Below are 144,179 nucleotides of genomic sequence, written 5' to 3'. Positions count from 1 at the left end.
ATAATTCCTAAATACTTCTCACATATGGAAAATAGAACTGATTAGTTACCAACTGAGAATTCTTTATAATAACAGTATGAAAAGTGAGAACTAATCAAGTCTTTTTGGCACCCTGTTTTCTTTCTTTCCTTTCTTTTTTTGCGGTACTGGGGCTTGAACTGAGGACCTTCACCTTGAGCCACTCTGCCAGCCCTATTTTTGTGAAGTGTTTTTCAAGATAGGGTCTCACGAATTATTTGCCTGGGCTGGTTTCAAACTGCGATCCTCCTGATCTCTACCTCCTGAGTAGCTAGGATTACAGGCATGAGCCACCGGTGCCTGGCTTGGCACCATATTTTCATGCTTGATAAAACCTAGTCTAACTGTCTCTTCGAACTATTTTTGATGGTAACCTTCAGAATACCTTTCAAAGATACCCAGTGCACACAGCTATACACATATGTAAGAGAAACAAAAATTCTTCCCATAAATTACTAAAATGATCTCACAATCCACTAATGGGTCATAACATGGAATTAAAATAATAACAAAAACATGTTTCTACTCTTTAGTCCACCTGGATCTCCATCACATATGTATATTTTTGTAATTAAAAGGGCTTTCCTATGATGATAAATTTGAAATGCTGTATCTCACACTGCCTTTGGGCTGCAGACTCTAAGTAGAAACCCAAAGAGAATTAATCACATTAATACAACAAAAAATAAATGAAAGCTGTAAACATATAAAATTTTAAAACCTATTATGTTCCACAAGTCACAGATGCGAAAACTTACTTTGGTCCTCCACATTCGACTGCAGAAGCTTTCACAAATCGAATAGGTTGTAATCCCACTGGTTCAATGCTTAGAGTGTTGTTTTCCACAGCTTCCAGAACTGCTGAAGCCAACTTTAAAAATATGAAAGTATTAGATGCTATGGTGGCAGAAAAATATCAAAATTTTATTTCTATAATAAACCAATTTCATAAATTATTGTTTCTCCAAGTTTCACTAACTCGGCCTTTGCCTATACAAAGGAAAGAAATCATGTAATCTTGATTTAATTTCTTTTATAATTCAAATACTGTTATGAAAGGCAATTATAATAAAGTAACTTTTCTCATTACCTGGAAAAGGATTAAAGGTATTAGTAGTTCCAGTCTCTGTCCATTCCTTACCCACAATTAACATCTACTGTAAATGCCACTTCAAAATGACTACCCTAATGCTTTATTCTGCTAAATTTGTGCAATAAACATTGGTCATCTAACAACACAGCTAGATATACTAATTATAGCTATATATTTTCTCAACTTGTATTTATATGCACAAGAGTCTACAAAAAAGTAACTGAATTTTTAAAATAAGATATAAAGTCTCCAGATACAGAGGGTAGCAACTGATAAATGGCAGATAAGAAAAGGAAACTTTAGTTTAGTGAAATTACTAACACTGGATCACCTACCTGAAACCAGCTACAGACCACAATGAACAACACATATTCATATCAAAGTGTTACACTGTTCATCTTCAATTCTCCTAACAAGGAATGTTAAAACTAAATCCTCATAAACCATACATAAGACTTTTGGATTAAATTTCTTAAACATTAATTGACAAGATATTTGGAGACAAACCTTCACATACAATGAGAAACATGACTTTACATTTGCATAGTGCCTAAGTTTCTGTCTACCTACTCCACTTACTTCATTTTTCCCTCTTAACAACTCTGAAACATAGGCATTATTTTCCCTGTTTTAAAGATGAAAAAAAAATTATGTCCTTTTTGTGGTTTTGTCTTTTGTTTTGTGGTGATAGGGATTGAATCCAGGGCCTCTTGCATACGAGACAAACACTCTATCACTGTGCCACATCTCTAGTTCCTTAAGTATGTTTAAAATTGCAGAGAGACACATGGAACAAACACAGAGTATATCAAGAACTTCCCGTAAACAGAACCTACAAGAATCAAGAAATAATTCCTCCTTGGACTGGAAGTATTCCTCAAATAGTAGAGCATCTGCTTTGTAAGTGTAAGCACTGAATTCAAGCCCCAGCCCCACCAACCATCCCCTCCCCAGACAAGAAATAAGCCCTCCTCCCCATACATATTTATGCTTCACTCCAACAGAGTACACATTTTAGTGTGAATAATTCTCTGCTCAAATAGGAAAAGGTGTTCAGTAACCGAATGGCAACAATTATTCAAATATGAAATTCAGAAAATGGCAAAACATAACATTTTATAATTTAGGGTAAAAGATATTAAAATATGTAACATGACCTAAGCACAAAGTACAAACACAATTCTAATGCATTGCTATTAAAATGAAAAATAAAATTACCTCACTTTTTGAGAATGTTAAACATGGAAAGATATCTTCCTGATAGATTTTGTCTAAGAAAGGACATGTTCTGTCCATTGTGGGCTCATCCTTCCAAGATCTGAATTCATTATACAGAGATAAATCAGCCTAATAAACCACAAGGAAACACAAAACAACTTTTTAAAAGGAATGAACATAAAACCACTAGATGAAACCAAATCCTAATTTGAATATCACTGAAAAGAAATGCTCATTTTAAATGATGAATTAAATTGTTCCTGGTTATTTATAGTACATAGCAGTAATTTTTCTTTTAAAAAATGACTTTCACATGACTGATCCTTCTCAATGTATCCACCATATTTATGGTGCTCAATGATGTTACCATTATCCTTATTCCATGACCCCCACAAATTAATGTTGGAGCTACTCTTAGGACACAGATGCATTCTGCCCTAAATATAAAAACTGATAATGACAAATCTTTTCTGAAAATAATCAAATAGCAATTTGAAGCCAACTTAATTATGCCAAGTGTTTGAATAAACGTAGACTAAATTATAAAATTTGGTTTGGGGTCAAAATGACACTAATTGTTCTGCTATTACCTGAAGACATTCCTAAAATTACCAAAATGTTTACTGTATAAGCAGTAAGAAAAAAAGAAGCATAAATACAGCTTACTAAATTAACTACTTTAAAAATGTAATATTTATTTCAATAATTTCAGTTAACTACCATCTCAATTATCCAATAATCTACTGCTGGTACTCACCTTCCCAATCACTCCACCAGTTGCTCCTCCTCTTTCCCTTCTACCTGTAATAAATATTCCCCAAATCCTCTTCCTACACAGTATCTTAGATTCCCCCCACCCCAGCCTATCTAGCTCAATACACAAAGCTGCATCTACACTAGCAACTCAAATGCAGAGCTGCCTCCATCTTCACAAAGCTCATAGTCACTGTTGTCTAGATATACTGAGTACACTATGAACAATGCACTGACCAGAGCTGTGACCAGCATATAGGATAGCACAATCAAAGGTGCAGGTAGTCTACATCAAAGTAACAAAACGCATTCAAGGTTGCCTACAGACTTTCTTTTCAAAATATAACAGCAATCACAATATGAATTTTTTTTCCCAATTCATAAATTCCTTGAATCAAAGATAATGGTAAAGGATAAAGTATATTAATAGACAAATAATACTTAACATTTTTCAAATTTATTTTCTTTGTAAAGTTTACTAAGAAAATGGACATAAGCCCCTGAACAGATAAGTGGTATTCTAAGGAAAGATTCTAGTTTAAAGAAAACAAATCATTTCTTAAAAGCAGACTCTTGCAAAAACTATGGTAAGCACTTATAAAACATTTAACTTTCTGAGCTGCACAAGGCACATAGGATGATCCCCATTTTATAGATGAGGAAGCGAGGGCTTAAAGAGATAAAGTTACTTTCCCAAAGTTACATAGCAAGAAAGCAGTAATGTCCAAATTCAGATCTAAGTGTCTTGATCCCAAAGCCTTGCACTGCATATGTCTGTAAACAAGTGTGTTTTAAATGCTAACAGAAGATACGCTGTTTGAAAGGATACACAAGATTGACAGCCCCTACGCAAACTAACCAAAAGAGGGAAAAGACCCAATTAACAAAATTAAAGATAAGAAAGGGGTATTATGACAAATACCAGTGGAATTCAGAGGATCATTAGGAAATACTTTGAAAACCTGTATTCTAATAAATTGGAAAATCTGGAAGAAATGAACAAATTTCTAGATGCATATCACCTACCAAAATTGAATCAAGAGATATAAAACATGACAACATTTCTACAGCAAAGAATGAAATTGAAGCAGTAATAGTCTCCCACAAAGAAAACTCCAAGAACAGATAGATTCACTGCTGAATTCTACCAGACCATTAAAAAAGAACTAACATGAATGCGCCTCAAACTATTTCAGAAAGTAGAAAGGGAAGGAGCTATGACTAAACTAATCTAAAAGTGGATAAGGACACAAGAAGAAATTGTAGACTAATTTCCTTGATGAACATATATGTAAAATTTTTCTACAAAATACTTGGCAAGTCAAATTCAACAACACAATAAAAAGATCATACACCATGATGGAGTTGGTTTCAATCTAGGGATGCAAGCATGGCTCAATAAATGTAAATCAATAAACATAATTCAGCACACAAACAGAATAAGGTAGAAAAACCAGATGGTCATCTCGATAGATGCAGAAAAGGCCTCTGACAAAATTTAATATCCCTATATGATAAAAGCCCTGAAGAAACTAGAAATAGAAGGAATATACTTCAACATAGTAAAGGACATATATGATAGATCTATAGCCAACATTACACTAAATGGGATAAATATCTAAACTATTTCCTCTTAAAGTCAGGAACAAGACAAAGGTTCCACTCTCTCAACTTTTATTCAATGTAGTGCTTGAATTCTTAGAGCAAAAATGCAAGAGAAAGAAATGAAAGGGATACAAATAGGAAAATAAGTCAAATTATTCCTACTTATAGAAGATATGAACTTATCCTAAAGGGACCCTAAAGATCCACCAAAAAACTCTTAGAACTGATGATAAACAGTTCACCAAATAGCAGGCTCCAAAAATCAAGATACAAAAATCAGCAGCTTTTCAATATAACAACAACAAACAGACTGAGAAAGAAATCAGGGTAACAATCCCATTCATAAAATCCCCCCAAAATTAAATACCCATGAATAAACCTAAGGACATAAAAAACATCTATGAAGAAAACTATAAAACTCTGAAGAAAAAACGTGAAGACAATAAAAGATGTAAAAACTCCCATGTTCATGGATTGGCAGAATTAATATTGTGAAAATGGCTATACTACCAAAAAGCAATCTACAAACAATGAAATCCCCATAAAATCCCAAGGTCATATTTCACAGAAATAGAAAAATCAATCCTAAAATTCATCATGAAGCACACAAAAGACCCAGACTAGACACAGAAATCCTAAGCAAAAAACCAACAATCCTAGAGGTTAATACGTGATTTCAAATTATATAGCAGAACCATCCATAGTAACAAAACAGCATGGTACTGGCACAAAAACAAACACACCAATGGAACAAAATTGAAGATCCAGAAATAAGCCCACAATAGCTACAGCCATTTGATGTTCGACAAAGGAGCCAAAAACATACACTAGAAAAAAGACAGGCTCTTCAATAAATGGTGTTGGAAATACTGGATACAGTCACATATAGAAGACTGAAATTAAGTTCTCACCCTGTACAAAATTCACTTCAAAATGGATCAAAGATCTTAATGTAAGACCTGAAACTTTGAACCTATTAGGCAAAAACCCTAGGCATAAACAACTTTTCTGAACAGGAGTCCAATTGCTCAGGAAGTAAAATCAACAAATGGGATTGCATCAAATTACGAAGTTTCTGCACAGCAAAGGAAACAATTAAAAAACAATCAAGAGACAACCTACAGAATGGGAGAAAATCTTTGCCAGCTATTCATCAGAGAAAGGTTAGTATACAGAATATATAAAGATCTCTAAAAATTAAACACCAAAAGAACAAAGAATCCAATTAATAAATGAGCAATTGCATTAAACAGAGAGTACCCAAAAGAATAACTACAAATATCTAACAAGAAGAAATGTTCAGTGTCCTTAGCCACAAAGGAAATGCAAATCAAAATCATGTTAAGATTCCACCTCATTCCTGTTAGAATGACTATCATCAAGAAAACAAGCAACAACAAATGCTGGTGAGGATGGTGGGGAGTGGAGGAACCCTTATACACTGTTCGTGGGAATATAAATTAGTGTAGCCACTGTGGAAATCAATATGGAGGTTCCTCAAAATATTAAAAACAAAACTACCATATGATTCTGCTATACCACTCTTGGACATTATCAAAGGAATGTAAGCATGCTGTACACCAAGTTTATAGCAGCACTATTTATAATAGCCAAGGTAGGCAACCAGCGTAAGTCCTCCTCAATTGAAGAATGGATAAGGACAATGTGTTATACTTACAATGGAGCATCATTTACCCATAAAGAATGAAATTATGTCATTGGCAGTACAATAGATAGAAGTGGTATCATGTTAAGTGAAATAAACCAGACCAAAAAGGCGTGTTTTCTTTCATATTCATAGACCAAAAAAAAAAAAAAAAAAAGGAATGACTTGAGTGTAAAATAGGGACTATTTTCAGAGGGGAACCAGTGGGAAAGGGAAGGATGAAAGGAGAGAGGGAGAGGGTGATGGAGAGGTGATTATGATAGAAGTACTTTATATACATGTATGACAATAGAATAATGAAACTCTTTAAGAATTAATTTAAAAAGTTCAGAGGTACAAGAAACAGCAATAGAGGGGGTGAATTCAATCAAAGTACATTAAATGCATGTATGGAAATGTCACAATGAAGCCACTTTGTACAATTAGTATGTACTAATTAAAAAAAAATGTTGCTAATATCATGACAGTTGTCCTGTCACATTTTCTTCAAAAGACATATTTCATTTTCTTTCAGATTATTATAAAGTGTTCTAAGACTTACATGGGTCAAACTTTTTGTGTTTCCTTTTTCTAATAAAACTTCTGACTTTTCACTAAATATCACAAGAAAGCAAAACAAAAAACTGTAAATATGCTGCCTATTCATATTATAAGGGATTTCAAAAACCATAACCAAGTTTTAAAAAATGTACCATTAGAAAATATGTTTTTTAATGTAAACAACAGGAGGAAAATGTACAAAATTGCACCTACTGAATGAGAAACTGTACCAAAAATACTAGTTGTACAAGAAGTTAAAATCTTACCTTCAAAGAAATCAGAATTAACATTGACTAAAAAAGTTTCTTAAACATTTACTAAAAACGAAGTGAATTTTAGATTTTGACACATTCAGATTTTAGTAAGTACTGAACTTCTTTCTAGTTAGCATCTTTTTTATTAATAACTGAATGAAATGGAAATTGATTAAACAGTTAATAACTCTTATCATTCAATTTAATAAATTCCCAGCTTCCGTGCAAAAATTTAACTAAATAAACACAAATAGCTTTTTCTTCAAGATTAATGACAGGCTTGAATTCAACAATGTAAACTATATCTTTTAAGAAAAAACAGAGGAATGGTGCTCCATGAATTACTGACCAATCTCCTTGGAAATGCTTTTCTGGACTGTGTAATCATAAAATTTAAAACATTTTATGGTTATACAATTTTTATGCTAAGCTCCCAAAATATTTATACATTACTTCAGTTATCTTTATAACACATCTTCTAAAATGTAAAGCTACCATTATTTCTATTTTGTGTTGCTTAATAAATGAACTAACTCTGGAATTTCCTTAAAAATATAAAATTTTGCTCTTCCTGAAATTCAATCAAAATCCACCTATTTTCACATATTATGTTCATGTTTTATTACCATATTCTAGCAATACATTTTGATGACACAGGACATTAAAGCCCCCCACTCTCCCTTATACAACATATAACAATTTGTTCCCTAAATGAAAAATTGAGCTTAAGAAACTTACCAAATTTCCAGCAGGTACTCCAAGGTCAGCCAGGCAGAGAATGGAAGTGAAGAATCCCTGAAAGGAGCCAGCTCTAGATAAAGCCTCCCCCATCTTAAAACTGCATATTTTGTGCTAAAATTTTTGCTGCAAAAAATCTTAACTGACACCTCAGTGATGAAAACTAACAAGTATCAACAGAGTCAGAGGAGACAGTCCTTGACGAGTTACCTCTTTGCAGTCTTTTACAATTGGCTGTATCACACTGAGGTCCTGGTGACTGCCACTCATAGCACTGCTTGTACTTTTATTTCTTGAATGCCCCTTTTTAAAAGGTGTCTTTACACCTGGCAGAGGTTCTTGTGTAGGTGATGTTGGAGAACTGGACAATACGAGTGTCTTTAATGCAGCCACTTCAGCTTGAAGTACATCAATCTTGAAAAAAAATCAACATGGTCATACGCACTAAATATGTTTTAAGGCAGATGCAGCTAAATAATAACAATTTGGTCAAAACACTTTTTTTTATTTTTGGCAGTACTGACGTTTGAACTGCCTCCCACGTGCCAGGCAGATGCTCTATCACTAGTACAACACCACCAGCTCAAAATACTCTCAAAGATGGAAAATAAGTTTAATTTGAATTTCCTGTGGAATAATAAAAGTATATCCATATTTTGATGTCTCTATGTGATTTGGATTCAGCCACCAATAATGTCAAATGAAAACACTAATTGTCAAAATAATCTAATGGTTAATGCATGTGACTTTCCCAAATCATCAAAATGTAATAGTTTATGACCAGTTGTAGTTCACTTATAAAACAGTAATATCGCCACCTGGTTTCTGCTCTCATCCCTATCCAAATTGCTATCATCAAAGTTGCCATTGGATTCCAAGATGGTGGCTAGAGAGAGGAAGCAGAAAGCATGCTTCCTAAAGTAAAATCTTGGAGAGATGCTGGAGACATACATTACAGGAAAAACCACCGAGAAGAGGCAAAACTTTGACTCCTCCACACCCCCAGCCGACACATAGCACCTCCACTTCACATAAAATGGAGAAACCAGGAGGGCTCCCGCACTGCAAGACACCAGCGCCCAGACCACGTGGGAAGATGCAGACCACAAGGTGAGCTAAGGGGCATGCGGTACTGCCAGAGACAAACCTGGACCAGATCAGCATAGCCCCCTGGACAGACCGACCCCCACCCAGGGAAAAGGAGAAACTGAATAATAAGCAATAACAAAAAAGACACGTAGCAAAGAGGGTGGGGCATCCTGAGCATCCAGAGAGGGGGGGAGGGGCAATCCCTCACAGAATTGTAAATAAACAAGCTGGCCAGAGAAGGCAGGAATGGTGGCACACGCCCAACAACCAGGAGCGGAAAAGCTTATAAAAGTGGCGGTGGGAGGAAAACTCCACAGGAGAGGGGGGAAGACCCACTTCCCAGTGAACTGTAAATAAACAGACAGCCTGAGAAAGCGGGTGCAGTGTCACCTCCCCCAGTGTGCTTAGAAAGGGGAAAGCATGCAGCAGTGGCAGAGAACTCTAAGTAAACAAAGCCTGAGGGGCTAGGTGAGTGTTAAGCTCACTCCTGAGATCTGCATAAATAATGCCTCCAGCAACAGCAGGCTGACAGCAGCGGGCAGACGAATCACAGCCTCAGATAGCCTTTCACAGACCTGTCTCCAGACTCTTTTTTTCTCTCCCTACTTTTGATGAGACAACAACTGAACTACACCTGCATGCTGAAAAACTTACTGAAATTGTATTGCACTTGAACTTGGGACACTTTGTGGAGGTTTTTTTTTTGTTTTGTGCTGTTTTGGTTTTTTTTAGTTTTTTTCCCCCTTTGATGAGACAAGGACAGAACTACTTCTGAGACACCATCTGCAGGAATGGAGGCTGAAGGACCAACACCAAATTTATTAAGACTGAAACTTTATTGCATTTGAACTTGGAGATTTTTTTATAGTTTTTTTTAATTTTTTTTTCTCATTTTTAATTTTTTAAAATTTTTTATTTTCAATCCTCTGTCTCTCTAATGCCTGTTCAGCTTACTATTGATTAGTACACTATCTCTGTTTATATCTTTGAAAGTTTTTTGTTTTTCTTTTCTTTTTTTGTACTTGTTTTTCCCTTTTTCTTTAACTTCTTTGCTTTCCATCTCCTCTCACCCTTCCATTCTAAATATCATCAGTGTTTTTATTACAAGCTAGAAAATACTTAATTGCACTCAGTACAGGGACAATAACAACACCAAGGGCAATGACGGGAACACAGAAAAAACAGGGAAACCAGTTTCCCCACAGCAAAAAATTACTACAGGAACCAGAGGGGAATGAAGAAAACAGATACTCAGATCCAGACTCCAACAAAATGAAGTAAACTATGCCAAAGAACCCAAAGAAGCCCACAAGAATAATCTAGAAGAAGAAATACTACAGGTACTCAATGAGAATTTTATAGAGATGATACTGGATATGGTCAACCAAAATATACAGGAGACACTCAAGAAATTCCAAGACAACAAAAATAGAGAATTTGAAAAAGCAAAAAGAGAAATAAAAGAAACCATAGAAGCACTGTATAAACACCAAAGTGAAACAAAGAACATGATTAATAAAGAGATAAATGAACTCAGGACAAAAATAGACAACATTAAAAAGGAAACGACTCAGGATATGGAAAACCTCAGAAAAAAGAACGAAACAGAATTGCAAAAGAAAATGGAAGGCCAATCCAGCAGAATAGAACAAGCAGAAGACAGAATCTCAGAACTCGAAGATGAAATGGTAATTAAAGGAAAAACTGAAGAACTATTAGTTAAACAACTCAAGACCTGTGAAAAGAAAATGCAAGAACTCACTGACTCCATCAAAAGACCAAACCTGAGAATCATGGGCATTGAAGAAGGAGAAGAGGTGCAAGCAAAGGGAATGCGTAATATATTCAACAAAATAATAACGGAAAATTTCTGAAATCTAGAGAAATCTATTCCCATACGTTTGCAAGAGGCCTCCAGAACACCAAACAGACCAGACCAAAATAGATCTACCCAACGGCATATTATCATTAAAACAACAAAAACAGAGACCTGAGAAAGAATACTGAAGGCTGAAAGAGAGAAAAAACAAATAACATACAAAGGTAAACCCATCAAAATTACAGCAGACTTCTCAACAGAAACATTAAAAGCAAGAAGAGCTTGGGGTGAGATCTTCCGGGCACTGAACGAAAATAACTTCAATGCCAGGATATTCTACCCACCAAATTATCATTCAAAATAGATGAAGCAATAAAAGTCTTCCATGATAAGCAGAAACTAAAACAATATGTGACCACAAAGCCACCACTACAAAAGATTCTTCAAGGGATTCTGCACATAGAAAGTGAAACCCAACATAACCATGAAAGGGCAGGCAGCACCAAACAACAGGAAAAGAAAAAGCAAGAAAGTAGAGAGTAACCTCAACTTAGGTACACACAATCAAACCTTCAAACAATTAAGACAACTAAATGACAGGCATCACCACATACCTATCAGTACTAACACTTAATGTTAACAGACTTAATTCCATCAAAAGCACCGTTTGACAAACTGAATTAAAAAGTAAGATCCAACAATTTGTTGCTTACATAAGACCCATCTCACCGAAAGAAATAAGCATAGACTTAGGATGAAAGGCTGGAAGAAGATTTACCAAGCCAATGGCCCCCGAAAACAGGCAAGAGTAGCAATACTTATCTCTGACAAAGTAGACTTCAAACCTAAATTGATCAAATGAGATGAAGAAGGACATTCCATACTAATGAAAGGGGAAATAGACCAAAAGGAAATAACAATTATCAATCTATATGCACCCAATGTCAACGCACCCAATTTCATCAAATATACCCTGAAGGACCTAAAAGCATGTATTAACTCCAACACAGAGGTTGTAAGAGACTTTAACACCCCATTATTATCAACAGATAGGTCATCCAAACAAAAAATCAATAAAGAAATCCTAGATCTAAAATATAAAATAGATAAAATGGACCTACATGATGTCTACAGAACAATTCATCCAACTTCTACACAATATACATTCTCTCAGCAGCCCATGGAACCTTCTCCAAAATAGATCATATCCTAGGGCACAAAGCAAGCCTCAGCAAATATAAGAAAACAGAAATTATACCATGCATTCTGTCTGATCACAATGCAATAAAACTAGAACTCAACAACAAAAGTAAAGACAAAAAACATGCAAACAGCTGGAAACTGAATAACTCGTTACTTAATGAACAACGGGTCATTGATGAAATAAAAGAGGAACTTAAAACGTTCCTGGAAGTCAATGAAAATGAAAACACAACCTACCAGAACCTATGGGACACAGCAAAGGCAGTCCTGAGAAGAAAGTTCATAGCCATGAATGCATACATTAAAAAGACTGAAAGATCCCAAATCAATGACCTAATGATACATCTCAAACTCCTAGAAAAACAAGAACAAGCAAATCCCAAAACAAATAGAAGGAGGAAATAATAAAAATAAGAGCTGAAATGAATGAAATAGAAACCAAAAAAACCATACAAGGAATTAATGAAACAAAAAGTTGGTTCTCTGAAAAAATAAACAAGATTGACAGACCCCTGACAAACCTGACTAAAATGAGGAGAGAAAAAAAACCAAATTAGTAGAATGAGGAATGCAAAAGGGGAGGTAACAACAAACACCATCAAAGTCCAGGAAATCATCAGAGACTACTTCAAGAACCTTTATTCAAACAAATTCGAAAATTTTAAAGAAATGCACAGATTTCTAGATACATATGATCATCCAAAACTTAATCACCTGAATAGATCTATAACACAAAATGAAATTGAAGTAGTAATCAAGAGTCTCCCCAAAAAGAAAAGTCCAGGACTGGATGGATTCTCTGCTGAATTCTATCAGACCTTTAAAGAAGAAGTGATACCAACCCTCCTTAAACTGTTCCACGAAATAGAAAGGGAAGGAAAACTGCCTACCACATTTTATGAAGCCAGTATTACACTTATCCCAAAACCAGGCAAAGACACTTCCAAAAAGGAGAACTATATGCCAATCTCCTTAATGAACATTGATGCAAAAATCCTCAACAAAATAATGGCAAACCGAATTCAACAACACATCAAAAAGATCACTTACCACGACCAAATAGGCTTCATCCCAGGAATGCATGGGTGGTTCAACATACGAAAATCAATAAACATAACAAACCACATTAACAGAAGCCAAGACAAAAACCACGTGATCATCTCAATAGATGCAGAAAAAGCCTTTGATAAGATCCAACACCATTTCATGATAAAAGCTCTAAGAAAACTAGGAACAGAAGTAAAGTACCTCAACATTATAAAAGCTATATATGACAAACCTACAGCCAGCATTATACTTAAATGGAGAAAAACTGAAACCATTCCCTCTAAAATCAGGAACTAGACAAGGATGCCCACTATCTCCACTCTTATTCAGCATTGTACTGTAACTCCTAGCCAGAGCATTTAGGCAAGAAGAAGGAATAAAAGGAATATGAATAGGTAAAGAAACTGTCAAAATATCCCTATTTGCAGAAGACATGATCCTATACCTTAAAGACCCAAAAAACTCTACTCAAAAGCTATAGCAAAAACTCTACTCATTAGCTATAGCAAGGTAGCAGGATATAAAATCAAAATAGAAAAATCATTAGCATTTCTATACACTAATAATGAACTGAGAAAGAATATATGAAAGCAATTCCATTTACAATAGCCTCAAAAAAAATTAAATACCTAGTTGTAAACCTAACAAAAGATACGACCTCTACAAGGACAACTATAAACTTCTGAAGAAGGAGATTGAGGAAGACTATAGAAAGTGTAGAGATCTCCCATACTCATGGATTCGTAGAATCAACATAGTAAAAATGTTTATACTCCCAAAAGTAATCTACATGTTTAATGCAATCCCCATCAAAATCCCAATGACATTCATTAAAGAGATTGAAAAATCTACCATTAAATTTATATGGAAACACAAGAGGCCACGAATAGCCAAGGCAATACTCAGTCAAAAGAACAATGCTGGAGGTATCATGATACCCGTCTTCAAACTATATTACAAAGGAATAACAATAAAAACAGCATGGTACTGGCACAAGTCAGACATGAAGACCAGCGGAACAGAATAGAGGACCCAGATATGAAGCCACACAACTATAACCAACTTGTCTATGAAAAATACACAATGGAGAAAAGACAGCCTCTTCAACAAAAACTGCTGGGAAAACTGGTTAGCAGCCTTCAAAAAACTGAAACTAGATCCATGTATATCACCCTATACCAATATTAACTCAAAATGGATTAAGGATCTTAATATCAGACCCCAAACTCTAAAGGTGATATAGGAAAGAGTAGGAAATACTCTGGAATTAACAGGTATAGGCAAGAACTTCCTCAATTGAACCACAGCAGCACAGCAACTAAGAGATAGCATAGATAAATGGGACTTCATAAAACTAAAAAGCTTCTGCTCAACAAAGGAAATGGTCTCTAAACTGAATAGACCACCCACAGAGTGGGAGAAAATATTTGCCAGCTACACATCAGACAAAGGACTGATAACCAGAATGTATAGGAAACTTAAAAACCTAAATTCTCCCAAAATTAATGAACCAATAAAGAAACAGACAAGTAAACTAAACAGAACTTTCTCAAAAGAAGAAATTCAAATGGCTAAAAAACACATGAAAAAATGCTCACCATCTCTAGCAATAAAGGTAATACAAATTAAAACCACACTAAGATTCCACCTCACCCCTGGTAGAATAGCTATCATTAGCAACACCACTAACAACAGGTGTTGGAGAGGATGTGGAGGAAAAAGGAACCCTCTTACACTGCTGGTGGGAATGTAAACTAGAACAACCACTCTAGCAAAAAATTTGGAGGCTACTTAAAAAGCTAAACATTGATCTAACATATGATCCAGCAATACACTCTTGGGGATATACCCAAAAGACTGTGACACAGGTTACTAAGAGGCACCTGCACATCCATGTTTATTGCAGCACTATTCACAATAGCCAAGTTATAGAAACAGCCATGATGCCCCACTACCAACAAATGGTTCAAGAAAATGTGGTATTTACACACAATGAAATTTTATGCAGCCATGAAGAAGAATGAAGTGTTACCATTCACTGATAAATGGATGGAATTGGAGAACATCATTCTAAGTGAGGTTAGCCTGGCCCAAAAGACCAAAAATCATATGTTCTCCCTCATATGTGGACATTAGAGCAAAGACAAACACAACAAGGGGATTGGACTTTGATCACATGATAAAGTGAGAGCACACAAGGGAAGTATGAGGATAGGTAAGACACCTAACAAACTAGATAACATTTGTTGCCCTCAACGCAGAGAAAATAAAGCAGTTATCTTAAAGCAACTGAGGCCAATAGGAGAAGGGGACCAGGAACTAGAGAAAAGGTTAGATCAAGAAGAATTAACCTAGAAGGTAACACACATGCACAGGAAATCAATGTGTGTCAACTCCCTGAATAGCTATCCTTATCTCAACTAGCAAAAACACTTGGTCCTTCCTATTATTGCTTATACTCTCTCTTCAACAAAATTAGAGATAAGGGCAAAATAGTTTCTTCTGGGTAGCGAGGGGGTAGGAGGGGAGAGGGAGGGGGTTAGGGGGGTAAGGGAGGGGGTGGAAGAAGGGGGGAGAAATGACCCAAATATTATATGCACATATGAATAAAATAAAAATTTTTTAAAAACCCAAAAAACAGTAATATCTACTAACATTTAGGTGGCTTTTTTCAGTGAATTAAGAAAATAAATATAGTCGGAGAGGAAGGGTAAATGAAGAAGGTAAAAGAGTGTGGATACGGTTAATGTACTTTCTATACATGTATGAATATGGAACACTGAAACCTGTTGAAGTTATTTTAAGTAAGAGGAAGAACAATGGAGGGGAGTAACCAAACTGGGGTATAATATATGTATATATGTGGAAATATCACAACAGAATCCCTTGTATAACTAGCACATACTAATAAAAATGTTTAAAAAACAGAAAATAAATATTAAGTTTAAATGTGATTATATAATCTTTTTGATGTGATTTACAAGGTACTAAATCATTTGTTTTCTAATATAAATGGACACTATATATTATCACTATTAATTAAAACTATCTAGTAGCTATTTTTAGTTTCCAGGTCTAAAATAAACACTACTTTTACAGTCAGAACAAAATCAAATAGGTATTAAGATATCTTCTAAACAGTAATTACTAATTTCTCCATATGTTATATTACCAGAAGCAGAAAAAACTTACTTTCCCTTGTGCTTCTTTCAGCTGCTTTTCTGCTGTTGCCTGTTTGACATTTGCTTCTCTCACCATCTTATGCGCTTCCTGAAAAAAAGGTAGTATACGTTTTGGAAACAAAGAATTGAGCATTCCATTTTCAAAAACCTTTCACCAAGTATCTACGACTGAAGCAAGATATACTGCCAAAATTTAGCCTGAAACTAAGAACTCAAGGTCAACTATGGAAACAATTGACACCAGCGTGACAAACAGTTAGGAATTAGAAATAGATACCCTCCATTTAGTTCCTATTACCAATGAGGCAGCCAAGTTGAGCTCAATCATTTCAATCAATGTTTATTTAAGAACTGTGAATGTGATGAAAGAAACTAGACAATGGCCCACAGATCAAAGCCAATTTCTTTGCAGTTATGTATTTCTACTTTGATCACATGTATATTCACAACATTAGGCACAGGAAAAATATATACAAAGAGATAAATAAAAAAATACTGACACATTAATAGTGTTATACTTTATAGAAATGACAATTGAGAAGCCTCAGAGCTTCTAATAAAAGCGTTCATAAAATAGGTGAAAATTTTGTACGGAGCAACCTAAAAAGGCAAGTCAGAATTTATCTTTAATAAGGTCTTAATTTTTAATAACACAAATATGAAGTTAATTTCCTTTTACTCACACAATATTTACTCATTAAACATTTATTCCTGACATCTCCTTGTGCGGTACTGCTGCAGGTGCTGATAACATACTGGGAAAAGAGACAAGCTCCCCCATTCCCCCACTCTTGGAGAAATCACATTCTGAGTACATTCTAATAATCAAAAAAAAAATCAGGGTAAGAATTCTGCAAATTTAAGTCTTTTCTTTTTTTTATTTTAGGAAGAAAATGACATGATCTCATATTTTTAAAAGATTACACTGGTGTGTGGAATAATCCATATAAGGAATTAAGAATAGTATGGGATCACATAGTTCCCAGGGATGCAAAGGATTTTTAGAACTTTAATTTACAGTTTATCTGATGGGTGAACAGAAAGGAGAGAGGTTTGAAGACATTTAATAAATATGTAGTTTGACAACTGTTCTCTCACTATGTCTGTCAACTATTCAGGAGCAGAGTGGAAGAATGAAAATTCTCTACATCAGAGTATGACAATGGCAGTCCCATGTGTTCCTTTTACAGTATTATTTGTGTGTGCCAAAGAACATGAATTACAGATTGAATTCATTTAAATGAGAATCTTTAATATCAATGATTTATAACAAAATGAGATTAAGCACAAAAATATTCCATGCACTATTACGTTAGTTGTTTTGGCAAAGTCCTTAAGAACTGACAAATTTAATGAGTTAAGCATTTTCCTTTTAAAAATAACAATTGTTTCAGATTTGCTGAATTCGGGAGGGTTGTAAGTAGCTGTCAACCGAAGACTATCTGGCAGATATTTTCAAAATAATAAACATACCTAAACTGACCCTTCAAGGTAAGTGACATTTAACCATGAATGCCAATTAACTAATGCTATGGAGGATATTTGTTACATGTCTGGAAATGGCCTCTACTTTCATTGTCACCTATGCAATATGCACAAAGCCTCCAACAAGTTTTTTCTTTAATGTGTTTGAAACATTAGAGGTAAGAAAATAGTGGACAATTATGGTCAAGAATCAAACTCAGAAAAGTGAGGTGGAGTTTGAGGTGAACTTTCCAGTAAATAAGGGATACAATGAAAGATGTCCCAAATCATGTAACTGTTGTTCCAAAAGAAGAGAGCTAGACTGAGGTAGAAGCAGTATCTAAAAAGATAATGCACAAGATTTTGTAAATCTACAAAAACTATCAAAAGGTGTTTTTAAGTTTGCGATTTTGTTTTATCACTGTCTTTCTGAAGCTGAAAAACTGACAGAAGAATTATCAAATACCAGAGTCAGCAAACTTTCTGTAAAAGGTCAAATGGTATTTTTGGACTTGAGAGCCATACATGGTTTCTGTTGCAACTATTCAACTATACTTTTATACTGTGAAAGCCACCATAGGCAATACACAAATGAATGTGCTGTCTCAATAAAAATTTATGAACAGTAAAAGTTGCAGTTGATATACTTCTGTTTTACTAAACATACCCATAGGCCAGGCGTGGTGGTCATGCTTGTAATCCTAGCTACATGTGCAGTGGAGATAGGAAGATCTCTGTCCAAAGCAGGACTGGGACAAAAGCACAAGATCCTATCTAGAAACAAAAACTAAACCATGAAGAGCCAGCTCAACTGGTAGAGTGCTTGCTGACAAGTGCAAAGCCCTGAGTTCAAACCCCAGTAACATAAGAAAAAAAATGACATACCCATCACCTCATATAGCAAATTTCAAACATTCAATTCAGACAACAAGTTGCACATTATACCAAGAATTTATCTGTTATGAATAAATGAAACTTTGTACCATTTGAGCAACATCTCCCATAACCCCCACCTCTTCATCCCTGGTAACCACCAATTTACTTTTGTGCTGCTACAAGTTCAACTTCTTTAGAATATACATAGAAGTGAGACCACGGAGAATTGCTCTTTCTTTGTCTGGCTTTTACTTAACATAATACCCCCTGGGCTCATCTATGCTGTTGCAAATGGCAGGATTTCCTTTCTTTTTTTTTTTTTTTATTTGTAAGGCTGAGTAAAATTCACATACACACATCAGATTTTATGTATTCATCCACTGATAAGACATTTGCTTACATATTTGACTATGAAGAATACTGTTTCAATAGACATAGGAATACAGATATAAAGATACTAATTTCAATTCCTTTGGATATATACCTGGATTGCTGATAGTTTTACTTTTGGTTTTTTGAGAAGGAACCTCCATGCTGTTTTCTACAATGTTTGTATCAATTTACATTCCCAACAGTACAAAAACATTTTTTTTCCTCCATATTCTTGTCAATACCTTCTATCTTCTGTAGTTTGATAATAACTATTTTAACAGGTATGAAGTGTTATCTCTTTGGAGTTTCAATTTGCATTTACTTGATTAATGATGTTGAACACTTTTCATATACTTTTGTTGGCTACTTATAGATCTTCTTGGGGAAAAAAGTCTATTCAGGCCCTTAGGCCATTTTTAAATTGTGGGGTTTTGTTGTTGTTGTTTTGCTATTGAGTTCTTTATATTATTTTAGATATTTAATCCCTTGTCAAATATATAGTTTGTAAATATTTCCTTCCATACTGCCTTTTTATTTTGTTGACTGTTATGCAGAAGTTTTTGTTTGATGCAATTCTACATCTATTTTTGCTTTTGTTGTCTGTGCTTTGGTCATATCCAAAAGAAATCTGTTCAGACCAGTGTCAAAAACTTTTTTCCATTTCCGCTAGTAGTCTTATGGTTTCAAGACTTACATGTGCACCTTTAAACAAATTTTGAGTTATTGTTTGTTTATGGTATGAGACAGGGTCAATTCCATTCATCTGTATGTAGACAGCCAACTTTCCTAGCACCACTTATTGAAGAGACTATCCTTTCTCCATTAGGTGTTTACTAGCATCCTTGGGAGAATCTGTTCATCATAAATGCACAGACTTATTCCAGGGTTCTCTATTCTGATCAATCAGTATATACATCTTTTTATCAGTGTTATGCTGTTTTGATTATTACAGCTTTGTTATGTATTTTGAAGCCACAAAATGTGATATATGCAACTCTATTTTGTTTGCTCAAGACTGTTTGGCTATTCAGCAATTTTACAGTCCCACATGAATGTTAACATTTTTGCTATTTCTTAGGGAATGTCATTTGGATTTTGATGGGAATCTATTGATACTGGGTTGTATTGAAATTTAACAGTATTAATTCTTCCAATCCATGAATATGGAATGTCTTTTTGTGTGTCTGTGTCTTCTTTAATTCCCTTTAATTATAATTTTCAGTGCACAACTCTTTCACCTCATTGTTTACACTTATTCCTAAGCACTTGAATTTTTAACTTTTTATAAATGAGATTTTCCTAATTTCCTTTTCAAATAGTTCATTATATATAGAAATGCTACTGATTTCTGTTATCTTGCAATTTTACTAAATTCATTTACTAGTTCCAACTTTTTTGTAGTTGTTGAATCCCTTTGATTTTCAATGCATATGATCATGTCATCTGCAAACATAACATTTTATTTCTTTCTTTTTATCGCCTAATTGTTCTGGATAGGACTTCCAGTACTACATTAAGTAGAATTGGTGAAAAGTGGGCATTTTTGGCTTGTACCAGATCTTAAAAGAAAAACTTAAGTTTTTCACCATTGATTATGACGTGAAGTATGGGTTGTTCATATATGACCCTTATTGTACAGAATTACATTCCTTCAATACCTACTTTATTATGAATTTTTTTTATCACAAATGGATGTTGAATTTTGTAAAACTTCTCCTGTGTCTATTGAGGTAATTATGTGGTTTTTATCTTCTATTAATGTAGTATATCACACCGACTGATGTTTCACCCTTATATCCAAGGGATAAATCCTACTTGGTCATGATATATAATCCTTGTCATGTGCTGTAAAATTCAATTTGCTAGTATTTTATTGATGATTTTTACACCTGTGTTCAGCAGGAATATTGACCTATAGTTTTGGTGTTTTTTTTTTTTTTTTCCTTTTTTTCTCATGGTATCTTTGTTGACTTTGGTATCAGGGGGATACTTGCCTCATAAAATGAATTTCAAAGTATTGTCTCTTTTATATTTATAAGCATTGAGAAGGATTGTTATTCTCTTTGAATGTTTGGTAGAATTCACCTGTGAATTTAGCTTGTCCTAAGCTTTTCTTTATTGGCTAGTTTTTGATTACTGACTCCTTTACTTGTCATTGGTCTGTTCAGAATTTCTGTATCTTCTTGGTTTATTTTTGATAGATTGCATGTTTCTAGGAGTTTATACATTATTTCTTATAGGTTATTCAATTTATTGGCATAAATTGTTCATAGAAGTCCTTTATGACCCTTTTTATTTCTAAGGACACTTTTGCCATTTCTCTTCTTTGATCTTTGCTTTTATTTTTATTCATTCATTTTGCAGAACTGGAGCTTAAACTCAGGGTCTTGCACTTACCAGGCAAATCCTCTACCACTGGAGCCATGTGCCCAGCTCTATTTGCTTTAGTTTTTAAAACAGGGTATTGTTTATGCCCAGAACCAGTGCATATACCAAAAGTGTACAAATTGAATTTATTCAGAATAATTTCTAATTCTTAAAAAATTATGCACACATAAATGCAAGCAAATAATCTTTTCATAAGATAATGATACACTGAGATTATGAAGGCACAATTAAGACCACAAAAAACTTAGTATTTTTTCTCACAATTCAAAAATCATTGGCTTGAATGCAACTTTCTTCAATACTGAAATCATCTTTAATCAATACACTTGCTTTCCCAGAGAGTATTCAGTGTCAAAGTTTTATTACTCACTGTTAGATTAGGGATAGGTTAGAGACTCCCAAACTATTTTTTAGATATACTTTTCACTAATTGCATGGACTGCATTTCTGGTCCTTTACATCCTGCTATGGAAAAAAAGTTTCTTTCCTTATTCTCCTACTTCACCTAACAGAATATATACACATGCAGATGGGTGGTGCTAAATAAACAAGACTAAAATGAAATGCAAGCATGCAGAAAATCAAAATTAACATAAATAACTTAATATGTTTGCTTTTTACCTTGTATCCATGTATCATTACAAAATTTTCTTTTAGCCAAATTGGAAGAAAATGTCGTATGTTTCTGTATATCCATCTATATATAAAACATAACAATTCACATAGCTTCTATTCTACAGCCTTAACTTGCCATTCTTTCCATCCTTAAATTTATTTTCCTGTCAATTCTGAAGACTAGGTAGCTAAAGACATAAATACATTAGTTTTAATGTATTAAAATACAAGACAGAGAGCGGCCTCAGAAAGCCCTGAAGATATCCATTGCAATGTTACTTGTTAAAACAAAAATTGTTGAACACATACATGATAGATTCTGACCAACGTTACAATTAGTGACTGAAAAATGTTATCCTAAAAAAAATCAGGCACAAAAAACATAGAATTACAACTATGTAGGAAAATACACGTATCTTGAAAACTGAAAACAGATGTTACATAAATAAAAATATCAAAAGGTAGAATTTTTCCACTAAAGTTTTGGTTTTTTTTAATTACAACAAATCTCTGGGGCAATGGGAGAGAAAATACTGCTAAGTGATAATGGCATTAGCCATTCCAGTAACACATAGCAGTTTTGATAAGAAACCTCTAAAAACTCAAGCTCTTAATCCAAAGGACACACTTTATGGCAAAGGTGCTTTACCATGGAAGTACCATTCCTTCCCATACCCTGGAGGTACCATAAGTTGTCAAAATAATCAAGGAGTGTTAGTAACGTTTTCGGGACAGAGCCCAGTGCAAGGTTAATTTTACCAATTTAATTGGATCACAGGGTGCTCAAATTATCCTGGGTATTTCTCTGAGGTATTTTTAGATGAGATTAACATTTAAATAGGTAGACTTCATAAAGTATATTGTCCTCTATAATGCAGGTGGGCCTCACCCAAACAGTTAAGGCTAATCACCTTCCCCTAAGTAAAAAAAGTATTTTTACTTCAGATTCTAATTGAAATATGGCTCTTCCTTGTTCTCAGGCATTTAAACTCAAGACTGGAACTACACCATTGGCTATCCTGGATCTCCAGCTTGCCAACTTACCCTTGCAGCTGCTGGGACTTAATCAGCCTCCATAATCACAAGTCAATTCTTTATAATAACCTCTCTCTTTGTAATAACCTCTCTCTCTCTCTCTCTCTCACACACCTGCTTTCTTTGTTTCCCCAGGCCAGTGGCACTCCTATTGAGAATCAATTCTCTAGTTGAGTAGAAATTTTGGTATTGGTGGCAGGCTGGAGATAAAGAAGTGTGTCTTCTAAATATTCCTCAAATCACCGCATATAGAATGACTACCCCAAGGATTTACCATCTTTGTCATGGAATCATAAAAAGTTATTCTAAAGTAGCCTGCAGCCAGATGTCAGTGGCTCACACCTGTAATCCTATTATATAAAAGGATGTCCTAAACCTTGTGATCTTCTCATTTTTAAACTACCTGGTACTGTTATAGGTAGGGTTTTATTTTGTTTTTCTCTCTTCATATCACTTTAAATTATAGACTACATTTTTTAAGATTTTTATTTTTTGCTCAGATGACTTATAAATATACATGAAGCCAACTATATCCCTTGCGAGATTCTTTCAAAAAAACCCAATTCTATCAATATATAAAAATCAAAAGGTTGCTGTTGGTCAAGATTAAATAAGACTAACCTCAAATAGACTAGCTGTGAGTTCTTCCAATTCTTGTCCAAGTTGATCTCGCACTTTTGAAAGTCTCTCACATTCTTCATCTTTTAACTTCAGCTCCTATGAGAAATTACTCATATTTATTTAGATCTCTGTAGTTTAAAGTTATATTTGGTAGACTGTATAATTTTTACTAATATATTACCATCTCCTACATGGTCACATTAAAAATGTTTATTTAGCACTTGCTACATGGATATTAGCATTTAAAATCAAGAACAGTGTTAATGACAAAAAATACATCCCACATTTATATATGACTTCTTTGCAGGTCACAAATAGATGATTAAAATTCCTTTAAGACATTAAAATAGAGAACAAAAAGACATTATAATATGCAACTATGTATTGAAGTAGCCCTAAATTAACCTCTTCACATATTAAGTCACAATTATACTAATAAAATAAGGAGTCAGTCATGGTGCAACTGTGGAGGTATCAGTTTTTTAATCCTCCAAAAAAGAATTCCTAAAACCAAATACACCTACTAGGACATTAGAAGAACCTAATGTCTACACCTTCAACAAAATGTTGTGGTGGTTTATAAGCAGTTTGCATCACCTAAACTAATATATTGTGCATGTGTGACTATTGATACACCAATGTAACTGCATACACACATATATAACTCACTTAATCAACAAAATATATTGAGAATCTATTACATGCTTCAGATAAAACATAAACAAAAACACATGCAATCCATGTCCTCATGAAGCTCAAAAATAAATGAAGCATGTGTGTGGAAGTATATGTTTTTGTCTGGGCATTACCTGGAGTAGGGCAGACAATCAAATAATATAAATAAAGAAATACAACTTTCACTTTCAATCAAGACAGGGTAACAAGGTTCAGATTTGCCACACATCTGACTAAACTAAAAAAACTGGGAAAAACATATGAAGCAATAATTTTCAACCCACTGTACATTTGGCAACAAAGAGTGATACTCTAGAAACTGGACACAAATAAGGTGAGCCCTAGGTTATTATATGAAGAGAGAACAGGTTAGAAAAGTTTAAAACTGTATTCTATAGATTCAAGAAACTTGAAGTAAGACTAATCATGTTAAAGAAAGAAAAACATAAAAAAGATCCAAATCAAACTTTTGGAACTGAAAACTACAATGTCCAGATTTTAGCATATACTACATGGGATTAACAGATTAAATACTTCAGAAAGAAAGTAGTGACATTAGAGACACAGCAATAGAAACTATCCACAACAGTGCATGGAGGGAAAAAGATTTAAAAATAAGTGAACAGAACCCAGTGAACTGTGGGATAATTATAGACAGTCTAATGTACATGTAATAGGAATCCATGAGAAGACAAGAGATAAGTGAGGAATGTAAAACTTTTTGGTAGATATAATCAAATCACATCAATATCATATTAAATGTAAATGGCCTAAATATACCAATTAAATGCAGAGATTATTAGAAAGGATAAAAAGAAAGACCAAACTACAAGATTCCCACATTAAATAGTAAGACAGACTGCCAGGTATGGTAGCTCACACCTGTAATCCTAGCTACTTGGGAGGATGGGTTTGAGAAGATCATAGTTTGAGGCCAGCCTGGACAAATAGTTCAAGAGACATCATCTCCAAAATAACCACAGCAACAGACTGAAGGTGTGGCACAAGTGGTATAGCACCTGATTTGCAAGCGTGAAGCCCTGAGTTCAAACCCCAGTCCCACCAAAAAAACAGAAATGAATAAATAGGAAGACACAAAGAAGTTAAAGGATAAAAAATGGCAGCTGAAAATAAACAGAATAAAGAGAATGACTGTTGATATACTTTTGATTCAAAGGTTGCCATAATTCAGAACATATTTTCATATTCAAGAGTCCTCTTCAAGCCTTCAGACCTCAGTAAATATTAAAACTATTTTGTATTCTTAATAAAATTATCTCAACACTACCTCTAAGTACAGCAAAACAAGATTTCAAAAGAATTTCCCAACTGGTTAGCAGTCTGCAAAAAACTGAAACTAGATCCATGTATATCACCCTATACCAAGATTAACTCAAAATGGATCAAGGATCTTAATATCAGACCCCAAACTCTTAAGTTGATACAAGAAAGAGTAGGAAATACTCTGGAGCTAGTAGGTATAGGTAAGAACTTTCTCAATGAAACTCCAGCAGCACAGCAACTAAGAGATAGCTTAGATAAATGGGACCTCATAAAACTAAAAAGCTTCTGTTCATCAAAAGAAATGGTCTCTAAACTGAAGAGAACACCCACAGAGTGGGAGAAAATATTTGCCAACTATACATCAGACAAAGGACTGATAACCAGAATATACAGGGAACTTAAAAAACTAAATTCTCCCAAAACTAATGAACCAATAAAGAAATGGGCACGTGAACTAAACAGAACTTTCTCAAAAGAAGAAATTCAAATGGCCAGAAAACACATGAAAAAATGCTCACCATCTCTAGCAATAAAGGAAATGCAAATTAAAACCACACTAAGATTCCACCTCACCCCTGTTAGAATAGCCATCATCAGCAACACCACCAACAACAGGTTGGCGAGGATGCGGGGAAAAAGGAACCCTCTTACACTGTTGGTGGGAATGTAGACTAGTATAACCACTCTGGAAAAAAATTTGGAGGCTACTTAAAAAGCTGGACATCGATCTACCATTTGATCCAGCAATACCACTCTTGGGGATATACCCAAAAGACTGTTACTCCAGAGGCACCTGCACATCCATGTTTATTGCGGCATTATTCACAATAGCCAAGTTATGGAAACAGCCAAGATGCCCCACCACTGACGAATGGATTAAGAAAATGTGGTATCTATGCACAATGGAATTTTATGCAGCCATGAAGAAGAACGAAATGTTATCATTCGCTGGTAAATGGATGGAATTGGAGAACATCATTCTGAGTGAGGTTAGCCTGGCTCAAAAAACCAAAAATCGTATGTTCTCCCTCATATGTGGACATTAGATCAAGGGCAAACACAACAAGGGGATTGGACTATGAGCACATGATAAAAGCGAGAGCACACAAGGGGGGGTGAGGATAGGTAAAACACCTAAAAAACTAGCTAGCATTTGTTGCCCTTAACGCAGAGAAACTAAAGCAGATACCTTAAAGCAACTGAGGCCAATAGGAAAAGGGGAACAGGTACTAGAGAAAAGGTTAGATCAAAAAGAATTAACCTAGAAGGTAACACCCACGCACAGGAAATCAATGTGAGTCAATGCCCTGTATAGCTATCCTTATCTCAACCAGCAAAAACCCTTGTTCCTTCCTATTATTGCTTATACTCTCTCTACAACAAAATTAGAAATAAGGGCAAAATAGTTTCTGCTGGGTATTGAGGGGGGGGGAGAGGGAGGGGGCGGAGTGGGTGGTAAGGGAGGGGGTGGGGGCAGGGGGGAGAAATGAACCAAGCTTTGCATGCACATATGAATAATAAAAGAAAAATGGAAAAAAAAAAAAAGAAGTAATACGGGAATGACTGGAACCTAGATAGGGAGCAGAGATGGACACTGAGGAACCAAGAGTGAGTGGGTGGCGATAGTAAGGCAGGGGAGCAGTCTCCACCCACCGTGCTGAGGGGAGACACAGGGTATCAGAACCAGCCCAGATGATTGTATGTTTCTGAATATGAGTCTCTAACTTCTTCCAAAGAGAAATAAATCTGATTTTAGATTGGCAAAAAAAAAAAAAAAAAAAAAAAGAATTTCCCAATTAAGCAAAGAGATTAGCAATCAATTAGGGTCAATAAGTAACACAAAGTGTTTTCAAAGATAAGATATATGTGCTTAATAGCTTACCTCTACATAGTCTGTGATTTCACTAAAACACTGTGTATGAAGACAATAAAGCCAAATGGTAAAAGCAAAATGATACCACCATATCCTTCCTTTTGGGAAAAGTTTAAAAGGCTATTAATTTTTCTTCCTGATACAATATATTTTAACAAAAAATGTTACCATATATGCATGGCTATTTAACCATTAGCCATGCATCGAGGCAGTTACATATGCCAGGTTATTTTCCGATATTAGGCTAGGGACTGGGGATTTTAAAAAAAAGAAGTTATGGTGTTGAGAAAGTCAAATCTGGTAGGAAGAGGATGAAATACATGCCTATGAAATATCATAGTATGCAAGAAATTATACCTATCTAACGCTTGCCCTATCATCTCAATTCTCAAAATGTAAATTGGTATTTTACCACAGTTGTCAAATTTATGCATGTACAGTTTTTGATATCATTCCCATATTGTGCTTTTGATGTCATCAGTGATATCCCATTTCACTTCTGCAATCAAAAATCTGTATCTTGTATTTTATTCTTTGTCAGTCTTGCCAGAGGTTTGTCATTTTATTGATCTTTTAAAGAACCAGAATTGTGTTTTATTCATATTCTCTATTTTTCCTCTTGTAAGTGTCACTGAGCTCTGCTCTTATCGTTATTATATTTCCTTCTCTGGTTTTATTTTGGTCTTTTTTTTTAAGTTCTTAAAGTAAAAGCTTAAAATGTTCACTAGAAACTTTTCCCATTTTTAATGCTATATATTCTCCTCTGAAATATAACAACAGCCACAAATTTGAAAATAGAAATTTTAAAAACCAAGTGGGAAACAGAATAACTTACCAAGAAAAGAAAATCCTGAAAGGTAATTTACAGAAAATATTCATGCCCAGTAGAGTAATGAAAGTAATGTCACTAAACAATTCCTCAAAATAAAAAGAATCAAACAATGACTTTAAGTAAATGACTACCAAATCAAACACATATAAGGAGGGAAAAATGTGCATGTAGAATATAACCACTAAATTTGCATTACAGATAATGCAAGACAGAGAGCAGTCAATTCAGGGAGTACAAGAGCTTTCAGAATCTCATTTTTCCAGTGAATTCTCTAAGACAGGTCTTCTTTATTACTCAACCAATGTCATAGATTCCTTTCTGCTGCTCAAGAGGAAATGAAGTTGAACAAATGTAAAGGATAAGTGTAGAACTGTAATGATATCTTTTATGTCTTGCCCCACCCCATGGAAAAGTGGCAATTTCTAGTATAATATGTGGAAGGATAATTTTTTTTTTCTTACCCTCTGAGCTTTTGCAAGTTCTTCTTTTAATCTTTCGTAGCCCTTTTCTCTAACTTCCAGAACAGATGGGCTTCGTAAACGGGACAGACTATCTGTACTCAACCCAAAAATATCATCACTGCCAGCACAAGTCTCTGTGACAGTGGCACCCTGTAAAAACTGTCTCTCTGCATTGCAGGTGTCCTTTCTCGTAGTTAATTTAGTTAGACCAGTTGCGACTCCAGAGCTAATAGAAGATGCTGGGTCTGTAACATGAATGCTGTAATGGAGAGAAACAATTCTCAGAAAACATCAGTATATGCTCAAAAGAAATGGCAAAAATCATAGCTCCAAAACTATACTATCCATTTGGTAGCCTTCCTATTTAGTTAACAGCAAGCCCTCAATACAAGTTTCATTTCAAGTGCTCAGTGGGCACGTGGCTAATAGCCATCATTCATCTTAGCAGAGAAACAGAACATTTTCATTGTCACCTAATTCTACAGGATACTATTACTTGAGAACATGGGCTGGCAAACTACTGCCTGATGGCTTAATCAAGCCTGCCACCTGTTTTCGAAAGTCCCATAAGCCAAGAATGATTTTTACATTTTCAAATGGTGGAAAAGAAATCCAAATAATAGTTGTGGCATATAAAAATTCATGTGAAATTCAAAATTTTTTGTCCATATATAAATTTTATTGGGATACAGCCATGCTCATTCATTTACATGCTGTCCATGTCTGCTTTCACGCTCTAAAAGACAAAACTGAGAAGTTGAGACAGAGACTGTGTGGCTTGCAAAGCCTAAAATATTTACTGTCTGGCCCCTTACATAAAGTTTGTTAATCCCTGCTCCAGAACATTAAAATGTATTGCTCTACATGGGCAAGCTTATATTATTCAGATTTCCCAAAATAGTAAAACTCAAGGTAACCAATTTTTGAAACTATTTTTTTCAAAACAACAATCCAAAATAAATGTGCTACTGATCTCCTACCCGATGCTAGATATTTCTGCACAGTTTAAACGTCTGGGGGATGAATACACAGGTTGGGTAGGAAGATCGGAGACATCCAGTGCATTAGCCTGGACAGGCGCAGAGCATAAAGCTGAAGGATGTGGCCGGTAGATGACACTTGGTGAGGTAGTCTGCTCTTGAGTTTCTGATTCACATACACCAAGGAGGTCTGGAGAAGTAGGTGAAGCAAGGTTTACTTCATGGAAGCCTTCCAAGGGGTCATTAGCCATAGCAAAGGCCTCATCATAAGATAACCTATGCCAAAAGCAAAAGAATATAATTACTAAATACATTTGAAACAATTAAAATGTAAAAACTGCAAATGTGTTTAATAATTCATAATAAAGTATAACCTTACAAAAAAGATAGCAAAGAAGAAAAACCTACAGTCATTTAACATTTAATCTAAGTGACCTCGGAGTAAAATTACTGCACAAAAGGCAAATTACCTGATTTCGAAGAAACTTGAAAATAATAGCTAATATTGTTAAAAGTATAATTAATAAGTAAATATGAGGAATACATAAAAATCTCCTTGTATTTTTAACTTTGCTATCATCTGTGACCTTGGTTAGATAAAATAAAAAAGGCAGTAAAGATACACACACACCGAGAGACTTGAGTTCAGTGTTACACTCTCTGTTTTGCCTCAGACTGGCCATGTGACTTGGAAGAGTCAATGCTTTTTATTATGAAATTATATACAAGTTATATAGGAATTTCAGAGCTCCTGTATCCCATTCACCCACAAGAGCAAACTGTTAACATGTTTGAGCCATCTGAAAATGTTTCCATCATGATGCCTATTAACCCTTAATATCTCAAATGTGTGTTCATACGTGTGTGTGTGTGTGTGTGTGTGTATAAACCATATCCTAAGTATATGGATATTCTATCACAATGTCATCATCAAAATCTAGATGTTAACAATTGATCAAAATTACCATTTAGTGAAGAGGACCCAAATATTGCTGATTGTTCCAACAGAGTCCTCTATAGGTCCACGGTCCTCTACAAGTCTGAATAACATGCTTAATTTCCCTAAGCCTTACATTTCTCCTCTGATGGGAAGAGAATGAGGTAACACTATCTCCTCCTGTGTCCTGTTGCCATGAGGATTAAAAGAGACATCCCTTAAAGCATTTAGTAGAGTACTATGTACCTGGCACATAATATGGCCTCAATATACATCTGTTATCACAGATATTAACAATTACAAGTATGTCTCAGTTTCTCCATTAGCAAAAAGTAATTTTACGTAATACTTGATAACACTGCAACGTTTACATGAACACTAACAAGTATCCACTGAAGTTTTTCACTGAAAGAATCTAAAGCTAAATTTCTTATAAACCCTTTATTAATTTCCCACTGTCAGCAGAATAAAGTTCAAACTTACTAGCCTGAAAGGTCTTTTTCCATCAGAGTTCAACCTCTCCTTCCAATTTTTTTCCTTCCTACAACAGAATACTGCTTTGATAAAATGAATGATTCTTCCTAGAACTTCAAAGTCCCCAGACACAAGCACCATTATAGCATATAATTTCTTCTACAAAATGCAAAGTATTCACTTGATACACTGAAAAATTTGACTCTCACATCATCAATAAAAAGTGTTAAAAATGTGAAGTAGAGACAAAAAGGTTGCACTAAAGTTGTGATAGAAGACTGTAGATTCCATGTTCATGTATTCTCTCACAATTATATACCATAATCTTTCTAGGATGTACATAGACAACCAAAACTACAAATCTACAAATGCCAAATTCCCAACCAAGCAATAGCAAATAGTAAATTTAGTCCTCAAAGCATAGCTAACTAACCCTTTTTTTTTTTTCATGCAAAATTCTCAGTAGGTCAAATGAAAGCTCAGATTAGCAAGGAATTTAAAGCATTTAATACTCAAGTTTTTTTCATTCAAAGGATAAAATTTTCACTTTTATGTAATTCACACACATACACACATCAAGAAAATATCTATATTCAAAGTATGTGTTTCATTTTCACTTGAATATAGTTCACTAATCAATTCATTTTAAGGTAGAAAACCTTTGCAGTAAGTTTTCATTAAACTGACATTTTATCAGTAACTATGGGACTTCCTTTCTTCTACCCCATATACTTTTAATTCACCTCTTCTGCCCTTGAAGGCTCACTGAATTACATAGTATAAAAGCATTTTCATTTCTGGAACTGCAAAGTGATACAAATCCTCTGGAAGAAACTGTGGCAACTTCTAACAAAATGGTGTGTTCATTGGTATATAGCCCAGTGTGCCACTCCTAAGGTAAGGCTTTATCACTAAAAAAGTTGGCTAAGTGAAAAAGAAAAGATACATGCATACCGTTAGCAGCAGCATTTGTAGTAGCAGAAGGCTAGGGTACATCCTCATAATGAAGCACTATAAAGGAGCAAAAAGAAATGAAAAAATCCACAAACTGCTATGAAGTGACCTTCAGGACATACTGGTAAATAAAAAACAGGATAAACACCTGTACATAGTAAGCTACCTTTTAACCTAAGGAGAATAAAAGTACAGGTTTATTTATAGGTATATGAAATATATGTGTTTGAATGCACATATATTTTAGAAGTGGAGGGGCAAGGTAAAAACTAAAAACAGTTATCTGTAGAAGTAGGAAAAGAATAGGCAGAGGAAAAAAGCATGAAATCTAGATTTTTCTCACTGTACCTTAATTTGCTGATTTGGATTTGAGCTTATGACCGTATGATAAAACAAAATTAAATTTTTTAAAAGAATCTCTAAAAATAAATAAATCTAACTATATTGGGATGGTAGCTTAACCACATACAAAATAATTATTTCAAATCATTTTAAAACACAGTAATATAAATGTAAATTCGAATTGGATGTATTCCAAAGACGAAAAGAAATTAGAAAATACCATTATACATACAAGTTGAAACATTTAAGTTATGTTAATGTCATTTGGAGCCTAGATTTTTTAGCATATGCAAAAAAATACAAATACAAAATCAAGGAAGTTAAAATCTTAGAGCCCTAAATTTGAATTTAAAAGACTAGAAAACATAATATTAAAAAAATACTACTTTAAAAATCCCTAACTTTATCCAAGCATAGCAACACTGATTAACAACAGCTCCTTCAAGAAATGGCTGCTCTTAGCCTGGGGCAGTAACATACAAAAGGACCTTAAAACATCTTGTTATACCAGGAAGCAAAAAACCTCACAAAAACTACTGGAGCAGTATCAAAGGAACTCCCACTTGCCACAGATGGGACAATCTGAACATCAAAAAGGATAATATCTGCAAAGAGATGAAATTTAATTTTTTTAAATCCATGGACTCACAACAATACTAAAAATAAACTAATATAAAACTTCACTGGTACCCTTCGATCACTACTATGAAATCAATTATTTTGAAAACTGGAAAATAAAAGGAAAGAATGAAGTACTTATCCTTAGTTTCCTGCATGTCATGGAGCTAAATAGTTCATGACAAAAGGATCCTCCCAAAAATTTTAAAAAAAACTCTACTTAATAAATATTACTTTGAAATCCTAATGAAATAATGGATCAAGGCAATAATCATTGATACTTATTAAAACTTTAACAGAGTGGTTCACACCTATAATCCCAGCTACTTGGGAGGCACTGCAAGAGAACTGCAGTTTTGAGACCAGCCCAGGCAAAAAAAAGTGAAACCCTATCTCAAACAACAAGCCAGGCATGGCAGTATACCTGTAATTCCAGCTACACAGGAGATGTAAGTAGAGGATCGCAGCACTGGAATGACCCAGACAAGAAGCACGAGATCCTCTCTGAAAAATAAGTAAAAGCTAAAAGGGCTAGAGGCATGGCTTAAGTAGTAGAGCACTTGCCTAACCAAGCCCAAGACCCTGAGTTCAAACCTTAGTAACCACAAAAGACAAAACATACACACCCCAAAAATAGCTGCTTCAGGAACTTCATAGTTAAAGGATCAAAATGATAGTATTTAAACTCACTGAACACATCTTATCTCAAAAAGGGAAATAATCAGACAAGTGATATGTGGTAAATAAAAAATGAACACCATCCCATACCATTACCCTCCCTAAAAAAATAAAAGGAGCCCAAACTAATCAAGCCTCTACATCGTTACCAATTTACAGTAAATACAGAAGAGAAAGGAATATATTAAATATGATACCATAGGATTAAAACAGAAAAGCCTTGACTTTGGTAAATTCTCATGGACAAACCACCTGGTTTTGTCAATAAACAAAATGTTACAAAAAAATAAATAAAAACAAACCAGAAGCTAGTGGCTCACAACTGTAAACCTAGCTCGAGAGGCTGGTGGTCAAAGCCATCCCAGGCAAAATATGCAGGAGATACTCCTCCCTCCACCCCCAATAGCTGGGCACAGTGGCGCATACTGATCACCCCAACTACTCAGAGGCTGAGATCAGGAGGATGGAGGTTCCAGCCCAGTCCAGGCAAAAAAGTTCACACAGCTCCTTACAAACAGAAAAAAGCTGGGCCAGGTGGTGTTTGCCTATCATTCCAGCTACAATGAGAAGCATAAAATGGGAGGATCAGGGTCCAGGACAGCCTGGGCAAAAAGTGAGCCCCTATCTCAAAAATAATCAAAGAAAAAAGAACTGGAGGCATGGCTCAAGTGGTAGGGCACCTGCCTAGCAAGTGCAAAGCCCTAAGTTCAAACTCCAGAACTACCCCCAAAAAATTAATAAAATAAAGTAAAAAGCAGGGAGAGGTATACAGAATTTATACATTTAAAAAGAGATGTAAGGGCTGGCGGAGTGGCTCAACCAATAAGACCGCACGGCACTGAGTTCAAACTCCAGTACTGCCAAAAAAGAGTTAAGAGCTATAAGCTCCTGGCTTTATAGTTACGCAGCTATAGTCATGTTACATAGCTATAGTCATTTGATTTTCAATAAAGGAGCCCAAAACATGCATTGGAGAAAAGATGCCTCTTCCATAAATGTGCTAGGAAAACTGGATATTCAAATGTAGAAGACTGAAAGTCGATCCCTCTCACCCTGTACTAATATCAATTCAAAGTCCATCAAAGTGGCTCTTCTTTTTAACGTAAGATCTGTAACTCTGAAACTACTGAAGGAAAGAGTAGGGAAAACACTGGAATATATAGGTAGGCAACAACTTCCAGAATAGAATTCAGATAACTAAACAAGTAAGAGAAAGGACTGACAAATGAGACTGCTTCAAACTAAAAAGCTTCTGCACAGCAAAGGAAAAGTCAGCCTACAGAATGAGAGAAAATCTTCACATGCTATACATGTATGAAAAACCACTGCAAAACCCCCGAACAATGAATATACACTTTAAAAATGAAGGACAGGAATGTAAAACTGGTCTTATTTAGGAGAAGGTACTAGTGGGAGGGAGGTGAATGGGGAAGGTGAAGAAGGGTGAATATGATGAAGTACTTTATATACTTATAGACCAATGAAACCTGTGGAAATTATTTTAAGAAGGGAAAATGAGATCTGGGAGAATGATGGTGGGGGTGAATCTAATCAAGGTACATTATAAGCATATATGGAAATATCACAATGAAATCTTTCTGTACAACTATATATGCTAATAAAAATGTTTTAGAGAAGAATCTCATACTGAAAATTCTTACCTGAGCAAAGTAAGTTGTTATCTTTAAGTAGTAGTACTCTTTGCAGTAAGCAATGAGTGATTGAAAAAGAACTTTTTTTTTTAAGTTTGGTAGCACTGGGGTTTGAACTCAGGGCCTCACACTTATATGTGCTCTTATGGCTTCAGCCACTCCACCAGGTTATAATACATATAGACATGGAAATGGGAAACAGAAAGTAAAATAGGTACTGTCCGGGGGTTGGTACGGAAAGAGTGGAAGAGGGTGAATATGGTGGCTATATTACCCATGTATAAAAATGGTACTCATGTATAAAAATGGAAAAATGAGATCTGTTGAAACTATTCCAGGAAGGGGGTGGGGATAAAGGAGAATGATGGGCTGGATGAATTCAACTATGATATATTTTGTGAACTTTTGTAAATGTCACAATGTACCCCCTCCTTCCTACACAACAACAAAAAAAGAAGAAGAACTAATTTCCACTGCAGATTATCCTAAATCATAAACTTGTCAAGGAACACATTAAATTTACAGGTGAATTACTAATACAACTTCACTGGCCTTACTACTCAACTCAAAGTAATAATGCTAACTTCCAATTGTAAGGAAAAACTGATTAAAGCAATTTGCCTCAGACTCTTAATAGGCATTCATGTTATTTTTTCTTTGGAAGTCAGTATTCTTACAGCAGGAACAGCAGCAAATCTTTACCGAAAGTCAATGATGTGTCAGATGGTGGCACTAAGAAATTCACGTGTATCAACTCATTAAATGACGCCTAGAATACCTGGGATGACCTTGATTCCTCTTAAGCAGGATGCTGGTTCAGTTAAGGATGAGTGTCCTTTGCGGCCCCCAAGGAGACCAAGTTCTGTTCCTCCGAGCACCAGTGGTCAGACCTGCTTATGTCTCAGCATTTTTCCAGGACCAACCTGTCCAAGGATGATGTGGTGCATGGAACATTCACCTGTTACTGACTATGTTCACGGGTATGCACTGCAGAAAGCTGCCCAGGCAGGCCTCTTGATCACATGGTTATTTTGAGAATTTAATTGTTGAAGAAAGGTTTGAAAGGAATTCTATCCAAGAAATTGTGAAATGGAGCACCACATTCTGGTGAGCTAATGTGTTGTTTCCTAGCTCACAAGACTCACTGTATAACTAAATATTACATACAAGTTTGGTTTTTTTTGCCTTTTAATTTATTAATCTTAGCTTTATTGCTATCACTACACGGTAATAATTCCGTATTTGTTCTGGGAATAACGAATAAAAGGAAAGACTGCTAATTCATGAGTAAAGACTTTAAAGAAAATTGGAGTTTTTAATTTTGGGAAACATCCCTCTGTTTAGTTGGTTCCATGTCCTAGGGAAACTTCAAATTCAGAGGTGCTGATATCTCACATTACAGATTCTAAATCTAGGAAGAAAAGCTAGCAGAGTTTGTGAATTTAGTGAAGTTCTATTTAGGGAAGAGGTCTGCCTCTCTTGTAGATTTATCAAAACTTTACAGCATGCAAACAGACTTCACCTCAAATATGTTTTACTTGTCCTAAAATAATCTGTCCACAAATATAAAACTATAATAAAATATTTTCCCACTGTGGGAACTGTTAATGAGACAATGTATTCTATGAAAAGGAAATCTTTAAAAATATATAATAAAAAATGTGTTCTACTTTTATGTAGAAAAAAAGAAAAATCCTAAAAACTTCTTACAAAAATGATTTTTTTCTAATTAAATTTTTGACCTGAAAAAAAAAAATTCATCCCTAGGATAGTTCAAGTAATTAAGATGAATTTTTGGTAAAGTATTTTCCATTAAGTATCTGAGATGTCAGGTGTGGCGGCGAATACCTATGATCCTAGCACTACGCAGGCTGAGACAGAGGACTGAGAGTTTGAGGTCAGCCTGGGCTATGAGACAGAGAATGTGTCAAAAAAAAAAGTATCTGATGACATGAATAAAATGCACACACATAATTTAAATGAAACCTAGGAACTTGATATGTAAGAAACTAACAAGTAAAATCCATTTCCCACAAAAAAGCATATTCCCTTATTTAACCTACCCTGAGACAAGTGGGAAACAGAATTTAGTTCTAGAAAAAAGTTAAACTGTGATTTTCATCTTTTTCTAAATCAATTTAATATAACTGAAAATAAAATGTATTTACTAAAAATCCTCAAAGCAGTACACTTTGGAAAATAAATCATTTCCCACACCACAGGTATCTGACATTACAGCAGAGTAGAAACATAGTACCTGAAAAAGCAAGCTAAAGTTCTCACTATAAACATGATCTAAATTATCCCTACAAACTTGGACATGTCTTTTAACTTCTCCGTGCCCAAACATCTTAATCTATTTTGTGACGGAATTGGACCCAATAATCCTGTTGGATAAAGTAGTAAGTGTTCCCATCTGTTAAGAGTAAGGCCAGGGTTTGACTTCCCAATGAGAGGATTAACCAGCATATGCTTCCTCACCAAAAAGACTATACTCTAAAATCAAGCTGAAATCCTACTTTGACCAGTTCTGATGTGATCCTCCAAATCTAAGTCTTAATTACTCATCTGAAAAAATGGATATAACTATACCTGTCTCATAAGATTGTCATGTGAATTAAATTAGACAATACCCATAAAAGGTGCTGTATCTGGCACCTATCAATTAAAATTGGTTATTATAATTAAAATTAGTTACTCTTAAAATGATCTCTAAGCATTTTCTGACAGATATTTGCTAAATATTCTTATCACATTGTTTTAGCACAAATACCATCAATTTAAATATAGTATTAAAATCTGAGAGGCTTAAATATAGTATTAAAAATTAAAAGCTTATTGTTCTGAGTGTTTTTCCTCAACAAAGCAAACACCCATATATTACACTGTATGTATCAAATGATTTACCTTTATTGTCACAAAAACAGAAATTAAATATTCAAAGACAGGTTAAAGGAAAAGGCTTAAGGATTATATTATTTTCCTTTTTCAAGTTATTCACAGACTGTTTTGAGATGGGGTTAGGTCGTAGGAGGAAGATCCAGATGCTTTCTTAACTTCCAAATGACTTTCTAATTTAGCATGGATTATAGAAGAAAGAGCTCCCAACATTAAAACTTAGATCTCTACTTGAATGGCGTATGATGGACTATGTAAACATAGTCCATCAATTAGTTCACTTCCTTAAAACCCTTCAACAACACTTATGGCTTCAATACTGATGTTATAATATATATGATAAATTATACTTATTCTTGCTATAATGAAAGGTTGATTGCCAGCTTCAACTGCTCAGGGCACTAGGAAAATACCCTGGTACTAAGTTCTAAGAATACAAATACATATGTACTGAAGAGATAGCACACAGCCTACTTTGAGCCACTGGTTACTCTGAAGGGTCGGAAGGAAAGAGAATGGTTTAAGAAGCAAAATATACATTAAACTTCAACGCTAAATAGGAATCTAGTAGATTGGCAAGGCAAGGAAACAGGAAAGGACATTTAGGAAATAAGTGACACTAAGGAAACTCACAAAGGAAAGAGTGACAGAAAATCAGGAATAGAGAGGTAGCTAAGTGACAGATCATTGAAAGTCTCATTTAACATGAAGCTGTTGCTTGGAGTTCATCCTAAGGAGATGGTCAGATCTTCATCTTAGAAAGTACAGATGTACTGTGATGCAATAAATAGAAAACTGTCTCCCAAGGCAATAAAGACATCTATCTGCTAACAGGTAATGCAAGAGGCTATGCAACTCTCACCAAGATTATGACGGTTTGATCTAATGCTGAGGTATATTCTAATGCCGGGAACATTCGCAACAAAAATTTCACTTATTTCTATGCACATGCATGCACACACACACCTACTTAAACCTCACAGCCTCCCTCTGAAATCATTATTATACCTATTTTACAGACACAAAAACTGAGGTTCATAGAGATTAATTTAGTCAAAAGTAAACAGCTAATAAATAAGAGCTAGGATTCAAGCCCTTGTATGTCTGACTCCAACACCAAATTCAATCACCCACTTAAGATACACTTAAAATTAACGGAGGGGGTGGATGCACAGATAAAGGTTAGACCAAGACGAAGACTCATTAAAGCAAGTCTCACTCATACCAACTATAAGTGACAACCCAAACAGAAAAATACTTATCTATGAACCCTTCTTACTTTCAGAAAGAGAAAACTGAAATTTCCAGAATACACTGCTACTGAAATGAACATCTGCTATCACTTTGTGTCCTATTCTTTTTCTGTGTATTATTTTTGCTATCATTTCTTCCATTTTGTTGCTTTGTTAAGATTTAAACTTCTTATTGAACTCCTTATAGGACTTTGGAGAAAAAAACATATAAATCAAAACAGACAGACACTTCATTTTGCTAACTAAACTTATTTCTGTGTACTTTTAAAAATTCAGCCATTAAAAAAAAAGAATAGAATCCTGTCATTTGTGGTAATATGGATGGAACTGGAGATTATCATAAGTGAAATAAGTCAGGCACAGAAAGACAAAGCTTGCATGTTCACATGTATACATGGAAGTTTAAAACATTGACCTCACAGAAGCTGTGAGTAGAATAGTGGCTAGTAGAGGCTGGTAAGGAGGTGGCAGGCATGGAAAGGGATGGAGAGAAGACAACTAGCGGATACAGGGACACAGTTGGATAGGAGGAATAACTTCTAACATTCTATAGCAGAGTAAGGTAACCATGGTTGACAACAATTAAGTCAACCATTTTGAAATTATTAATTTCAAAATAATTAGTAGCATCAGAATATTCCTAACACAAAGAAATAAATGTCTGAGGTGATGGATATGCTGATCATTAAACAATGTTTGTCTGTTGGTACTGGAGTTTGAACTCAGGGCCTCACATTTGCTAGGCAGGCACTCTTACCAAGTGAGCCACTCTGCCAGCCCCTTTTTTGTGTTGGATATTTTTGTGATAGGGTCTTGTGAACTATGTGCTTGGGCTGGCTTCGAACTGCGATCTTCTTGAGTAGCTAGGGCTACAGGCATGAGCCGCTGGCACCCAGCTTTAAACATTCTTTACCTGTACTGAAATATCACACTGCATACCACAAATGTGTATAATTATTGTGTGAATTAGAAATTTTTAAAAATGAAAAAGGAATGGATATTTGATCCCAAGGTATTAGTGATTTTTTTTAATTTATGGTAGTAATGCATTTAATTTCCCTTATCTTTTAGAAAAACATACCAAAATATTTAAAGATGAAATTATATAATGCCTACAATTGGCTTCAAATAACACAGTAAGAGACAAGTAGATGGGGAAGACCACTATTGCTGATAGTCACTGGCTATGTAGTGGGAACTCTGAGGTTCATCATACTACTGTGTTTGCTTATTTTATTTGAAATTCTCCATAATTACAATGCTGTCCCAAAAAAAATGGGTTTTATTCAAATACTATATAAATAAATGAGGAAAAAATGAAAAGATGTGTTATATAAAATCATTTTTCATTAGCTATAAATTTTTAAATTGGCTTTCCAAACAAAATTTTAGCTATAATCTTTAAATTTTTACATTTACATTTTAAGAAGCAGTCTCTGTTTAAAGTATGAATTTAATTGGTAACTTACATGGGAAAAATTAATCTTTCCATTTTTATTAAAATAGGCCACAGATTACTTTTCACTAATTCTGCAGCACTTAGTATTGTGTCCAGGTGGAATATAAACATGGTACATTTAGAGCTGTCAGTTGTTGAATTTTATACTTAGGGTTTTCGGAAAATGCTCTGAGCTTGCTGGCTACTAATATTATATATTATACTTAATTACAATTCTTTGGAACAGAAATATAAAAAAAAATAGTTCTCTAAATTTCTTTTTCTTAATAATGGAAGCCTTATTTTGAATATATGTCACCTAATCATTTAATAGGCACTGAAATATGCACTGGTTAAGTAAATCAGTAAGAATCTTTAGGGAGGGCATAGGAAAGCAGTGTAAAATGGAGACAGTTATTCTAAGCCTCCTTCGTTGAAAAAGATTGAGACAAAGCAGTAAGTACCTTGACAGAGTATCAAGACTGGAGAAAATGCATTTTTAAAGTCTGAGGAAGCCTTAGTGTTTCATCACATAGCTTCAAAAAACCTTCCAATTCAAATCCCACCATTAACTAACTGTGTGAACTTGGGCAAGCCCATCTCTCTGACCCTCAGACTTGACACCTATGATAGTGGTGTCTCCTGACTGCAATTAAGAAAACCAAAAGGCTTAACTATTAAAGTAAAAATGTTTTGTAGATTATAAAGCATAATACAAATGAGTGATGTTTATAAAAATCTAAGAATAAATTATAAGGGAAAATAGCAAGGACATACTGTGAGTTTCGTCCTACAAATCAGAAGGGGTCCTTATTATGTGAGAAGGGGAAAAAACTAATCTTTCTGAGGTATGCAGCTGAAAAACACTTCTTTCAACAGGGATACTGTTTTTCAAACTTACTTTGGTTTTCCTTTTATATTTTCTCCCAATCTGCCAATCAGATGCCCCAAAACAAATCCATAGTACTATTACTCTTACATGGACATAGTAAGTTAATAGTATTTAATTTTTTAAATTAGTTCTAAGCTATCACCTGTATGCTCCTTTATGCTTCTAGAGCATTATTACATTCTTGAATAGAATTTACTACTAGGCTGTCAATTCATATACTAATAAGCGTATGTATACACAACCACCACCACTATGCTTATATTTACAATCCTGTGTTAACTAAACACAAATCCCTCATGCATGAACTATTTTGATAATTTTCATTTTTTCCTCTAAGTAATCTTGATTTGCGGCTACAACTATTTGTGTATTGCCAATATTCTAAAATAAATCGAGATTTTGTTTTCACTTTTCTAATCAAGACTATAAAATTTAAGCTTGAAACTATCTCATTTAGCTATAAGTTGAAGGAAAAGCATAAAGGAAAAATAGATACAGCCAGTTAATGCTACTTGTTGTAATTATCACTCCTTTCCTTAGTCCCCTCCATTTTCACTCTGAACACTCATTTCAATTTCTACTGCTAGCTCAATTTCAAGTGATCATCCATCACTAAACACAGTACAGTTTGTACTGGGTATCCAGACCAATGCTAGAGCTACAAAATGGAGTAAGATGACATAGCCTGCTTGCCATGAACTCATAGACTAAAGACCACCTCATCAAAAATGTTCCTAACACCCTAGAGACAGTTACAGATACAGTGCAAATATCAAACCTAATTAACATCAAAACAGAAGCATGTACTCAATATTATACAAACATAAAAGGGGGTGGGGGAATACCTGGCACAGTTAAGGATAATAGTATAGAAAATGAGAAACTAGCTCGGGAAGTGTTTTCAAAAACTCTGATATTTTATTTTTAGGATATCAAGAGTATAGTATGAAATTTATTGTCCTTTGTTGATCTGCATTTTAATCGAAATTGCACTAGACAAAAGTTCAGTTTGAAAAAGTATACTCTTTCAGAAGACCTCAAAACTTCCCCTCATTACCTCAGCACAAATATCTCTACTAACTACTCATACTTCCTTCTGCCCCACTACCCAACTGTTTTAGCTCTTTGTCTTGGCACTCAATAAAATTTACACATCCAAATATGTGTATACATATATATCCCCTTTACTTTTGAGGAATGTATATGTTATGTAAATGGTATGTTTCTATCTTCCAGATTCTTTATGAATACTTTCCTTTACCCCCACTGACTTGCAGAGTAGATGCTCAATGAACATTTGACTTTTAAAAAACCTTTGGTGACAGAATTACATAGTACATTCATATTAAGTATCTCATAAAAGCTAAATTAAAAACAATTCTTCAGCATTACAACCTACACGTGAAGTGGAAGTATAGTAATTAAGAGCAATCTTTCAACACTATAACCTACATGTGAAACAGCAGAGTATAGTGATTAAGAGCAAACAATTATTCAGTATTGCAACTGACGTGAAGAAGTGATGGGGGTGCAGTGGTTAAGTGCACTGGTACTGAAGACAGCTGCCTGACTTCTAATCTAGGCCTGTCATTTAATTAGCATGTGACCCTGGGCAAGCAATACAACCTGTCAGTGTCTCAATTTTCTCAATTATAAAATAAGGGTATAAATGACCTATCTCCTAGCTCAAGAGTAAGCAAGTTGGTAAAGTGCTCAGAGCAGGACTTGGCACATGAGAAGCCAGGTATCACCATCATCAGAAACCTTGAATATTTTTTAATGAGAAATACAAATGATGATACCTTTCATCTGTGTGCTTCACAGCTATACCTTTTCAGAAGGTGCAGACCAGTAACATAAGGAACCTGAGTGTTAAGAGTTGCACTTTGGGCAGTCACATATTTTTTAATCCTGGCTTTGCCATTATCCAGCTATCAGTGACAACTAAGTAACTACAGACAAGTTATTCTGACTCTCTGCACTTCAGTTTCCTAATTTGTAAAATTTGATGAACCACCTAGATCCCAGAAATGTCCTGAGGACTAAAGAATCAAGGTACCTTAAAACAGGTAGAGTGTCTGTCATACTATTAAGCTAATGTTTGCTCTGTCTTTGGTCCCTCAAATCCCACACAGAAAATCTCATGAATTAATCTCATTAATCCTCATCCCACAATTACGAACTTTACATTAGGTTGAAATGTATGAAAAACAGCCAGTACTGCCAATTTCCTAATGCTTCTACCTCATACTGTTTCTATTTACAGGTGGAGAAAATAAACTCAGAGAGGATAAATGATGTACTGGAGGCAGTAGGCTTAGTAAATGACACCATAAGTTGTCATTAGACCAGTTTACTAATTTCTTCAGTGAGACCTGCTCATGAGAGAAGAAAAATGTATACTAACCACTATAATATACAAAACTAATGGTGCTGACAAGTTTTTGTTCTGCCACATTAAAAAATAAAAAGGAGTGAATATTTCTAAGAACTTTTCAATTTAAAAAATTATTTGTAGAGCATCTACGTGTATGTTGAGGGAAGATTGTGAGTTTAGAGAAATCATAGCTAAAGAATATTAAAGAAGCATATGTATAACTACATTACTTCACTAATTAGAAACTCCACAAAGCAGGTGAACACCAAACAGAAAGTGGAAGGATAGATGCATTAAACATCACAGAGTAGTTAGTATATTTGCGAAACACAGTGGTTCACAAAACATGCATTAATACAAAACACTGTTATACTTAAAAAAAAAAAAGAAAATGTAAAGACTTTTCTTCTAATAGTAAGAAATACATTATTACACTCAAATCGTTTAAGCGTTAAGGCTTTAGAATCAGCTCACATAAACCATATTCGCAATACAATGTGTATCCAAACATGAGAAGTCTTATCAAAATGCACATTACTAGTAAATAAATAACAAATGTTAACAGAACCAGGCCCCATAAAACAAGTGAAACATTTAACAGTATCAAATATTTACTATGTTGGTCTACAAACCTATTCTGTTTCTTTTTTTCTTCACGTGTCAGTCACCATTTTTAAAAATATATATATATATTCGAGAACGAAATAAGGATAATGAACAGAAACTGGTCTTTCCATAGATTTACAAGCGAACAGTTTGTTTTAATCCTCTTATCGGCCTCTCTTCCAATTATGCAATCATTCCACAGCAAAAGATCACAGGGCTCTTGCGAGACACTGGAAGGAAGGAACCCGGGACAACAGAGGAGGGTACAAAACGCGTGGCCTGGGAACGGGACACATTTCCTCGAATCTGAACTGCCTCCCGGGATCAGGATCAACTCTGCGCTCTCACTGCCCAAGGCCTTACCCTTTAGCCATCGCAGATGCCTTTTACTCCCTGACAACCGGCAACTCTTCACGTGCGGCGGATCCCGGCCGCCGAGCACCACCACTTCTCCGGCATTATTAAGCTGCTTTGGAGCGGGCGGCGGGGGGAACTGTCCACGCCGGGGGACAGTAGTGTCATTAAGACGACGCCGGTGCAGCTCCCCTCACTCAACTCCCCCAAACGCAAGTCAGGCGGAACGGGCCGTGGCTCCGGGCGCCCGCGCTCTCACCGGGTTTCACCGAAACCCCCGCCGTGACCCCTACGGCCGGGGCAGACACGGCTGCCGCTGCGCTCGGCGTCCCGCGCTGCACGGGCGTCAGCTACTTAGGGAGCTCAGTTTCCCCCCTCGGCGACCCCGACTCCGGGCCGCGCTCCCCACCCGGCAAGTAACGAGCTTCAAGTCTCCCCGTCCCGGGCGCTCAGGACTTCGTAGTTAATGAGTAACGCGGCGCAGGAGCCGCCGCCCGACGCCCACCCGCGGCCCAGGGACGCCCAAGCCGCCCCCCGGGGGCCGAGCCCTCAGCCCCGCCGCTGAGGCTCCAGAGCCCGCGAGCCCAGGCACGAAGGCGCTCGCAGGGCCGGGTGTCCGCGCCCCGCCGCGCCTCCCGCCGCGCCGGCACCTGCACCGGCCGTGGCCGCCTCTCCTGGCCGGCTGGTGGAGGCTGGCGGGCGGGCGGGCGAGAGCGCGGCGCCGAAGGGGGCGGTGCTCCACGCCGCGGGCCTCGCCCTCCTGCGGCCACACTCACCTGACTAACCCACCGCGGCTGCTGTCCGCGCTCGGGGGCACTCGCAGAGCCGCGGAGAGCTCGTTCTGAAGCACCGAGAGGCGGAGGGGGACAGCGGACGGGTGCCGCTACACTCCGCCGCGGCGGGCGCACTGCGCGGGGTGCCGCCGAGGGAGAGCGGGACTGCGCCTGCGCCGGGAGCCGGGCTGGGAGCCGGGAGCGGCCATCCCAGGGGAGGGAAGGTGGGCCTGGGGGCGGGGCCTGAGTAGGCGGGAGCGGTGGGGGCGGGGCCGACGCGTTTCCGCGCTCCCTGGCGCTGGGGAGCGCCGGTCACAGGTTCCTCTGAGGGACCCAGGTGCCTCCGCGCGCGGTTTCCCTGGGAACGACCGCGGGCTGCCCCCAGCGAGGTTTCCCGGGCCCCGGAGGCCGCCTGGGGTTGATTTCCAGCTGTTGGATTCGCCAGGAGTGGAAAAAGCCACTTTCATTGTGAGTTGAGGACTGTTAGACCGACCTAAGACTTGACACCCATAGATAACCCTAAAACGTGTTTGTGTGTTGGGGGAGGAGAAGGAGGCTGCTAGAACCCAGATCCCATCATTCTAGCAGTTGCCACAGCGTTTGAGAATGTCGTTTCTGAGCCTGCCTGTCTTTTGTGTGAACTGTTTCACCAAACTTCTATCCCACTTTAAGTCTTCCAGGTGAGAAAAGGCCAAGTGCAGACAGAATCAAGATCTTAAGATCTGACAGAAAAGAAGCAATCAGCACCTGCATCTCTGTGTTTAGTAGAAGAAACATGCAATCTGTGTGATGCACATTGAACAGGACTGCCATTCTGGGTATCGATCACATCTTAGAGGCAGTAAGGGAAAGCAGGTTATGTGCGTAGCTTTTGGAATCTGCTACCTACTACCTCTGTGGTCTTGGGCAAGTTAATCTCTAATAATCCCCATTTTCTCAATAATAAGTGGGAATAATAAGAATAGTGTACCTTAGCCAGACATGGTGGTACAGGCCTGTAATTCCAGCCTTAGACAGGCAGAGGCAGGAGGATCATGTGTTCGAAGCCAACCTGGGTACCTAGTGAGACTCTCTCAAAAAGCTACAAAATAAATCTACCTTACTGAATTGTTGAGTCTAAATGCTGTAACACCTGCAGTACAGTGTAGTGCACAACAACAGAGTGCCCAGTGAATGAATGATATTGTAAATAACATTGCTATTGTCACCTACCCATAATATAACAGAAACCATTTTTATTCCTTTATATCCTATCTCCAATTCCTATCCATCCTGATTCCCAAAGAATTCTGAAAATCTGTCTTGTCTCATTTATTGCCTAAAGGATATGACCTTTCTCATTAATGGACTCCAACTCTTCTCCCTTATACCATCTAGTTGGTCATTCATTCATCAAACATTTCTTGCGCTCTTATCTATGTGTTACAAACAGTCCCCACCATCCAAGGAATCAAACGCAGGGAGACAAGTAGCTAAATAAGTGAAATGAATAAACTCAACATACAGCAAACGGCTTGCTTCCCAGTCTTGCTATACTCCATACATCCCTGCCTTTAAATAGTTTCTTTTTTGTGAATTTACATCCTGATCCCCCATCTTTTCTTTACATAACTAATTCGTGGCTTCCTTAAGCAATTCATGCTTCAATTTCATTGTGAACCTTTACCTGTTACTTGCCACCTGGCCCTGTCAATGTCCCTACCTGTGATGGCATAACACCTTATCTCTTTCTAGCAGTTTCCACATGAATTGTAATTGTAGTTTTATTTCTCTGTTTTCCTAATTAGACTATGGGCTTCTCTTAGAATAAGCACAAGGGCTAACATGCAGTAGGACTCAATAAATGCAGAATGAGTGAACGGCACACATGGAGAATGCACTCTCTCGGTATATGAATATTTAGAGAATAGGCCCTATGATACATTCTACGTAAAGACCTAAGACATTATTGATTTATGGTAAATAACAATAATCATACGCCCAAATCATACAGCAGTTCATTTGCAAATCACCTAACCATCTGCACGGCTCTTTGGGGTGTACTTAGAGGTGTCTCCCCATGGATACTTAAACTGCTAGTACAGTTTGAGAATAAGGAGAGTAATACAGATAGTTACCTATGATAACACTTCAGTCTTGCAAAGTAGAGACCAAAATACATTATAGAATCTCAGCCTGTAATGTACATAAAGTGTTGTGAGCATCCCAGATTAGATTCCTTACCCATGTAGCAAAAGAACAGACACTTTACAACTGTAAAAACATGAAAGGTTTTGTAATGTGATCATTTGCCTTCATTCTCTTTCATTAAAATATGAATTATACAGTTAATATCAAATACAACATATAAGACGATACTGAATTTTTTAATCTTAAGACTTTCCTATTTATACCCACAGCCATAAAACAAAGGGTATAATTACAAATAATTTTTCATTTTTATTAGGACATATTCGTTGTACAGGGAGTTTCATTGTGACAATTCCAAACAGGCTTACATTGTACATTGCTTAGATTCCCTCCATGATCTCTTCCCTTCAACACCCCCTCCCCACTCCACTTAAAGCAATTACAAATAAATTTTAAATTGAGCAAATCATTCTATAGTTGTTACCCTTAGTTGTACCTTTTGTCACTTGTTTGCTTCTATTTTGTTTTTAAAGTTAAGAAAACTGTAAATTGCATGGTACTGTCTAGTTTTAAACTGACTTCACGTTAATTATTTTGAGTTCTTTAGAGAAAAAGTTAGACACAGGTGAAAAGGCAGTTAATTTTTTGTCTTTGCAGATGGAGCACTTAAGCCACCACAGTTAGAACCCTGGTCTTTAAATGCAGGTTAATAATGTACAAACCAATGAATTTCAAACCTTTTAAAAGCATATTGGACTTCCATGCCCAGTAGTATGGCATACTAGAGACTGGCAGATTCTTCCACTAAAAGCAATGTAAAATGCTGTGTAAGGAATACAAAACATCAGACACATCAATAGGCTGACAAGAACATAAGAAACCTTAAGGACAAAAGTTAGGTCAAAGTGAGAACCCAGATGGAAATAATAGCAATGTAAAAATGAAAATAATGGCTAAGGGGGGAATGTGCCAATAATCTATCATTTTCTTGTGTGGCAGAACAGTTACTTACAGGCTAGTGCTTGTGTTCCTATAAAAGTTTGCTTTTGCTGCTCCTGTACACAAACAGAGCTAAGGGTTGGAGGTGTAACTTAGCATACTCAAGGGAGTCATTCAATCCCCAACACCAAAAGAAAAAAAAAAGCAGAGCTATCTCTATCTCTACAGTGTCTCTTATTAAGCCAATTTTAGACAACTCTGCATTTTAGGTCCCTTTTCTGATGTTATAGTAAGCAAATTGGGAAAATTGGAGGGCTGAAAAGGGGGATTAACAGAGACCTTAGACTCTGAAATGTATAGTTCCCTTTTTAAAAAAAAAATCACTTTAACAAGCTTCACTTATATAAAAAAAAGTTTTGAGACTTGACTTCATATCTAGCTTACCATGCACACATGAACTGCCATCCATTAAGTAAATAAGTGTTTACTGCCTCTCTGTGCCAATATGTAAATCATGTGCACTAAGTGGGGGGAGAAAGAGAGATGAGACATGGTGAGAGGACTTCTTGCTGCAGGCCCAGGTTCAAGTCTATTACTGAGGCTCCTTTCATTCCTTCCCATGGTTCCATGAGTTACAGGCTTAAAATAATTCCCCATTTTTGCTTAATATAGCTTTGAATGGATTCCTGTTACTGTCCACCAGAATAGTATCCTAAACAATATATTTTTATGGAAGGATTGATTTCTGTAATAGTTAAAAACCTCAAAGTAACTCAGCTTAAACAAAATCAAATGCAAGTACAGGTAGTACAGGATTGGTTTGGCCACTTTCTGATAAGCAGGAACTCCTGTCATATGGCTTCACCATCCAAACATGCAACTTCTACTTTATGATCAGTTATAGTTGCTAAAGCTCTAGCCATCACATCCATTTTCCAGCCAGCAAAAAAATAAATAATAATCATAGGTGGGAAAAAGAATATACCCTTCTATTTAAGAACATTTGCAGAAGTTGTATACTTACCTATACTTAAACCCTATTGATCAAGTACAGTCTACTGGGTAGCCATGTTCTAAAAAGAAATAGAGAAGAGATATTAGGGATAAGGGCAGTCTCTGGCTCAACATCTGAGATGAGACTTATGATGACTGAAATGGTGGTGAGCTGAACATACATATAGAGCAAAGGCAATGTTAGGAAGGCACGCGGTGAGATCTGTGATGAGCAGTTCAGATAAGTTGGCACGTGGAACAAGGGCAGGTGGACAGATACACCTGGAAAGATATGCAGAGAGACCATGGGCAGATCACACTCGACACGATGGCTACTGTGGACTTTGTAGTTACTGAAGGATTTTGAGCTGGCCATTATTTTGAAATGGCCAAAATAATGGTTTAGGAAGATTAATATGTTGCCTACACCTAGAATTGTGTTTGAGGGGTAGGGAACTGACTAGAAACAGGAAACTAGGTAGGCACCTACTATGAGATAATGAATGTCTATATTGCAGACAAAACAGGAAAGAGGAAACGTTTCCAAGTATGCACAATGCAAAAAGCAGTTAGATAGCTCTTTGTCTCTTACTCCGTCTCTCCCCCAACATCCATTAAACCTTTTTGAGACCATCACAGTTACTGTGGATTTTGCCTCTCATAAGTAAAGGGAATGCTAATTTATTCTCAGTCCCCTTAACTGTAACAAATGGCTTCTCTTTTGTTTCCTTTGTATGTATAGTGAACTTCGAGCTGGAAAATCACTACCTAGTGCTCTCTCTACCTAGTACTCTCTCTCTCTCTCTCTCTCTCTCTCTCTCTCTCTCTCTCCCTCTCTCTTTCTCCCTCTCCCTCTCTCTCTCTCTCTCTCTCTCTCTCTCTCTCTCTCTCTCTCTCTCACACACACACACACACACCCATAACAACATAAAAATGTTTAAAAGGAACATCCCATGTGCCAAATATACAAAATAGAGTGTCACAAAGCAGCAATATCCAACTAGGTGATCTAATTGATTCTGATTAGCTAGAAAACTAAAACTTTGCAAGGGCAATCTCTTCCAGCAGGGAATTTGAGAGGTTTGGTGTAAATGTGGATGTTTATTATAGCTAGAGTGGCTGCAGTGTAAGAAGGGAAAATGCTTCAATACTAATTCAAGACAAAAGAGTGGTCTGGTGTTTCTTGCATCATTCTTTGGGTGTGTTTGTGATTTGGGCTTTGTAAGAAAGCCGCCTTTTCTGGTGTAAGAATGGAAGTTATCATGGTTGTCAACATTCTTCATGGCTGTGCTCTTAACCTTCATCAATTTGGACAAAGACAAAGCAATGTATGCAGTTTGGGTTTATTTTAATGCAGTCAGAAGGGTAGGTTATGGGAACTTGTTAACAAGATGTTTTGAGGTCAGGAACTTTGGGGAATTAAAGGTCTCTCAGGGGCCCAACTTATTCAACATGCAGGGGCCCAAGAGATTGTGCTTTCTTGCTATTCTGATGAAACATCTAAATATACTGAACTTGAAACCACAGATGAAAGGAAGGGCTTTTGTTTCAGAAAGTAAAAAGCTCAGACTTAAACCAGGCATGCAAATTGACTTCAGAGTTTAATGGAATTATAGATTTCAAGAAGTTGTACTATTTTGGTAGATATAAAGTCCAAATTTCAGAAGGAGCATATTTTGATGAACATGAATCATACTTTTAGTTTCTGCAGCTGCTTTTGGTATACAACCTCAAGATTGTTTGAATTAGCAAGTATCTTTCCTATTTGTGCAGCTTGGTTATAAAAGGAATTTAATTTCACAGACCTGGAAAGGAACTATGCTATCAAAAACAAGACAAGATTTAATTAGAATTTGAGAAGTGGCATATGAATCACAAAATCATACTAAATTATAGTCTGCAGGGCTTTCTTTCATGACACAACTGAAATCCATACTTGTAGCAACCATACTATCAGGAACAAAAATTTGAAGTCTAAATTCAGCTATACACTGCCTGTGTGTATAGTTCAGACATCACAAAAATTGCTTAGTTATGTACATAACTGTATTGACACTGGCAAAGTCAAAATTAATAAGTTTCCGTTTTAGGATAGTTTTTAGGACCAGAAATACTTTGCCATAATCCCAGTGCCAAAAGCAGACATTTTCGGTGGCAAGAGATGGACAGCTGCTCCAGTTTTATGTCAGCAACTCTAACTCAGAGCCCCGATGATTGAGATAGTTCTAGAACTGACTTTGATGAAAGAACTAGAGTGGGAAGTAGCCAAATATTGCTTATCCTGGAATTTTATAGAGAATAAATTAACAATGGAAACTTCACTGGACTCTCCCTTGGGGTCCTGAAATTTTCAGCATAATTATCAGGCTTCAAGAAAGACAAGACCTAGCCAAAGGTAAAAGTCATTCCTAGGTTTGATAGGCTATATTAGTGTATTTTTATAAACAGAGTTGATTTAATAATTTTAAGGACTATTTTATTCTAAAAGTCTGTAGTTTAGGAGAGAATTCAGACCACATACATATATAGATTGCAGATTATCTCTAAAATGTGAACACCAGTATTCTAAAATATTAACAAGGATTTCTGATGTGAATATGATTGTATATATTAATATTTTCTCTTTCTAGCTTTAGAAATCATTCAAGAGCTAAGAGCTAAAAGCAACACTTCCATCTGCCCAAATCTACAAACCCATTTTTTTTTCTTTTGCAAAGTAGAACATAAGTAAACTGCCCAGATTCTAAACCATGTACAAGAGTTGATAAAAGCAACTGAGATTGAGCAGAAACTGTGAAAGAAAGTAGAGGAGAAAAAAACAGACAGATCTCAGCAACAAGAGGCTCAGCTAGATGGTACTAGCTGAGGGTCTGACTCGCCCATAGCATGCACAAGGCCTTGGGTTTGATCCCCAGTACACATACACGCACACACACACACACGCACACACACACACACAAAACAGAAGTATAACTCTTAAAGGTAAGAAATATACCTTGAGTTACAGAAACATTAAACTTTGTTTTCAAATGAGGATATAGGAACAGGAACAAGGCATTCTGGAACAAAAGCTACCATACCCAGTTTGATTTAAAGACAGTGAATGTGAGGCTACAAAGAACTATACAGCTAATCCGTATTTGTAGCTGCAATCTGCAGCAGGAAAGTGAGACTATGCTTAGTGAAAAATAGCTCCTAATTGTCCTCACTTTCATCCTTATTGGAAACTCTTGCAAATAGCCGATTCAGAAAAACCTACTTGATTCAATAGTGAAAAATAAGAAAGGAAGTAGAACACCTCCAATACACAAAGAAACTATAACAAAAATTTGGGGGAAAGGACCTGAATGGGGGGCAGGGTGAGGCAGTCACTTCTATATAAAAAGAAAACCATAAGGCAGATATGTAGGAATTCAAGAAAGACAGTGAGATAACAGGAAGTGATGAAATACAAGATGAAAGAATTTGGAAGAGTAAAAAAAAAAAAAGGAATTGAGAAAGAAAACAAGAAAAAAATGAGATGTAGAAAAAAGAAATGAAATAAATATAAAAACAATGAAGTGAAAAGAGTAAAAAATGATTATAAACAAAATAATATATATATAGGAAATAGGCAAAGAAGATGTTTTTAAACTTTAGTGCCTTCAGGGAAAAGATCCAAAATAAAGGAGCAAACAAATATTTATGGATATAGTTGAAGAAAGCTTCCCTCAATTAGAGAAAAGTACATGTCTTCACTTAAAAAAAAAGTACATGTGAGGCACATTTTATCTAGTATAGTTACTGACTACAAACACCAATAATTATCCTTTGGAAAAGTTGCAAATAATGTCATAGCTAGGACACTGATGGTTCACACCAGTAATCCTAGCTACTTGGGAAGCAGAGATCAAAAAGATCTTGATTCGAGTGCAGCCTGAACAAAAAAAAATAGTGAGACCCTATCTCAAAATATATACCCAACACATAAAAGGGCTAGTGGAATGGCTCAAGTGGTTAGAGCACCTGCCTAGCAAACATGAGGCCCTGAGTTCAAACCCCAATACCACCTGAATAAATAAATAAAATAAAGTCACATAAAAAGGAGAAATTGGGCTAGCCTTAGGTTTCTGCACAACAATATTCATTACAAGAAGACACTGAAGCAACATATGTGCGATACTCAAGCCTAAAAACCATTTTCCAAGTATAAATACTACAGACAAATACAATTTTAAATGTGTAAATATTCAGGTATTATTACTCCTTTTATCCCTTTAGAAAACTACTAAAATATGACCTTAAGGCAGCAAGAGATAAATGGCAAAACTACAGCAAAAGGATTGCTTATGAATGTTCTATCATTAACTAATGAAGTCTTTCATTTGTGTCTCTGGACTTCATCCATCATCATCCAATTCTCCTATATCCCCAGTCTTTTCTCTGAGTATTTCATTCGCCTCCTCCCTCTAGCAAAGGATGCTGCTACCCCTGCAGCATCATAAATGGAGACCATCTTTTCTTCCATAATTCTTGTGTACCTGGGCCTATATCCCCAGTCCTTATTAACATTCAGATTGTTCTCATTTCTCTCTCTAAAATTCCCCACTTTAAATCTCATGCTATCAGATTATCTTGCTCAAAAATGTTCAGTTTTGATGTCATCTATTGACACCTGGACCATTATTTCTCATTTCTAAATAGTATTTAGTTCCAGTCTGGTAAACGCTCTCTTTAGTCTTAATTTTCTCAGTGATTTCAATACATGTAATAGGTGTTCATTCTAACACCATAGTTTCAGTGTTTTGAACTTCTCTGCTCAATGACATTGTTCTCAACTATACCTCATTTACCCCTGTAGTCATGATCTATATTTGTCCTTATTGATAATTTCAGAAGCTTAATTTCATCATTCTATTTACTGACAATTCACTTCCTATCTTTCCAACTTACTTCAGCTGGTACCCAACAATTCTTTGAGCTCTAATCAAGAAGGAAAAAATGAAGGTCATGGTATTGTTGCACAAGTTTGTAATCCCACCTAGTGGAGAGGCAGAGCATTGTGATTCAAGGCCAGCCCAGGCAATTTAGCAAGATCATCTCTTAAAAACAAACCAGTGATGGTGGTGCACACTGTTCAACAGGTGGAGGTAGAAGGATCATGATCCTAGGACAGTCAGGGCAAAAGCAAGAACCCTACCTGAAAAAAACAAACTAAAAACAAAATGACTAAGGGCATGTCTAAAGTGGTAGAACACTTTCCTAGCAAGCTTGAGGTCCTGAGTTCAAAACCCAGGACATCCAAAAAAAAAAAAAAAGACATGCAATTATTCATTGCAGAAGAACATTGGAAACAGCCAAATATAATTTTTAAAGCCTTGTTTTCAAAATTATTTAAGGAAGTGAGCATTTACTTGAACCAGGAAACAGAACTGTACGAAGAGGGCTGCCTGGCAGGAGTTGTCACCTTCAGACAGGGTATACAAGCCAGCCTGAGGTGACTCAGAGAGGGAAGAACCACAGAAATAAATAAATGCTTCTCTCTTATCATTCTTTTCTGTTTTCTTCTGGTGACTCAGAAATTGAATAATAGTTATTAAATTTCCTTCTTTTAGGCCACTTTGAGAAGACATAGGTATCAAACAACCTCTATGATTAGCAGGGTGAATGACCACAACATTGGTACCACCTGAGAATTCATGTCAACCCCTGCCTAAGAAATTACTCCCAATGTGGGGGGAGGGTCCCCTGAATCTTAAGGGTTCTCAAAGGTAGTAATGGGGCTCATGAACCATTTTCAAATTTTCAGAAAATGTATCACATAGAACTTGTACACCTGTCCTTGACAGAACTGTACAAGCAAACTGGCATGCATTTTCTTAGCTTTGAGCTGATGTAGTATGAACTCAGGCTGATCAGAACTGTGATAGGTAGTTTTATACAACCTTGATTAATAAATAAAGGACTGACACTTTGAAGATGGAAACAGTGCCATATATACATTCCAAGAATAGGAAAGTTCTAGGCCTTTCTCAAGTTTTAGGTAATCACTGAGTACAGGAGGTACAGTTTATAATTTGTGAAATTATTTTACCACTAAAAATCACAAATTCCAATATTAGAATAACTAAAAGATAGACATTGTGATTCATTCACCTAAAGTATTGACTAATTCTCAGTGGTCAAGTTAGATTTTTTTATTTTTCTTAAGATTATATGGAAGCATTGCTTGGTTCACTCAGCATTAGTTGTCAAGAACCTTTAAGGACTAGGTTACATTACTAATTTTATCTTTTCTATTTATTCTGATCAGTTTTTTAAATGGTTTCATGCAGAATTTGCTTTTCATTTTATAGCAGGTCTAACTGTGTTATTAAGCTTCTCTGAGAAAGAAGTAAAAAAGACACCAAAATAAAAAAATTTTTGACACAGACATTGTGGAACTTACCTATAATCCCAGCACTTGAGAGACAGGCAGAAGGATTGTGAATCTAAGACCAGCCTGGGCTGCATAGTGAGATTTCCCTTTTTTTTTTGGTATTTATAATTCAATTACTGTCAGGAGTTAGTTGGCTCTTAAAGTAAGAGTGGTTTATTAGAGTCAAGGAAAATTGCAATTTCTGAAATGTCTTGGCTAACCATTTTAGAGTTAAGTAGAGAAAAGGTACCAAAGTGATCTTCAGAGGATTAGCAGAATGTTGGAGACTAAGGAGGAAGAGCTGCCTAGAAAAAAAAAAAAAAAAAAAAAAGGAGATGGAGTTCCTGTTGCTCCCATAAGGGACAATTAAGTTCAAAACTGTCAAGGTGTCAAAGCACTAACAAGACAAAAACCATAAACTGAAAGCATTTTCCTCCAAAATGTGCCCGAAACCTGAGATCTTTTTTGATGAGTGAGACATGTAAAATTTCCTGTAGGATGGTGTTTTTCTTATGACTCAACATTTGTCAGGGAAAGCACAGTGTCATCTGTCTCCCCAGGTCTCACCCTTAGCTGTTGCCTGACTAATTTCATCTGCGAAGATGGTAGGGCTCCCAATACCCAGGCTGGGCAAAGCCACAATTCATAGAAGTTCCTTCTTTATTTATTCAAGATAGTTATTCACTGACAAAATAACTCAAATGGAAAGACAAAATGTACACAGCATGTACAAAAATGGAAAGTAATCTCTCAGAGGGGAGCCTCCTGGGAGAGAAGAATACCTTACCAATCTTATAGACCTCTATTTGAAAAGCTAGTAGATCCCAGTCAGGGACATAAACTCAGACTGCCAGACCCCAAGCAAAATGCAGTGGGGCAAAATTAATGCACACAGGATCAGATCAGTAAAGTTCCAGACAGATGTAGTGACTGATTTTAATTATTAAAGTCAAATTATTCTTAGCGCTTTAAATTTGTCCTCCTGAAAGCCTTGTTACTATGATATGAATTTGGGAGAACAATCTGAATGTCCATCAATAAAGAAATGGTAAGATAAATTCTAGCATATCCGTTCTCCAGAATCTGGAATTTGATCTTAAAATACTGACATGGAAAAATGGCTATATTTTTTTAAGAAAAACAAACAACATGTCACAATATTCCATTTTTGCAAAATTTTGCAAAATAAGTGTATTGGATGCACTTTGTGTACCTTCTCAGATTTCTTCTACTCCCCTTTTTTCTGAAGGTTACCCTGACACCTTGAAGTGCACCCCAACTACAACTGCTGCCTTTGATGAGTTCCCGGAGCTGACTGGAATTGAGTTAGGTCCCCAGGCCTGTGTGGCCATACACGGGCCCTATCAGCATGAAATTGTCACTCTCATTTCTAGATTTGAATGAAATGCTACACTGTGGAACAGGGAAATTGGCTTCCTGAGTGGCTGCCAAGGGATGAAAATAGGAGAAGTTAGCTCCACATGGGGAGAAACTTGGCCAATCGGAAATGAGAGGTAGTAGGTATCTGAGGAGAAAAATCCCTTTTGCTGTCTCCGTGGGTGAGCTCCTCTGATGGGGTGTTTCTTCTTGCAGCTTTTCCAGAGGAGCCCTGCATGCTGAGCCGGCACACCTGCCAACCATCTGCTCCATCTTTGCTGGCTGCTGGGAAACATTGGCAGTGCGCTTATAGACCTCACAGCAGTGCTTTGCATCTTTCTTGCCTCACTTCCAGTCTCACTTACATTTCTCAAATAAAGTGAGAAACAAGAATATATTAATTCTTGTTCCTAGTTCTCCCATCCAGGGGACCCAGGCTAAGTAAATATGGAGGTTATGTATAAAATGTTGGTGAATGTACATACTCATCCATTCACCTAAGCCTTTGTTTGTGAATGCATAGAAAGAAATGTAAGATACCCAATGTTAATAGTTCACTGAGATTGCTTTATTTTTGTATATTTAACTGAACAGTAGGTAACTGCCATAGTAATGAGCCTGCTCTTTATATGTGTCCCTACTTTATTCCTTTGTAGGCTTTGGTAAAGCATTAAATTATTACATTTCTCATGCAAATAAGTCTCTGATATTCCTAAACTTTTTCATCTGGCTGTGACAGTTGATCACGCTGCTCACTCACACACTCACACATAGCCACACAGACACAGACAAACATACACAGACACACACACTTCTTTGTTGGCAGGCCCCAGTTTTGTTTGAATTCACCCTTTTAATTATTCCTCTTGCCCTCCTGGGAGTATGTGGGACAAGCCAAGAAAAGTGCAGAGAAGCAGAAGCAGAACCACAATATCATCAAGACAGTAAATGTGACAACAGTGGGGACTCCCACCTCCAAAATTTTTGGTTTGTGAGATAATAAATATGCTCACACCTTAAATTGAGTTTTCCATTAATTGCCTTCAAAGCATCCTGGCAACACATACATATACATTAATACATACATACATGTACACAGACATATTTCTAGTGTCCTGTATCTCACCAGAGACTAAGAAATAATATTTGTCTTGTTATCTTTATATACTCAACTCCTAACATTCACTCATGGTAGGGGCTCAACAAACATTTCTTGAATTGAACTGGTTATGTCCATTCATCTCAATCTGCAATTTATAAATTATACATCTAGTAGAGTTAAGTAATGTCAGGGAACAGAAGATATTCAAAATAAAATCTTTATCACTTCTCATCCCAAAACCTTAAGACTAGCAGGAAAGGTAACCAAAAAAACCACAAAAGTGCATTATTTAAGTCATTATCATATTTCCCAAAAGATAGCAAAACCCTGCAGTGAGAATTAAAGATTCTCCTGTTACCACATTATTTCTAGATATAACCAATTAAAGACAACTTTAAGTATAATTCTGCTCTTGGTAGGATAACCCTAGTGCTTGAAAAAAAGAGCACCAATATGTTACCACTTAGCAGAACTTGACAAGTCACCAACAAGGAAGTGAAGGGGATAGACGTGGCAGTTGCCACAAGTGAAGGCTACCATTCTGTGACCTAGATCATGGCCTGCATCCTAAATGAATGGGGAAAAGAGTTGACATAAATGGTATTCATTTATGCAATATTTATTATCCTTGTGCTATGTGCCGGGAAGAGTTCTAAGTGGTAGAATTCAGCAGCAAAGTAAAGGGAGAGAAATCTTCACCCACATGGAATTTTATTTTCTAGAATTGGGAGTCAGGGAGAGTATCCTTGGAGAAACAGGAACCAATAATACAAAAATTCATTTTAACCCTTAATTTCCTAGAAAGAACAGCTCTGAAAAGTACTTGTGAAAGCAAGAGTTCTTGTCAGTCCCTTCTCTCTCTCTCTCTCTCTCTCTCTCTCTCTCTCCTTCTTCCTCTCTCCCCTTCTTCCTCTCTCCCCTTCTTCCTCTCTCCCCTTCCCCGCCCCATTCCATTTGCATTATATTTAGCATCTTCCCCTCCCAACTTTCTTGATATGCTCCCCAATGGCTTACTCTGCTCCACTTGTGTGTTTAGCTGAATCTCCAGCTCTTGGTATGAAGCCCACTAATCTGTTTGTTCTATAAAGCTCTCCAGATGGTTCCAGTGACCAGCTAGCCTGCTTCGGTCCTCTCCTCCTTGCAACCACCCATCTATACTTACCAATCCATCACCTCCCCCAGCACTTGCTTGCTGTGTTCCAAGGTAATGTTATTAGCTCGAGCTAATGTGTGATTTTATCTGAATTACTTCATAATACTAAGAGTATAATATTGACAGTGCTTTTGTACTTGCAGAGCACTTTCCAATATAGCATGCATTTCATTCCCTCTACAACCCCATGAGGTAAGCAGGACAGGTTTTTGTTTCCTCTTTTTCTACTGAAGAGACTAAACTTTCAAGAAAGTTAAGGTGCTTGCCCAGGGTGGTCCAGCGAGGATGAACAGTCGGCATGAGTGACTTCTAACTCTTTAATTATGTCGCTGCTCTGTGTTTTTGTGCTGCTCTCTCCACATGAATTTTAATGATTTTGAGAGCATTAATTGAATTCTAATGGTGGAATTCCAGCTCATCCTGGTGGAAAAGATCCAGGGCAGGGAAGTCTTGGGTATTTTAATCAACTAGATAGACTTTCCTTTTCACCTTCAGGTCTAGCCACTCCTGCCAGAATCACCATCGAGTAATAGATATATGACTGATTAGTTAATACAGCCTGTGGGCCCATACTTACTGGCATGTGGGGTACTTCTGTCCCTTACTGTGAAGTTGCTATCTACTTCTCTCTGCATGCTGGCTGTGGAGAACCGGCTGCCCCACCCTGCACCATTCCCAATCATATCTCCACTCAGTCGGGGTCTAGATACCAACCCAAACCCCATAGCTGATGTTACTGGGGAGACCACATAACTTATTGTCCAAACCAGAACAATTCTAAGAGAAAAGGGGGAGGTTACTTTTAATAAGTATATCAGAACAACAGGAACAAACCATGATGGTCCTGGATAAACCAGGAACCTAGTTATTACCACCAAAACAAATAGGTGAAAATTTAAGAGAGGAAAAGAAAAACTGACTGAATTGTAGCTTGCTTTACTTTCTTGATGTTCTCCTGAAAAGGCACACATACTAATGTGCACAATGTTACATCAAAATTTCAATTGCATAAGAAAACTAACTAGCTAAGAAAACAACATAAGGAAAGGAAATGGTTTTTTTTTTTTTTTTAAATCCCAGCTGGCCACTGGTAGCTCATGCCTGTCTACTTGAGAGGCTGAGATCAGGAGAGTCAAGGTTTGAGGCCAGCCCAGGCAAACAGTTCACAAGACCCCATCTCCAAAATAACAGAGTATAATAGATTGGAGGTATGGCTAAGAGGTAGAGCACCTGCTTTGTAAATATGAAGCCCTGAGTTCAAACCCCAGTCCTACTCCCCGCAAAAAAATCACAAAACACCTTTCCATCTCTTATGTGAGGTTGTAAAATTTAAATTTTCCATAGCACTTTCTCAATATTTGGCAATATCTGTTGGCCATTGTTGCACGTGGTAGAGCATTTAATTCCACAGAAACCCTGTGAAGCAGTATTATGTGGAGCACACCCAGATGGAATCTGTCTTGTTAAGGCATCATGCTAAAACAGATACAAGTGCCCACACTAGCAACGAAGTCTTTACTCATATCATCATTACTTTGTTTTTTAATATTGTAAAATAACATAGACTTATGTGGGAAAAATGGAAAAATATAGAAAAGTAAAAATCACCCATAATCAACACCTTACCAATAAACATCTTTAGCATTCTGGTATAATTTTTTTCAAATATTTATATTCATACAACTATCTTGTACTTAGTTGTGATCATACCATATATAAAATCTATTCTGCTTTTTCCTTATATTGCATGTGTTCCACATGCTACTGTAAGTTTTTATAAGCATAATTGTAAATACCTGCACAGTGATCTATTACATGGGAGACAATTTGTTTATTTAACTACTCCCAGCTAGTAGGTCATTTAGGCTGTTTTCAACTTCTTATAAATAATGTCACAAAGAACATTTCATGCTGAAAGCTTTTTCTATAGTTCATGTTCTTTCTTGAAGCTAGATTTAGAAACTGAGATTCTCTTAAAATAAATGAACATGTTTAAGGTACTTGTTATATATTAAAATTTGCCTTCCAGGTTTTTCTTCAGTTTGCATTTTCATCAACAATGAATATAACCCTATCAGAACTGAATATTTTCATATAGGAAATGTATTTCATTTTTGTTTTGTATTGCCTGATTTCTAGAGAGGCTTAGCCATTTCCCATATACTGGCTAACTAATAGCATTTTCTATTCCATAAATTGTTTGTTCATTTCATTTGTATTCAGGAATTGTTGTGCAAAGTATAAATAGTTATAATACACAGTAAAACGTTCTTTGTGTTCCAACTTGATAAGAACAAAAAGATCCAATAAGAATCACTACATGGGTTATAGAATGAGAATAATATACAATTTTCTACAGAAAGAACTTCTAATGTAAGTATATAAACAACAAAAAGAAAAATCCTGATATTAATTTCTAGCCTCATGAAGAACTGGCAAAACCCTAAGTGGAAAGCAACTAAAGTGGGATTCTTAGTCCTGGTCAGCATTGGTCATATTCTGTACTCATAGTCTGAGTTTCCTGATCGCCTTCCTCTGTGTTTAATGTACAGTGCGATCACTCCATGCCTCCTGTTGTAGACTGAAGCAGATATCGCTGACATCTTTACAGATAAGACAGAGATGTGCTTACACATCTCTTATGCAGGAGTAAAGAGTTGTACTCTTTCTGATTCAAAAACCTTATGTTCCTTCCACTAGCATGCTTTTACTTGAAGTTATATATTTAAGGCATTCAGGAAAAGGAGAAAAGAGACCTGAAAAGTTTATTAGACTAGCCATGGGGGAGAGGTTGGGAGTGTAGCTTAAGTGGTATGATACTTTCCTAGCAAGTGCAAGGCCTTGAGTGCAAACCTCAGTACCTCCTCTCAAAAAAAAAAAAGAAAAAAAGGAATAGCCACAGGGCTGACATGGCTTGCTCAAGTGGTAGAGCACTAGAAAAGCAGCATTACGTGTGAAAGATGCCTCAGCCAGACTGCACTGAGCTCCAATAATATAAAAGCATTCCTTTCCTAGGCTCTGAATTTTACTTTTCAATTTTTATGAAATGCCTGCTTATCCACAGCTTGATTTTTAGGTACTGTTTTACCTGAGAGGCAGTGTAGCACAGTAGATAAGAATGCAGACTCAGAAGTCCATCTGCATGAATTTTGATCCCAGCCTTACCATTTGCTGCCTGTGTAACCTGGGAATGTTATTCAAATGCTCTGTGCTCTCAGTTTCCTCATCTGTGGAAAAAGGAGGATGACAATCTTAATACCACACAGAATAAGGGAAGAGTAAATGAGTTAATATACTTGTAGTAGTTCCTGGCATGGAGAAAACTATTCAAATAATGTTAGTTGTTGCTGATGCCATTATATGTATTAATTTATTTAACCTAGTGACAACCCTACTGTGACCCCCCTTTCATAGATGTAAAAACAGAAGTTATGCTAACTATAAAAACTTAAGTCATTATTCAGGCTTAAAAAGATCTCTGGCTGTAAGTGTGAACCAGATTTTTAAAACATAATATGTGAATGAAATACAAAAAGTTAAGGGAAGCTGGGTGTAGTGATTCATGCTTGTAATCCCTGCACTTGGGAGGCAGAGGCAGAAGGATGGAAAGTTCAAGGCCAGCCTGGGCTATCTAATGAGACATTGTCAAAAAAACGAAGGGAGGGAGGAAGAGAGGGAAAGGTTAAGGGAAATAAATTACATTTGACATCCAAAAACTAAATAACATTAGATACATAAAGATTTTCAGCAACACTGAATAAGTAAAAAATAATATTGTAGAGGTTTTGAAATAGTTTTATTTGTATCCTGAAAAAGTCTTAGAGAAAAGATTATCTCTAACCAAGAGGAGTGGCAGGGATGCTGACAGATGTTATAACCATCCTCTTTGTACCATTTAAAAGCCACTTAGCCTATTCTTGATAGCTTGAATGCTTGATTGTAGATGCCAGTGAGTCATATTTATAAATAATTAATACATGTCTTAAAACGTATTTTGTACATCAACATATACTTCCATTTGAATGAAAAGTGCACACATTCAAACATTTTTCTTTTAAAAATCAATCTTGAGAACAACCAGGCATCAAAATCCTTGGGGAAGTCAATATGACTAAAATCTTTTTATGAATACTGAACTTAAGAAATAAGTTATAACTATTAGGGAAAATAGTTACCCACATCTTCTTGCTCCTCTTTCCCAGATATGGGGGAAGACAGTAACTGAGCAACGGTCTTCTGCTGGGTCCTAAGAACACTCAGTCATAGGTTGGGGAAATGGGTAGGCAGAAGGCCAAGATTATTACAAGTGCAGAGACCCTGAAAAATTTACCAGTGAATAGCAACCTGAATGTGAGAAGCTTAGCGAGAGAGAAGATGATGGGCAGCAAGGAAAGAGGAAAAATGCAGACATGGGGGAAAATGGAAAGAATGGATATGGATAGATGATGTAAGTTAGATTCACCTATTCCAAAAGGAAATCAAGCCACTGAAGAGATTCCTGGGCTTGGTGCAAACAAATGCTAAGGGCTATTAAGTCTGAGTCTATAAAGTATGGCATACACACAAAAATAAGCTTCTTAGATAGTCTATTTCTTTGTGATTACAATAATTACATATACTACTGGACATCAGGCAATCTATTTATCTACATAAATAAACATGACCTGTGGCTTGCCTGCTTTTTATCTACTGGAGTGATGAAATCATTAGGGCATCTATACTTGCAAGTCTGCAGAAAGTAATGTCATCAAACAGCCTAGCTATGTGGCTGAATATGTTCTGAATATTTCTTGTACCTTTGGCTTCCAAGATTCCTTTATGCCATTCTAGAAAGAGTTGACTTTCAAGTTAGGATTGAGTCTTCCTAAAAGTGAGATAAATGTTGTATATACAAAGGGGAGAAGATTCAGGTGGGTGTGGTGTTGAATGGTCCTGTGAAGGGAGCAAGTTTGCTAATATACCTCTGAAAGGATGGCTCTTTCCCTCTGGCCTTTCAAGTTCCCCAAGTTTCACACCTTTGTATTAATTCTGCTCATTGTGGAAGACTAGTCTCTCCCTGCCTGACAATGATTTGATTCTATTTCTGTCTTCTCCAGAAAGTGAATTCCTTGAGAGCAAGGATCCAGTGTCATTCAGCTGTATATCCCCAGCTCCTAAAACCAGGCCTGGCAAATGCTCAAATATATTTTTTTTTCCTTTTTTGACTTATAAAACCTGTTACTTAATAAAACTTTTTGAGTCATAAAACTTTCTTAAAAACTATAAAGTAGGGTAGAATACATTGTTTTACACCCCAAATCCATTCAACCCCTGGATAGTCAATGGAAATTTATGTAATTTGATTATTAGTCACCAAATCTGCATAGTTGGACATACATGGGAGTATGGACCCACTACCTGAAAGAGGCAAAGGGACATTTGGGTGCTTTGCACAAGTGATAAATTTAAAAAATTAATTCAAATTCTGAGACATGTGAAATTTTAGACATGTGAATTAACCCTAAAGCAGAGGTTCTTAATTTAGAATCTATAGCTGTCCAAGAATGAACTCTAGGAGGCATATCTATCACCCACCAAAAAAAAATGAAGCATATGAATATGTGAAATTTGGAAGGGAGGTAATCCATAGCTTTCATTATATTCTCAAAGGGGTTTTATGACCCCAAAATAATGAAATATACAACTTCAACGAGGTATTCAAAAAAGCCTGTAAATAAATATGCATGAGGATGTTCACCATAGCATTGTTCAAGACAGTGAAAAATGGGAGAACATGTAAATGGATTTCAGTAGGGAGTGTTGAGCACATATATGAAACATATGATATGCAGCATACAGATCACAGCCTACTGTTGAATAAGAGTAGGTCATCACAAAATATGTGTAGTCTGTTCTCATTTATGGAAATATATGCATGTATATCTTGGCATAGAATTTGTCTAGGCATAGAAAGACAATCACCAAATGTCAACAATTATTGTTGAGTTGGGGAATTTGGAATGTTTTTGTCCTTCTTTATATACTTTTTAATTTGAATTTTTACAGTGAACTTGTCCTTTTAACAAAACAATAAAGTATTTTCAAGAATTGAGGAGATAGAGAAATGTACAGAAGGCAGAGCCATAACTGACATCTAATAGTAACTAAGGTTGATAACTTTATTAACCTTAAGCTTGGTGTCACAGAGGGTGCTGCAGCTCTCCAAGTAGACAACAGACTGGGAGGAATCATAAATAAGGCTGACCAAGGACAGCAGTTTCTACCTCCTGGTTTCAACATGTTCAAAGGGAAATGGCAATTGGTCTTCCATGCTCCTGGCTCCATCTAGTTCATTCTAGTTCATTGTGAACTTGTTCTTCTGTGAAGACATGGAGGTCTGTACAACAAGGAAACCATGTGTATAAGAGGTAGAGGTAATTATGCATTACTCTTGGCTATCCCAGCCAGCCTGGTATGTGGCACAACCAGCTCCTGGAAAATCTCAAGTGCTCATCTGAGTCAGATTATAATCTTCCTTCCTCCTACATGGACCAAGACCTACTCTCAAGCTCATGTCTAAAATGTAAAGTGTTTATTGGGAGATTCAGACCCTTCTCAAAAATACTACGTACAGATGCACATTTGCTGTAAGCACTTCTCCTTGCAATATTGCCTGATAAAAGCTCTTTGGTGTGTTGTCAAGGGAATCTACCTCAAAAGCTATGCATTTTCAAAACATCTATTTATTTGGTACCCCACAAAATTTCACACCCTGGGCTATACACGATTGATGAGAGGCATGCTTTTCTTTTGTCCAGTGGAAGAAGGATAATTATGAAAGGCAAAAGCAAATTAATTCTAGGGGAGAATATATTTAAGGAAGTTGTGGGTCTGAAACTTATTTACTTAAAATTTCCATCCCAAATACTTTTAGAAACTGTGCCTCCTGTATACACCAATTCGAAGACCATTGTTTTATCCTACCCTATTTATTCATAGATGTGGAGAAAAGCTCAGTGCAGTGGCCCAGCCAAGACTAGAACCCAGGCCTTCCAACTACAGTCTGATGGCTTTTCAACTCTACCAGACTTCCTTTTATTGTTGAGCTTGGATAAATCTTTTCACCTCCTTGAGACTTGTTTTACTCCTGTGAAAAATGAGAGGGGTGGAATAGGTGACAGCTTTCCTTTACTCCTCCAGGCCACTCCCCAACCTTTTCCATCCTACACAGGGGCCCTACAGATGGATACGTTTAACCTGCATCACTGGCTCCCTTGACCGCTGGCTTCAGGGCATTCAGTGGGATGCTCTGGCAAAAGCTTGGAGAGAGAGGGGTAGTAAAATGGTATCATGGGACCATTTATTCAACTGGCTCTCCTGTTTGGCTACCATGGGTTGGTTGTGTCCTGTCCCTGATGCCACAGATCCTGTCTGGCCTTCTTTCCATTCCACTGTCCACTCTGGGTTCTGGTAAACTCTCCCTAATAATCGCCATACTCACACTGGATCCTCCCAGCCATTGGCCACCCTGTCAGTTTTGTTTGGATTACATTTTTCTCTGTATGAAGGGAAAAGGACCCAACAAATCTCAACATTCTCAACTGCCTCTCTTAATCTCTTAAATTTGTTTTTGAGAAGAATAGCTAGTGATATCACTCTAAATATGTTTTCAAAATCTTTTTCCCAGTTAAATATCAAAGCAAGTAAAATAACTTTATTAGAGAACCAGAATCAATAAGTGCTTTTCACTTCCACATGCATTTCACCATAGAAGAAAAGTACAGCGTCATCTGCTTATTTATGCATAAAATTTTCCTATTTTACCAATTTTCATCTTCCTTTTAGCCACACAATAATTTTTACCACCTTCTACCATTGGTAGTGAAGCAAGAATTTCACAGCTGTTTGCAATATATTTGAATTGCATGCTTTTTGTGAAATTGAACTGATTTATAATTGGTTCTACACTGCCATGTTTTTCTTTAGCAATTTGGAATAAATTTAACTGAATGGTACCATCTATTTTTTAAATGTCATTGATTACAGAGTACAGGATATACTTTTGGCACTTTCATAGTAATTCTCTAGACTCTAAGCTTTTATTTCTAAAATAGAACAAAGTTTCCATGGCTTCCATTAGAAAAAGATAAGCTTCAGAACTTGAACTAATTCATTTCAGTTTTGTTGAGCTGGCAATTAATCTCAGCAAAGAAAGTAATGATGGTGACTCCTGAAACACCTAGTCTCTTATGGGTTAGACCTGTAGTCTTAGTAAAATTCAATAGTCTTTCTAATCTTAGTGATTTACTATTCTTCCTGAATTTAAAGAGAGCAAATTAATCCAAGAGGGTTCCCACACTCTTTGGTTTGATTTTTTGGCAGTGGTCTATCTCCAACAACATATATCAGAAACCTCTGTATGCCTGCAGTGGCACATGACAGCCCAGCCCTCTCCCTGTTATGTGGCTGTTACATCCATCATGGCTAGCAGTAAATAGGAAAACCCAAGAAGGAGTAGGGTACAAGTTCTCAGGAAAGGAGCCATCTAACTGGGATGGCAAAAATTAACCTGTAGGAAAAAAGATCACTGTGAGTAGTTCTCAAATCAACTGAACCAAAGTATCCTGCTGTGGATAAAATAATAATAATAATTCTGTGTTTTGTTCTATGAATTTGTGTTGACCCTTTGGCACTGACTATTGTCTTTTTCCTAGAAAGATCCAGCATACTGCAAATGAAAAAGTGCCAGAAAAAAAGGTTCAACAGAAAAACTGAGCCTTGGCTGATCATATTCAATTCAACAACCTGTTTTTTTGTTTGGTTGTTTGTTTGTTTGGTTGGTTTTATGAGCTTTTTCTTCCCTTCCCAACCATCCTTTTGCTGGTAAAATGCTTCTATTTCAGCAGGGAGAGGAGGAGAAGAGGGAGGACAATGGAGGGGGCAAATCTAAGATAGGTTGTAAGCACATATGTAAATATCACAATGTATTCCTCTGTACAACTATTGCATGCCAATAAAATAAAATACTCTTATCTGTAGGATCAAATAAAACATATCATAATTTCATGGTGCCCCACCAAGAACCATGTCATCTGAACAAATCTAAAAATCACATTCTGTAGCATTTGTCTTTAGTGAGCAAACAGGCTCTAAGGACAAAGTAATGTTCAACTTCTCCTGCCTCCCTCCCCCTTCCACTTCTCCCTCCACTGGATGTTTTCCTCTGGACTCTCTCTCTCTTGCCATCCTTCCTCTACATTCCACTCACCACCATCCCAGTTCATACCTGAACAACCATAAAACCTTCAAACTGATTCCCTTCCTACAGTCCCCGCCCACTCCAACCTGTTGCATAGTCTTCATATAGACTCATTGTTCTGCAATGCAGATTTTTTTCAAAGCCTTATTCTGTTAAAAAAAATTACTCATTCCCTATCCCCCATTTAATAATATCTGAAAGTCTTATGTTCAACATCAACTACTCCAAAATACTGCAATTTCTGGTCTTTGGTTTAACATTTGAGTGCAGTTTTACCTACATATGACATATGTTTAACCAAGCACTCAAAAGACATATGGCAGGAAATTTCTCACATCAATGGAATGATTAAGTCAGTATAAAATGACTGTTTAGCTTGGTAGGATCTGGTTCTCCTTTAGGAGATTGTAGTGGCTACTTAAACTTGCTACTATTGTGTTGTTTCTTATTCCCTTAAGGAACAAAGCGAGATTTCTCTTGACATCCCTGGATGAACTACAGTTTTCTCATCACTTGAAAATGATCACTCCCTTTTTATGAATCATCCTGTCACTGGAGGGCTGCTAGAATCAATGATAAATGTGCTTATCTGTAGTACTGAAAATCAGAGTAGCGAGAATCAAAGTGGTGATGCTTGCTGTCAAGAGAAAATCACTAGTGTAATTATTTTATAGAGCCCAGAAATTACCTAAAGGCCCAACATATTACTTGCTATTAATTATAAAGTTAAAATATTTTCCACAAAAGTCTAGAAAGATGAACTTTTGACAAATGGTAACACCCCTCTAGTGAGGCATGGTGAAGTATCACTCTGTTCCTTATGTCATTTGACTTATTTATTGTAATCACATGTTACTTTGGGAATCTTTTTTAAAAATAGAATATGACCATATTTCAATACATAATTTATATAAAACCAAAAAATAAAGCACCACAGTAAAAAGAAAATACATATTTCACTTGCAATGCATGGCAAAATGTTTACATACTTAATCTCAAATGACCGGAGACTTTTTACAAGGGAAGTAAAAAAACTGGAGAACAAAATAACACAAATGAATAATATGTCAATATGAAAATGATCTAGCTTAATATTAACAGAAATATAAGAAATGATTAAGATGGCAGGTAGAGGGAGGAAGCAGAAAGCGTGCCTCCTAAAGTAAAATCTTAGAGAGATGCTAGAGATACACCTTACAAGAAAAATCACTGAGAAGAGGCAAAACTTTGACTCATCCACACCTCCAGCCTGTGCATAGCATCTCCACTTCACATTAAACAGAGAAACCAGGAGGACTTCCACGCCACCACCAGACACCAGTGCCCAGATGGCCTGGGAAGATGCAGACCACAAGGTGGGCTAAGCTGTATGCGATACTCCCAAAGACAACCCTGGGCCAGATCAGCATAGCTCCTTGGACAGACCAACCCCCAACCAGGGAAAAAAGAGAAACTGAATAATAAGCAATAACAACAAAAAAGACATGTAGTGAAGGGGGGGGAGGGAAAATCCCTGATGGAACTGTAAATAAACAAGCCGTCCAGAGAAGGCAGGAGCAACAGCACACGCCCAGCAACCAGGAGCAGGAAACCTTGTAAAAGTGGCAGTGGAAGGAAAACTCCACAGGAAAAGGGGGAAGACCCACTTCCCACATGAGCTGTAAACAAACAAGCCGGCCAGAGAACGTAGGAGTGGTGGCACACGCCCAGCAATCAGGAGTGGGAAAGTTTGTAAAAGTGGCAGTGAGAGGAAAACTCCACAGGAGAGGGGAGAAGGCCCACTTCCCACATGAACTGTAAATAACCACATGGGCCTGAGAAAGCTGGTGCAGTGTCACCTCCCCCAGTGTGCTTGGAAAGGGGACAGCTGGTACCAGTGTCTGTCATGCACAGGAGAACTCTAAGTAAACAAAGCCTGCGGGGCTAGGTGAATGTTAAGCTCACTCCTGAGATCTGCATAAATAAAGCCTCCAGCTACAGCAGGCTGACAAGAGCAGGCAGGCAAGCCACAGCCTCGGATAGCCATTCACAGAACTGTCTCCAGACTCTTTTTTTTTTCTCTCCCTACCTTTGATGAGACAACAACCGAACTACACGTGCATGCTGAAAAACTTACTGAAACTGTATTGCACTTGAACTTGGGACACTTTGTGGGGTTTTTTTGTTTTGTTTTGTGCTGGTTTTTTTCCTTAGACTTTATCCCCTTTGATGAGACAATGACAGACTACTTCTGAGACACCATCTCCAGGATTGGAGGCTGAGGGACGAACACCAAAATTATTAAGACTGAAACTTTATTGCATTTGAACTTGGAGATTTTTTTATACTTTTTTTATTTTTCTCATTTATTTATTTATTTTCAATCCTCTCTCTGTCTCTCTAATGCCTGTTCAGCTTACTGTTGATTAGTACACAATCTCTCCCTGTTTATATCTTTGAAACTTTTTTCTTTATTTCTTTGTTTTGTTTTTTTCTACTTGTTTATTTGTTTTTCCCTTTTTCTCTAACTTCTTTGCTTTTCATCTCCTCTCACCCTTCCATTCTAAACATCACCAGTGTTGTTATTACAAGCTAGAAAATACTTAATTGAACACAGTACAGGGACAATAACAACACCAAGGGCAATGATGGGAAGACAGGAAAAAGAGGAAAACCAGTTTCCCCACAGCAAAAAATTAGTACAGGAATCAGAAGGGAATGAAGAAAACAGATATTCAGATCCAGACTCCAACAAAATGAAGATAAACTATGCCAAAGAACCCAATGAAGCCCACAAGAATAATCTAAAAGAAATACTACAGGTACTCAATGAGAATTTTATAGAGATGATGCTGGATAGGGTCAACCAAAATGTACAGGAGACACTCAAGAAATTCCAAGACAACAAAAACAGAGAATTTGAAAAAGCACAAGAAGAAATAAAAGAAACCATAGAAGCACTGTATAAACACCAAAGTGAAACAAAGAACACGATTAATAAAGAGATAAATGAATTCAGGACGAAAATAGACAACATTAAAGAAGAAAACTGCCAGGATATGGAAAACCTTAGAAAAAAGAATGAAACAGAACTGCAAAACAAAACGGAAGGCCAATCCAGCAAATAGAACAAACAGAAGACAGAATCTCAGAACTTGAAGATGAAATGGTAATTAAAGGAAAAACCGAAGAACTATTAGTTAAACAACTCAAGACCTGTGAAAAGAAAATGCGAGAACTCACTGACTCCATCAAGAGACCAAACCTGAGAATCATGGGCATCGAAGAAGGAGAAGAGGTGCAAGCAAAGGGAATGCACAATATATTCAACAAAATAATAATGGAAAATTTCCCAAATCTAGAGAAAGATATTCCCATACATTTGCAAGAGGCCTCCAGAACACCAAACAGATGAGATCAAAATAGAGCTACCCCACAGCATATCATCATTAAAACAAGTTCAGAAACTAGGGAAATAATATTGAAGGCTCTAAGAGAGAAAAAACAAATAACATACAAAGGTAAACCCATCAAAATCACAGCAGACTTCTCAACAGAAACAAAAAAGTAAGAAGAGATTGGGGTGAGATCTTCCAGGCACTGAATGAAAATAACTTCAACCCCAGGATACTCTACCCAGAAAAATTATCATTCAAAAAAGATGGAGCAATAAAAGTCTTCCATGACAGCAGAAACTAAAACAATATGGGACCACAAAGCCACCACTACAAAAGATTCTTCAAGGGATTCTGCACACAGAAAGTGAAACCCAACATAACCATGAAAGGGCAGACAGCACCAAACAACAGGAAAAGAAAAGCAAGAAAGTAGAGAGTAACCTTAACTTAGGTACACACAAACCTTCAAACAGCTAAGACAACTAAATGACAGGAAACAACACATACCTATCAGTACTAACACTTAAAGTTAATGGACTTAATTCCCCCATCAAAAGGCACTGTTTGACGAACTAGATTAAAAAGGGAAATCCAACAATGTGTTGCTTACAAGAGACCCATCTCACTGACAGAAATAAGCATAGGCTTAGGAGGAAAGGCTGGAAGAAGATTTACCAAGCCAATGGCCTCTGAAAACAGGCAGGAGTAGCAATACTTATCTCTGACAAAGAGACTTCAAACCTACATTGATCAAATGAGATAAAGAAGGACATTCCATACTAATAAAAGGGGAAACAGACCAAAAGGAAATAACAATTATCAACCTATATGCACCCAATGTCAACGCACCCAATTTCATCAAACATATCCTGAAGGACCTAAAAGCATATATTAACTCCAATACAGTGGTCGTGGGAGACTTTAACACCCCATTATCATAAATAGATAGGTCATCCAAACAAAAAAATCAATAAAGAAATCCTAGATCTAAAATATACAATAGATCAACTGGACCTACTTGATGTCTACAGAACATTTCATCCAACTTCTACACAATATACATTCTTCTCAGCAGCCCATGGAACCTTCTCCAAAATAGATCATATCCTAGGGCACAAAGCAAGTCTCAGCAAATATAAGAAAATAGAAATTATACCATGCATTCTGTCTGATCAAATGCAATAAAACTAGAATTCAACAACAAAACTAAAGACAAAAAACATGCAAACAGCTGGAAACTGAATAACTTGTTGCTTAATGAACAACGGGTCATTGATGAAATAAAAAAGGAACTTAAAAAGTTCCTGGAAGACAATGAAAATGAAAACACAACCTACCAGAACCTATGGGACACAGCTAAGGCAGTCTTGAGAGGAAAGTTTATAGCCATGAGTGCATATATTAAAAAAGACTGAAAGATCCCAAATCAATGACCTAATGATACATCTCAAACTCCTAGAAAAGCAAGAACAAGCAAATCCCAAAACAAATAGAAGGAGAGAAATATTAAAAATAAGAGCTGAAATTAACGAAATAGAAACTTAAAAAACCATACAAAGAATTAATGAAACAAAAAGTTGGTTCTTTGAAAAAATAAACAAGATCAACAGACCCCTGGCAAACCTGACTAAACTGAGGAGAGAAAAACCCAAATTAGTAGACTCGGGAATGCAAAAGAGGAGATAACAACAAACACCATGGAAATCCAGGAAATCATCAGAAACTACTTCAAGAACCTATATTCAAATAAATTCAAAAATCTTAAAGAAATGGACAGATTTCTAGATACATATGATCATCCAAAACTGAACCAAGAGGAAATTAATCACCTGAATAGATCTATAACACAAAATGAAATAGAAGCAGCAATCAAGAGTCTCCCCAAAAAGAAAAGTCCAGGACCTGATGGATTCTCTGCTGAATTCTATCAGACCTTTAAAGAAGAAGTGATACCAACCCTTCTTAAACTGTTCCACAAAATAGAAAGGGAAGGAAAACTACCTACCACATTTTATGAAGCCAGTATTACACTTATCCCAAAACCAGGCAAAGACACCTCCAAAAAGGAGAACTATAGGCCAATCTCCTTAATGAACATTGATGCAAAAATCCTCAACAAAATAATGGCAAACCGAATTCAGCAACACATCAAAAAGATTATTCACCACGACCAAGTAGGCTTCATCCCAGGAATGCAGGAGTGGTTCAACATACAAAAATCAATAAATGTAAAAAACCACATTAACAGAAGCAAAGATAAAAACCACGTGATCATCTCAATAGATGCAGAAAAAGCCTTTGATAAGATCCAACACCATTTCATGATAAAAGCTCTAAGAAAACTAGGAATAGAAGGAAAGTACTTCAACATTGTAAAAGCTATATATGACAAACCTACACCCAGCATTATACTTAACGGAGAAAAACTGAAACCATTCCCTCTAAAATCAGGAACTAGACAAGGATGCCCACTATCTCCACTCCTATTCAGCATTGTACTGGAATTCCTAGCCAGAGCAATTAGGCAAGAAGAAGGAATAAAAGGAATACAAATAGGTAAAGAAACTGTCAAAATATCCCTATTTGCAGATGTTACAATCCTATACCTTAAAGACCCAAAAAACTCTACTCAGAAGCTTCTAGACACCATCAATAGCTATAGCAAGGTAGCAGGATATAAAATCAACATAGAAAAATCATTAGCATTTCTATATACTAATAATGAACAAACTGAGAATGAGTATATGAAAGCAATTCCATTTACAGTAGCCTCAAAAAAAAAAAAAAATACCTAGGTATAAACTTAACAAAGGATATGAATGACCTCTACAAGGAAAACTATAAACTTCTGAAGAAAGAGATTGAGGAAGACTATAGAAAGTGGAGAGATCTCCCATGCTCATGGATTGGTAGAATCAACATAGTAAAAATGTCTATACTCCCAAAAGTAATCTACATGTTTAATGCAATTCCCATCAAAATTCCAATGACATTAATTAAAGAGACTGAAAAATCTACTGTTAAATTTATATGGAAACACAAGAGGCCACAAATAGCCAAGGCAATACTCAGTCAAAAGAACAATGCTGGAGGTATCACGATACCCGACTTCAAACTATATTTCAAAGCAATAACAATAAAAACAGCATGGTACTGTCAGAAAAACAGACATGAAGACCAGTAGAACAGAATAGAGGACCCAGATATGAAGCCACACAACTATAACCAACTTGTCTTTGACAAAGGAGCTAAAAATATACGATGGAGAAAAGACAGCCTCTTCAACAAAAACTGCTGGGAAAACTAGTTAGAGTCTGCAAAAAACTGAAACTAGATCCATGTATATCACTCTATACCAATATTAACTCAAAATGGATCAAGGATCTTTATGTTAGACCCCAAACTCTAAAGTTGATACAGGAAAGAGTAGGAAATACTCTGGAATTAGTAGGTATAGGTAAGAACTTTCTCAAAGGAATCCCAACAGCACAGCAACTAAGAAACAGCATAGATAAATGGGACTTCATAAAACTAAAAAGCTTCTGCTCAACAAAAGGAATGGTCTCTAAACTGAAGAGAACACCCACAGAGTGGGAGAAAATATTTGCCAGCTACACATCAGACAAAGGACTGATAACCAGAATATATCGGGAACTTAAAAAACTAAATTCTCCCAAAATTAATAAACCAATAAAGAAATGGGCAATCGAACTAAACAGAACTTTCTCAAAAGAAGAAATTCAAATGGCTAAAAAACACATGAAAAAATGCTCACCATCTCTAGCAATAAAGGAAATGCAAATTAAAACCACACAAAGATTCCACTTCACCCCTGTTAGAATAGCCATCTTTAACAACACCACTAACAAAGGGTGTTGGCGAGTATGCGGGAAAAAGGAACCCTCTTACACTGCTGGTGGGAATGTAAACTAGTACAACCACTCTGGAAAAAAATTTGGAGGCTACTTAAAAAGGTAAACACTGATCTACCATATGATCCAGCAATACCACTCTTGAGGATATATGCAAAAGACTCTGACACAGGTTACTCCAGAGGCACCTGCACACCCATGTTTATTGCAGCACTATTCACAATAGCCAAGTTATGGAAACAGCCAAGATGCCCCACTACTGATGAATGGATCAAGAAAATGTGGTATTTGTACACAATGGAATTTTATGCAGCCATGAAGAAGAACGAAATGTTATCATTCGCTGATAAATAGATGGAATTGGAGAACATCATTCTGAATGAGATTAGCCTGGCCCAAAAGACCAAAGATCGTATGTTCTCCCTCATATGCGGACATTAGATCAAGGGCAAACACAACAAGGTGATGGGACTTTGATCACATGATAAAAGTGAGAGCCCACAAGGGAGGTATGAGGATAGGTAAGACACCTAAAAAAACTAGATAGCATTTGTTGCCCTCAACTCAGAGAAACTAAAGCAAATACCTTAAAAGCAACTGAGGCCAATAGAAGAAGGGGACCAGGAACTAGAGAAAAGGTTAGTTCAAGAAGAATTAACCTAGAAGGTAACACACATGCACAGGAAATCAATGTGAGTCAACTCCCTGTACAGCTATCCTTATCTCAACTAGCAAAAACCCTTGGTCCTTCCTATTATTGCTTATACTCTCTCTTCAACAAAATTAGAGATAAGGGCAAAATAGTTTTTGTCGGGTATCGAGGGGGTGGGGGGAGAGGAAGGGAGTGGAGTGGGGGGAGGGGGGAGAAATGATCCAGACATTTTATGCACATATGAATAAAAAAAAAGAAATGATAAAGAATATACTGTTACTAATGTATGCACAGTTTTAGTAATGAAGAATCTGATTCAAACATTGTAAGAACTTATTCTAATTAGGAGGAAACTTACTCAAATGTAGATTTTGCATATACTTTGCTGTGGCAATTCAAATCCATAGAAACTATTCCACACTAAAAATTTAAGTTTTTACATAAGCATGTGTATGTACTACATAGAAAATTTATAACTAATATATCAAAATACGTTGGTACCAATTTGTGCAAAAAAATACCTATGATCAGAAAACTCCATAAATCACTGATAACCTGGTAGATTCGAAGTATAAGGGAAAAATAATTAATAATTAAAATTAATAATACACTTTCAAAACAGTCCTAGCCATAAATGGTGACTCACACCTGTAATACCACCACTTAGGAGATAAAAGCAGGAAGATCATGAGTTTAAAACTAACCTGGGTTACACAGTCTAACTATACACTCACTAAAACAAAACAAAAAAATCTGTCCTATGAGTCATTTAAAAAGCTTATTTTTAAATCGGTTTCAAATTTAATCTGCAAAACATGACAATTATAAATACATGTACTTCACACTGATGGAAGCAGCGTGATAAGGCCATACTGAAGTTCTCTGTGTGGTAATATCTCCATCATTCCAGTTCCTGAGATTCAGTCCAATAACAACAATGAAAACAAATTTTACTAACAGTATTAATACTAATAGTAAGTTATGTATCGTCCCAGAAATGAACTTTCTATGTCCAGGTTTTCTGAACAGAAAACTGTATTTTAGTTTTGGTGAAGCAGGTGGTAGAAATAATAGTATAAGGTTTTTTTCAGTAATCACCACTCCAATGAAAATAGACAAGAAATTTTAAATTTTCCTTCAAAAAGTTCTATACAGGAAACTGCAATTTGGTGTTTTGTTAGATATTTTGAAATAAACTATAGTGACATGCCACTTCTAAGGAGTTTATCTCTAAGTGGCATCTTTCAGTACCTGTTAGAAATAGGCACCAGAGTCAGAGCTCAACAATGGGAGTTTGTTCCTGCAAACTAATCATTATTGGTTGATTTGCATAGAATACTCCATCTACCCATTGATTAGTCATTCCTTTTAAAAAAAAACCTAATGGTATGCAATTTTTCATATATATTATATATAAAATATATACAGTGTGTGTCTGTGTGTGTGTGTGTGTGTGTGTGTGTGTGTGTGTGTGTTTGGCAGTACTGAGGTTTGAACTCAGGGCCTTTCTCTTATTAGACAAACACTTTACCACTTAAGCCCCAACCTCAGCCTTTTTTGCTTTAGTTTCTTTTTCAGATAGGGTCTCATGCTTTTGCCTGGGGCCAGCCTCAGACCTTGATCCTTCTACCTTCTCCTCCTGCATAGCTGGGATTATAGGCATGGACCACCACACTCAGTCCTTTCTTTCCCAAATATTTTTTCTCTCAGTGGGTTCAATCCATGGATGTGGAATTCATGAATAGAATGATCTATATATTATACATATAATAAGTATGTATTATATATTATTATGTTTCACATTACCTTATAAGCATGTTTCATATGAATATATATTTATGTAAATGTATACTTATAAGAATGAATAATTTTGGGGGGCTAGCTGAGCTTTTGAAGTTTATAGTATTTGTTTTGGCTAAGTTTTAGTTGCAATCAGATCTCTTCTTCTGAGTCTTGTGACTGTTTATATAGGAATTATCTATCACAAGATTTAAAAATTTTTCTTGAGCTATTCTGTATTGTCTTCTAAAATGACAACAAAACTCTGATGGGAGAGATGAATGTAATCTCCCCTGTTAAAAATGAGACCAACCAACAAGGCTTACAGTGCCCCTCAGAGGAGGAGGTGGATCTCAGGCTCTAAAGTCACGGCTGCAAAAATTATGCCACAAGTCTCAGTGCTGCCATACATCTAGTAAGAGATGCAGCAGGGCGAATTTTACCCAATGCCTCCCATATTTCCATGTCATAAGCATTCAAGTTTACATTGTTCAGGTTCCCTAACATTGATCAGTTTTGAAATCCTTTGTTAGTGTAACATCAGGCCCATCCAACCACTTCTCATGGCAACCTAAATATAAGATGTGAAGTACCTGTGTATATGCTTTTTAAATGTTCACAAATTCCCCTAAATGTCTTAACTGAAGCATAATAGTAAAGACAATGTGATAAACAATAAATACATAGAGTAGCCATCATTTTCAGGTTCCAAGCTGAAACGATGAACAAGAATGGGGCAAGAAATTAAAGACATCTACAATCCTATCATTACTCAAAGGTAATTACAGTTTAACAGAGAAACCAGCCAAATGAATATAAAGTTCAAGAAAATTTAGGGGAAAAAATCACACACCCTTCAGATAAACTTTAGAAAAGTTTTCATTATTACATGTAGTCTTCATTATAGAATAAGCATTTTATTCTACATCTTTTTCTACAAAAAAAATCATCATTTTCTTTAAACTTATGATGCAATGATTGATGTATAAGTTAAAGTTGGCAAAGTCCCAGGAATTGGCCCTGAAATTAATAATTTCGCTATCTGAGGAATGCTGATGAACTCTCTCTTTTAGGAAGAAAAATGTGTAGGCAGTATCAATCTAAAATAAACTATTTGAATAAAGTTTTCCCAGCTAACTATTGAAATACAACAAATGTGATAAATCAGTGCGTTATGGTTTTCCACGACCTCAGCCATCACATCACAATCTCTGTTCTAAAGCATGCACACACACACACCGAAACGCACATGCTTGTCACTTTAAATGAAAGAGCATTCTCGATTCCTCTCAAATGAGCAAAAATCCTGTTTATATTCTTGTCTGCCCCAGTTTATGGCATCATAAGATTTATTCTTCATTTCAAGTACCAAAAAGACTGTCCTAATTCCCTTTTTTGACTAGCAGAGTCTCTTCAGAACTCTTTAGGGGAAAATGGGCCTTTCTTCCTTGATCCCAAGGTAGAGTTGAAATAAATCTAATAGAGTTAAATGGGCGACATCCGACATCCTTCATGTCACCACTAACTTCTCATTCTAAGGGGTACTTTGGGCAGCAGGTGGAGTTATAATTATAGATTAGAAAAAAGCAACATCAGCAGCTGTCACTTCTGTTTGTTCCCAGCTATAACTGTCATCAGTGGGCAAACTGGCATAAACAGACTTCCACAAGTGGAAAAACATTTAACCCCTGTGCTTGTTACATGCTGGGCCCTCACAGTAGCCAGAGAAGAGAAAGAAAATCTGACTGTCCATGAGTGAAGAGTGAAAGGGAGAGTGTAGCACCGACCTGAAGGCACCTCTTCAGAGGAAGCCTGACATTTGAAGATTTTCTTTCCTGTTGGAGACTCCAAATAAATAGGTTAGTGCACAGAGTAAACCTATGCATTTTAACGCTAACCTCTACACTATGTAGTTTTAGTTTTTCTGACAGAACCTAAGTATGAACTATTAAATGAAAGAAAGAGAAGTTATTTGAGGACTGTTATTTAAAATTACCATGCCTATGAGAACAAATTATGAAATGGACTTGATTTATTACATCCCTCTCCCCGTGCTCACATTAGACAAACAGGCAAGGTAAAGATGGAAAAATGCAACTGGCTTTGTGGCATGAATCTCAACTTTTTATATGCCGAAAGGTTTCTTTATTAAAATCAGCAATGTTAGAGACTATGTGTGTGATTTTTTTTAAGTGCTGAATGTAGTGCCATAATTTCATCTCCTTAGAGAAAAGGGACAAATTAGAGGTGGATTATTTTCCCAGATCTAAATATCAAAATTTTCTTGTTCCTGATAAAAACGTGTGCTGTAAATTACTTTAAGTGAAAAATCCATTATAGAATTTATTTTCTGTGTCTACTATAATCCTTCTTAAAAGCTCCATGCTCTCAAGGCTAAATAGCTCTGTAAAACTGTCCTCATGGTTCCTTTTGAGAAATCCAAGGTTTCAGAGAAATTCCATGTAATCTACATATGATCCAGGATTTTCAAACAATGATTAGCATTGGGCCATCCATCTCAATAGCTAGAATGTTTAATATCTTGTTGAAAAGTGATGGAATTCCAAACAACTCACTGAAAACCAGGCTTTGGGGAACCCTGTTCTCATCCTATCCATATCCATGAAACTGATCCAGGAGGAGTCCTAAATAATGACCTCATTTAGTTCAGTTCCAAACAGAAAGTCAACCATCCCTAAGCATTTTAGCTGGGAAAGCACACTTTTTAAAATATCACTGTTGCCCAACAGCTGGGCTGCCTTTTGAAGGGCACAGAGTACTATCGGTGCCCTGTGAGTGCCACTAGAGAGACACCACATCCACCAAACACCACCAAAAGTAACGGATCAATTAAGTCACTACCAAGGGCCTTGCTTCTTTCCAACAGCATCTCCTTATTTCTAAGAAGAAAGCCATCACTTCCCCTTAGGAAAGGTTAAAGCTGAAATAAGTATCTCTTTACATATTTCAGTAGATAAAGGCCTGCACAATCAGTTTGGCTATTACTTTTGAAAATGTCAGTTTATTTAGCGTATCAATGCTCTTCCTCTAGATTTAAAAATATGTATGATGGGTGACATCACAACACATCTCATGTCTCATTCATTCAGATACTTACTGTGCAGTGTCTGTATAGTCTAAAAATAATATTAAGGCATTTTTAAGATCTCTAAAAACACTCTCCCCTGGATTCCTTTCCTCTCCTTCTCTATTAAAAGATCTATCACTGAGATGCTAGATGGTGAGATAGCAGTTATCCTGAAGTTCCAAATTGTAAAAACTGAGAAAGGCAAAAAAAAAAAAAAAGGGAATGGGGAATGACTGATTACTGGCTTGGGTTTCCTCTGATATACAGATTTATACCCTATGTTTTACATGACTTTTTATTTGTGTTTTGTCTTCTTGCTCTTCTAGAATAAAACTATCCAAGATGACTGTCACTTACTCCAGTAAAGTAGCAAATGCGACTTTTTTTGGATTTCATAGGTTACTCCTCAAGTGGAGAGGCAGCATCTACAAACTACTGTACAGGGAATTTATTGTTTTTGCTGTCCTTTATACTGCAATAAGTTTTGTGTACAGGTACATTGCTTTGCATGTGTCCTTAAATGGCCATCAGATATTATGTAAGAATACAGTCTCAAAAATCTGAATCCTCTGGTTGCCGCTGACTTTTGCACTATGTAACCTTTCCCTTTGCATGAACCTCTCTGTTGTCTTCTCCACAGGGCAGGGTATTTTAATCCACACCTAACCATTTTGACAATGTTAAGTAGACTGTAACTATCAGATTCAAAAGGCTCTCATTCCAGCCCCACGTGAATTCATCCTGAGGTATTAATCATGCTGTTTTATGCATAAATCGTAACATTTATACCGAGACCTTTATTGTGTGGTGATTTTGAATAGACAAAGTCCACAGAAGAATAAATATTTGTGCTTCTCTCAACTAATGTCATTCACAGTTTGAATTTGTGATTTGACAGCTTGTTACAACTACATGTGGAATTAACATATCCATGTCCATGAATGGCATTTATCAAGCAACTTTCCTTCCACTTGCCTGGAATGGAGAACTCTTATCCAGCATAAGTGCCTTCCAACCTTCCCAATGCCTCTACCAAAGAATTAAGGCCTGAAGATGAATTTGTTTTCTTTATGTCTTCTGATTTCAGGGCATGCTACCTTCACAAAAGGAGACATTTATTCTTTATAATATCACAACCTGTGCCTGTAAGACTGATAGAAAATTTGAGCAATATCGTGTCCAGGAAACACTTTCATAACTAAAAATAATAGTCTTAATAAAACTTTATTAGTATGATGAAAGGTTTATGTTTTTTATTAAAATTGAATGCATCCCCATTTCTTCTCTAGAGGAAGCTAGAACTTGAACTAAGAAAACTCGAGGTTTTTGAGGCTGTATTTCCACATTTTCTATGTGTATCAGTTTACTTTTCTTTGGAATACAGATGAACAAATTTGTGTATCATTGTTCTTATGCACATTCTTCCTTGCAGCAACAAGACTCCATTTGGAGAGGAGGGATATTAATTTAGCTGGTCAATAATTATCAGAAGTAAAATGAGAAGAGCTGTTTTGTTACCCATCAAAACTGCCATTCCAACATTTGGCAAAATATCTTTAGAGAGAATGTCTTATTAAAAAAACCTCTGACAATTGTTCACATATGGTACATATAATATTATTTTGACAATTTACTTGTATGTCACCTAAGCCTTCAGAATACGAAGTGGTGGAAGACACAATGATGTTTCAGGATAATTATCTCATTAGTTTATTTTTACTAATGTGAGTTTATTGCTGCTACTGCTGCTTAGAATAGAATTAGCCCTTAGACCAGTTGCAATGTAGCCAGAAATGCTCCTTAGGGCCTCAAGTTTTGCTCCAATATCATACATATACCCACCCAAAATTATCAACATATATTTTTCCAAAGATCAAAGAGTGCTTCTATAGCATTTATAATAATCATTCAAGTTTTTCTTCATGTTTTTAAAGTTCAACTGTTAAATGGTTGTTGAAGTAGATCCTTTTAATCAAAGGTTTACCAAGAACTACAAAATGAAATTATCAAGAAAGTCAAACATACCTGTGGAAAAATATAAACATAGTTTTAGTCTCATGTCTACTAATGACTTTGAGTTTTTTATTAGTCCTATTATAAGCAAATAAATATACTTAACAAAAATCATAAAGCAGAACTAAAATTCACTAATTTACTATACCTTTCCCTATTTTTTAAAGAATTTGACAAAATAATCTCTGTAGGATTTTCTAGCTATTACCATTTTTATGTGTCTGTTATGTAAATATTATTCTTTGGCCAATTAGTAATGATACCATCCATTTTACTATTTGGCCATATGTTTAAAAGCTAATGATACATATGATATTTTTTAATCCTTATATCATCCCTGATATGTAGATATTATTGTTTCCATTAACAAATAAGAAAACTGCTCAGAAAGATTTGAAAATATGCTCTAAATCTAAATCTGTAAGTGGCAGACGTGCACTAAAATCTGGCTTGGGCTGACCCTAAGTTCCACGCTTTCCCTATTAAATCCTCTTCAACCATTTTTACTTATGTTTTAGGAAAACTCTCTGGCTGTGACATGTCATCAATATGACTCTCTTCTGATAGGTCCATGCAGCCAATCAGTGCCTCTCTTGTCAGCATTCCCTGACTTCACTAAGTCTGACACCTCCTCCAAAGCTGGGGCAGGATCTCCTCACTCACCTGTACCTCAAACTCTTCTTTTGTCAGTACTGTCTCCCAACAGTGCTCCACTTGCAATCTGATTGGTTATGCACTGTTACCTCATTATCCCTCTGCTTCCTGTATCACTGTCCTCAACCAAAGGGGTCTTTATTATAATGGATCTTTCCTTGGGTTCCTTCATCCTTTGGAACAGCTGCATTCATTGACTTACGCAAATTTGTGTGTGTGGCTTCTCTTTCTAGATTTTGATCATAATTATTAACCATTTCCTCTGACTGTGAATTCCCTCCCTAAAACATACATATCAATAATGGTCTCATTAAATGCAGTTATCTCTAACAATACCAAAACAGACAGATCTGTAAATAAAAATTTTGAAAGTAATGTAATATTAATAGTTTTCACTTCTAATTGTTAAATCTTTTTTATTTATATTTCAAATATTTGTTTAGAATAAAATATTCCTCAAAGTGCAACATGTGTAATCTAGAATGTGCTAAGTAACATATTCAGAAGAAAGATCAAGATCTCAAATGTTATTATTTAATAATGACTTAATACCTCTAATCCACTTAATTGATATTCTCTTTTTAAGTATTCCTGATGAATAATTGAAAAATGGGCTATTTTTATAACATATCTTGCTTCAAATTCAATGAACAGTAAAACTTTAAAAATATGAAGTTTAAAAACTAAAATGGTTAATAAATAAATCCCACTATTTAGTGGCCAGCAACATTTATGTACTAAAAATTTTAGTACTTGAAACATTAAGCAATTAAAACCTTTCAAGACACATCAGCTTAAGGAAAAAGGAAAAGGTTATAGCTCCTTTAAAAAGCCTAAAATTATTTGTGCTTAATTGTTTGCACTTAATGTCACTTGCAAAGCAGGTGCAGAAGTATAATATCATAAAGGGCTGTGCATTTTATTTTTGCTCCAGATTGTTACTTACAGGAGCCCAAAAACGTTACTTTGAAAAATTATCAATTTACTGTGACAGATATGCTGAACAAATTCCAGTAACCTTTGTGCTTGGTAAGTATAGGTCACACGCAGAATGCAGCCATACAGCTGTCTCCATTAGAATGACACGGTTGACTCTGCATGGGAGTGTTTCCAGGCTGAGAGGCATGCCTGAAAAGCCACCGCTTGCACTAGAACAGAATCATCCATAGTCTGCAATCAGGGTTGCTTTCGCTAAATTAACACCCAACGAGTCTGAGGTGATAATCTGCTATTGGACAATAGCTTTCTCTCACTAACTCTCCATTTTTTTGTCATCAATATTTAAGTTCTAACACCCACTCACTGGGCGCCATGGCAGTACCAGGCACCAATGACTTTTTTTCCAGGAAGACAAAAATCTTAAGGTATGGATAATAACATATTTTTATATTCCCAACCCCTAAAAAGGCTAAAATTCTACTAAAAAGCATCAGTGTACCCAAAATGCATACTGCAAGAAATTGCTTTATAATTTCCTGTCATTTTGCAGGGTTTTATGTTACTCTGGTAGTGAACCGATGGTGGAACCAGTTTGTGAATCTGCCCTGGCCAGACAGGCTGATGTTCCTCATCTCCAGCAGTGTTTACGGAAGTGACCAGCAGGGGCGCCTGCTCAGAAGGACGTTGATGCGTTATGTAAATCTCACGTCCCTGCTTATCTTCCGTTCGGTGAGCACAGCTGTGTACAAGAGGTTTCCAACAATGGACCACGTGGTGGAAGCAGGTAGTGTGGCTGACATAAGGACCTCCCAAATTCTTTTGAAAATCACTTATAGTTACTCATAAGAAATGTTTATTGATTACTTGCTACATACCAGAAGCAATCTTAGGAGGTAAAGATTAGTAAGACATGGTTCTGGCCTCAAGAAGTTTACTTGGGAGGTAGAGGAGAGGAGGCAGCAGATAGCTTGCTTAAGATAAATATAATGATCATTTTTATTAAAATAACCTCTAGTATTACCTTATAATTTTCTAGCATATAGTTTATCTCCTTGTATGACCATTTCATTTGGACCTCAAGAAAATAGGAAAAAATATAAAACAGATTTAAAGATGGTACCACCTATACTAAATCACACAGCTACAGTGGAAAAGCCAGAATTAAGACTTAAGCTTGGAACTCCTGTGTTGATACTTTTCTTAAAGTACAAGTGGATTCTGGTGGGAATCAGAAATGTTGGTTTTCACCTAGGCAGATGCTAAGCGGTGGCAGTGAGAGCTTGTTTCAGTGTGGCTCTGTTGTCTCTCCTGTGCCTCAAAGTTGATTCATTTATTCTATCTGGGATACAGTGTACTGTGAATAAATTATGTGTGAAGGATGATTCTCTCAGTGTATAAATATTTAGCAATAAAGCTGTTAAGCCAGACTTCATTGGGGTAATGATTAAATGAGATAATTCTTGACCCATACAGACAATATAAGAACCATAAAATGAGACCAGATATGGAGGCTTCCTGCCATAAGTAATCCCAGCTACTCGGGAAGTAGAGATAGGAGAATCATGGTTTGGGGCTAGCCCAGGAAAAAGTTAGCAAGATCTATCTCAAAATCAAGCAAGACATGGTGGATCATGTCTATAATCCCACTTACTCAGGAGGCAGGGCAGGAGGATCAAGGTGCAAGGCCAGCACAAGGCAAAAGCTCAAGACCCCATGTGAAAAAGCAATGAAAGCAAAATGGCTGGGAGTGTAGCTAAAGTGGTAGAGTGCCTGCCTAACAAGCATGAGGCCCTGAGTTCAACCCTCAGTACCACAAATATGTATATGTGTATATACATGTATATATGCATACATACACACACACACACACACATATTATGAGTCTGCCTTTGTATTGAGTACAGTCTCAAACTAGATTGCAGTCTCCATTCTCCCTTTCTGAAATGTCCTTTATTTGCCAAGAATATTCTTGCTTGTTTTGGGACTTTTGTTGGCTTTTCTGCTGGTTTTTTTGTTTTATTCTCTTAGTGGAGCAACATAGTGACCAAGTGCAGATCAAGGGTTTGAATCCCTACTCCACCACTTACTAGCTACATGATCTTGTCCAAGTTATTTAACTTTTGTCTGCCTCAGTTTCTCACCTATAAAGTGGGCCTATAATAACTTTTAATAGCACCTACCTTATATACTTGTAGGTTTAAGTTAGTATTTGCAGTGTTCAGAGCAATACCTAGCAGCTGGTAAGTGCTATATTTCTGGCTATCATAATGAAATCATTTAAAACAATGGCACACATAGCATTCTGTCCACTTTAGAAGACTCATTGGGGTTATGACACCCAGGGCTTCTTGGTGCACTTTTACCAGGAGGTTGTTAAAGTCAAGTTGAGATAAGGAAGGAGGGGTATAGACGATGTTGTCAGGGATATTGAGTGGGATGTGAGACAATCCTAGCATGCCAGGAGCTGGTTTAAGGATCCAGTGGAGGGTATGATGGTCTGCCAAATGCATAGGTATAGCATGATACAAAACCAGCAGAAATTTTTTAAAAATTAAGGGCTAGAGGCATAGCTCAAAGCGGAAGAGTGCCTGTCTAGGAAACACAAAGCTCTGAGTTCAAACTCCAGTACCGCCCACCAAAATTAAACTGCCTCCATCCAAATTTAGAAGCAGAATATTGTTTCAGAATGATCAAATTGAAAGTACTCTTCAACAACTAAATTTTCTTACCTTAATGCCTAAAGAATCAAAAATATTAATAATTACCACCTTCAAAGAAAGACCTAAAAACAAACAAGAAAGGTTTGGCCCATCCAAATTGATGAGTAAGAGCTACAGTTTATTTGGATGACCAAAGGTGAGTTCTCTAGCTCTGATGCATCTTCGGGATGAAGAGAGTACATTCTGGCAGGAGTCAGGTTCCAGGCCCAATTCTCAAAGCAAATCACATCCTCTTAGGATCAACTCCATATTAAAAGCCCATCCAGAGGGAGGATAGCTAGCAATGGAGAGGCCTTCAGAGCCTTTGGTAAGATATGAGCTCAGTGGGCTGAGTTGGACCCAGGTCTGAGGGGCAACCAGATAAAGAGAGCAGATGAGATTTCATTTCCTTTGAGTGTGTTTTTCATAATACACTTGTGCAAATGCCTGTCATGCACTTGCATTCAAGCTTTTTCCCTTTTGAAGACATCTGGAATATTGGAGTATACCTCTCTCCCATCCACCATTTCAAGGGAATTTGGAAATGAGTCATTCACTCCTGGAGGTTCATTTATGCTCATGTGTCTCAAGGTGTGATTCACAGATCCTCTACATCGTGACTAACTTGATTATTGACTTAGAGCAAATATTCCTGGACCCCACTTCTGGTCTGCTAGATCAGAACCTGCACATATAGAACTTAGACACCTGCATTTAAACATGCTTCCAGGTTTTTGGTTTTGGTTTGGTTTTTGGTGTTTTGAGACATGGTCTTGCTGTGTAATTCAGACTGTCCTCAAACTTGCTGTCCTCCTGCCTCAGCCTCCCCAGTGTTGGAATCACAGATGTGCACCACCACACCTGGCTCCATGTCATTTTTTATTCACTGAAATTTGAGAATTATTGAATTCTTATAGGGATGCTTATTTTTATCTTATCCCTGGGGCAAAAGGCTTTGGCAACCACAAACTCATTGCTAATAACAAAGCAGCAACAGATAAGAAAGAGAAGTTTCAAGATTTTAGCCTTGTCAGTTGCTCCACAATTATAAAGAGGGTTTTGGGGTAGCAGTCTGGTCAGAGGACTTGAATTAGAACTGCTTAGATATAACAAGCATCTTTCTGGCTTAAATTTTTAGGTTGGTTTATTTGGAGTGACTAAAGGAGGAAGAAAATTGCAGGAGATATGATGACATCAAAGCCTTTCTGAGAGCTATAGGAGGCCATCTCTGTATCCCTGTGAAAAGGCCTTATTGTTCTCTTTAATTTCTAAATGTTTTCTCAAAAGGCAGAAATAGGGTAATGGGCACAGCTTGTGCTCATAGGAGATTTGTGTGTTAAGCAGCAGGGCAAAGGCTCCAAGCTACTACCCTCTAAACAGGAGAGCTGCTGCAGAGGCCCCTGGCCAGCACCTTCTGTCCAAAGCAGCGCTGACTCACCACTTCCTGCCCCTTCTCCCGCAGAGAGGGCTGACTCAGAGTCTGTTTCCAAGTTCTCCCAACTGGACGCATGCCTCACCACTCCCTGACTGCCTTTTGTCTGTGCCAAGGCTTCTGGGAAGAATAGGAAGTTCAGGTTTGGCGGAAAATGTTTGGCAGCTGCCCGGCATCCAGAGCCAGGGCACCTGCCCTTGCCTGAGGGCAGAGAGGACTGGTAAATACACCAGTGGGGGTGCCAAGGGTGGGGACATAAGAAAGAGGCAATGCTGAAGACACAAAAACCTTATCAGGTGACTCCCCTGCATAAAATCACTTGTAAGGAAAAGTGTGTGCCCTCAAACTTCAGAGCACATTCAGTATTGCTAAAATCAATATTGCTAAAAATATGTATCCTGAGATGCCACTGCCAGAGGTCTGGAGTGAGATCAGCCTATTTAACAAGCTGTTGGAGACTAAGGCAGGTGGTCCCTAGATCACACTCTGAGAAACAATGAACTTTAAAACAATGGGGGTTCCCTTGCACCCTGTCCTCCCTTGTGCTCCAGGATGGGCTCTTGCTTCCATAGATTCAGCGCTGGCCAGGAGGAAGTAAGTGAGAAGACCAGAGAATAAAGACTAGCAGCATCTTCAAAGCACTTGGCAATGCCTTGACTGGAGCTGGACAAACCAGGCATTTATCTGCTAGTCTCCAACTTTTCTTGCTTTTAAGTTGCACAGTCAAGTTACATTATTCTGAGAAGTTAAAAAAAAAATCACATTACGTGCTACCAAGAAAATATATATGATTTGATATTACCAGTTAAATTTCTCAAATCAAAATGATTCTTTTTGGCATATCTGAAAATAGAAATGTAACAACTAAACTAAAAATAGTGTCTTTTATGCTGAAATGTCCCTAAAATTGTCTGTTAATCATTGTAATGGTCAGTTATTTATCAGAGGGACTACAATATAGTCTCTCTTATTTTGCCTGTTTGTTATTAACTTATTCTGGAAAATTCTGGTCATTCCAATCACCTGCCCTGGAAATGTCACTCATTCCAACTCAAGCCAAGTATACAATCCCAGACCTTTGCTAATCCAAGTGATGACCTTAGTTGAGTGCTTGCATTATGTATTTTCTTTTTTTGGTGGTATTGGGGTTTGAACTCAGGGCTTCATGGTTGGTAGGCAGGCATTCTACTACTTGAACCATGCCTCTAGCAAGTACTTATATTATGGCATCAAAAGAAATCATAACATTTTATCTAGTATTTCATAGGTATCAGGAGAAGAAAATATTTCTCTTCAGAATTACTCACGAAGCACAAGGGTGGATAATAGGAAATTGTATACACTCCTGTAAAATAACTGTCAGCAAAGTTGATGCTAAATAGCACGCATTTGCTAATTCAATAAAGCTTTATTGAGTGTACACCGTGCTGGCACTGGGAACACAGCTTAAGCAAGAATGTGTACACTTCCTTTCCCTGAGGATCAGTAAAAATTACTGTAAATCTTACCTTGATTACTGTAAATCTTACCTTGATTAATCATTTTCAGAAACAGATTTCAATATTTACAGCGAAACTCCACATCTCTACATTACATTTCTATGTCTATAAAATGGATATATTCCTGTGATGCTAAGTAGTTCAAAAGTGTGGTTGCAAGACACTAACCTTTGAGGAAAAGTTTTATAAAACCCAGAAATCTTAACCTGAAGTTCCCAGGGCTTCTATAACTGAAGGGAGCATAATGAGACTCCACTGGAAGTTTTATTGACTCATATGATTAACAGACATTAACACAAGCAAGCCCCAAATTGTCAAGTGACTATTGAGTTAGAAGTCCTTTTGCACCACGAGAAGGGGAAGGCGGGGAAGAGGGAGAATGATGAAGGAGATAAACCAATTTGGGGCATAGTACATGTATATATAGAAATGTCACAACAACCTCCCCCTGTAAAACTATCATAATCTAACAAAAAAAAATTAATAAATAAAGGACAGGAAGGTGAAACAGGTCCAGTCCATGAGTGGGTACCAGTGGGAGGGAGGAGGGTTTGTGGAAAGGGTAAAGGAGGGTGAACAAGGTGGAAGTATTTTACGTTCAATGTATGAAAATAAAACAATGAAATCTGTTGAAATTGTTCTAAGAAGAGGTGCGAGGGGACAAAGGAGAAAGGTGGAGGGCATGTATCTAATTTTAAGATATATGTGAGCACTTGTATAAATGTCACAATATACCCCCTGTACAACTATAGTATGTTAACAATATTTTTTCTGGCAGGACTAGGGTTTGAACTCAGGGCCTCACACTTGCTAAGCAGGCACTCTACCATTTGAGCCACTTCCCCAGCCCTAACAATTTTTTTTTACAAAGTCCTGACTTTAGATGCACTGGCTGGACAGCACCCTTCTGAGTTTCTGACCTAGATAGATTGTTTCACCTGTGGTCTTCTTGTCTCCCCCTAAGTAAAATCAGTTGAATTGTGTACAACATTTCTGCCCTCTGATCTGCTGTTGTTTTTCCATGGCTCTGTGACTGCTTGGTCTCCTTGAAATCTTCATATGCTCTGTATTACGGGAGAGATGATCAAGGGACAGTGGTATTCGCAGCTGTGCCAGGTTTTCTTGTTGGCTGAACTTTTAGAGGCTGAGTCAGTTACCCCTAAAGTCTCACATGATGAGCCCAGAGTAGACAGAATGTCTTCCTGCAAATGAAACTTGACTCACCTTCACATAGGAGGGAAAGTGCGAGGCAGAACTACCGAGCCTTCTTTGCATAATGCCCCGATGAGCAGTCTCACTTGGTCAGCGTTTGAGTTTCCCCACAGTTCTGATTTAGGAGTTAAAGTCTATCTACCCACTGTTTCTGAAAGTGTGAATATAAACATCCAGGGAGCTTCCGTAAATTGTAGGTTCCCAGGGCTTAGGGACCTAGCAATCCCCAGAAGCACTGCAGGACACTTGACTCCAACTAGGAAGGTTGAAATGCCCATTATGGCAGTTGTCCTAACTCTGCTGCATGCTGGAATCTCAGAGGAGCTTTTCAAAAAACACTGACATATGGCTCCCACCATCAGACATGAGAATTCAAAACTATACTAATGGGCCAGAGGTGTGGCTCAAGTGTAGAGCACCGGAGCCCTGAGTTCAAACTCCAGTACTACCAAAAAAAAAAAAAAAAAGGAAGAAGTCATCTCAATACCATGTCGATGTGCAGCAAAGTTTAGGAACCACTGCACTGGGCACATCATCAATTAATTTCCCCAAATTTTATCTGCAAATTGCTTCAGATCTATTCCAACTCTGGGTCTCCTATTCAGATGAAGAGATAAGAGTTCTAATTTTATGTGTGCTATTTCTTGTGCATCATTATATAAAAAGCAATGAACTGCCAAATGAGATACTAACTTAAAAACAGGGATATAGCTAAGATGTTTTGGTCATTATCAGGAAAATAAAGGAGTGTCTCTTTCTCCATCCAGCATTGCTATCCCAGAAATTGGTTTTACTCCACATTCTATTTGAGACTTCAGCACGTATTTTATGTGCTATAACTCATTGTTGTGTTTTAAATAATTTTAATGGCTTTCAACCACCATTTTTTAATAGGATGAAATGGGGAACACGACAAGATAACATATAGGATAGGATACAATAGGATAGGACAATCAGAGAACACATAATATAGAAGGGCTCATAGTTGTTTCTTGAATCCCATGTGTCTCCCTGTGGCTCATGGTAAAAGACGTTTGAGGTTCTTCTCTGCACAATGCTGTCACAATGTGATTCCATCCCTCTCAATTTTGCTTTGTCTCTTCTTGATTTTCCTAGTTGACAGTGATTTCTAAACCTCTCCCATTACATTTGAAGGGAAGCTGTAGTTGATGTGGTGGCTTCATTGTTTCCATTTGGAAAACACAGGAGGAAAATAAACCAGAGACTTTGCAATCTTTCTGAAACAGCCATTCCTCTGAGAAGCGCTCAGAAGCTAAACGCAGAACTTTCTCTTTCAGAAAGAACTGGCATCAAACCCATTCTGCCTTCAAATTTTGAGATGCTTTTAATCCTTCTGCTAATAGAACCCCACTTGATCCTCTGTTTTAATAGTAAAAGTCAGCTGTCTCAGCCTCAACTGAGAGAAATTAAGTCAACCTGTCACCTAGACCAAACCTGGAATCTTTTTTGTCAATGGATCTAATTAGTCCTTCACCTTGAGGGCAATAAAATTTTGCCTAAAAGTAACAAATCTTACTCCATCAAACTGCAACTCAAGTTGCAAGTCAATGCAAATGTATTTCTATGTGGACAGAAAAAGGCATAGATACTTTACTCTGATTAGAAGGGTTTTGGGTGGGACAAGCAATTTGAAAATCCCAGAGCAGACCCCAGCCACCCAAAAGGAAAAGAGACAGCAAGAGAAATTGTAGGCATAGGCAGTGTCAGGATTATGGGTAGGATAACAGCAGGGGGATGGATAGGGCCTCCGGGAGCATGACCTGGAGACAGACGTGAGAGAGACAGAGCGGTGGGAGACCAGACAATGATAGTGCTGCTTAACTGTAGCACATCAATAACTGTAATTAACATAGTCTTAGAGATGAAGATAATGACCTTATTATTAAAAAAAAAAGCATTTATCTCTGACTTAAATGACTTGAAATGCTGGTGAGAATAATATTTCATTTCATAACAAATGCTCTTTGAATGGATTTGACCAACAATCTAGAGAGTGTTTAAATTGGCTAACAATTTGATTTCCAAAGATGGAGTTACTTTGCATAAGATGCATAACCCTGCAGGGAACAACAAAAATCATTCTGTCTGTGTCACTCTTGGAGGATATGTTATTGTCTTATCTATCATTCATCTTTCCCAATACCTACGAAAGTTCTCAATACATTTGGGCTGAAAACTTAAGCACCAGTTTTCTTCCCTCTTCATATTCCTTTCTGATCAACAGATGTCCTATGTGGAGTGAAGAACCTAACTTTTGCTTTAGTGTTTGCCCTATATAAGTCCTCACTCTGCATATTTGCTTTCTGCTTAGAAGACAAGAAAGGACTTGCTAGCACAATTTGATCCATACTCCTGAATAAAAAATAACCAGGGACAAAGTTATTCTTTGGTCAAATTACAGATATTGCAGCCAGTATATTAAGTGGGGTCATTTTTAAAAATTGCACTGTAAATCCCAAGAATATAACTGCTAGACAACTGATATGAAATATCTGAAAATTGGCTTCCAGTTACAGGAAGAACAGCTGCAGATAGTCCTTAGACTTAAAGCCAAGACAGGTCAAGTTTAGCTATTAACTTCCTATAAGAACATACTATGCAAGTCTTTTAAAAAGAAAAAAGAAAGAAAAGAAAAAGGATAAACAGATTACCTGCATGGGGCAACAATTTTGAGTTGTACTGAGAATAAACAAGAGAATTACCAGGCTTATTTTTATTTTATTTTTTACCTCCAGAAAAAGTACCATTCTCCAGGCACGGGCAGAACCCTTCTAAACTGTTATAAATAATCTGAGTGTAGTCTTAAATTAGTCTCCTCTTGCTACATATTGGTTTTATAATTATTAATCTGTTTATTTCAAATACAGAATAAACAGAACCTTTATTAATTGGGACTGATTTTCAAACATTGCTGTATGTCAGAATTTCCTGCAGATCTTGGTAACCATGCAACTTCCTGGATCCAGTTCCACTAAATCATCCAGGAAGATTTAAAAGAATGCTGATAGCTGACCACACCCTAGACCCATTGCAGCAGAATCTCTGGGGAAAAGGGCCAAGCATTGGTATTTTCTAAAAGTATCTACATGAGATTCTAACAGACAGACCTGGGTTAAAAACTCTTGCCCTATTGAGTCTGATTTGGTAGTTCAGGGTGATCCCCAGCCCTCTCCAAGTTTACTAGATGTCACAGTGTTTCAATGAATCAGGTCCATTGTCTATGGACCTTGTTTTTAAAAACATTGGCCTAGCATGTCAAAGACCTAGGCAACTCCACAGTTTCGTGAATTGATGACTCTGAAAATGAGGACGTCTCACTTCCCCTTTGACATCATTTCTATTATAAACACATCTCTTCAATAAAACTACATGGCAAAGACCAATGATTGCTTTGAAGAGAATAACCAGATATGTAAACGGATTGCAGATAAGGATATAAGTATGTTACATTAGGGCAAAAGTTGATTTTCATCTGAATGTATTATCAGAATTTCATAAGGAAATTATTACTTTTCTGAGCAAAAGCGTCTCAAAATCAATATCTAAAAGAATCAGTCTTGGAAATAAACTTTAACTAAGAAGACATAATTTATATTAAATCAAAACATTTAAAAGCCACTTAAAGAGTCAAGGGATTGGTTACAAAGAAAGTCATTGAAGCATTGTTTTTAGTAGCAAAAACTAAACCACCTGTAATTTTAGCTACTTGGGAGATCTGGAGGATCACTATTTGAGGCCAGACTGGGCAAAAGTTAGCAAGACTTCCACCTCAACCAATAGCTAGCTGGGCGTGGTGGCACTTACCTGTCATCTCAGCATAAATAGGAGGATCACCATCCAGGCTGGACTGAACAACAACATGACACCCTGTCTCCAAAACAAAGCAAAAAGGTCTAGGGGCCTGTTTCAAGTCATAGAGCACCTATCTAAGGAGTGTGAAGTCCTGAGTTCAAACCCAGGTACCACCAAAAAGAAAGTAAAAACAGCTTAAATTTCTGCTCAAAAGGGAACTAGTTAAATAAAATATTGTATCCAATTAACTCTTAAGTGTTAACAGAAAGCAACTATCAAAAAGAATACTATTACCCTTTACTAACTTTTTAAATTTTCTAAGATATAACTGAAAAAAAGAAGCAAATGGCAGATGTGTATGTAATATGAAATCATTTGTGTTTTTAAACAATAGGCCTATGTGAAACTCCGTGAGATCTCTCCGGAAGGATACACAATAAACTGATCACCATGATTCCTCCAGGGAGACAACGATGTGACTGAGAAATGAGACTTACATTCCCATTATACTCCTTTGGCCCTTTTGGATACTTGTACCATTTGAATTACTCAAAATTTTTAAACATAAAAGGTCAAGTGTAAATTGCAAGCTTTTAAAGTGCATCTCTGTATGAATATGAACAAACCCTGGATTGCAGTAGACATTGAGTACTGTTTGTTTATGAAATAAACCTGCCATCTTATTCCTCTTCTGTTATTCAGATCTCTTCTTGTATGGGAAGAGAGGAGAAAGAGGAAGCCTGCTAAAGTGTCACATGGTATATTCTGCCTTAGCACTTGTTACGTGCTAAGTATGTGCTAAGCATTATGCTGACACCTTGATATATAGGTTCATCATTTCAGGTAATTCTACAGCATCCTATGAAGTAGATAGCATTTAATCTCTCTTTTACAGATGAGAAAACTGAGGCTCAGAGAAGTTACCAAGCTCAATCAAACTGCACTGAGAAAGATGGATAGATGATAGATCGATAGATAGAGATAGAAGATAGACAGGTACTTAGATATAGAGATATATACACACAATTATAGAAGCACTTCTAAAATAGCAAAATCCTATGAAAACTAAGAAGACTAATGTACTCTTTGCCTTTCAAAAGGGTCTTTGCAGGAGAAAACTTTCTGCATAATATTACTAGAATTTAAGCCAAGAAAGAGCTTTCAAGGAGAGGAATACTAGGGGGAAAAGAAGAAAGGAGTCAAGGAAGAAGACGTGATCAAGCATCACCTTGAAAGGAAAGGGCAGAAGAATCAGTTATGTGAATCATGGCTTTTAGTCTTTTAATCCTAACAGTTCTAAGTTCTATGGTGCCAAATTTCAGATGAGTGAACCAAAACCTAAAGAAGAAACTTCCCCAAATGTTCTGGGCCACATTTACTGTCTCCTTAGAGCCTTTAGTATTAGAGATTTCCAGCATGTATTTTGACCCATAATGATGTATTCCCTCATATTTAGATATATAACTTGTGTGTGCGTGCGTGTGTGTGCGTGTGTGTGTACACATGCTCTCGCACACACATTCCTTATCCCTAGAATGTATAAACTATTGGAGACAGGAATTTTTATATTTCTTTAGTGTCGCACCACAATATGCTGACAGAATAGACTGAAAATATGGTAATGTATTAGTGCTAAACTAAGTTTGTATAATTGAGCTATTTCTACTTCATGTAAAGGTTTTATGACAGCAGATGAAAGGAAATTATTCGACAACCTCAAATCGCCTCATCTGAAATATTGGGTTCCGTTCATCTGGTTTGGAAATCTTGCAGCTAAAGCCCGGGATGAAGGTAGAATCAGAGACAGTGTTGATCTGCAAGCATTGATGACTGTAAGTAAATAATAAGCCATCAGCCAAAAATACTGGCCTGGGTGCAGTGGCTGACACCTGTAATCACAGCTACTGGGAGGTCGTAGGTAGGAGGATCTCAGTCCATGGTAGCCCCGGCACAAGGTAAGACCCTATCTGAATAATAACCTAAACAAAAGTGCTGGAGGTGTGGCTCAAGTGGTAGAACACCTGCCTAGCAAGTTCAAGGCCCTAAGTTAAAAAAAACCCAGACACACACACACACACACACACACACACACACACACACACACCATACATATAATATTTTTAGAGATAAGTAGCTAGATTACCAGATAGAGTTAGTCAAGGGCTCTGAAATTTGACTGCTGACATACCATATTTGCCATCCCTGGCTTTGGGATTCTGGAGTAAAAGCTATAGGAAGAATAAATCGCCTCAACCATTATCCCAAATTGGAATATCCTAAGCTTAGCCCAGCTTTTCAGGGGCCCCAGTGAACAAAGAACCCTGAGTTCTTCAGAGAAGCAAATTTATGGAAGGCTGGACATTTGTGCCATGACAGGCTCTTGCCTGTAGTTGACTAAAAGAGAAAATGGTTTAAAAATAGCTCCCAAATGAAAGTGAGGTCTTTGTCCCCATCTTAGATAATATTTTATGTGGAATAGGGAAAAGGAATCAATGGATCTCAGCCCTTCCTGTTCCAAACAGATTATCAATGTAAGTGTTCGAGAGTCCCCATCTGTGGAGGGGAAGATTTAGAGTGTATTTGCATCTCTTTTCTAAGATCTCTTGTAAGCATGTTTTTAAAAGATAGAAAAAAATTGTTCCTCAAAACTCTCTAAATCAATTACTTCTTTAAAATATTAACTATTTCCTTCCCATCACCACCTTAAGAGAGAGAGAGAGAGTGTGTGTGTGTGTGTGTGCTAGAAATTATGGATTCAATAGAATGGGGAATATCTATAAAATCCTGTATTATTTTAATATTTTTTAAAACTCTAAAGTGAGTCTTTTTGCACATTGCTTAGTGACGTTCATTGCTTGTCATTTTCAGAACTTTCCTTGCTTAGTTACCTTAAGAGGCAATCTACTAGCCTTATAATGTCAGTTGCATCATTTTACAAGCATATTAATAAAAACATACCCATGTTCTGAATCCTGGTCATTTTTTATTATCAAAGTCATCATTTTAGTAAACCATGTTTTATCTGTTTCCGGCTTAGGAAATGAATCAATACCGCTCTTGGTGCAGCCTCTTATTTGGTTATGACTGGGTAGGAATTCCGCTGGTTTACACCCAGGTATCAAATACTTTGCACATGATTTTTTATTTCTACCTGCACACCTTGGCAAGCTAGCAGTCTGGGCAACCAGCACTTTCCTTTCACTCTGATTTCTTTCTATTCCAGGTTGTCACTCTTGCTGTCTACACCTTCTTCTTTGCATGCCTGATTGGAAGGCAGTTTTTGGATCCCACCAAAGGCTACGCGGGGCATGACTTAGATCTTTACATTCCAATCTTTACCCTCCTACAATTCTTCTTCTATGCAGGATGGCTGAAGGTAGCCAATAGTCTCTGTGCCTGATACCCACTTTGTAACCTGTCATGTTCCAAACTCCCCATGCTGATTTGTGAGGTTTTAGCAAATCATTCACCAGTGAGTCAAAGGTAGATTTACCATGTAATAGCTCAGAGATGGGATTACTTTCCATCAAGGATTAAAATGACAAATGTCATCAGACTGTATAGCAGCAGCAACCTGAAGCAGTTCACTGTGCAAAGAGATTAGAACACTCTCTTATAGCTATTGATTTTCTTAAGTCTCTGTGTGCTCCCATTAGGATTACAATAATGTAATTAAAGTAATAATTGTGGCTGCATTGATATTTTATACCACAGTGAGCAATTAGAGTGAAAGAAGCCTCAGATAGAAGCCTTAGGCATTAATATTGTAGTAGTATCTTGGTTCTGCTCAACTTTGTAAATTGTAACTTACAGTTCCCTGAAATCCTACTAGCTGTCACACAACAGTAAATACATCCCATTTTCAAAACCAGAACTGAAACTCAAAAAGAACTCATCAGAATCAAAACCAGAAACACTAGGATTAATGATTATATTTGGTTTTGCAGGAATTTAAAAATAGGTCAGAGCAGAGAGAATGACTTATCCACTCTTCAGTATAGAACTCTATTTGTTTCCCATTGTCAGCACCACCACCCCACTCCTCTCAACACTCCCTGGATGTATGTGTATAACATCAGAGGCCTAACTCTTCCATCATTTTTGTAAACTACCAAATGGGAAGTATGTGATAGGAAAATCAAAGAATATGACTTCATTAAGTTAACTGAAATCTAAGGACAGTCTGAAGATGACTAACAAAACAGAATTTCCAAATGCTTGGCCTTCCAAATAGCCATAGGTTTGAGTCTTCAGGTCAGGGCAAATTTCTCCTGCAGAAGCCTTTTCTTTCATTGGTTTGAATCATCACCAGGAAAAATAAGTATGTTGGCATTTCAAATTATACTCCAAAGACAAATGGAATGTCCTTTAAATGGCAAAAACATTTTTAACCAGATGACATTGATTCTTAATTATTTTTACCCAGTTAAGAGAAAGAAAGCAGGAGAGATTAACAGCTCTCACTTCCCATTGGAGGAAAAAGTAGATTTTAACCTTTATAAGCATAAAATCACCACAGTTGATCCAAATGCTCACTCTGATCTGAGTTTTGTTTGTTTGTTTATTTACTTTTTTTTTTCTGTCCTTTCCCTTGAGTTGTGCTGAACTTTTTATTCTTTGCTTTGTATCTATGTAAGGGCTAGGCTGACCTGTAAGAAGTTAGCAGTTCCTTTCTTCTGACATACTTGCTAAATTATTAACATCCTTTTCCCTTATAAAACATTTTTTTAAAAGCAAACATGCAAAGACACAATCATACCTCCACTGAGAGATAGTCAAACCTAGGGCTGGCAGAGTAGCTCAAGTGGTAGAGCGCCTGCCTAGCAAATGCAAGGCCCTGAGTTCAAACTCCAGTACTGTCAAGATCAGAGAGAAAGAAGCTTACTAGTGTGAGCACCACCCTGCCCAGGGCTGGTCCTTAGAAAAAAAGAAAACATACTTCTCTATGTCAGTGGCTTTCAACACTGACCAGGCTCCAAAAGTCTACTGGGAGCTCTGTTTAATCCTGATGTCTAGGGAAGGGACCCAGAAATTTGTTTATTTATATGTTTGTTTCTAAGAACTCCCCAAGTGGTTTTCATGCACAGCTTGAAATTAACTGCTCTAAGTAGTTTAACTGAAATCCTAAAAACCAAGCAGGCAGAGATTATAACCAATGATCTCAGAATCTAGAATCTAGAAACTGATCAAATGATACCTTTATTTTATACACTTAAGTAATCTCCTTCTCTCTCTCTCTCTCATACACACACACACACACACACACACACATCAAAGGAAATTATTCAAAAAGGTTAATGACAAGCAAGTCCTATTTGACACATATACCTCTCAACAAGGAGGCTATTCAATCCAGAAACATGGTAAGAATATTTAATATCAACAATTTATTAGAAGATGTGTGATAAGCTACCTCAGCTTTTCCCAACAGGAAAACTAACTCATTGGATAGGGGTAAATCCTTTAGGGTAAAACTGAGTAAAGCCTCCGATTCCAGCTTGATGGCTTCTAGCTCTCAGACTCATTCACTTAGCAGTTGTGCCTAATAGTTGTGAAATCATCTTATATTTTCTTTGGCTGTAAGTTAAGTCCTTCTTGGCTGTTTAACCTTGTCTTATGATCTGGGCCTTGTAAATTCCTTGAAAGCACAGGGTACGTACCCTGCACAGTGCTTTGCACACAGTTGATGCCATTTCAATATCCATTGGTTTGGTTTGGCTCCTAAAAATGTATGTCCTCTCTGGAACAGGGCCTGCATTGTCAAAAGTTGAGTAGACAGATCCATTTGGAGGACACACGTACAAGGTACATCATTTATGGTTAGAGAATCAGTTCTCACATTCTAAGAAATATCTGTGTCTATAAAATAACACACTCCCCTTTTGCCTTTATATTGTGAAAGAGACAAAAGGAGAGAATAAAGCAAGAATCAACCTCCATCTCTGTCCTTAGTCTTCACAATCATGCTGATCTCTTCTGTGTTCTCAACTGCAGGTCGCTGAGCAACTTATCAACCCTTTTGGGGAAGATGATGATGATTTTGAAACTAACTGGTGCATTGATAGAAATCTGCAGGTTAGAGGAACTTTTCTTTCCTTTGAAAACAGCAACAATAAATCACTTGTGATGCTTCTAATTGAAACAGACTCTAGATGCAGGTCTCTGGACTCCAGAGCTTTAACCACAAATGAAAGAGGTTTGACTAGCCATTGAAACCTCACATGTCCTGGATCTCCATTCCAGTGCCTATTTAAATAGAATGTCAAGTCACTTTTCTCTGTAGGCATCTGTTTGCTTTGCCAAGCTTCTTCCATCTAGTGCAGAGCAGTAATTTCATTCATTCTTTTACCTGTTTTCTGTTACCATCCACAGAGGTTAACAGTGACATAAAATGGCATCCAGACACAATCTGATGTGAATTCCCAAACTCATCGTACCCAGACCCCAGCTCAATTGTATAGGGGCTAGACCCTGAGAGGGAGCCCAGGTCACCTTGACCTTTTCTCACATCTGCCTAAGACACACAAAATGAACTACCTTACCCTGAAGGTTTTTTCTTCACAACCAACTTTTCCTGAAGAGCCAGCATGAGGAAGTTTAATTCCTAGGGCAGACTCTCTTCAGGCCATTCTCTTCCCTGAAAACAAGGAATAAGGGCTTCACCTTATCTGCTTATTTCAACTCCTGGCTCAGCTTTGAAGTTCATATATTTCACCATAGATCACATTGTTGGTCTTCTAGGGAAGACGCATAATGCCTCTTTGTCGAACTGGCTTCCCAGAGAATTAGTAATTTATTTATATGTCACTTTGTCAAAGCCAAGACGTGAGAGAAATGACTACAGCTCCAAGCAATCTAAAGGCCTGTCAGTATGCTTCTCCAAATAAACAAGAAACCAGGGCATAGAAGAAGCGATATCAAGTAGAAATGTGCTCATGGGGTTAACAGAATGAAATATTGAGATGTTCATGTTTCTGTACTCGCTGGAGTGAAGTGATTGCTGTCAGACTAGCCACAGAGACAGTAAGTAACTAGGAACCAGGAAGGAAATGATGTCTCGCCCCATCTCCCTGCAGGTGACATGAAGTTCCATGTGCAGTTTGTGGCTTGATAGATTGAGTGCTGGCAGCTCAGCAACCTGCCTGACACTATGGCCACATATGCTCTAAGCAGTAAACACCAGGTGCAACTCTGCAGCAGCCCTGGTTGCAGTAAACATGCACTGTAGACATTTGCATATTCACTCATTTAGGCAGTGTCTTATCACTGTCCTACTCCCAGTCATCTACTGGAAATTCTTCTTTTTTATGTAATCCATATCTGAGCTACTCTGACAATATGACGATGATTTTAGGTCTCTCTTCTAGCTGTGGATGAAATGCACATGAGTTTACCCAAAATGAAGAAGGACATTTATTGGGATGATTCTGCCGCTCGACCACCATATACCCTGGCAGCTGCCGACTACTGCATACCTTCATTTCTGGGGTCAACAACCCAAATGGGGTAAGTGTGTTTTTTGTTTTTGTTTTTGTTTTATGTCTTCAATATTTAGAAAATAACTCAGTTACTATTCTGATCTTTTGACTTTGGGAGACTATTTTTTTTCTGACTGTGCTTAATATATACAAATCAGTGTAGTCAATGGTTTTAATCTAATGCTCCTTCCTTAGGTACTATAAGCCTGGACTCCTGAAGTAATTCATGCATAGCTCTAGAATAATTGTATTAAATCTGATAATGTATCTGATTTTGGAGAAATGTGTGAATGGGGAGAAGTTTATTTGTTGAAGGCAAATGCCATAGTCTCTACGTAACTGAAAGAAGAGGGTGCAGACAAATTTAGAAAATAATAACCCTCTCCCCCAAAAAAGACTGTAAAAAAAAGGGGAAATCCTGTGGAATTGTTTTGGGGTTTTTGTGGGGGAGGGTTTGGTGGAACTGGAGTTTGAATTTAGGACTTTGCACTTGCAAAGCAGGCAATGTACTGTGGAATGGTTTAGGAACTTTTATGGCAAAACTGTGGCTATTCCTTGAGGCTAGCTCTAGCCAGATGGTGCAGCGGGTTGGTGTCCTGTCATTGCCACTGTCACCTTCTTTCTTCTCTTCCCACAGTGTTCTGCTTCCCAATTCCTTATCTTTAGGATATCTAGCTTCTCTCCTAGTCCTATAAAGCTTCACTCTTAAACAAATGTTCCCTAATCCTTATAAATAAATAGTGGTTTGCAGTGCTCCTCTTTCAAAGGGGGCTCTGAGGATGAAAGCACTGGAAGAGCCAAAGCAAAGGTGACTGACAGTGAACATTCACTAGCTGTGGCAGATAACGAAAAAAGATTTAGGAGCCACGAGATTAGTGTTGGCACCTCCAAGGACACCTAAGACAAGGTTACCCACAGCAGGCTAGACTTGCTTCTGCTCCCAAACAGCCTTCGAAGACTGGAACTTCTCATCTAGTGTTCTTCTAGGCCAGATTGCTCACTCCTCCCCTAGCCCATTGCTCAATCTCTGTGAAGAGCAACTTATCATTGTCACACTTGTCAGCCTTTGTCATTCCTTCTGCCATGGCAAGTTTCATGGCTATAGGGCAAGCTTCTCACTTTTGAAAATTCATATTTTTTTCTTTGAGTTTTAGATAATTAAATATGTTGTATTTTTCCCCTACTCTCACCATGGAGAAGTGGTCTAACTTATAAAAGGAGATCAATACCACTGATAGAGTCCAGAAATCCCTGCAGTGATTTTCCTAGAATATATCTGTTTCTCATGACCATCTAGTTATTTATTTGTGCAATGGTTAAAATTATTTGAGTGGGGGGGAGTGCTCAAGATTTTTATTTTTACCTACATAGCTGTCCTAATTATAATTGTTCAGATTCCTAAGCAAATTTCTGTATTCTTCATAAAGTATTAAAACATGTGTTTCTCCTGTTTCTAAATATGGAAACATAGTAAGTAAGGATTTACAAGACCTCAGAGACAATGCCTACCCCCAAAGGATTACTGTTGGGATTAAATGAAATTGTAACATAAAAACACTCTAGATATAACTATAGATTATTATTATTATTATTATTATTATTATTATTATTATTACCAGCTAGTCAGGTCTTTCGTTTGTGGATTTCTAACTGGGTCACAGAAAGATTAAGCAGATCTAAGTTTTTTTTCATATTAAACTAACCCTTAGAATTTGGTACTTAGGACAGAAAATAAAATGAGAGAAAAACCATGAGATATGATATTTAAGACTGGAGTTAAAATCTATCAGTTGTCAGAGAAAACAACTCTACGCAAAATGTCCTATTTACCAGCATGGAGAGGCACAGGTAAGGCTGGTGTCTTTGGAAGAGTTTTTGGTGAGATGTCTGGCTGAACTGTGCTAGAATGAACTGATAAATGAAATGATTAGGCAAAAGCTGACATGCTCTTGATTTTCTGCATAGATGAGGATTATTAAAGGGAAGTTTCATGATCCAGGAAAAGTCACCTTAGGAGCACAAGCTGTGGGAAGTCAAGAATTCACAAGAATGCCCTATTTGATCATGAGTGTTGACTCTTCCTGTGATGGTGGGGTTCAACAAATATTTCTGATCACCTGTGACAGAAAACCAAACACTAACTTAAGCAAAAGGAAGTTTATTGGATCACACCCAGAGACCAGTCTAGCTTTGGACATGGCTGGATCCAGAGGCTTAAAGAATGTAACTTGACTCACTATTGTTGCCTGTCTCTCTCAGTTCTCTGTCTCTCTCCTCTGGCTCAGTTTTCAGGCAGGCTCTTCTCTCTCAATGGCAAAATGCAAGATGGCAGCCAGCAGCTCCAGGCTTGTAACTTACCTTTCAGCTAACCCTGTGGAAAGGACACATCTCTTTCCAACTCTTGAAACTCAAGTGCTGGCGTTGCTGTGATTGGCAAGACCTGGCTAACACATCCATTCCTGAACTAATGACAGACAGGGAGACCCAATAACTTGATTATCCAAGCTTGGCTCATGTGTCCATGCTTGAATGAACATACAAAATCCTTTCTTGGATGAGCAACTTTTGTGTTTTGTGTTCTGCTTAGGGTTTATATCCCCAGCATATTTCATTCAGAAATCAAATTTCCTTTATCATCTCATATCAACTTTTCAGATTCTAAAGTCAAGGCAATGTCCTTCAAAAACTAGAAAAAGTACTATCCAAGGGCAATCTGAGAAATTACTCTGCCTCATATTCAGCAGTCAGAAATGGCTTTCACAGTCAGCATGTAATTCACTTCCATATAAAAAGGAAATCGCTTTGTTCTCAGCATTAAGGAATATGTTCAAAACACAGCCCAATTTTTTGTGTATTTGCTAGATATACATAACTGTAATAAACTTAGTTCATTCCCCTTTCTAAATCTTAAGCACAAGTTTAAAATATGTTTTTGCTTATACCTTCATATATGGGATGCACTCATTCATTTATTCAGGTAAATTTTTTTCAGAGTTGATACTATGTAGTAAGCTTTATGCCAGACACTAGACATAGACATGGAAAGGAAAAAAAAAAACCTCTTAAGCTCACAGACATAATGAAGAGACAAGTTACAATGTGGTAAATGCCACAATAGAGAAATACTTAGAGTAGTACAAGAACACACAGAATGAAGATATATTTCACCCAGCCTGGTTAACCAGAGAAAGGTGCTTGAAGTTAGGGAGTACAAAATACATCTTTAAGAATGAGTTACAGAAAAAACATGAGTTAGGATGGGCTGGGAGATGGAGGGAGTCAATAGAGGGCATATTCCAGGCCAATGTGAACAAAGAGGGACAAGAATGACAAATGGAATAGTCAAAGGAATAATTTGATATGCAAAGAGAACCAAAAAATACATCTGTAGAGGAAGCAAGGGCAGATTATGGAAGGTTTTATAGGCTGAGTAAAAGGCCTCAGCCTTTATCCACAGCTATTAAATGACATGGTTACATTTTTGTTTTAGATAGGTTAGCCTGGCAGCTGACTGAAAGATGGATTGCTGGGGATAAGAGGAGAGCCAGCGAGACCAGTTAACAGGCTATTGTCACTTAAACAGGAGAGGATGAGTACCTGACAGGTAGCATTAAAAGGGATAATGGAGAAGACACAGGGTGAGGGGAGGGGAGTGACAAGGGGCTGGGGCTGGCCCCAAAGAGGGAGGCCTCAGTCTGTGAGCCAGAGGGAAGAAGCTGAAACTGGAGGTAGTAAGGGAGAGAGGGAGAGGGGGAGGTGGTACCTGTGCAACTAGTGAAGTAGGAAGCAATATGTCCCGCTCATTCAGGCTTCATCCTGCCCCAATCCAGAAGAAGTCTTAACAAGGTCCATCTTTCTCTGTCCAATCTAAGACCAAAAAGCTATTTTTAAAACTCTGTTTTATTTTTTTCCTTTTAAAGACACTTTATTTAATAAAAATTGTTGATTCAGTAACATATTATAACCACACCTGAACAAAGTTTATCATATTTTGTCTTAAGGCACATCATAGCTTTCTTGCATTTAGAATACTTTACAGTACTTCAGTACTACACTTGTGAACCTTTTTTTAATTTAATTTGATTTTATTCTTACTGTTTTTGCATTTACTTAAATGTACATACATTATTTGGGCCACCTCCCCCCTTGCTCTGCTCCCCCCACCTTGGGGCAGGACCTTTTCTGCCCTCTTGTTCTCCGATTTTATAGAAGGAAAAACAAAAGGTAATAGAAAAACATGGCATTTTTGCTAGTTTGAGATAAAGATAGCTATATAGGGAGATTCGTTGTTTTGTTTCCATGCATATATGTATTAAAACCCAAACTGGTTCATCCAATTTCACTATTTCCTAGTCCCCTTCCCATAGTGGCCTTGGCCAGTTTAAGATTACTATATTCGCTACTATATAGTGAGCATATCGACCACATTCAAGTTTTTGGTTTCCTTCCCTTGCCCTATCCCTCCCGTGCATGGACTCCCCTTAGTGTGTGTGACCCATGTCCAATAATATTACTGCACTTGTTTTAATCTGCATATGAGGGAGAACACGAGATTTTGGGCCTTTGGCCTTCTGAGACTGACTAATTTTGCTTAAGGTGATGTTCTCCATTTCCATCCATTTACCTGCGAATGACAAAATTTCATTCTTCTTTGTGGCTGAATAAAATTCCATTGTTATAAATACCACATTTTCTTAATCCATTCATTAGTAGTGGGGCATCTTGGCTGTTTCCATAGCTTGGCTATTGTGAGTAATGCTGCGATAAATATGGGTGTGCAGGTGCCTTAGTAGCAACTTGAGTCACATTTCTTCAGGTATATTCCTAGGAGTGGGATTGCTGGATCATAAGGCAGATCTATTTTTAGTTTTTTAAGAAGCCTCCATATTGTTTTCCATAGAGGTTGTACCAGCTTACATTCCCACCAGCAATGTATGAAGGTTCCTTTTCCCCACATCCTCACTAACATTTGTTGGTGGTGGTGTTCTTGATGGTAGCTATTATAACATGAGTGAGGTGGGATCTTAGTGTGGTTTTGATTTGCATTTCCTTTATGTCCAGAGATGGTGAGCATTTTTTCATGTGTTTTTTAGCCATTTGGACTTCTTCCTTTGAAAAAGTTCTGTTTAGTTCAGTTGCCCATTTCTTTATTGGGTCATTGATTTTTTGGGAGTTTAGTTTTTTGAGCTGTATGTTCTGGTTATCAGTCCTTTGTCTGATGTATAGCTGGCAAATATTTTCTCCCACTCTGTGGGTGGTCTCTTCAATTTAGAGACCATTTCTTTTGTTGTGCAGAAGCTTTTTAATTTCATGTAGTCCCATTTGTCAATCCTTTCTCATAATTGCTGGGCTGCTGGAGTTCTACTGAGGAAGTCCTTGTCTATGCCTATTGCTTCCATTGTATTCCCTGCTGTTTCAGGTCTGATATTAAGGTCCTTAATTCACTTTGAGTTGATACTAAGTACAGGGTGACAGGCATGGATCTAGTTTCAGTTTTCTGTAAGCAGAAAACACTTTTCCCAGCAACATTTGTTGAAGAAGCTGTCTTTTCTCCATTATATGTTTTTGGCAGCTTTGTCAAAGATTAGGTGAACGTTGTTGCATGGATTCATATCTGGGTCCATTCCACTGGTCTTCATGTCTGTTTTTATGCCAGTACCATGCTGTTTTTATTGCTATGGCTCTGTAGTATAGTTTGAAGTTGGCTGTTGTGATACCTCCAGCATTGCTCTTTTTGCTCAGAATTGTCTTGGATTTTCATGGTCTTTTGTGTTTCCAAATGAACTTTAGGGTTGATTTTTCAGTTTCTGTGATGAATGTCATTAGAATCTTGATGGAAATTGTGTTGAATATGTAGATTGGTTTTGGTAATATAGCCATTTTTACTATGTTGATTCTTCCAATCCATGAGCATGGGAGATCTTTCCACCTTCTGTAGTCTTTTCAATCTATTTTTTCAATGGTTTGTAGTTCTCCCTGTAGAGTTCATTTACATCCTTTGTTAAATTTATTCCTAGGTATTTGGTTTTTTTTAGGCTATTGTAGATGGACTTTTTTCTTACGTTCTTTCTCAGTCTGCTCATTGTTGCTGTATAGAAAGGCTACTGATGTTTGGAAGTTGACATTGAATCCTGCTACTTTGCTCAAGTTGTTTATGGTATCTAGGAGTTTTGGGCTGTAGTTAAAAATTCTATTTTATAAATTCTAATACCAAATGAGTGCTGAAGTTTCATCTCCCAGTCTTTGTCTGGGGCATGTTAAAGTCTTTCCTATTTGAACTCTTTGCCCATCACCTTACCTGAGATCGCTTCATTTGAATCTGTTAATATGTCCTTTTGTCATAACATAGAATGCTTTCTGATCACTGTTTTAATTATAGCATCTTTCTGTTAGCTTAACCATGAAGATTAAGAAAACACCTGAAACCAGCCAAAAGAAGAGTTGTCCATAAGATGCACAAGAAAACACACTCAAGCCTTAAAATAAAATGGGTCCTGTTGAGGCACAATAAACAGTTGTTTGATATACATATCTTTACCAAAATAAACCTTGAATGCTTAAACTCAAGCCAGCATTGACGAAAATGAATTTAAAAAAAAGAAAGAAAGAAAGACCCAAACCTAGTCTGCCCCAGCTGACTTGAGGTAGAGAGAATACTTGTATCAGTCACTTCAGAATTGTTACTGTTTTTTATTTACAGGAGATTACCCATTAATACAAAGCGAAGACTCTGAGGACTAGAACTCATGAAAATTAAAGACTGAAGTCTTAAACTCCCTTTAATCTTAAAAATCAAAACAGCCAACAGTAAAGGAACAATAATCCCTTAAGGGCTTTGGAAGAACCCTAACAAATTATCCGTCTGTAACACTAGAGGATTCCAGATCTGGAGAAGAGACGCTGAGGCTGCTTATGAAATGGATCACTCAAGTGTGTCTCGAGTGTTTGCTCTAACTGCACTGCTAATCTAAAGCCTGCGCACTCTAACTGCTGACCGCATAAGAGAGTGTTATTTTGTTGGACTTCTCTGCCATCTTTCAAATAATATGTCAAAACATCCTCACATTTATAATATTCTTAAAGAAGGGGCCCACAAGGTCAATTAAGGATCCACTTAGTAAAGAGGAGAAGTATTCAAATTTTCTAAGAGTTCCTTCTAGTTAGAAGTTAAGGAATTTATTTAAGACTTATTTGGTACTGCAAAACTATAACCACTTTGTTGAAATGATGGCGTTACTTATTTGCCCTTATTCCAAAACTTCTAAGCACGTACAGCAATAATATAATTACTGTTTTGTAATTAAACATATATGTACTTAATGCGCACAAGCATTCAGGATGCACAGTGGGTGATATTAGCTCAAATATATCAAAATACATACTGTTGCAAGCAAAGACCTTATTAAAGTTTGGTTAAATATACTTCTAGATTGACATTTTATTTAATAATCCATTCTTAGCTAACTGTATTCAAATATTTTAGCTTTATAAGAAAATACATAGTCTGATATAGACTATTCCATGCTTATGTTACAAACTACTAAAAATATCTCAAGTTCTGAATTACTAACTTCAGCAAAATGTATTCTTGGAACATTGATTTTTTTTTTTCCCCTTAATGTACCAGAAAGGAAGGAGAGACAGAACCTCGCAGAGAGATGAAAGTGCATTAAGTTCATAATTTTAGAACTTATTCAGGGATTCTTTCATATGCCAACACGGGGTCACCTTTGGTGCTCATTTTCCACCTTTAAATGGTATCAGAAGTATACATGCTCGGTTTCCTTCCCTAACAAAACTGCTCTAGAATACAACAGTACTAAGGGAGAAGTTAAGTGAACCTTCATTTTGGACCATAATTTCGAATTGTATAAGCCCGCAGGAGCTAGAATCGCATAACTAAGGAGATAGCATGAAGCTAGATGCTTCTCTAATGTTGCAACAGGCCACTTAAACCACATTTAGCATAATCCTTGGTCTTAACTCTCAGACAACCAACACAGAAGTGCTGAGAAGGTCACAGCTCTAAGCACAGCAGCTCTCTGAGCTAAGAGAACTTCTCATGGTGCTCCACTAACTTGGAAGTGTGAGAAAGGGAGTAGAGGAGAAGCTGGTTGGATACAAAATTCCACAATATTCTGCCCACTGGATTTGCCCGTTAACCCTCAGTCCCATACCTGGGAGCTTCATGTGAGGGTGACTTTGCCTGTGGCTACGGCTTTGATGGTAATTCTGCAGTGCAGAGTAACAGCATTCACCTCTAATGAGTTTGAAGAAGAAATATTGTTTTGCCCATGTAGAACTGTCTCTGTCCTGATAGTTCTCTGACAAATTATGAGCTTCCTCCAATATAGTTGCCCAACTTTGAGTAAGCACACTACAATTTTAAAACAAGAAATCTGGCTTGAGAAGTAGAACTCATCATACTAAATATTGTTTTCCTAAATTCCTCATTTCACTTTTGTTTAAATGGCCTCTTATATTTAAATTGTCAAAATACCATTTCAAAAGTGGAACAGAGAAAGCCAAGCATCACCCAGGTTTATCCTTCAATCTTTTTGAAACTCTGTGTTTTACCTAATTGCGCTTGTGAAAACTTTGCTTTTGCAAAATGCCTATTTTGAAAAAAAAAGCATTAAGTCTTTCAGATCTACATGGCTGTTTTGATCTTTCTATATCAGGCACATCCCAAGAAGTGTGGCAGTGTGCTGCTATCTTCCTTGTTATGACAACAGGGCATGGGGAATGCTCTGCACCCTGACAGCCCAAGCCTCGAAAAGAGCCCTTAACCAGACCCCTGCTGCCCACATCTTAGATGTGTGCCATTGGCCAGGGGGGCTGTGTGACTGATGGCTTTGTATGTGTGCAGTACATGTTTTGAAATGCTGGGTTTGCGGTTTTCTTAACATTGGAGATGAAAATAATTGCAATTCAGACATCTATCTGCCCTGTAGAAATAATGCATACCATCTCTTCTTCTAGAATCAACTAAAAGTAACAAGCCTGCCTGACTTAACATAATCTTTTCTCTTTTTCCTTCTTCTACCATTCTCCTCCCTTTCTAAAATAGCCCAACATGTGACACAACCTTTCTCGTTCCTATGTGTCCTGTAAGTTTATGTCAATGATTTGTATTGTGCAAAATGTACAAAATGGGGTTGGGAATGTCTGGCAAATGGTACAAAAGCCAATATTGAGAGGCAAGGGCAGAGCAGCCTTGACCCCACTACTCCACTGTGTATTCAGTCCTCTCTTCCTTCCCCTGAATACCCCAACATTGCCTTTTCCTCTTCATTCACCCAGGGCCCTAGCCTTACCCCAAAATGGCCGTTAAGGCATACCTTATCTTCTAAGGTTTTAACGGTTTGGTGGCAGCTCCAAGGTGTAGTAACATTTTTTTAAAGGACACTTTGTTCTCCTTTCTTTAAAGGAGAAAGAGAGTACCCCTCAAGCAGGCACTATGGTTTCCTCCAACCCTACAAGAGGTCAATGGTGATTTGGAAAACACTTCTGAAAGTTTGCCAGTCATTGACATAGTCCCTTTTATATTTTCTGCTCATCAAAACTTTTGTCAATATTAGCCCTTTTGAACTCCCAAACATCCCGGAAGGCAGGTAAAAGTATTATGATCATCAATTTACCGGGTGTGATGCTAAGTCACAGAGAGGTTATATGAGTCCCTCAAGGTCACACAGCTGGTTGGTGTTAGCCTGAGCAGTAGCAGTCCTGGCTCTGCAAGCTCTCAGAATGAATCATTTGTCCCACCACAGATGATTCTCCGATTCCATCTCGGGAAGCCAGTGACTTCTTTGCACTCTCCATGAATGTCCTGCTATCTCTAATTACCTGCCTAGCTCAGTCCAAATGAGTTCCAAAACATAAAAGTTCACTTTTCCATCCGATCATCTCTAATATGTAGTAATATATGAGGGTGCTTGTGTTCTGCCATATAATGTTTCTGCTGTAATTCTTTAAGTGCATTATATTTGGGCCTCAGAATTGTACTAACCCTATACTAATAGTATACTTTAAAATCAAATAATGAGAACCAGAAAGCATAAAAGGGCTTAAAAGGTACACCCAAGCCCTTCAATTAGGAACTGAGGAGTCTCTTAAAGTATTCTGTGTGTTCCAAGCTTTAAACCATTTTGCTCTTAAACCAGTTTCTGCATATTGGGAATATAGTCATATTGAAAACCATGATTTTCAAAGGAAGGAGGAGGATGTAGGCATTGTGTGTTAACAGTGAACTCTTCCATTTTTGTTTATTTATTTATTTTCATTTAGAAGCAATATTTAATCTTCATTGAATACTTTTTAAATTTTTATTAGCATATTATTGTTGACTGGGGGTACATTGTGATATATACAAAACTGTTTACAATATATCTTAGTTAGATTCACCACCTCCCCATGGAAGCATTTTAAAGATCTTTTGGTTTACCACACAGGGGAGTTTCACTCCTGCTCTCTCATGCCAGAAAGACCTGCAGGCACCACTCATCACTTCATCATGAGATACATAAAACTCAAAGTGTTCTTCCTTTCCAGTATGGATGCTACCAAAACTATACAAGGCCAGTTATGCCTTCCATTCTCTAAGGCAATCAGTAGCTGCTTGCTGTCTACAATAAAATTCCTCATCCTGCAATATGACTCTTCATAACATACTCCAAGACTATCTTTCCAGAGTATGTCTGACACTATCCTCTGTGTCTTACTCAAACTCAAGTATTTCTCCTTCCTCACAAATATACTAATTCCTGCTGCCTTGTTTGCTTAAGTCACTTCTTCTCCCTGGAATGTTCTGTCCCTTCTCCATCTAACCATTCAGGTTCAGTACCAAAGGCCAGCATGAAAACTCACTATGCCCAAAATGTAGACATTTATATACATGCCTTCTCCCTCCTCTAAATTATAAGTAATTAATTACATAATGCAACAAGCTATTTGTGGTAGATGTTCGGTAAATTTATCTAGCTGAATAAGCAAATAAGCCTCATGCATCCTCATCATAGTTTTACAAGGAAGGAGGTTCAATGGGGTCTCCTTAGCAGATCTACACAACATCAATCAGGAGAACACTAGCAAGAGTGCTTTTGCAGTGTGTTCATTGTGCTTGTCTGTTTTCTTTCACCTGTGACTCAAGGGGCTTATTCCTCTCATTGTACTTGAATGTACAATACCACTACACTACACCAGTGCATAGTTTCATTCAAAGGTTTTTTTTTTTCCTTTTGAAGGTTTTTTGTTGTTGTTGTTGAGGTATCAGGGTTTGAACTCAGGGTCTACAGCTTGAGCCACTCCACCAGTCATTTTTGTATTATATATTTTTGAGATAGGGTCTTGAGAACTATTTGCCTGGGCTGGCCTCGAACCACAATCCTCCTGATCTCTGCCTCCTGAGTAGCTAAGATTACAGGTATAAGCCACCAACACCTGGCTCCTTTGGAAGGTTTTGAAGTAATAATAATAAACTTTTTTTTCCCTAGAAGATTGTGTTATTCTTACAAGGTTGTGTGCTCTAGAAGTAGTTAAGAGAAACAAATCCCAAATAAATAGTCAGATCCCAAATGGAGGGCAGATGTCTGTCCTACAAAGTGAGACCGCCAGCTCGACCTCAGGTCCCAGAGCACAGCCAGTGCAGCATTCTTAGTGACCAACTGTGTTTGTTGCTCTTCTGGTGGCCTTCCTAGCTAAATGGATTCCCGTGAAGTGTGACTAGACGTCTGACCTAATGAAATTCAACCAGTAGGGTCACCAGGGTCGGTGAAGCATGAGTCTGCATTTCCCAAGTGGATGTAACAGAATCCACACCTCACACAGCAGTGGTTGGGTCAGGAGACTATCTGGTAGCCAAGGGCAATGCTGGGGCTTTAGAATAACAGCATGAGGTTGTAATCCAATGCCATCCCAGGACGTTGAGCCAGTTAATCATCTCAGTCATCCATCTTTTATTCATAAACACGGGAGCACGTTTTCTTTGGCTGCTCCCTTTTCCCTTTCAGGTTACTCCTCCATTATACTGCACCAGCATGTTCTTTTATGTCACATAAAGTGCACCCAGCATAAAGCATCTTGTCACCATGGATGTCAGTGCCAGTCCTGGACTGGGACAGCATCATTACTGTTGCCTCCAGAACCAGCATGAGCATTTGTGGTTTAAGGGCAAAGCTTAAGTAGTTCTTCAAACCCTATGAAGACTGTAAGTCCACAGAGATGTAAGACAGCCATGTAATCTGAGGAGAAGCAGACCTGACTACCAAACAAGCTTTCCTTACCTCAGTTACTCATTTTATTTCAGCCTCAAAGGAAATTTAAAATGGTAGGATTATTTGTTTTATTTTTTGTATTAAAAAATTCAACAGGATATTCTTAACCCTAGCAAGTCCATTGAATTTACCCCATCGGGCCAGGTGCCAGTGGCTCACACCTACAATCCTAGGTACTCAGGAGGCAGAGATTGGGAGGATCGCAGTTCAAAGCCAGCCCAAGCAAATAGCTTGAGAAAACTTATCTCAAAAAAAAATGAACCCATCACAAAAATAGGGCGGTTGGAGTGGCTCAAGGTCAAGGCCCTGAGTTCAAAACCCAGAACCACAAAAAAAAAAAAAAACACTAACTTACACCATCAGGCCCAACAACAATGCCAGTCCATCTCACCTCCATGAATTTCTTCTTTCCACAGGGTTCATGGATCTCCTTCTTTAGCCCTAATTGAACAGACAGAACTGCAAAGCATTCACAGATTTCCTCTGGGAAAAGTCTGCATTTTACTCATGGTATTGCACTGGGCTCTAACTCTTACCTTAACCCTGTGCAACAGGCTTTATATCAAAGGAATGAGTTCAAAGGCTCACGAGTAAGGGTTCCAGTTTGGCCTTACAGGCTTAATGGATCTCTCTAGACTTCAGTTCCCTATCTGTAAAGTGCACATAATGCTAACAAAACCAACTTCCAAATTATTGTGATAATTAAATGAGTGTTAGCTGTTATTTTTACTCTCTTAAATTTAGCTATGATTCAGTTATCAGATTGACAGTCACATTATTACAGCACTTGTGTAGAAGTAATCCTCATTTTATTAATTTATTCAATAATAGCCCCAGAGCACAGTAGTAGTGATGTTGGCAATTTGGATGTGTCAAAAAGTAAAAGGAGAAAGTTCCTTTTTTTTTCCCACTGTACTGGGGTTTGAACACAGGGTCTATGCCTTAAGCCACTTCACCAGCCCTTTTTTGTGAAAGGTTTTTTTGAGATAGGGTCTCACGAACTATTTGCCTGGCTGGCTTTGAACCAAGATACTCCTGATCTCTGCCTCCTGAGTAGCTAGGATTATAGGCGTGAGTCACTGGTGCCTGGCAAGGTGAAAGTTCCCAACTTAAGGAAAGAAAAACAAAGCATATATTTAATTGCTAAGTTGCACAATAAGAATGAATCATCTACCCATGAAATTTGCAAAAAGGCAGCAACTCATGCCGGTTTTGCTGTTGAACGTCAAACTGCAAAAGTTATAGCCACAGTGTGTGACATGCACTTAGTCAAGGTGGAAAAGGCATTACTGTATGTGGTTAAGTATGATCTGTGGTTTCAGAGATCCACTGGGGATCTTGGAATGCATCTCCCATGGATCAGGAGGGACTACTATACAGAGGAATTTTCCAGAGGCTGCAAGATATATGATGATGTCGTCCCTTTCTTTAAAGGAATGTGCGCTTATACATTCTTGTGTTTTGGCATTCCTTGGTTGTAATTTTAAATACAGTAAATATAACCTAAATAAATAGATCTGCTTGGGATACCCAATAATTCTTAAGAGTTTAAAAGGATCCTGAGACCAAAAGGTATGAGAACCTCTGCTAGACTATTTCAAGTTGACATTCCCCTAACCCTATTCCAAATTCTGTAATGCAAAAATGCAAAACTCATCTCTTAACTTTGAGACTGCTCCAACATTAGTCTTAGGCTACCCTTCCTGTCTTTTGTCATTGTGTGTTTCAGGTCATCTGGGTCTGACTTGCCTGGCGAGGAGTGGCTATGGAACTATGAGAAGCATGGTCATCGACATTCCATGATAAGAAGAGTCAAGCGCTTCCTGAGTACACACGAACACCCTGTCAGCCCACAGAGAAGAAGCTTTGGGAGGCAAGCCAGCGACAGCTCCATGTTCTTCCATCTGAGCCCAGCTCGGGATCTGCTAGATGTGCCTTCAAGAAGCCCCCACAGAGCCTCACCCACCCGGAAGCAATCCCAGTCCCTGGAGGGCAGCCCCATGCTGCATTCCAGCATGGGAGAACTGTCCACAATCAGGGAGACCAGCCGAACAAGCACTCTGCAGAGCCTAACCCCACAGTCCAGTGTGCGAACCTCCCCCACCAAAATGCCTCAGGTCCCCGAGGTACTGATCACAGCAGCTGAAACACCAATGCCCTCTTCAAATGGCCATCACCATGACTCTGCTACCTCCATCATAAGCCTTGAGTTTACTGGGGTTCAGCCAAGCAGGACTGGGCAGCAAGAGAACCCAGTGGAATTGCTCCAGTTCACCTCAGAGAAGAGGACACCACGTAGGGGCCCAAGTCCTCAGACTATTTCTGCCAATACTGAGATAGATATGTTCAAGGTTGAGGAGGACGTGGGTGATAGCATGTTACCAAAGAGGTGGAGCCTCCCAGAGTTCCCCAAGTCCAGACACAGCTCCCTGGAAAACTTAAATCCAGATTCTGTGAGCCCTGGGCCAACTCTTTTACTTGACACAGAAACATCATCAGAGACCAATGGAATCAACCTTGGGGCTGGCTCTGCAGTCTCTCCTGATATGCTGTACTTAATGGAAAACCTGGACACTAAGGAAACAGATATCCTAGAATTTAATAATGAGCCAGTTGGGGAGTCACCCAAAGGAATGCCACAAAGCTCTAGGATCTGGTTCTAGATGAGAGTCAGCCTTCATGAAAAGCTCAGCATCAATCCCAGAACACCCTGGGGGCTGGTCAGTTTGTTTTAAAAATTATTATTCTGTATAAGCTGCTTAGAAATTTGAAGGGCATTATGATCCTGACTTTTTGAAAACTGAGAAAATCAAACATATTCATGTCATCTATACAAGTGACTCTCAAGGAAGTTACACAGCCCACAGTGAATTATCTTAATCAAATCAGGAATCTAAGATAGATTCATATGACTTATAAATACTTAGGTGATTAGCTTTGGGAAAGGCCTTATAGCTTATAGTCCAATCCTATAGACACAAAGTGTTCTCTATTTCTTTTCTGCTTCTTTTTTTCCTTTCTCCTTTTCTTTAGCTGTAAAGACAAAAGACAGTTCACATAATGCCCTAAAGGGCCTTTTCTACCTATAAGTCTTTAAGGCTTTCTAGCCAACTCACTCCTACTTTCCAGAGCTGTCATTATCTTTTCCTAATTCTTAAATTTCATTAGTGTCAGAAATCTTCATTTCTCTTAAATTTCTCTTTCTACTTTCAAGAAAAGGAAACTCATTCCCTTCCCCTTTATTCTCTTCTCCTTTTTCCTTTGCCTTTTTCCTAATCTTGCTTTCTCCTCCGTGACTCTACTTTATCCCATTTTTCAAGTTATAAGATTTTTCTCTTGCCAACTCTATTGCCTACTTCTTGCCATGGTGTTCAAAATATGAGGCACTGGCAAAGCCTCCTACAGAATAATCAAAGATGTCAACAAATCTACTCTTACATACTCCCAGCCCCTCTGTGGAAAAAGTGTGGGAGTTGATGGCATCAACCATTCTCTCAAAATCATTGCCGTTCCTTTCTTCTTCTGCTCTTTGATCTTGGACTCTAGAGAAAACTGAAGCCAAGAGGATGTAGAACCTGCATAACCAAATGCTATGGAACCAAAGAGTAACATGGCTCAAATCTGTTTAACTCAAACTCTGAGAGGAAAACGCCAGTTGTGTCACACATGGGACCAGTTACTGTGCCTATCAGATTGTTTGGAATTAAATAGGACATTGGAGCTGGGTGGATAATGGGGTCCATGACTCCATGATGGAGTCTGACTCCCTCCAGGAGCTCTTGGAAAGCTATGTACTGCGAGCTCCCAACTCTCTACAGCCTTGCCTTGTAACACATGGCTTCAGAAAGAAAGTAACCCTAGTGGTACCGTTTATTAAGTGCTCATCATTTTCCAGGCAGTTAACTTGTGAAGTTCATAGATGATCTCACTAATCCTCATAGGAATCCTGTGAGCTTTATATACTATTGTCTCCATTTTAAATATGAAGAAAACAGAGAAGTAATTTGCCTAAAATCACATAGCTAGGCGTATCGAACTCAAGAGCCCACACTCTTAGCCATTGTGCTCTATGCTGTCTGTAAGGCCCTGAACCTGCCAACAATTTGCCCAGAACTCTGGATCATGCTCCATGGAAGCCATGCTAAATCACAAGTTTGTGCTAAATCTCTCCAGTCTTGGAGGCCTTTCTGGGTCCTTCTTACTTAAGACTACATGCATTCAGAGAGGAGAGCAATGCTCCAACTTTGAGGCCTAGCCATGGTCCTCATTTTCATGACAGAAGCAAGTGGATGGGATCCTCCTAACCCTTCCCCCACTCCTCCTGATGTGCAGTGTTATAATTAGCACATTTACACAAGATTTCAAATCTCAACAGGCCTCCCAAGCTCCATGAGCAAAATGACATTTACTTTGACTGGCTTTTCTCAATGAACTTAAAGGGAACACTATTAAAAGAAATCTATATGCTGATGGTTCTCTATGTTGGTCAATAGTGTTAGCATCTGGAAAAACAGTGATAGTTCCCAAGCATTATGTTTTGACTATGGGCTCACGCCCCAATATAAGACTTCAAAAGGGCCAAAACCTAGCCTTCTCCCAGTCACCAGCCTCTTCATGCAATTTTCTTGAGTGTTTTGGTTTAAGTACAGTCTCCTCTCTTTGGCTTGATCTATTTCTCAGATACAAATAAGTTTCTACTTAGTTACTTTTGAAATTGATTATTTTTCATTCCTAAATTCAAGGCGATAAATTACATACAAATAGAGTGATACATTTTGTGGAGGGATGGTAAAATCTCTGTTCCCATCACCTACGCACCTTTATCCAGAGAATTATTTAATTTCCTCAATATTTCTTCAAAATTTGAGATGGCCTCCCATTTTCTCCTTGCATTAAACATTGAATTATGACTTGTTTGATGAGCCCATCTGGTGGAAATCAACTGTAAGTTCAAGCCAGCAGTTATGCAGAGCAGATGAAGAAATTCTCCATTCTGAAATGAGTTTTTACCCATCAGAGAACAGTATTGCAAAAAAAAGAATTTATTCTCATGTGCCTGGTTTCGTTAACTACCTAGCCCACTTTCTCCTGAGCTCTAGAACTTTCCACCACCTGGATGAGCGGTCTCATGGCCTAATGCTTAGTCTTTGGGGATTGACAATTCTAAGAACAGGCTCAGCTTTGCTCTACATTAAATGCACTCTGCAAGCCAGAGCACACAGCGAAGTCAAGCTCTATATAACTCTGCCGTGACATTGGGGTCCAAGTTCAGTAACGTAAAGGCTTATCAGCTTTTTCTCTGTCATCCAAAAATTTAAGATGACTGGTTCCTAACAAAACAAAGATGGCTGTTCTCTCACCTTCTTTTATTATCTTGTCTTCTCAGCTCATGGCCTACACCATGGCAGGTTTTGACTGTCAGCCTTCTTTGACTAGGCTTCAGAAAACATTTGAAATGGAGTGGAGAAATGTACATTTTACCATTAGTGCAAAGAAAGAACTCACTAAAACATACACCCCCTTTTTTTCGGCATTCCCGTTTCATTTCTTCCACCAGAGAGATTGATTTAATCCTTAATTATTTTTTTCTGAGTCCTTATTATCACCAAATCTGTTGAGAATCTGGAAAGCCAAGCGGTCATGTGGTGTGACAGAACAAGTATTCCAAAACCGGCATGTGAATCCCTCTGAGTAGCTTTAGGAAGGTGAGCAAATACCCTTCCTTTGAAATCTTGTCTTTCCACCTGCAAAATGGGCTCCCCTCTAGGTTGTTTCACTGGGCCACTGTGAGGCATCGTGACAGAATTGAAAGGCTGGAACCCCAGGCTGAGGAGTGGACAGTAGGCATGACTGGATCAGTGCGCTGTCTACTCACCATGAATTTCTCTTTGCTCCTTTAATAATTTTTTTCATCAGGATCTCCTTTTCCCTTGGAATTCTAATCTCTTACATTCACAAAGCCTTTCTTCTAACATTCACAGCATTGAGCTTCCAACTTATTTAGCTTATCATTTTAGGGTTCTTCTTTTCTTTCATATGTTTCTCAACCTCCCCATCTTCCTTCTCCCTGGCATTTGTCATCATTCCTTCACTTTTCATACCATCTCAGGCCTCATCACCATGGTGATGAATTCCTCCCCTAACCTATTGTGTATAGCAATTGCCTCAATCCATATGTGAAGCAAGAGAAAACTAACTGTATTTGTTCTTTCCACTATAAATCCAGTGGATTTAGAACCCTTGCTTTAAGGCTAGAAGACCCTCATAGGTAATCTAACCTCCCCAAACCTGGTCTTATATCAGCTAATTAGGAATAATACCTAAAACCTCCCAAGCAAGAGCACATTAGAATCTAATTCCACTGGCCCTTCCCTCAGTACAACCATCTGATGCTCTGTACTATTGATAGAAATAACCAAGGGCTTCCTCATTTCATCTTATTCAACTATCTCAAGCAGTTCTCCATCCTTTTGCATTTTTAGGACAGTCTTTCCACTAATAGGGCCTTTAAGGACCCATTTAAGAATAACAGGATTGTTCTCTGCTTGCAAATCTCATAAAACCCAGAAAAAGGACCCCAACCCATTGGAAAAGCTTGAGAGACATGACCCAACGAGCATTCACCTCTCTCTAAACTCTCCCTTAAATACTTCTGCCATATGCAGTCATCATGTCACCAGCCAGGGCAAATACAAAACAAAGCAATTTCTCTCCAAAATGGGGATTTGAATGAATACATTTGCCCAAATACTCAATTGACTCAAGACCGAAGATTGTTTTTCTATTGTTTGTTTCTGAATTAGTTCATAGGGCTGGTGGTGTGGTTCAAGTGATAGAGCACCTGCCTACCAACTGCAAGGGCCTGAGTTCAACTCCCAGTACTGCCAAAAAAAAAAAAAAAAGAATTCTGAATTATTTTATTAAAAGGGCCCAAGTCTTTTTGCTGCAGGTTAGATTTGGCTAGGTGGTTACCTAGAACCATCTTCTCTGAGCTTCTACTTTTGGACATTTGTTAACAGAGGCAGCAAAGGGAATATTGCATCTTATATCCTGAAAAGAGAGAGAAGATTTCTAAAATAGATTTTGTACGGAAATGCTGGTGTGTCCAGGATCTTCGTGTAGTCTAGTGGTTGCCACCCAGACATGATTTTATACCAAGAGACAATGTCTGGAGCTATTTTTTTTGGCTGTGACATGGGAGGTGTTACTGGCATCTTGTGGACAAAGGCCAGAACGCTGCTAAACACACTCCAATGCAAGGGTAAGCATCACAGCTCTCCGGTCCAATGTACCAAGCTTGAGAAACCTGGGTTAGACTAAAGGAAAATAAAAATAAGGCAACCATCAAGGAAACTTCTGCTGAGAAAAAAAAAAAGGAGAGAAAACAGATGGACCCAGAAACAGACTAATTTCCTATTCTGTGCCCAAGCTGTGAAGTAATCACCATTTGTCTGTTGATGCTGGAGGATCTAACCTTAAATCTAGAAAACTTGGGTTTAAGCCCTGAGGTTCATTCTTAGAGAACCTCACTGTGGACATAACTGTAATTTTCTGAAATTGTGGTTTCTATAAAAGGTGACAATAATATATTCTATCCAATATTATTTCAGAACTTGCACCAATAAACAGCTAGACTGTGGAAAGACACTGGCCAGCTTCAGGTTTTATACATGTCTTATTTAGGACCAAATGAGTAAACTGTGTCTTCTAGGAGATCATTTGGCACTTTGTTTTTTGTAGAAAGCGGTTCTAAATAGAAAATAGTTACTGTTGACAGGATCAGTTTACCTCCTTCCAATGGGTCAACCAAACTCACAAATTTACCAGCATTTCCAGGAGAATAATGTCAAAGAGCTGGTGAAATCCCAGGGTGATGTCACCACTCAGACTTTTATTCATAGTCAGGCATTTAACTAAAGCTGGGTACCCAGGCAGTCGCACTCTTCAAGCCCTCTCACAGATCTGTCTCTCTCTTCCACAGCTCAAGGTGAATAACAAAATACCCTCCAAAGTCCACTCATGATTGCTAGTATATTTGTGTATTTCCTTTCACCCAGAGTCCTGATTCCCTCCCAACTATTTTAATTTGCTTAATATGAATCCCTTTGTATACCTCCTTTTTGTTGTTGTTTTGTTTTTTGTTTTTCTGAGACAGGGTCTCACTATGTAGCTCATGCTGACCTGGAATTCACCATATCCCAACCTCAAACTTGTAATTCTCCTGGCTCAACTTCCTGGGTGCTGGGATTACAGGTGTGTACCACCACACCCAGGTATTTGTGTACATCCTTACAAAAGTATATATTGTTGTTCTGTATGCAAGTGTGGTTTTTGTATTTTGGTGGTACTGGGTTTTATCCAGTACAATGCCAGACAAGCATTTTACCACTGAGTACCACTGAGCCCTTAGTTGGTTGAGAGAGGGTCTTTCTGTGTAACCCAGACTGTCCTTGAACTCACAATCGTCCTGCATGTGCCTCCCAAATGCTGGGATTGCAGGCATACACCACCAAACCCAGCTCTGTGCAAGTGTTTTTTAACTCACTTAAATGTTTTTATATTATAGGTCTCATCTGTTTCTTTGTTTGCTTGTTTGTTTTCCATTCAGTACTATGTTTTTAAGATCCTCCCAAATTCCCTTGTATATATCTTACCCATTGCTTCTAACTACTGCATATTCAAAGATGTCTTATATCTTACTTATCCACTCCCCCAACTGCTCTATGGCTCTCCAGTAAGTGTCCTTATACAGTCTCTTTGGACCCATAAAAGAGTTTCTTTGGAGTGTGTACATCTGAAAGCAGAATGGCCTCTCCCAGAAGCACTTAGGTATTCTTGTATCTCTTCTAAACCCTTTCCCACCCAAGCTTGATATCACCTCCATAGCTTATTGATCCTGTCTAGCAAGTAAAGTGACACCTACTTGCCAAGGATCTCTTCATATACTTCATACACTTAATCCTATTGGGGACGCTTGAAAAATCTCATGTTGTCTTCATTCCCCTTGAACAAAACTTTCTGAAATTCTTTGCTTTTTTATCCAATGGGATTTCTATATTTTTCTTGTTGATTCTCAGAAATTCCTTCAGTTTTCTACGATGATCGTAGCCCCTCATTGGTTTTAGACATTACAGTAGTCTTTTCCAAATCTTTGCATGTCTGTTAAAAGTATCCATGGAGTCATTTGCAGTATTGAACACCTTAATTTTGTATAATCAAGTTTACCAACATATTGTTCCATGTTTTCAATGTCTTGGATAAGAAATCTTTCCCCATCCCTAGGTTATGATGTCAACCTACATTTTTTTGTCCTGTTCCTTTACAGTGTTAGGTAAAGATCAGTTTTATTTTCATCCACGGAATAAGCCAGCTTCCTCCCAACACCTCCTACTAAGTGACCAGTTTATAAGTTCCGCATATTTCGTGCAAGGCAGATACACAGGTATAAAACAAAATAGCCTCTGTGAGAGTGGAAAGATAGGGTAGTATGAATGGAATAAAAGATGAGCTGCAACCCCACAAGGCTCTGGATCCCCCCACTAAATCAAACCACCTGCAAAATGCACTGCTCTTGCTATCTGTTCACTGCTAACTTGTCCCTCTTTGGTGCCTGGGGTGCTTAAAGTCTATTAACACTCCTCTACATGAAATCTCACTAAAAATAGACCATCTCTTTTATCTGAGTCATAGTAAGCTACAAGAATATAGGAGCTGTTGCTGAATGAGAAACAGATATAGTGTTCCACAGAGAATTCAACAGTCAAAGGCAGAATCAGATCCAGGGATCCAACTGCATTTAGGCTGGATCAGCAAAGTTGGGGTGTTACCCAGCCAGCATGGCTGGATCTGCCAACTAAGATCACCTGATAAGCAGGGCTTTCCACACTGTCTTAGGTTTTACTCTCCTGTAGCAGGCTGTGCTCAGAGATGGGTGAATATTGGTTGTTTATTGCCAGCCTTGGCCTTGACTTTAAAACGCAGCTCCATGCAGGGGGTGGTTGTAGATCACTTCAGAAGAGAACTAATCTTGTCTTGTCTTCATTCCCCTAGAGCAAAACTTTCTGAGAGGGGCATCCCCCTTGATACTAATAATAAGCTCATTATTCATTCATGTGGCCATTGGACCCTACAAATTCCAAAGGGAAAGCATCTTTCGAGATCAGAAAGCACTTTCAAACAAAGAATCAATCCTTTTGTTCCCCAGTAAAAGTAGATCCGATTACTTTTGTAAAGAATATATCATTCTGGATGGTACATTCATTCACCTGCCTTCAATCTAATTTGCTCCTCCTAGCCTCGTTCTGACTGAAACTCTGCACGGTGAGAGGCCAGGTGGGATAATGACATTCTCATGGGGATAGCAGAAATGGGGCCTGTGCCCACCTGTCTTTAGGAGGTAGCCATTTCACCTTCCTCTGAGACATAAACTCCATTCACTGTCTTTTTCAACCAGTGCATCCTTGATGCTTAAAATAGCACCTGACCCATCTCAAAATTATTAGTTGACTGAATGCTTGAAAAAAAGGAAGAAGAAATAAATAAAACCAAATAAGATCTAGATACAAAGCCAGGAACCTGGAGATCTCAATCTAATATGACCACGAACCACTTGGTGTGGTTTCAGTCAAGTTGCCTGAACACTCTGAACTTCATATTGCTCATTTCTTTCTAAAAGAATAGTTAGTGCTGACTTTAGCATGCAAGCAACTAAAATCAGAATGTTGTAGGAAAGATTCTCATGGTCCCTGAGCAAAATAAATCAATAAAGTGAAATGAACAAAGATGGACTCAGGGGTTAAAGTCCCTCTCAAATGCCATTTCCAATAATGTTTCTGGAGAGTTTATCCTTGAGAGAAGAGAGAAGAAACAAAAATGTGGCTGAGATCAGAGAGGGGAGAGTGAATACCTACTGGACACTAGGGATGTGCCAAGTATTTTAAATGTATCATTTCAAGCAGGCTTCATAACATCCACAAAAATTACTACTACCTACCATATAGGAGAAATGGAGGAGTTAAATAACTTGCTTAAAGTTATACAACAATTAAATTTTCAATCTGGGATTTAATCCCATGTGTCTTAGGCTCACTGCTGATTTAACCATTCCATGCTGCATCCAAAAAGATAATTAGGTAGGGCTGGTGGAGTGGCTCAAGTGGTAGAGTGCCTGCCTAGCAAGCTTGAGGCTCTGAGTTCAAACCCCAGTACCACCTAAAAAAGAAAAAAGTACAAAAAGATAATTAGGATAGTATAGAAATTTCTATTTGCAGAACACGATCATCGTAACCATTCAAACTCATCTAATGACTTACCCTTCAAAGTCTGGCGAGGGAACTGGGTAAACCAACGCTTATTGAATACTAATTATGTAGCAGATGCTAAAGTAAGTGCTACCACTCATTATCACATTTAATTCTCAAATGTGCATGCCACTAATGTCCATTTTACAAATGAGGAAACTGGGGTTCAAGAAAGTGAAATAGTACACCTGGGTCACCAAGCTGCTAACCAGCAGAGTTCGGATTCAAAAATCAAGTTTTCATATAAATCATCAGGCAAAGATATTTTTCCCTAAAGGGTGGCCCAACCTTAGAGCCTATTCTCTATAAATGCATTCCCCTCCATTACATCTTTCTACTCATGATCCCCTCCTTCACTGGCAACATTCTAAACTTTTGGATATAAGATTGTATATTGTCATTAGTCAAAGCTGGCTTGGGTGCCTGAAAGATCCAGTTCAAGACCACCAATTCCTTCTTCTTTGTGCATATCTAAGGCTTTAGGTTCAGGAAGCATCCTTCAGAATACTGAAACCATCCTAAATATGTGAATTCAACCGTGGGAGCCTAGGAGAGGAAAGGCAAATATGTATCCATTGTAGACCTGCATAAAGAAAGGACTATCTTCACTTATCCCCTCTCCCCAGAAAACACAGACCTCAGAGTGAGAGGGTGAAATAAGTCCTACAAAATCAGTCTCAATTCCAAAGTGCTAAAGAGTTATTCTGATATTTAAAGGCACACTAGAACTTTCCAACTTAGCTGCTCTACACAAGTCAATCATTTCATCTGTTGTTCCACTGGAAAAAACCAAACTCTACAGTGCATCTGGACAGTGGACTTCCTGAAAAAGACACTCGGTGCCCAACAGGTACCTTCCAAAAAGACTTGTAATGGTCATTTGCACTCTAGAAATTTTCTCATGTGTACTAATGTTCGGGACTAACCCCTGCAGAAGGTCAGCATTCATCAGCCAGGGGTTTTCATACTGAGGCACCCCAGAAGTATGAGTTTCCATGAAGAGAAAACAGCAGTAGAAACACTGAAAGCAACTTCTGTGAATTTTGTTTTGTCTCTTTTTAGATAAGCAAAATGATGTTTGCTAAATAAGTTCCTTCGCCCAGTAGTCTGAGACACAGATAAGCAACTTTGGTCGGCAGTGGGTGGTAATGTGAATCTGATTTTCAGATATTTCTTTTTTTGGCCAGCAAAAAAAGATTATCCACAGCCTCCATCACCCCCTGTTGGCCTGCACTAGGTTGCTTCACTCATTTGTTACCTGCATGGCCCAGCAGGTCTCTTGTGTTTGCCATTCTTTTACTAAAGCATTACCAGTTCCCTGGAGACCCTGGTCCCTGTGAATTGTATAAATGTGGAAAGAGAAAAAGAAAAAAAAAATGCAGAAATTTAAAGTTCTCAGATCATTTTTCTACTTATAACTCTAAAATTGCCAGGAGCCCATTGCCACCACTCGTATGTTTTTCTTTTTCTAACTGGCTCTCTGGGTAAAATGTACATCTTAGTATTCTCCCTGGCTCAATGACAGGGCAAATCATCCAAGACATGGGGACTCCCATCGCTGACTGACCAAACCCACTGACAGCTGGTCTTGCACGGATATCGGATCCCAGGAACAGCAAAGCATGGCTGTGTCATTTTCATTGGAGAAACTCGAGCCTCTTCACCTCAGGTTAGCAGAGCCACAGCTGCTGTTCATGGTATCCAGCAGGCTGGTTGACTCTTGCCATGGACAGAAGCATCCAGGAGCCATTTTACTATTCCATCCACCAACCTCAGGACACATCGGTCACTCTGAGGTCAGCTCCAGAGCACCTGTCACAGAGTCCTGCATAATAGAAGCAACTCTGCAGAGAGAAGAGATGAAATATGAAATATTTAAAGCCAGCTTTACTCTCCTCAGGAAAAGGGCAAGTCAGTCCATGGAGGAAGAAGACAGAGTGAGTAAACTCTGTTGGTGTGAGGGAGAGATGGCTGAAAAGATCAAGCCCACTCACTGCTTGGGAAATAAACATTTCTAAAATTTGTAAGGGACCAGAAAGACTGAATATGAAAGATTGAATATAGGAGAAACACCAAACACAAGAGGCAGGACTGTGCCTGGATTTAAGCTTTCTCCCTTGTGGGCATTGACTTGGTTTTCCGCCAACATGAAGTCCAGATCACTCTCCTCAGAACATGTGCCAAGGGATACTCAGAGAGCCTGTGGGGAGAACCCTGAGGTTTGTGGGAGCAAAGAGCAGGAAGACCAGCACCAAGCTGGAAATGACCTGTCCTTCAGCTAGCCCATCAAGGGCCACAGGGTCTGCCTCCCAGCCTCCAGGACAATTCTCCATAGCTTCCCAACCTCCATTACCCAAAGCCAAAGGGGAATGTCACCCTTGTGTACAGTTTTTGTACATCCTGATGTTGCCCCAATTAAATTCAGACATCAATAAGGCCCCTAGGATTACAAGCTACTCTACACCCCCCATACCCCAGGGCCTCATAGAATCCAAAAGAGCTCACATGGGGTTGCACAGGTATCTGCGCCGTCTGCCCTGCTTCCCACACGCTGGTGGCTGAGGACCAGCTATGTGCCTTTCCTGAGTGTTTTTCAGCAGACTGCGTGTGAAGGTAGTGTAAGACAAACTCAACAGTCTTCTGTCCTCCACAATAAATCGGGCACAGAAGGCAGAGTGAGCTCTTGATTTTACTTTACGTTCTATGCATAAAACCAAACTTCAAACATGGTCTAGTCAGCCTTTGTCAGAAGAGAGAGTAAGAATGTGAGCTCTGCCTTCAGATTCACATGGGTTCACATCTTACATCAACCACTCCTTGTACAAGTTAACCTTTCCACTACTTGGCGTTCTCACAGATAAAATGAAGATATAATGCACCTGTTGTTATGGATATTAAATAAGTTAACATGCACGAAATTCATAGCACATTGCTGTCAATAAATGTTTGCTATCATTTTTATGTCATTATATATTAAATAGTGTGGTGATTTTTTTCAAAATGTAAAGCAAGAGAATTTACTGAGATAGAAAAGTGTAAAGTGGGAAAGTAGAGCCCCCAGAGTTGGGGGGGGTCCCAAGAGAGGGTGCTCCTAAATAGTGTGGTGATTAATAGCCATGGCACTGTGTGCTGCTCAGACTCTTGCTAACTGAGGGACCATGGGCAAGTGACTTGATATCCCTTAGCCTCAGTTTATCAACTACAAAATGGCATTACTGCCAGGACCTTCCTCACTGGGTTGTTTTAAATATTAAATGAAATTATGGATATAAAGCATTTAACTCAGGGGCTGATGTAAAAGTAAGACTCAGTCATGGCTAACTGCTTGTATTATTAGTTAATGAAATGGGCCTAACTTCAGAGCAAAAGTAACGTGAGAATTTTTAATTGTTCCTTTCCTGAAAATAGGAAAATGACATAACTTAAAATTTCTTGCCTTGGACCAATTTGACAAAACAACATGTAGCAACTTTAACCTTGCAGAGGAAAAGACCAGAGTAAGTCCAAAAGGGAGGATGTCTCAAGAGGCAGCCCCCCCCACATACCCCCAATTCCCCCACACCCCGCTCTACCTTCCCTCCCTCCCCACTCCTGCCTCCAGGTGGCAGCATTTTAACATGTTGAACGTCAAAAAGCCCAGACCAACACTCCACCTGAAACCAATGGCTAGTGGTGTTCCTCTCTGAGGGATACTAGAGGTTCTCAGGTGTACTTGACATTGACATTGCCTCTTGGGTGGGAGTGGGGGATTGGGGACATAAATGGACAGGGCTAAGAGTATTCAGGGCCACCCCTTGAGGGTACAGCGCTTCATCTATGTAAATCACTTGTGTCAGCTCAACTCAGCATGTGAGTACCTTTCTGGTGGCTCAATCTCATGCAAAGAAAACAAAAAATGCACCGTCACAAGAGTGATCTGCTCAGCAGGCAGGTCCCTTCTCAATCCAGAGCCTGGCCACCTGCAAGACAACCCCATAAGCCTTAGGCACCTTGCCCAGATGGTGCAGCCAGATCCCACTCCTCTCCATCCCAGGGGCAGGGAGGGAATTGAACATGAGAAAATTTAAAGGAAAGAGTTTCTAAACTCAGAAGGATTTGGGGGGTTCCTTCCTGGGGGAAGGGGTCCTATGTCTGTGGATCAAAGATGATAGAAGGAAAAGTAAGGGCAGTACGCATGGGATGGAGTGAGAGGGTAGGGAAGAGCCACACAGTAGCCCCAGTGCCACACATGGCCTACCCTTTCGTCAAATTCTCAACAACATTCCAAACAAACCCCATTATTCCAAAGGCATTATAAGAGTGTGACTAAGAACAAAACGACTGTGGAAATTACAGTTAATTATGTTATAAAATGTTTGTTAATGTTTAAAATCCTTTTCAAATGGATTGATTACCAAAGAGAGAATCCAGAAATGGGCAGCTGAGAGTCTTATATGGGGGGGCGGAGGTTTGGTGAGAATGATGCCAGAAAGATGAGTGTGTTATCTGAGATCAGAGAGTGACATGACAAATTCCTTAAGTCACCACCAGCACAGTCAGAGAGCAAGTGGGTCCTGTGTGTTTTATAAAGAAATTCTGAGGAGAAGAAGCACAAATCACTAACATTGACCCTACACTGGTGTAGACAAGAAAGGAAGGACAAGGCAAAGCAGGCAAAGTCCGGGATGGGAGACAAGTCCTTAAAGAGGTGCTCTTGCTCCTTGTTGGTTGGTTGGTCCTAAAAGCAGACACGGCTTTGATGGGTTCTCTTCAGCACACAGGAAAGAAATGTGAAGCAGGTTTTTTTTTCTTTTCTTTATTGAGTTCAAATGAACTTCTTTTATCTCTTTCCTCCCTTCATTCTCTGGCCTATAGCTTAACTCAGGCCCTCTCAGATTCTTCTCTTATCAGGGGGTGGATCAAGAAGGGGACAGAAGAGAAAGCAGCAGTCTCTACTGGGATTGCATATATCTGGGGCCCATAGGCTCCAGCTGGTGTTCTTTTTTGATATGGGTGGGTAATGATGGAATGGAAAACTCCCCATCTGCAGGACATCAAGGACTAGGCCTCTGAGCTGCGGATAGTCGCTGCTCTCAGCTGTTTACAGTAAATGAATTACAATGCTCCAGTTCTGTCGGTTCTCTGAAAACACTGGGGTAAGAAGGCAGTTTTGGTGTAGGTCTGGATAAGTGCTTTATTATGTGATGGATTCTCTCTGCAATATCCCTGCCAAAATTTATCCAGCTGGAATCCACCAGTGAAGGACAATTCACTCCTCCCAAGGCAACCCCTGCAGGTCTACACCTGGTGGCCTCCATTGTAAAACAAGGCTGCTTCCTTGTTCCCATTGGTTCCCACTGGTTCTCATTCCACCCAAGTTCACTCTTCTCCTCATTCAGAACCAGCCTGAAACATTTGAAGAGTATGATTATTCTGCTTCTATACCTACCCCAAATACACACATACACACCCCCACACGCATGCACACAGATACACACAGACACACACACTCATACTTCTTTGCCAGACCAACTTGATCTTTGCATATCATCATGAGTCCCTTCCCCATCCTGATCTCTCTATGCTGCTAGTGTCATATTACAATGACTCTACTCCAATGCATACCCAGAAGCAAGCACAATTCTTCCTTTTGTTGTTGTGTTGTTTGTTTGTTTTAGTGTAGGCATTGGTTTGGATTTTTTGCTCATGCACAGCATAACACTATAATTAGCCTCCTGGTTATGAACACTTAGCTTCCATTAGTGTGGGCCACGAGGCCAGGCATCACACCTGCTCTGCTGAGTACTGTACCTCCCAAAGACTGGTCCTCTGTCTAGCACAGGACAGATGCTCAAGAAGTACTTGTTTAATACGTGAACAATATCTCTTTTTTGTTTTGTTACTGTTGTAATCATGGTTAGTGATGTTGTTATTAACAGTTAAGGGACCATTAGGATTTCCATATTTGACATGACTGCAGGCTTGGCCACTGGCTACCTAAGGCAAGGTTTACTAATTGCCTCCCAGTATCCACCCACGTAACTAAATGCAGGCAGTGGGATGTGAGCACATTGTGATGGATGCCATCTGCAGATCATCTCCTTGAAGCAGCTGCTTAACTCTGGAGTCTCCCTTTCCTTCTTCCTGCTGCCTAGGAACTAGGGAGACTAGAGCAGTCTTGGAAGACCTGTCTTGAGGGTGATAGAGCCACCTATCTGCCCTGGACCTAATGAACGACTTGTGGACTGTCATGAGAATTGCTCTACCTTTGCTTGAACCATCTGTTTGAGGGGGTCTCTAACTAATATCAAAACAGACCCTGGAACTTCACCACAGGAACTCTTCATAGCATCAGCCTAGACCACATTACGTTTTCAGTAATATTCTGGATCCTACAACCGCCAGCGCCATGACTACAAAAGACCTGTGAGAGACAATGAGAATTCCAAGGACTACTGTTATACTTGACATTGCCAATCAACACTCAACATCCTAAAGACTCCAAGGCAAAAATCTCTGGACAATAACTGAAAATGTAAAGATTGAATTTAATCAAAATATTGGAAGTGTCATTAAAAGAAGGAAAGTCAAAGACAGATGACAACTTGTTTTCTCCTCCAAGTCACCACTGGAGACAGCTTTGACTTAATCCTGTTGTTTTTCTTTTTTCCATTTTGGGAGTGCCTACTGGTATCACAGCAACAAGGCAATGGCAGTCATATTATTTCCACTTTACAGATGATGAGTCTGAGACTCGGGAAGGTTCACATAACTTTCTTTGAGAAAGTTCACATAACTCTTTCAGGTAACAGAACCAGAATTCAAGCCTGCCCATCTCCCAAGCACTACCCTCCCCCCAAAGTAAGGCTTTGCCAGTAATAACTCAAACAAGGAGAGGAAGAAGATGAAGAGACTGAACATTTCAACTTTGAGGTAGGCCTCCTTGCCAAGCTCCAGACTCCCCTTCCTTGGATGTTGAGAGGTCCTGAGGTAACCCAGGAGCTTCTGGGTTTGTATGGAGGGGCCAGCTATAAAGAGCCTGATCTACCATTACTTGGCAGCCATCATGACAAAACTCAACCTGTCCTTAAATTTTCAAACTCAGGGGAAACCTATCCACCCACCTCAAAGTAAGGTCTGCCACAGATTCAAGATAGTGGGAGAAAGTTAATACAAAATAGGAGGTGGTGACAGCACCTTCCCTGAAGGCAGCGATAATACAATTATCTAAGAAGAGAGAGAGATATCAAAGAAGGTGGCAGAATAAGTGTCCCAGGGATCTCCAAATGCAGAGAGGATACTGAGAGCTGCTGACATCAATAGACATGCCCCTCTTGTGCCCATGTCACCATACCTTGTTCTACATCCATGAATAAGCTGTGGAAATTTTCTCTGGACCATTGCACAACATATATTAAAGGACATAACTCATTGAATTGCAAACAGAGTGAACTTTCAAAGCTGCAGTCCTCATCATTTTATTCAGAAACTTTTAAATCTCTCAGAGGACCCTCCTCCAAGTGCAGCTCAAATTCCTCAATATGACACACAAGGTTCCACACCTCCAGCCTCTGCTCTTCACCTCAGCCTTACTTCTTACCACCACCCTCCCATTGGCCTTTCCTTCCCCTACCAACCTGCAGATGTTTCACTTACACTTATGGCTGCACTTCCTCCACTCAGCACCTTCACTTTCTTCTGGTTGAAACCATCAGGCCCACTAAATGGCCTCCATCTGGTTAACTCCTACACCTCTGTAGGATACAACTTTGATGTCACTTCCACTAGAAAGCTCTCTTCTGGGTTAGGTCATCTCCTACAAGATTCCTTGCACTCGTAGGTTCTCTCTCACAGCACAGCACGTATTATCTACTGAACCGAGGTTTTGAGATGGTACCAAATAAGTGCTTCCTATTGTGTGCCTAGCACACAGTGGATCTTAATACATATTTGTTGAACATGTCTCTCTCTAGACCATGAGCTCTGTGAGAGTCCAGGACCTAGTGTAATACCTTTCATACACTAATCATTCATGAATGTTTTTATTTTTCTGAGACAGGGTCTCACTATGAAGCCCAGATTGGCCTCAAACTCCTCATCCTCCTGCCTCAGCCAACCTAGTGCTGGAATTACAGATGTGTTCCACTACACCCAGCTGATGAATGCTTTTAGATGTATGTTTTTTTTCCTTCTTGTACAACTAAGAGCTGGTCACCATGTGTTTCCATTTTATTAGCTTCCACTATACCAAAGGCAGAGTTAAGTTCAAGAAAACTCTGCTACAATTTTGTGGAGACAGATCCACAAAACAATGGGCCATTTTGTCAAGTACCAATTTTCTACTCAGATGTCCTTCCTTCTAAGATACCCAAAACTGAACTTCCAAAGATGCTTTCCCTCTTTGAGTCCATATAAGTCCTTAAGAGTCATGGAGACTCAACAGTCCAGGACTCTAAATTCATTATCAGCTGATAGTTTTGATTCAGCAGTAAGATGATACATGAGGCACTTCCTAGACACACCAGAAAGGAGTGAGGCTGAAAATACAAACCATAGAGCAATAAGTAAAGCAAAAGAGAACCCAAGACAAACAGAAGTGTTTCTATTCCTGTGGCCTTGCTCACCCTTGTTCAAATGAGTTTGCCAGTAATTTCTCTCAGTGGGTTGACCCAGTAGATGGACCCTGACTACAAGGAATGGTCAATAGTCTCCAGAAGCATCTTACTACAATGGCCTTTGCGTTCTGAAAAAAATAAAATAAAATAGACAACAGAAAGCCAAATTGCTTGCAACAATGAAAGAAAGTGCAAAAGGAAAAACACTTTATTGGAATCATGCCTCTGAGCTGGAACTGATTGTTTTCTATGCCATAGGATCAAATATTCTAAATCTGAGTCACTGATCCAAATTACCACAAGCAACATCTTCCTGAGAACATTGCCAACTCTAGAAAAGCAACAGGCTGAGGAAAGATAGCATGAGGTGCAGAATGACAAGACGTGGGGTTTTGCCTCACCATGCCACTTACTGTGTGATCTTGGTCAAGTCATTTCATCCCTTCCAGACCTCAGTGTTTCTCATACTAGGGAGTTGTGAGTACTCATTGAGGTAAAGAATATAAAACACCCTTAGAAAATTGAAGCGTAAATACTAGTTACTATGTGATGGTTAACTTTTTGTGTCAACTTGACTGGGCCATGATGCCCAGTCATTTGGTCAAATGTTACTCAAATACTCATTTGCATACACCTCTAGATTATAGAAAGGGTAAGGAAATAAAAAGAGAAAAATAAAAGGGCTGGAGATGGAAATAAATTATTTTCTGCTAAGCTAACAATCCTGAGCAGTGGCTCCAGATGGTAGAGTTTACTCTGTACCAAGAGCAAGGACATTTGGTAAATAAACAAAAAGACAAAAGTTAAATGAAAAAAAGATCTAGGCAAATCAACATTGTCTTACCCATGAAATAGGTCACAAAAAGTTAGTGTAGACTAAGAAACTTAAAGTATATCTCATCTATTTCCTTCCCCTTACAGATAAGGAGTCAAGCTTGACTCAAGGCTGAAACGTGGCTACCCTGAGGACACCCTAAGTTTCTGGAAGGGTTAAGGGATAGCAAAGTTCTTCCAAATACACATCCATGCCTCCTACAGCCTAGTCCTATAATTATTCCTGCAATCTGAGGAGGTCACAAAGTATCTTATAAAACCACAGGGTTGTCATAATCAGGTAGCTATAACAAAATACCATAAACTTGGAGGCTTATAAACAACAGAAATTTATTTCTCACAGTTCCAGGGACTAGAAAGTACAAAATCAAGGTGTTAGCAGACTTAAGAGGAACTGAGGATGAGTCCTAAGTTTTCCTCAAGGGTGGTTTGTAGCGGTGTTTTCTGAGATGCTGAAGATAAGACTTGTAGGTTGAGAGTTTTCTGAGAAAAGAATAATTTTATTTGGGATATTTTTTAAACAGCATGCAAATAGAGAAGTCAAACAGACAAGTAGATATACAAACATATCTGGATCTTGGCGGAGAGGCCAATGTTGGATAGAGATTGTGAAGTCATCAGCTTAAAGAATGAAGCCATGTTACTGGATAAGCTTGCCTATGACCTCAAAACAGGACTTTACTCTCTTTCCACATGACCTCTCAGAGCCAGCAACCAGAACAGAGAACATCTGCCTCTCCTCTTCACATCACCCATGTAGCAGAAGCCTAAGGCTCACTCATCTTCCCCTCTCAATGTTACCAATCAGCTGGCTCGTTTACATCCTTTCCTCCATCCTGATGGGAATCATGGGTAAGAAAGAAGCTCTTCCAGTGCAGTCAGTCTCAGGTCCTTGAGTGCCCAAGGCATACCCAGAGACTTTTGGCTCCAAACCCTAAGAGTTAGGAGCCTAATGATCCAGGTTTTAGAAGCCAAAAACCTATAGCTCTGGGCACTCAGACTGGATGCTTATTGCACAGGCTTTTAACCACCGACGTCTCTGGCACTTGGCCGATGTAATCCTCAGGCTTCCAGTGGTAGTCAGTGGGGAAGGCACACAGCAGAAAGCAGCAGTAGTTATACCTTCCAGTTTGACAGCTCTTATACGGGCCTCGGGTGCTGATACCCTTTGCCCTATAGTGACAAGCGTTACAGCCTAGGGTGATGGGATTCTCAGTCCTTGACAGTGGCTAGTGTTACAGCTCTCAGGCCTCGGGTGTCTGAGACCAATGGCCATGAAAACTTGGCACCTCTCTGGAGCTCTTCCAGTGACCAAGGCTTACAATTTCTCTTCTCTTTCAACCTTCCTTCTTCAGCTTCAGCTTTCTACCCTCACAAGCCTCTTCTCTACTTCTGCAGACCCCATTGTCTCTACCACCTGTGCTTCTCATTGATTTTGTCCTGGCCAGGAACTCTTCAGCTGACCTTATTACTACTGCTGCTGTCACTGCTCCTGCTACTGGGATAGTGGCTACTGCCACCTCTGCTGCTGCCACTGCTTCCTCTGTCATCTTTTCCTTTCTCTGTGTTACCAGCTCAGCCTGCTCTACTAATGATGAAGATCAGAAGTGGGCAAGAAAAGACCATTCACAAGAAGCCTTTTGGGATTAGTGTTGCAACACCAAGGGATAGCACAAGAGGGTGTTTCCAGGATGGCTCACAAAGTGAACCAAACAAACTGCTTATACAGCCAGAAAGGGGGTGTGGCAATGGTATCTGCACCAATTTCAGCAGTCCTTCATGCAAATGAAAGATTATGTTTGCACCAATCATGGCATAGTCCTTCATGCAAATGTGCAATCACATTTGCACCAATCACAGCAGTCCCTCATGCAAATGAAGGACTGTGTTTGCACCAGTCACAGACCTTCTGCTGGGCCACCAGGGGATATGCTCCTCTGGAAGTTGCTGAAGGGTCTTCTAGAGTTTACCAAGGCTTATGATGGAAAAATAATCTGGTTCAAGCTATTTGAAACAGTCATGGCTAGAGAGTGCCTCCAGGAGCCACAGTTGTGCTTCAGCAGCAAGCAACTGTGGCTGCTGTGTAGCTTCCTCAAAGCATCCCTATAGGGTGCAAAGCATCTGGTGCTGGCATGGGGACAGTGTGACTGGCTGCTTGGTTGATAGTCCTTTGCTCAAGGCAGCCAGAGCACCAGGGAGGGAACTAACCACTGTCAATTACGGAGTCAAATCACCCAGACCCCAACCCCCAACATCTTAGTTTATTTAGAGGAAAAATAAATGTTAAAAAGAGTGCTTATAATAAAAGCTATCGTTAACATTAGAAGTGATTTAGCAGCATTTAACAGTGCTTTTACAATGCTTAACTACTGCCACAGCGCTCCAGAGAGAAGTAGATCCCTCTAATCTGTCTCACCTGTGTCCACATCCAGGGCGCTCACTGGTCCTGCACTGCAGGCAGAATGACCACCCTCCTTATCATAGGAAGATGTGATTTAAATGGCATGTACCTTCCTATGAATGCCAAGGTCAGCTTCTGCTGTTGCCAGAGAAAGGCAGCCATTTCCAACCCAAAAGGCTATTTTTTTCCCCCAGCCCATGGCTGGAGACTTACAACTCAGCAAGCAAGGAAGTGGCATTTCTGCTTTCTCATGTCCATCTATCTACCTATGAAACAGTGTCCCATGACGTGAAGGACTTCCAGGGTCAGGAGTGCCCCCTAGTGGCCATAATAACTCTCATGCTGACTTTGATGGGAGCTAATGTTGATCATGCAGTAAAACTGTTACCCAGGTTGTTCCATTTAATGCTCACACTCATCCTATCAAGTGCCGTCCTCCTACTGTTTTCCCATTTCACAAAGAAGGACATTTACAGTGGAGATTGCTTTCCTCCTGGATATTCAAGCCCCTCCAATTTGTCCTCAAGAAAGACAAAAGCCATTCCAGAAGGAAAGGAGAAATTTTAAAATGCATGTTTTCCATTATAAAAGTAAACATTCTACATGTTTTAGAAAAACCGGAAAACAAAACAAATGACCCATTATCAGAACCACTGTTAGCATTTTAACACGGTTCTTTTCAATCTTTTTTTCTCCTGTCCTTATTTTTCATAATTGTAATTAAGATATAAATTCTTCATTAAAGAATGTTCTTAAGGATTTTTTTTTCTTCAAATATTTTCTGTTCTTAAATGTTATCTCCACAGATTTGTGTTTCAAGGCAGCAAGTATTTGCTTGGACATCCAGGGCAGTGTGACCCAGAGTCTGCGCCAACACTTCTGTCATAACCCAGCCTGCCCTAGGGTGCTGCCAAGAGAGACAGGGTTGCTATGGAGACTGCACTGGACTGGCAACCTCAGGACAGGTCACCGGGCCTGTCCAAGTGCACTACACTCGGGGCATTCGGGAACTTGTGGCTGGAACCTCACTTCCAGCAGCGGTTATTACAGAACCTGGCCTTAGACTCACAGAGTTCTAAGTTCCGGGGTCGCCACGCTTGGGGCCTGGGATTCTTGGGAAGTTTTCTCTGGACACCACAGAGACATGGCTGTATAGCAGCCTTCTCCATGAATCTTTGTCACTTTTCTGTTCTGGAAAATGTCTCCTCTTTGTCAGAGACTTTGAGCTCACCTTTGCACTAAGACACTCCCTGCCAGATGCAGCCCCTGTGGGGCTCTGACCTCCAAGGTCAGAGATTCCCAACAAGCCCTGTCACCTGGGCCCCACCTAACCTCTCTGACCTCTTTCCTCATCTGAAAAATGAGGTGATAATCATTCATAACTCACAGAGTTGCTAGGCGGTTCAAATGGACTTTTTCCTCAGTACCAAGATTGCAGTAAGGACTCCATAATGGTGGCCATTCTAGAAACCTTCTCCATCTAGATGGCTGATGCAGGAAGGTGTGGAGTGGCTGACAGGTAGCAGTAGCAGGTAACTGGAGAACAACAGGTCACTCATCTGGAATGTCCAGTCTCCTGCTTTCAAGCACCCAGAGAAGAGGGAGTCTGACTGAGTGTCCTCCTGGTCCTCCCCACTTTCTCCCCCCTCCCCTGTGGTACCTCCCAAGAGCACAGAACTATACCAGGAATAACAGCAGCTTATGTAAACATTTCGAATGAAGCCATGTGAGGCCAGCTGTGTTATCCTGGAGCCTCCTGCACCAGGTGTTACTCCCTTACTTCTTCATTTGAAAATGAAAAACAGCGCTGGTATCTACTGTGTAGGCTGGTAATGGTGTTCAAATGAGAGAGTCTACAAAGTCCTCAGTTTGGTAAATGGCAAGGGGTCAACTCACTAGTTGAAACTATTCCAGGAATGAGAGGAAGAGGAATAAAGGAGAATAATGGAGGGGGTGAATTCTACTATGATATATTGTAAAAACTTTTATAAATGTCACAATGTATCCCCAGTGCAATGATAATAAAAATAAATAAATAAATAAGATAAAATAACTTTGTGGCCAGGCACTGGCAGCTCATACCTGTTATCCTAGCTATTTGGGGCTGAGATAAGGAGGTTCTCAGTTCAAAGTCAGCTCAGTCAGAAAGTTCAAAAGACTCCCATCTCCAAAATAACAAAGCAAAATGGATTGGAAGTATGGCTCAGGTTATAGAGCACCTGCTTTGCAAGCACACAAGCCCTGAGTTCAAACCATTCCCACCAAAAAAAAAAAAAACAAAAGGCAAAGAAACAGGCCCTTTGGCTCCAAAGTGCACTCTTTTAACCACTATGCTCTACCAGTCCCCAACTTAGAAAATCAAACTTCTGGTAGAAGTTTGAAAAGAAAAAATATATATATACATATAAAATGAAGTGAGTGTCGGGCACTGGTGGCTCACACCTGTAATCCTAGCTACTTGGGAGGCAGAGATCAGGAGGATTGTGGTTCAAAGCCAATAGGCAAATAGTTGGTGAGACCCTATTTTGAAAAAACCCAACACAAAAACAGGACTGGAAGAGTGGCTCAAGTGATAAGAATGCCTGCCTAGCAAATGTGAGGTAGGCAGGTTTGAAACCCCAGTTTCAAACCCTCAGAAACAGATTAATGAAATAAGTAAATTAATTAAATGAAATGAAGATATTTCTGGGCTTTAGGAATGACTACAGTTCATTTTGGCAACGCTTCCTAACCTGTCTGGAGGCCAGGCAAGGCTTGGAGTCTGGCAGAGCCATTCTGGCCTCATATGTACCATTTTAAAACAAGCACCTTATGTGTCATGAGGCCACCATCCCCAGAGCCCTCTGATCTGGAAAACAGCTGTGAGTAATCTAAGTGTTATCAGCAGACCTTTCCCAAAGCTGCCAGGAAAGCTCTCCATCTGCTAGTGCAGCCATGCCTCCAACTGCCCTATTTTTAGACAGAGGCGGTCTTTCCAGTGCATGCTTCTGACAAAGGAACAGGCCAAATCTGTCCTAAGACAGCCAGGGAAGATCAAGCCACTTGCACTCATTTTCTGCAGGTTGTGGCCCACCCGCCAAAGCATTTATAGAATGTATCCAATATCCAAACTCACTTCCCAGCTGAAGGAACCCAGCATAATATGGTTTTATGTCCCAGGAAGGGAGGACATAAGACATTGCAAGGTTCTTTCTGCTCAAAAAATAGCAACTTGTCAACATTTCTAAGAGTACCATTCAAGGTCAATAAAAAGTTATTTGGTGGTGGTGGTGGCGAGGGTTTCTGGGGATGTATCTTCAGTGTAGAGCACTTACCTAGCATGTGAAAGCCCTTGGGCTCTTACCCCACCACCACAAAAATAAATTTAAGTAAGTAAATAAAAAGCTATTTTTGTTGTAAAGAAGAAAATATCTACATAAGACTGTGTTAGTTTTCTGTGGCTGTGACAAAACACCTGAGATAAACAACTTAAGGAGTTTAACTTTCATAGTTTCAGAGGTTTTGGTCCATGGTAGCTTGGCCTATTGCTTTTTTGGGCCTGTGATAAGGTAGAACATCATGGTGGAAGTGAATGGCAGCTGTGAGCAAGAGGAAGAGGAAGAAACATATGACCTAACCTTCTACTAGGCCCCTCCTCCTCCTAAAGGTTCTAGAACCTCCCAATAGTGCCCCAGGCTGGTGGTCAAGCCTTGAAGGTATGAGACTTTGGGGTACTCTTCAGATCCAAACTATAGCAAAGACCAAAGGAAAATGCATATTTTTACATGGCATCATGGGAGGAGGGGGGAGGGTATAGAGTAGACCTAAGCATCTTAGATCTTCCTGACAACTAAATCAGGAAGCCAGATAAGGACTTGTGATTGGGAGAAACAGCCCCAGAACTGGCCCAGGCACAGTCCATTTGAGCATCCATCAGGAGTTTCTGGAATAATCCCTGCACTTATCTAGCAGGAATTATTCTGGAATAATCCTAATAATGAAGAAATGATAATAAAAACCATTTTCCAAGCACCTTCTGTCACCTTCCAAGTACATTATCTTACAGATGTCAGGCCAACCTTATGTAAGAGAAGGGTTCAGAGAAGTTTACTCACCCCAGTCAATGGCAGAGCTGATATTCAATTTTAGTGACTCTAAAGCCCATGATTTCTTTTTCTATTTGTCATACTGGTCCCTCTAAGCATCTTTGGGGTTACACAAAGAGGCTGGGTCAAGAACTTTGCTAATTTTAACTTTATGCTCTAGCGTTTAAACTAAAATTAAAACAACAATGTTTTTCTTGAGCATGGCCCTGTCTACTCCACCCTTAATCTACATTTGCAGGTAAGATACAACCTATTTGGTGACACTGAAGTCACCCAGCATAAAGTCCATGCAGGTCCAACTCAGTTGTTTCCAAATAAGGGAAAGGAGAGCAGGAGAAGCTAAACAACTCGTGCAATGTCACACAGCAATTTAGAAAGTTCAAACAGAGACCTTCAGAGTTCAAGTCCAGGACCCTTCTCAGGACACCATCCACCCCTCAATGTCACTTCAACTGGGCAGGATTCAGTAAAAACTCAAACTGAACCCGATTGTCTGACAGATCCCTAAAGTAGGACAGTATTGAGTCAATGCCACCCCTTCCTCCAAAAGTATATGAAAAACTCTAGCAAGAGGAAAACAGCACTGAGGAGTTTAGGTTGGTTTGTGGCATCTTAGAGCCAGATGTACCCAGATCCCCAAGGGACTCCCATAATCACATACTGCTCTTTTGTCATCCTGGCATATAAACACCCTTCCTGAGGGAAGCTCTGTGGAAATCTCCAAGCACAAACTTGCAGCTGGTGATATTTCATTAACTCCTCCAGGGCCCCTGCCTCACAAAAATGATGCCTGCTGGACATCATTTTAAGATTTTAGAATCCTAAAAAGATAAAGAGAGAGTGCAGCTCAATGGTAGAGCACTTGCTTAGCATACGTGAGACCCTGGGTTTCATCCCCAACACTGTAGGA

General features: G+C 38.1%; 2 protein-coding genes across 11 annotated transcripts in view; one reads left to right on the top strand and one right to left on the bottom strand.

The window, feature by feature from the left end:
• Rab3ip (RAB3A interacting protein) overlaps window positions 1–46,118 on the bottom strand; it is a 52,815-nt gene extending 6,697 nt beyond the window's left edge. The window contains exons 1-10 of one of the 5 annotated variants that reach the window (XM_074083889.1): window positions 45,951–46,118; window positions 32,067–32,123; window positions 29,702–29,977; window positions 28,722–28,980; window positions 23,597–23,692; window positions 16,236–16,313; window positions 8,096–8,299; window positions 7,886–7,942; window positions 2,330–2,458; window positions 777–889 (exon numbers count right to left, since the gene is read on the bottom strand). In XM_074083889.1, the coding sequence (XP_073939990.1) occupies window positions 777–889; window positions 2,330–2,458; window positions 7,886–7,942; window positions 8,096–8,299; window positions 16,236–16,313; window positions 23,597–23,692; window positions 28,722–28,980; window positions 29,702–29,952 (1,187 nt within the window). In that variant the 5' untranslated portion in view covers window positions 29,953–29,977; window positions 32,067–32,123; window positions 45,951–46,118. Of the gene's footprint in view, window positions 1–776; window positions 890–2,329; window positions 2,459–7,885; window positions 7,943–8,095; window positions 8,300–16,235; window positions 16,314–23,596; window positions 23,693–28,721; window positions 28,981–29,701; window positions 29,978–32,066; window positions 32,124–45,183; window positions 45,636–45,950 lie in introns of those variants that run through there. The other 4 variants (XM_074083890.1, XM_074083888.1, XM_074083887.1 and 1 more) reach the window with 4 other exon arrangements.
• Window positions 46,119–80,633: 34,515 nt separating this feature from the next.
• Best3 (bestrophin 3) lies at window positions 80,634–130,273 on the top strand. Of its 6 annotated transcripts, none has more exons than XM_074083880.1 (10): window positions 80,634–80,815; window positions 82,371–82,538; window positions 85,646–85,740; window positions 86,201–86,434; window positions 97,983–98,137; window positions 99,343–99,420; window positions 99,529–99,681; window positions 102,300–102,380; window positions 103,660–103,811; window positions 117,785–130,273. In XM_074083880.1, exons 2-10 carry the CDS (start codon window positions 82,387–82,389, stop codon window positions 118,716–118,718), a joined length of 2,034 nt encoding a protein of 677 aa, XP_073939981.1. In that variant the 5' UTR covers window positions 80,634–80,815; window positions 82,371–82,386; the 3' UTR covers window positions 118,719–130,273. The 6 variants fall into 6 exon arrangements, with proteins under 6 accessions (XP_073939981.1, XP_073939987.1, XP_073939983.1 ...); XM_074083886.1 differs by lacking the exon at window positions 117,785–130,273 and adding an exon at window positions 110,484–112,025; XM_074083882.1 differs by lacking the exon at window positions 82,371–82,538.
• The last annotated feature ends 13,906 nt before the right edge of the window (window positions 130,274–144,179 follow it).

Source organism: Castor canadensis, chromosome 8 (genome assembly GCF_047511655.1).
Source record: "Castor canadensis chromosome 8, mCasCan1.hap1v2, whole genome shotgun sequence".
In the NCBI taxonomy this organism is placed as follows: Eukaryota; Metazoa; Chordata; class Mammalia; order Rodentia; family Castoridae; genus Castor; species Castor canadensis.
Note: the sequence above shows the minus strand (reverse complement) of the source record. Positions and strands in the feature narration are given on the sequence as shown.

Coding starts and splice junctions, on each gene's coding strand:
- Best3 (XM_074083880.1), top strand. CDS start 82,387: ATGACTGTCACTTACTCCAGTAAAGTAGCAAATGCGACTTTTTTTGGA. Junction 98,138..99,342: donor ATCTGCAAGCATTGATGACT/GTAAGTAAATAA, acceptor TTTCCGGCTTAG/GAAATGAATCAATACCGCTC. Junction 102,381..103,659: donor GCATTGATAGAAATCTGCAG/GTTAGAGGAACT, acceptor CGATGATTTTAG/GTCTCTCTTCTAGCTGTGGA.